The sequence below is a fragment of the Hylobates moloch genome, unplaced genomic scaffold, assembly GCF_009828535.3.
Source record: "Hylobates moloch isolate HMO894 unplaced genomic scaffold, HMol_V3 SCAFFOLD_5, whole genome shotgun sequence".
In the NCBI taxonomy this organism is placed as follows: Eukaryota; Metazoa; Chordata; class Mammalia; order Primates; family Hylobatidae; genus Hylobates; species Hylobates moloch.
This window is the reverse complement of record NW_026652280.1, coordinates 116,385,037-116,529,215: the sequence shown is the minus strand read 5'-3', so window position 1 is coordinate 116,529,215 and position 144,179 is coordinate 116,385,037. Positions and strand designations below refer to the sequence as shown.

Below are 144,179 nucleotides of genomic sequence, written 5' to 3'. Positions count from 1 at the left end.
TATTGTGAACTGTGCATGTAAGGGATCTACGCTGCGAGCTCCTAATGAAAATCTAATGCCTGATGATCAGAGATGGAACAGTTTCATCCTGAAACCATACCCCACCCTAGTCCGTGGAAAAATTGTCTTCCACAAAACCAGTCCCTGGTGCCAAAATGGTTAAGAACTGCTGCTCTATGGTACTATAATGATAGATACATGTCATGCATTTGTCAAACCCCACCGAATAAATACCAAGAGTGAAACCTAATGTAAACTATTGACTTTGGGTAATAAAGACGTGTCAGTGTAGGTTCGTCGATTTTAACATAGGTATCATTCTGGTTAGAGGTGTTGATAAATAGCAGGGCAAGCTCTAAAGGTGTGAGGACAGGGAGTACATGGGAAATATCTGTACTTACTACTTAATTTTGTTGTGAACCTATAACCACTCTAAGACATAAAATCTATTATTTTTTAAAAGCCAGTTAACAAGTGTTGGTGGGCACATGGAGATAACAGAACATTCACACACCACAGAATGTAAAATGGCCTAGCTGACTTGGAAAACAGTCTTACATTTCATCAAATAATTAATATAAATTTACCATATGATCTAGTAGTCTCTCTCTTAGGTAAATACTTCAGAAAAATGAAAATGTATATCCACATAAAAACTTACACACAAATGTTTATAGTACTACTATTCATTATATCTAAAAAGTAGAAATAACCTACATGTCCCTGACATGATGAATACATTTAAAAAGAAGTGGTATAACTTATAACCATGCAATTAATTATTCAGCCATAAAAAGGAAAGAAGTACTGATGCATACTACAGCGTGGATAAACTTTGAAATATTATGATAACGAAAAGAAGCCATTCAGAAAACACCACACACTATATGAATAAACTCATATAAAAGTCCAGAATAAATAAATCTAAAGACACAGAAAGTAAATTAATGGTTACATAAGGCTGAAGTGGAGGTAAAGGAAATGAGATGTAATTGTTAAAAGATACAGAATTACTTCCTCAGGTAATAAGGTGTTCTAAAATTGTAATTCCTCACATACTATCTCCAATATACATTTAATAATTACAAGACAGCCAGGTGTGGTGGCTCACATCTGTAATCCCAGCACTTTGGTAGGCCTAGGCGGGTGGATCACAAGGTCAGGAGATCGAGACCAGACTGGCCAACATAGTGAAACCCCATCTCTATTAAAAATACAAAAAATTAGCCAGGCATGGTGGCAGTTGCCTGTAATCCCAGCTAATCGGGAGGCTGAGGCAGGAGAATAGCTTGAACCTGGGAGGCAGAGGTGCAGTGAGCCAAGATTGCACCATTGCACTCAAGCCCAGGCAAAAGTGTGAGACTCTATCTCAAAAAAAAGAAATTACAAGACATTCTGAGAAAGAAGACAATGTTACTAATAGTTCAGAAAAAAAAGACAATATAAACAGATACACAGTTGATAAAAATGTTGAAAACAGGAATGATAAAATAAATATTATAAACATAGTAAGAGAATGAGATGGATAACATGGATGAAATATGTAAAGACTGAACCAAGGTAAAGCTTACACATATTAATTAATGTATTATGTCTACCTAAAATATTTAAAAGCAAGCTGTATCCTGAACATTTGGGCACATGTCAGGACCTCCTGAGGGTGTGTTACAGGTGAGTCCTTAACCTTGCCAAAATAAACTTTCTAAATTGAATGAGACCTGTGTCAGATATTTTGGGCTCACATAATAAAGGTACACTTGAGACTACGTAATTTATAAAGAAAATAGGTTTATTTGGCTCATGGTTCTGCAGGCTGTACAAGCCCATCTCACGTGCAAAGATGCAGATAGGCTCAAAATAAAGGGATAGAGGAAGACCTACCAAGCAAAGGGAAAGCAAAAACAAGCAGGCATTGCAATCCTAGTCTCTGATAAAACAGACTTTAAACCAACAAAGATCAAAAGAGACAAAGAAGGCCATTACATAATGGTAAAGGGATGAATTCAACAAGAAGAGCTAACTATCCTAAATATATATGCACCCAATACAGGAGCACCCAGATTCATAAAGCAAGTCCTTAGAGACCTACAAAGAGACTTAGACTCCCACACAATAATAATGGGAGACTTTAACACCCCACTATCAATACTAGACAGATCAACGAGACAGAAATTTAACAAGGGTATCCAGGACCTGACCTCAGCTCTGCAACAAGCAGACCTAATAGACATCTACAGAACTCTCCACCCCATATCAACAGAATGTACATTCTTCTCAGCACCACATCACACTTATTCTATAATTGACCATATAATTGGAAGTAAAGCAGTCCTCAGCAAATGTAAAAGAGCAGAAATCACAACAAACTGTCTCTCAGACCACAGTGCAATCAAATTAGAACTCAGGATTAAGAAACTCACTCAAAACTGCAGAACTACATGGAAACTGAACAACTTGCTCCTGAATGACTACTGGGTAAATAACGAAATGAAGGCAGAAATAAACATATTCTTTGAAACCAGTAAGAACAAAGACACGGGGGGGAGCCAAGGTGGCCAAATAGGAACAGCTCCGGTCTCCAGCTCCCAGCCCGAGCGACAAATTTACAAGAAAAAAACAAACAACCCCATCAAAAAGTGGGCAAAGGACATGAACAGACACTTCTCAAAAGAAGACATTTATGCAGCCAGAAAACACATGAAGAAATGCTCATCATCACTGGCCATCAGAGAAATGCAAATCAAAACCACAGTGAGATACCATCTCACACCAGTTAGAATGGCCATCATTAAAAAATCAGGAAACAACAGGTGCTGGAGAGGATGTGGAGAAATAGGAACACTTTTACACTGTTGGTGGGACTGTAAACTAGTTCAACCATTGTGGAATTCAGTGTGGCGATTCCTCAGGGATCTAGAACTAGAAATACCATTTGACCCAGCCATCCCATTACTGGGTATATATCCAAAGGAGTATAAATCATGCTGCTATAAAGACACATGCACACGTATGTTTATTGCGGCACTATTCACAATAGCAAAGACTTGGAACCAACCCAAATGTCCAACAACAATAGACTGGATTAAGAAAATGTGGCACATCTACACCATGGAATACTATGCAGCCATAAAAAATGATGAGTTCGTGTCCTTTGTAGGGACATGGATGAAACTGGAAAACATCATTCTCAGTAAACTATCGCAAGGACAAAAAACCAAACACCGCATGTTCTCACTCATAGGTGGGAATTGAACAATGAGAACTCATGGACACAGGAAGGGGAACATCACATTCCAGGTACTGTTGTGGGGTGGGGGGTGGGGGGGCGGGGACAGCATTAGGAGATATACCTAATGCTAAATGACGAGCTAATGGGTGCAGGAAATCAACATGGCACATGGATACATATGTAACAAACCTGCACATTGTGCACATGTACCCTAAAACCTAAAGTATAATAAAAAAAAAAATTATTTTCCTTTAAATATAATATACTGTGTCAACTGTTTAAATAATTTGTTTTGCTTCACATAAAAATTAAAATTTTTAAATTTAAAAAAAAACAAAAAAAACAAAAAAAAACAAAGACACAACATACCAGAATCTCTGGAATACATTTTAACACTGCTTTAAAAGCAGTGTGTAGATGGCAATTTATAGCATTAAATACCCACAAGAGAAAGCAGCAAAGATCTAAAATCAACACCCTAACATCACAATTAAAAGAACTAGAGATGCAAGAGCAAACAAATTCAAAAGCTAGCAGAAGGCAATAAATAACTAAGGTCAGAGCAGAACTGAAAGACACAGAGACACAAAAAAACCCTTCAAAAAAATCAATGAATCCAGGAGCTGGTTTTTTTGAAAAGATCAACAAAATTGATAGACCGCTAGCAAGACTAATAAAGAAGAAAAAAAGAGAAGAATCAAATAGATGCAATAAAAAATGATAAAGGGGATATCACCACTGATCCCACAGAAATACAAACTACCATCAGAGAATACTATAAACACCTCTACACAAATAAACTAGAAAATCTAGAAGAAATGGATAAATTCCTGGACACATAACACTCTCCCAAGACTAAACCAGGAAGAAGTTGAATCTATGAATAGACCAATAACAGGCTCTGAAATTGAGGCAATAATTAATAGCCTAATAACCACAAAAAGTCCAGGACCAGATGGATTCACAGCCGAATTCTACCAGAGGCACAAAGATGAGCTGGTACCATTCCTTCTGAAATTATTCCAATCAATAGAAAAAGAGGGAATAATCTCTAACCCATTTATGAAGCCAACATCATCCTGATACCGCAGCCTGGCAGAGACACAACAAAAAAAGAAAATTTTACACCAATATGCCTGATAAACATTGGTGCGAAAATCCTCAACAAAATACGGGCAAACTGAATCTAGCAGCACATCAAAAAGCTTATCCACCATGATCAAGTTGGCTTCATCCCTGGGATGCAAGGCTGGTTCAACATACGAAAATCAATAAACGTAATCCATCACATAAACAAAACCAATGACAAAAACGACATGATTATCTCAATAGACACAGAAAAGACTTTCGACAAAATTAACAGCCCTTCATGCTAAAAACTCTCAATAAACTAGGTATTGATGGAATGTATCTCAAAATAATAACAGCTACTTATGACAAACCCACAGCCAATATCATACTGAATGGGCAAAAACTGGAAGCATTCCCTCTGAAAACTGGCACAAGACAAGGATGCCTTCTCTCACCACTCCTATTCAACATAGTGCTGGAAGTTGTGGCCAGGGCAATCAGGCAAGAGAAAGAAATAAAGGGTATTCAATTAGGGAATGAGAAAGTCAAATTGTCCCTGTTTGCAGATGACATGATTGTATATTTAGAAAACCCCATCATCTCAGCCCAAAATCTCCTTAAGCTGATAAGCAAATTCAGCAAAGTCTCAGGATACAAAATCAATGTGCAAAAATCACAAGTGTTCCTCTACACCTTTAACAGACAAACAGAGACCCAAATCATGAGTGAACTCGCATTCACAGTTGCTACAAAGAGAATAAAATACCTAGGAATCCAACTTACAAGGAATGTGAAGGACCCCCTCAAGGAGAACTACAAACCACTGCTCAGTGAAATACAAGAGGCTACAAACAAATGAAAGAATATTCCATGCTCCTGGATAGGAAGAATCAATATTGTGAAAATGGCCATACTGCCCAAAGTAATTTATAGATTCAATGCCATCTCCATCAAGCTACAAATGACTTTCTTCACAGAATTGGAAAAAACTACTTTAAAGTTCATACGGATCCAAAAAAGAGCCCGCATCACCAAGACAATCCTAAGCAAAAAGAACAAAGCTGGAGGCATCATGCTACCTGACTTCAAACCATACTAAAAGGCTATAGTAACCAAAACAGCATGGTACTGGTACCACAACAGAGACATAGATCAATGGAACAGAACAGAGGCCTCAAAATAACACCACACACCTACAACCGTCTGATCTTTGACAAACGTGACAAAAACAAGAAATGGAGAAGGGATTCCCTATTTAATAAATGGTACTGGGAAAACTGGCTAGCCATATGTAGAAAGCTGAAATTGGATCCCTTCCTTACACCTTATACAAAAATGAATTCAAGATGGATTAAAGACTTAAATGTTAGACCTAAAACCATGAAAACCCTAGAAGAAAACCTAGGCAATACCATTCAGGACACAGGCATGTACAAGGACTTCATGACTAAAACACCAAAAGCAATGGCAACAAAAGCCAAAATTGACAAATGGGATCTAATTAAACTAAAGAGCTTCTGCATGGCAAAAGAAACTACCATCAGAATGAACAGGCAACCTACAGAATGGGAAAAAATTTTTGCAATCTACCCATCTGACAAAGGGCTAATGCCCAGAATCTACAAAGAACTCAAACAAATTTACAAGAGAAAAACAAACAACCCCCACAAAAAGTGGGCAAAGGATATGAACAGACACTTCTCCAAACAAGACATCTATGCAGCAAACAGACACGTGAAAAAATGCTCATCATCACTGGTCATCAGAGAAATGCAAATCAAAGCCACAGTGAGATACCATCTCACACCAGTTAGAATGGCAATCATTAAAAAGTCAGGAAACAACAGATGCTAGAGAAGATGTGGAGAAATTGAATGTTTTACACTGTTGGTGGGAGCGTAAATTGGTTCAACCATTGTGGAAGACAGTGTGGCGATTCCTCAAGGATCTAGAACTAGAATTACCATTTGACCTAGCAATCCCATTACTGGGTATATACCCGAAGGATTATAAATAATGCTACTATAAAGACACATGCACATGTATGTTTATTGCAGTGCTACTCAAAATAGCAAAGACTTTTAACCAACCCAAATGTGCATCGATGATAGGCTGGATTAAGAAAACATGGCACATATACACCATGGAATACTATGCAGCCATAAAAAAGGATGAGTTCATGTCCTTTGCAGGGACATGGATGAAGCTGGAAACCATCATTCTCAGCAAACCAAACACTGCATGTTGTCACTCATAGGTGGGAATTGAACAATGAGATCACTTGGATACAGGGCGGGGAACATCACACACCGGGGCCTTTCAGGGGCTGGGGGGCTGGGGGTGGGATAGCATTAGAAGAAATACCTAATGTAAATGATGAGTTGATGCTGCAGCAAATCAACATGGCACATGTATACCTATGTATCAAACCTGCATTTTGTGCACATGTACCCTAGAACTTAAAGTATAATTAACAACAAAAAAAGAAAGGTGAAGAGGGAGCAGGCATGTCACATGTCAAGTGAGGGAGTAAGAGAGTTGAGAGGAAGGGCAAGTCTGCTTTTTACTTTTATTTATTTATTTTTTGAGACAGAGTCTCACTCTGTCACCCAGGCTGGAGTGCAGCGGCGCAATCTCGGCTCAGTGCAACCTCTGCCTCCTGAGTTCAAGCAATTCTCCTGCCTCAGCCTCCCGAGTAGCTGGGACTACAGGCAGGTGCCACCATGCCCGGCTAATTTTTTGTATTTTTTTTTTTAGTAGAGATGGGGTTTCACCATGTTAGGCAGGATGGTCTGGATCTCCTGACCTCATGATCCGCTTGCCTTGGCCTCCCAAAGTGCTGGGATTACAGGTGTGAGCAACCATGCCCTAACGGGCAATACTCTTTTTAACAATCAGATCTTGTGGTAACTAATAGAGTGAGAACTCACAGATTACCACAAGGATGGAACCAAGGCATTCATGAGGGATCCACCCCCATGACCAAAACATCTCCCACTAGCTCCCACCTCCAACAATGGTGATTAAATTTCAACATGAGATTTGGAAGGGTCAAACATCCAAACTGTATCATTCCACCCCTGGCCTCCCCAAATCTCATGCCTTTTTCACACTGCAAATTCACACTGGGGGCTATTCTCAATAGTCCCCTGGTTTTAACTCATCCCAGCATCAACTCCAAAGTCCAAAGTCCAGTCTTATCTGAGACTCAAGGCAAGTTACTTCCACCTATGAGTCTGTAAAGTCAAAAACCAGTTATTTCAGTTATTTACTTCCAAGATACAATGGTAGTACAGGCATTGGGTAAACATTCCCATTCCAAAAGAGAGAAATTGGCCAAATAAAACTAGCAATAGGTCCCACAGAAGTCCCAAACCCAGCAGGGCAGACACTAAACCTTAAAGCTCCAATAAAATCCTTGACTCTATGTCCCAAATCAAGAGCACTCTGGTGCAAGGTGTGAGTTCCCAAAGCCTTGGGCAGCTCTGCCCCTGTGGCTTTACAGGGTGCAGCCCTTGTAGCTGCTGTCACCACAGGGTTGGAGTTGAGTGCCTTTAGCTTTTCCAGGCTCAGGATGCAAGCTGCCGGTGCTGGATCATTCTCAGGTCTAAAGGGCAGTGATCCTCTTCCCACAGCTTCACTAGGCAGTGCCCTGGTGGGTACTCTGTGTGCTGACTCCTTGGGGAAATGGAAATGTGGAATTGGAGCCCCCACACAGAGAAGCTGTGTAGAAACACAGTAGAGGCGCTCTTGCAGCAGGCTTCTGCCTGGGCATCCAGACTTTCCAATACATCCTCTGAAATCTAGGTGGAAGCTGCCAAGACTCCACCACTCTTGCGCATGCTTGCATTCTGCACCCCTGCAGATACCACCACATGGAAGCTGCCAAAGCATAAAATATGTGCCCTCTGATGCAGCAGCCCAAGCTGTATCTGGGGCTGTATAGCTATCACTGGAGCTGGAGTGGCCTGGATTCAAGGAGCAGTGCCCTGAGGCTGCGCAGGGCAGCAGGGCGCTAGGCCTGGCCCCTGAAACTGTTCTTTTTTCATAGGCCTCTGGGCCTGTGATGGGAGGAGCTGCCTGAAAGTCTTCTGAAATGCCTTCAAGGCCCTTTTCCCACTGTCTTGAATGTTAGAATGTGGGTCCCTTTTAGTCATGCAAATCTCTCTAGTGAGTTCTTGCTCTGCATCCACTTAGATTCTGAAAATACTCTTTCCTTCTCTAACACACAGCCAGACTGCAAACTTTCCAAATTTTTATGCTCCGCTTCCCTTTCAATTATAAGTTCCAACTTTAAATCATTCCTTCAGTCCCAGATCTGATCATAGGCTGTTAGAAGCAGCCACACTACTTCTTGCATGCTTCACTGCTTAGACATTTTTTCTGCCAGGTACCCTTGGTCATCACTCTTAAGTTCAATCTTCCACAAATTACTTCAGCATGGACATAATGCAGCCAAGTTCTTGGCTAATGGGTAACCACAGTGACCTTCATTTCAGTTCCCAGTAAGTTCTTAATTTCCATCTGAGACCTCATCAGCATGGCCTTCACTTTCCATATTTCTATTAGCATTGTAGTTACATTTAACCAGTCTCTAAGAAATTCTAGAATTTCTCTCATTTTCCTGTCTTCTTCTGAGCCCTCCAAACTCTTCCAACCTCTGTCCATTACCCAGATCCAAAGCAGTTTCCACATTTTCAGCTATCTTTATAATAATGTCCCATGCTTTGGGACCAATTTTCCACATAAGTCCATTTTGGACTGCCAGGAAGAAACACTTGAGACTGGGTAATTTATAAAGAGGTATATTTGGCTCACAGTTCAGTAGGCTATACAAGTGCAGCACCAGCAACTGCTTCCTGTCAGGACCTCAAAAGCTTCCACTAATGGTAGATGGTGATGGAAAAACACACATTTTACAGGGCAAGAGAGGGAGTGACAGGGTGAAGAAATGGTGCCAGGCTCTTTTTAACAATCAGATCCTCCACTACCACAACAATGGCACAAATCCATGCACAAGGGATCTTCCCCCATGGCCCAACACTTCCCACAAGGCCCCACCTCCACCACTGGGGAAGGTTATGATTCTACTTATATTACATTCTTGAAATGGCAAAGGACATGGAGGAAAAAAATAGTGTTTTCAAGTATGAATTTTATTGCATTTATGAAACAAGTTGTTCAAATATTCCATACTTTTTTGTCCACTTGACATATCATTAACTAATATTGAATCTATGTAAAGCAGCTCACTTTTCCAATCTGTTGTTCCATCTCAGGCAAGCGATGTTAAAAGTTTTGCTTATGTCCCATCTACTCAATAGAGTCCCTTTGTGTGAGACAAACCTTATGATCAGTTCATGACCAGAATCAGGGAATAACCCCCAGGGTACAAAATGGCAATTACAAGGTCACCCTCTTTCTGGAATTCCAATTGTTTCAAAATCCATTGTCTTGACAACTTTCCAATTTATTTAAAAACATAATTTTTGAAATTTTCATTTTTTAAGTTGTTGATGTGGGAGCATTGGGCTCCCATGGTCTAAAAGATTATACTCAGAAATGTAAGTTTATGATCTATGACACTGATATTTTTAAGAAATGGTGCCTGTTGTTTTGCAAAATATACCAAATTAAGAATTTTTCTGTTATCTCATGGTCATTTAACTTTTTTCTCTAACTTCAATATTTTTGGTAAAGTGAAATTTGCTATAGAGTGGTGGGAGAAACTATAGAAAAAGGAGCAGGCCTTCTGAAAGGTCAGAAGGCTCTGCATAGCTTTGGGGGAGAATAGCTGAAGGCAGCTGTTTTCTGACCCTGAGGCAGAGGGCAAGGAGTAGGTACAAGGGAGTGTAGGGGAATTTATCCTGATCAAGCTTGTTTACTTATAGTGACCAGGAAATGACCTGTGTGTGACATTTCCTGAAAGGGGAACAATAAATGTTAATTACCTGCAGGTTGTGTTGGCTCCAGGTTTTTGGCATTGTGCCTGCATTGAATAAAAGCAAACAGTGCCAGCTTCTCAGGGCTGCATTTTGACCACTTGAGCCAGGCAGTCTCTAGCTGCTTTTACACTGCATACCTGTGTCTGAGTACTCCTTTTAGTCTTTTTGATATCACTGTTTAGGGCTATGAACTTTCCTCTTAGCACCACCTTTGCTGCATCCCAGAGGTTTTGATAGATTGTGTCATTACTGTTGTTCAGTTTGAAGAATTTTTTAATTTTCATCTTGATTTTTTCACCCAATTCTCATTCAGGAGCAGGTTATTTAATTTCCATGTATTTGCACGGTTTTGAAGCTTCCTTTTGGATTTGATTTCCAGTTTTATTTCACTGTGGTCTGAGAGAGTGCTTGATATAATTTAAATTGTCTTAAATTTATTGAGACTCGTTTTATGATCTACCATATGGTCTATCTTGAAGAAAGTTCCATGTGCTGTTGAATAGCATGTGTATTCTGTGGTTGTTGGATGAAATGTTCTGTATATATCTGTTTAGTCCATTTGTTCCAAGGTATAGTTTAAATCCATTGTTTCTTTATTGACTTTCTGTCTTAATGACCTGTCTAGTGCTGTCAGTGTTCCTATTATTGTTTTATAAATTGGGGAGATCCACTGTCAGGTGCATATGTTTAGGATTGTGGTGTTTTCCTGTTGGACAAGGTCTTTTACCATTATATAATGTCCCTTTTTGTCTCTTTTAACTGCTGTTGCTTTAAAGTTTGTTTTGTCTATAGAAGAATAGCTAGCCCTGCTCACTTTTGGTGTCATTTTGCATGAAATGCTTTTTTCCATCCCTTTACTTTATGTGAGTCCTATGTGTTAAGTGAGTCTCCTGAAGGCAGCAGATAGTTGGTTGGTGAGTTCTTATCCATTCTGCAGTTCCGTACCTTTTTTTTTTTTTTTTTTTTTTTTGAGACGGAGTCTTGCTCTGTCGCCCAGGCTGGAGTGCAGTGGCGCGATCTTGGCTCACTGCAACCTCCGCCTCCCAGGTTCACGCCATTCTCCTGCCTCAGCCTCTCCGAGTAGCTGGGACTACAGGCGCCCGCCACCACGCCCGGCTAATTTTTTGTATTTTTGGTAGAGACGGGGTTTCACCGTGGTCTCGATCTCCTGACCTCGTGATCCACCCGCCTCGGCCTCCCAAAGTGCTGGGATTACAAGCGTGAGCCACCGCGCCCGGCCCTGTACCTTTTAAGTGGAGCATTTAGGCCATTTACATTCAATGTTAGTATTGAGATGTAAGGTACCATTGCATTCATTGTGCTATTTGTTGCCTGTGTACTTTGGTTTTTTTGTTTCTTGTTTTTGCTTTTTAACTTGTATTTTTGTTTTATAGGTCCCATGTGATTTATGCTTTAAAGAGGTGGTTCTGCTTTGATGAGTTTCCAGGATTTATTTCAAGATTTAGTGCTCCTTTTAGCAGTTCTTGTAGTGGTGGCTTTGTAGTGGTGAGTTCACTCAGCATTTGATTGTATGAAAAAGACTGTATCTTTCCTTCTTATATGATGCTTACTTTCGCTGGATACAAAATTCTTGGCTGATAATTGTTTTGTTTGAGGAGGCTGAAGGTAGAGCTCCAATCCCTTCTTGCTTGTAGGGTTTCTGCTTAGAAAACTGCTGTTAATCTGATAGGTTTTCCTTTATAAGTTACCTGGTGCGTCTGTCTCACAGCTCTTAAGATTCTTTCCTTCATCTTAACTTTGGACAATCTGATGACAATGTGCTAGGTGGTGATTTTCCCAGGTGTTCTTTGTGCTTCTTATATTTAAATGTCTAGGTCTCTAGCAAGGTCAAGGATGGTTTCCTTGATTATTCCCCCAAATATGTTTTCCAAGCTTTTAGAATTCTCTCCTTCCTAAGGAACACTGATTATTCTTAGGTTTGCTTATTTAACATAATCCCAGACTTTTTGGAGGCTTTGTTCATTCACAATTTCTTTTTCTTCTTTGTCTTTGTTGAATTGGGTTAATTTGAAGACCTTGTCTTCGAGCTCTGAATTTATTTCTTCTACTTGTTCAATTGTATTGCTGAGACTTTCCAGAGCATTTTGCATTGCTATAAGTGTGTCCAATGTTTCCTGAATTTTTTATTATTCTTTAAGCTATTTCCTGGAATATTTCTCCATTCATTTCTTGTATCATTTTTTTAGACTCCCTTGCATTGGGCTCCGCCTTTCTCTGGTGCCTGATCAGCTTAATAACTTCCTGAATTCTTTTTCAGGTAAATCATGGATTTATTCTTGGTTTGGATCAATTGCTGGCGAACTAGTGTGATTTTGGGGGGGTGTTAAAGAGGCTTGTTTTGTCATATTACCAGAGTTGGTTTTCTGGTTCCTTCTCATTTGGGTAGGCTGTCAGAGAGAAGGCCCAGGACTGAAGGCTGTTGTTCAGATTCTTTTGTCCCACAGGATGTTCCTGTGATGTAGCACTCTTCCCCTTTTCCTATGGATGTGGCTTCCTGTGAGCAGTACAGTGATTGTTGTCTCTTTTCTGGCTTTAGCCACCCAGCAAGTCTACCCAGCTCTGGGCTGGTACTGGGGGTTGTCCGCACAGAGTCCTGTGATGTGAACCATCTATGGATTGCTCAGCCATGGATACCAATGCCTATTCCGGTGGAGGTGGCAGGGAGTGCAATGGACTCCATGAAGGTTCTTAGCTTGGTGGTTTAATGCTCTCTTTTTGTGCTGGTTGGCCTCCTGCCAGGAGGTGGTGCTTTCCAGAGAGCATCAGCTGTGGTAGTATGGAGAGGAACCCATGGTGGGTGGGGCCCTAGAACTCCCAAGGTTATATGAGCTTTGTCTCCAGCTACCAGGGTAAGCAGGGGAGGACCATCAAGTGGGGGTAGGGTTAGGCGTGTCTGAGCTCAGACTCTCCTTAGGTGGGTCTTGTTGCAGCTGCTGTGGGGGATGGGAGTGAGGTTCCCAGGTCAATGGAGTTGTTTCCTAGGAGAATTATGGCTGCCTCTGCTGAGTCATCCAGGTTGTCAGGGAAGTGGGGGAAGGCCAGCAGTCACAGGCCTCACCCAGCTTCCATGCAAACCAAAGGGCCAATTTCACTCCCACCATGCACCCCCTAACAGCCCCGAGTCTGTTACCAGGTGGTAGGCAAGCCAAGCTTGAGAACTTGCTCCAGGCTACCTGCCTCCCAGTTGCAAAAGGGCTTGGTTCTTCCCCTGCCTGTGGAGTCTGCACACTGGATTCACACCCTCCCACTGAGTTCTGGCCAGGAAACTTCTCAACCCATTCAAATTATTACAAAGTTCAGCTGGAAATTGCCTTCTCCCTGTGGTGCTTATCTCCACCACCTTGCCCCACTCCTCTGACCACCCTCCTGATGGATTCCTGTGGTGCCAGGTAGGACTGGCCTTCTTGGGAACCTGGCAAGCTCCCAGGGCCTTTCTGCTGCTTCCTCTACCCCTGTATTTCGCTCAGCTAAGTTGACTTACCCCCAGGTTAAGGTAGGAAACTTCTGCAAACAGACATTCAGTTTCTCCAGTGGGGGTGTGTGTTCAGAAGAGGAGACTCTCCCTTTCCCACTTCCACAGTTTGGGCACTCACAAGATCTGGAGTGTCTTATGGGTCTTGCAGGAGCAGTCTGCTTCTTTCAGAGGGTCTGTGGGTCCTCTGAGGATTGCTGGTTCATTCTTGCAGTCAATCTGGCGCTAAAATTCACAATGTGAGCCTCTGCACACTGTTCTGTCCATCCGAGTCAGAGCTGCAATCCAGTTCTACCTCCTGTCTGCCACGATGACCTGCCTCTCCCTTGCGATTTTTAGATCCAAAAATGACTTCCTATATATTTCACATACAGATTTAAGTTGGCAATGTCTTCTTTTAGGTCTCTGACTGAATCGCTACCTTCATTACCTTCTACTTTCTACTATTTCCGTTAGGAAATCACTTTTGAGTCTTATTTTCCTCTCTTAATGATAATGTATCTCTTCTTCCATTATTTTAAAGAATTTCTCCTTGACATTGATTTTAGTAATTTTAGTATGCTGTAACTCAGTATGGTTGACTTTCATTGACATTACTTTATAACATTTTTTTGAATTTTGAGATTTCTTTCTTTGGTCTTGTATCATTCTTTAGCCAGTATTTCTTTAAGTACTGTTTTACCCTATTCTGTCTCCATCATCCTTCTTCACTCCACTGACAATAATATTTCTCATTATATCCAATGCATCTCTTATAATGCTTCATCTAAAATCATTTTTTTGTCTCTCTGCAACTCCACCTAAATATTTTCCCCGACAAATCTTTCAGTTTACTACTACTCTTTCCTCTATGTCTAATGTGTTTTCAAATGGATACACTAGTTTCTTAATTTTAATTGCCAAATTTTACTTCTAGAATATCTATTTGATCCTTTGTACGACCTCAAGTTCTCTGCAAAACGATTTGTCAATCTTGTTATTTCATTTTAACATCCATGTTTATTAATTCCATTATTTGGGTTTCCTTGGGGTATAAAATGGTTTCTTGGGTAAGTCCTGTTTTCCCATATACTCAAGTGGTTGCCAGATATTTTATTATCAGATGTAATGCAAAAACTTATAGATCAACTCTAGATGACTTTATCTTCCACCAGAGATAATTTACTCATACTTCTGTTAGGCAGATGGGCTACAGAAACTAGAAATCCAGGAGTACATTGATTTATTCAAGAAATAATATCTGAAGTTGGAATTCATACTCTATGAAGAAATAATATACATCCACTTCAGCCTTACACTTGTTAGGAGTCCCAGCTGAAAGTTGGGCTTGTTTGCCAAAGTCTCATCTCCTTCCCAATCATTTCAACATTTGTAATTGTACCATGAGTCTCTTGAAAGTGGTGCATGGTTTTGCATCCTCTTAGCATCTGCTTTCAAAACTGGCATTGCCACAAGTTGAGAAAAAAGCCACATCAATGATAGGCTCACTTCTTTGGGCTTCATTTATTTGTAAAAGTTGGCCTCACGATTCACCAGTACCTGTGTAGCTCTTTGATGCCTTCTAAAAGACTTTTATATTTCAACACAAAGCTAATTAAAATAAAACTCACAAAAAAAGCATCTATCATAAGTAGAGTTACTTTTTTTTTTACAATACAAAAATGTAAGCACTATCACAATCAAGAAGTAAAAGCAAGCCATAACTCCAAAAATTTCCTTTGCAGTCACTTTCCCCATTCCCAGGCACAAACAGTTTTACCTTGTATAATTAGATATTTTTGCCTTTTCTAAAATATCATAGGAATGAAATTATATATATAATTTCTAGCTACATTCATTACGTTTTAAAATTTCATCTATGTTTTTAAAATTTCATTTTACTTTTTAATGTTTAATTCTTATGAATACTTTTGATATAAGCATACAATATGTTATAATCAAATTTGCGTGATTAGGATATCCACCACCCAAAACATTTATTTCTTTGTGCTGGGAACATTCCAAATCTTCTCTTACAGTTATTTAAAAATATACAATAAATTATTGTTAACTATTTCATCTTGTTGTGCTATCAAACACTAGAAATTATTCCTTTTAATTGTTCTTTTATACCCATTAACTGATCTTTCTTCATTCAACCCTCCCCACTACTTCTCCTAGCCTCTGGTAACCACCATTGTATTCACTGCCTCCATGAAATCAGTTGTTTTAGCACCCACGAGTGAGAACATGCAATATTTGTCTTTCTGTGCCTGGCTTATTTCACTTAACTTAGCGTCATCGAGGCTCATCCCTATTGCTGCAAATAAGTTTTTTTTGTTTTGTGTTTTGTGTTTTTCTTTTTCCAAGACCAGATCTCACTGTTGTCACACAGGCTAGGGTGAAGTGAGTTAATCATGGCTCACTGCAGCTTCGACCTCCTAGGCTCAAACAATTCTCCCACTTAAGCCTCCCAAATAGCTAGGACTACAAGAACATGCCACCATGCCCGACTAATAATTAACTTTTGGTAGACACAGGATCTCACTGTGTTGCCCAAGTTGGTCCTGAGCTCCTGGGGTCAAGTGATGCTCCCATCTCAGCCTCCCAAAATATTGAGATTACAGGAAAGAGCCACCAAGCCAGACCAATTTCATTCTTTTTAAGGCTGAATAATATCCCATTGTGTATATATACTGCCTTTTCTTTCTTCATTCATCCACTGATGGAACACACAGGTTGATTCTATATCTTAGCTATTATGAATAGTGCTACAATTAACACAGTGGTGCAGATATCTCTTTGGTATGCTAATTTCCTTTCTTTCAAATATACACCCACCAGTAATATTGTTGGATAGTATAGTAGTTCTATTTTCAGTATTTTGAGGACGCTTCATAGTATTTTCCATAGTGACTGTACTAATTTACATTTTCAACAGTGCATAAGCATTCCTCTTTCTCCACATTCTTGGCAGCATTTATTTTGTTTCTGATAAAAGCCATTTAACTAGGGTGAGGTGATATCTTATGGTGGTTTTGATTTGCATGTCAAATCAAATTGATTTTATTTGATTTGATTATAAGTGATGTTGAGCATTCTTCATATATCTGTTGACAATTTGTGTCTTCTTTTTACAAATGTCTATTGAAATCTTTTGCCTATTTTATATAGAAATATTTGTTTTTTATTGCTATTGAGTTATTTAAAATCCTTATATATTCTGGTTATTAATCCCTTTTTGGATGACTAGTTTTCAAATATTTCCTTCCATTCTGTAGGTTGTCTATTCATGTTGTTTCTTTCTGTGCAGTTTTTTAGCTTGATGTTATCCCATTTTTAAATTTTGGCTTTGGTTGCCTGTCAGGTCTTACTCAAGAAATCTTTGCCCAGACAAATGTTCTGAAACATTTGCCCAGTTTTCTTCTAGTAGTTTCATATCTTATGTTTAAGTACCATCCTTTCCCTAATGTATGGTCTTGGCTTGTTTGTCAAGAGCTGACTGTAAATGTATGAATTTATTTCTGGACTCTCTATTCTATTCTACAGGTTTATGTGTCTGTTTTTGTTTCAGTACTATGCTATTTTGTTTACTATAGCCTTGTAGTATATTTTGAGGTAACATAATGTGATACATCTGACTTTGTTACTTTGTTACATCTGACTTTTGTGACTTTTGTTCACGATTGCTTTGGCTATTCAGGTCTTCTGTGAGTCCGTACAAATTTAAGGATTGTTTTCCCACTATGAAGAATGACACTGGTTTCATTAAATCTGTTGATCACTTTGGTTAGTATAAACATTTTAACAATATTAATTCTTCTAATGCATGAACATGTGATATCGTTCAATTTTTTTGGTATCTGCTTCAATCTCTTTCATTAGTATTTTATAGTTTTCATTGTAAATACTGTTAACCTCCTTGGTTAAATTTATTCTGAAGTATTTAATTTTTGGAGCTATTATAAATGGGACTGCTTCCTTAGTTTTTCAGATAGTTCTTTATTGAAATAAGAAATGCCATTACATTATTCACTGACATGCATGTTGATTTTGTATCCTGCAACTTTATTGAATTTATCAGTTCTAACAGATTTTTGTCAGAATCTTTATATTTTTCTGAAAATAACATCATCTGTGAATAATGAAAATTTAAGTCCTTTCTTGTTAATTCTGATGTCCTTTCTTTCTTCTCCCTCAATAATTACCCTGGCTAGAATTTCTGGTGTGATATTGAATACAATTGTTAAAAAGTGGGTATCTTGTCTTGTTCCAGATCTTGGAACAAAAGGCTTCCAATTTTTCCATTTGTCAATATCATGCTGTGAGTTTCTCATACATGGCCTTTACTGTGTTTAAGTATGTTCCTTCTCTACCCAATTTGCTGTTTTAATCATGAAGGAATGTAGAATTACATCAAATGCTTTTTTTTTTTTTTTTTTGGCATCTATTGACATGATCCATGGTTTTTGTCCTTGATAACGTTAATATGATATTGAATTTTACTGACTGGGCCAGGCATGGTGGCTCACACCTGTAATCCTAGCACTTTGGGAGGCCGAGGTGGGTGGATCAATTGGAGTCAAGAGTTTGAGACCAGCCTGGCCAACATGGTGAAACCCTGTGTCCACTAAAAATACAAAAATTGGCCAGGCATGGTGGCACATGCCTGTAATCCCAGCTACTCAGGAGGCTGAGGCAGAATTGCTTGAACCCAGGAGGTGGAGGTTGCAGTGAGCCGAGATCATACCACTCCACTCCAGCCTGTTCTTGCTTGTCTAGTTCTTCAAGGTATACCATTAGGTTATTTATTTGGAGTCTTTATTGATTTGGCACTTATTATTATAAATTTCCTTCTTAGTACTGTTCTGCTGTATCCTCATACTTTTGGTATGTTGTGTTTCCATCATCATTGGTCTCAATAGATTTTTAAACTTCATTTAAAATTTCTTCACTGACCTATTGGTTGTTAGGAACATGTTTAATTTTGATGTATTTGTATAGTTTCCAACGTTTCTCTTGTTATTGTGTTCTAGTTTTATTCCAGTGTGGTCAGATACTTGACATTATTTTGATTTTTTAAAGTTTATTAAGCTTTGTGTCATAACATATAGTTTATTCTGCAGAATTCTGCTTGTGCTGACAAGAATGTGTATTCTGCAGCTATTAGAAAAAATGTTCTATAAATGTCTGATAGTTCCATTAGGTCTAGAGTGTAGTTTAATTTTATTGTTTCTTTCTGTCCTAATGACATGTACATTGCTGAAAATGGGACACTGCAGTCACCTTTTATTATATTGCAGTCTACCTCTCCCTTTAAACCAATTAATATGTTTTATATGTTTAATTACTCCAATAATGGTTGCATATATATTTACAGTTGCTCATTCCTCTTGCTAAGTTGGTCACTTTATCATTACATTGATGTCTCTAATTTTTGGTTTTTGACTTCAGTATTTTGACAAAATACTGAAAATAGAACTACTATACTATCCAACAATATTACTGATGGGTGTATATTTGAAAGAAAGGAAATCAGCACACCGAAGAGATATCCGCACCACTGTGTTAATTGTAGCACTATTCATAATAGCTAAGATATAGAATCAACCTGTGTGTTCCATCAGTGGATGAATGAAGAAAGAAAAGAATTCAAAATTCTGACTTGACTGAGAATTTTGAATTCTCAGTCCAGAAGGTCAAAACCTATTTTATCTAAGTATAGTAGCTACTTCTGAGATTTTTGATTTCCTATTGCATGAAATATCTTTTTCAATCCATTCACTTTCAGTCTATGTGTGTCCTTATAGATGCAGTTTCTAGCGGGCAGCATATACCTGGGTCTTTAAAAAAAAATTCAGCCACTCCATTTCTTTCAAATGGAGAATTTAGTCCCTTTAGATTCAATTCTAATATTATTAGGAAAAGTTTACACCTGCCATTTTGTTGCTTTCTGGTTGTTTTGTAAATCATTTCTTCCTTTCTTACTATCTTTTCTGTGTAAAAGTGATGTTGTCAAGTAGTATATTTTAATTCTTTGGCTTTGATATTAATGTATTATGAGTTTTTGCTTTGTGGTTGTAAGGCTTACAAAAAATATTTTATAATAAGTTACTTTAAACTGATTACACCTTAACTTTGGTCAGTACAAGGAAGTACTAAAAAACTCTAAGCTCTAAGTTTATTACCCCTACTTTTAGACTTTTTGTTGTCTCTGTATCTTTTTATATTGCCTATTTCTTAAGCAATATTACTTTTGGTAGGTTTATGTTTTAGTTTTCATGCTAAACTTTCTAGCATCTTATACACAATTACAGCATTAGAGTGCTCTGAATGTTGTGTGCTTAGATTTACCAGTGAGTTTTCCATCTTCAGATGATTTCTTGTTGCACATTAGAGCCCTTTTCTTTCAGAGTAAAAAAATCTTTAGGTTGTCTTGTAAGATAGGTCTAGCGGTGACAAATTTCTTTCAGCTTCTGTTTGCCTGGGAAAGTCGAGTTCTTTGTGTTTGAAGGATACCTTTGCTGGATACAGTATTCTCAGTGGAAGTTTTTTTGTTGTCCTTCAGCACTTTAAATATGTCTTCCCACTTCCTCCTGATTGATAAGGTTTCTGTTGAGAACTCTACTTCCAGATGTATAGGAGCTCCCTTATACATTATTTACTTCTTTTCTCTTCCTGCTTTTAGGATCCCCTTTTTTGTCCCTGAAACAGCGTTTAACTATATGCCTTGTGGTATTCTTATTCAGGCTTAATTCTCTTGGTGTTCTCTGATCTTCTTGTATCTGAAGATTCGTATCTTTATCTAGGTTTGGAAAGTTCTCTATTGTGTCTGAATAAACTTTCTACCCCAATTGCTTTCTCTATATCCCCTTTAAGACCAGTAACTTGAATTTGCTTTTTGATGCTGTTTTCTACATCTTATAAACATCTTTTTTCTTTTCCATTTTCCTCTCCTCTGTGTATTTTTAAATAGCCTGAGCTCATTAATTTTCTCTTCTGTTTGATCAATTCTGCTGTTGAGATATACAGGCATTTTTCTCATGGTCAATTGAATTTTTAGCTCCAAGATTTGTTTAGTTTTTGATAATTATTTCAAACTTTTTTACAGTTCTCTGAAAGAATCCTTATTTCCTTCTGTTTTATTGTAGTTTACTGAGTTTCCAAAAAAAAAAAAAAAAAACGTGTATATTGAATTCTCAGTCCGGAAGGTCACATATCTCTGTCGCTCTAGGATTGATCACTGGTGCCTCATTTAGTACATTTGGCGAGGCCATATTTTCCTGGATGTCTGTGATGCTTTTGGACATTCCTAAATGTCTGCACATGCACTGCAGATTTATGTATTTATTCTAGTCTTCACAGTCTGACCTTGCTTATAACTCCTTTTTCAGAGGGCTCTCCATGAGTTCAAAGTGGCTGTTAACTGCAGCCACTTCAGCAGTAGAGGGCACCCTAAACCTAAGTGTGCTGTGACACTTGCAGACTCCTAGCCCTAATGAATTTAGAAATGAGGGAGAATTCCTTGGGTTCCCAGAGAAATCCTTACTCTCTTCTGTCTTTCCTCCAAGCCAAATGAGTCCTTCTCTACGCCTGGCTTCTTGGTGTTGGGGGAGGGTTAATGCAAGCACTGTCAGGGCCACCAAAGCTGATACTGCATAACAACAAAGGTCCAGTCTGCCAGACCAGTACAGTACCTGGGTTTGTGCAAGGCCAACAGCTGCTACTGCCTGATTGCCACTGAATTTTATTTAAAACCCAAGGGTAATTTAGTCAAAGGAAGGTGAAGCATGGAGGGACTTGCATCCCATCAGGGCAGTAGATTCTCTTCTGGCCTCAGATGAGTGTAGAAGCACCATCCGGCAGTAATGGTATGGAATTAGAAGCTTCAGGATTTCTGCCATTGCTTTATTTTATTGAGGCTGGGCTGTCACTCTCCTTCCCCAAAGCAGGAGTCTCTCTCCTGTGCTGCACTTCCTGGAGTTGGAGGATGGGTGATCCATGTACTCCCATGGTCACTGAAGCTGGTCCCTTGCTGAATCAAGCCAAAGTGAACAGCCTCTGAAAGCAGTACAGCACCAGGGCTTGCTCAAGAACTGCAGTTAACATGGCCTAGCTGTCACAGAAATTTATCCAGAGCCTCAGGGAACTTTAGTCAGTTGGTGGCAAAGCAGACCAAGTCTTGAGTTCCTGCTACTGGGGTAGTGAATTCTCCTCTAGCCCAGGGCTATTTTAAGTGCTCCCTCCATGGGCATTGGTAGAATTTTGCCTGGTGCCGTTTCATTATTACAAGGCAGCACTGAGTTATTATGCAAAGTTCCACTCATGTCACTCTCCCCCAAGCACAGAGATTCTCTCTTCCTGCTATGCTGCCTGAGTCTCGGGAAGCAGTGTTACAGGCAATGTAAGAACATCCTTCCTACCTTCTTCAATGCATTTTTCCTCATTATTATGCTAAAACTGTGATCCATCACCTCAATTATTGCTGGTGGGGTACTGGTGACCCCTCACTTCAATTTCTCAGTCTTATGAAGGTGCTTTCTTGCTTGGATAGTTGTTCAGTTTGACATTCCTGCAGGGTGAACAATTGCTAGAGGGTTCTATTCGGCCATCTTTCTCCACCTCACATCCATGTTTTTGCATGTTATTTCTTTCCTTTTATTGATTAGCATTTGATTCCATGAGTATAGCACAATGTATACATCCACTGTTCTTTTCTGGAACACTTATGTCCAGGTTGGGGTTATTATGAATAAGGCTATGAAATTTCAGGTACATGTCTTTGTGTGAATTTCTGTTTTCATTTCTCTTAGGTAAAAATGTATCCTATGGAATTGCAGTTAATTTGGTAATTCTAGATTTATAGTTTTTAAAAAAAAAAAAAAAAACCCTGTCAATTTTTCAGAGTGACTCTATGACTTTACTAACCAGAAATGTATACAAATTCCAATTTCAAGTCATGTTTTTAAAAAAGACGATCAATTGACCATATGCATTTGTCTATTTCAGGACTCTATTGTGCTATTGGTCTATTTGTCTATCTATGTTAATACTATATTATCTCTTTTACTGCAACATTATAATACATCTTGAAACCAGGTACAGTAAGTCCTCCACCTGTTTGAAGATTCCTTTGGCTATTCTAAATGCTCTTTGAATTTCCAGATTTTAGAAACAACTTGTCAATTTATTTAAAATATACTGTTGGAATTTTGCTTGGGGTTACACTGAATTCATAAGCCACCAAGAAGAAACTGAAAATCCTAACAATATTGAGTCCTCCAATATATTTAGTGACATATCTTTCCATTTATTTAGGTATTGTAAGTTTCTTCTCATCAGTGTTTTGTAACCTGTAGTGTAAAGGTCTTACAGGTCTTACATGTGTGTCACTGAATGGTTCCTAAGTATATGGCTGTTTTATGCTATTGTAAATATGTTATGTTTCATTTTCCAATTATTCATTAATATAGAAATGCATATTATCAATTGTCAAATTACTTTTGTATATCTGTTGATAATAATCACATGGTTTTTCTAATTTTGCTATGTGGTGAATTATATTGCTGGGTTAAGCCTAACATATATACAACCTTTTACATTGCTAAATTCTATTTCTTTTTATCTTAAGTATTTTTTGCATCCATATTCACATGAAATACTGATTTTTAAATTTCTTTTATTGTACTATTTTGTCAAGTTTTGTAGTGGAATTGATATGGTTTGGATTTGTGTCCATCCAAATCTCATGTTCAATTGTAATCCCCAGTGTTGGAGGCTGGTCCTGGTGGGAGGTGACTGGTTCACGGTGGTGGATCCTTCATGAATGGTTTAACACCATTCCTTTGGTGCCGTTCTTGAGACAGAGTTCTCACGAGATCTGTTCGTTTAAGAGTGTGCAGCACATCCCTTCTCTCTCTTCCTCCTGCTCCAGCCATGTAACATGTAACTGTTTCCCCTCCACCTTCCACTAGGATTGTAAGTTTCCTGAAGCTTCTCCAGAAGCAGAAGCTGCTATGCTTCCTGTACAGCCTGCAGCATTGGGAGCCAATTAAACACCTTTTCTTTATAAATTACCCAGTCTCAGTTATTTCTTTATAGCAATGTGCGAATGGATTAATACAGGGGTTATACTGGGCCTCATAAAACAAATTCAAAATTGTTTTGTTTTCTAATGTTTGAAAGAATCTCTGTAGAGTTTAATATTATCTCTAACCTACACATTTGATGTAATTCTCCATTGGAGCAATCAGGAGTTGGTGTTTTCTTTTTGGTAACATTTATGATTACCAATTCACTTTAATAAATATGGAGCTTTTTTCATATTTTGTATTCTGCATCATTTTTGACAAGTGTGTTTCAAAAGGCATTTGTCCATCTAAGTTATTCAATTATTGGCATAAAGTTGTTCATGCACTTATTATCTTTAATGTTAATAGGCTATAATGTCCTTTCTATTCTAAACATTATTAATTTGTGTTTCCTTTTTAATTTGATCAGTTTGTTTCCTAGGCTGCTATAACATCATAAACTAGATGGCTTGAAACGAGAGAAATTTATTCTCTCACAGTTGTGTAGACTAGAAGTCTGAAATCAAGCCTCCCTCTCAAGGCTCTAGAGAAGGGGTCTTCTTTGCCTCTTCCTTACTTCTGGTTGCAGGCAATCTTTGGCTTAAAGTTGGCATCACTCCAATGTCTGCCTTTATTTTCACATGGACTTTGTATCTCTGCCAAGGCCTTCTTAAAAGGAAACTAGTCATTGAATTTCGGGATACCCTAACCTAGTATGATTTCGTCATAACTAATTACATCTGCAAAGACCCTATTTTGAAATAAGGTCGCATCTGAAGTTTCAAGTGAACATGAATTTTGGAGGGATATTATTCAGCCCAGTATATGTCTTACCAGGTGTTTATCAATCTTATTTCAAAAAACTCACTTTTGACTTGATTTTGTGTTAATATCCATCAACTTTGAAAAAGTTCTTAGTAAATATCTCTTCAAATATTTGTTCTGTATCATTCTTTCAATCTTCCCTTTCTGAGACTCAATTACAAGGATGGTAAGCCATTTCACTTTCCTTCAAATTTCGCACACTCTATAATTTTACTCCCTTTTCCTTTGCTTTTCCATTTGTATATTTTCAATTCCTTTGTCTTTATTTTTTCCTCTGTGTACTCTTAGATCATATTGATTTCTAGATTTCTGTGTTTTGTTGTTGTTTCCGTATTTCTGCTGAAATTCTCTATCTCTTCATGTATGTTTTCCACTTTGTTTTACTAGATCTTTAGGCGCTTTTATTGTCATGATCACCCTCTGATAATGCAAACATATGGACAATTTCAATTTGCCTCTATTGACTGATTCCTTTCTGGATCAAACTTTTTTCTTCCTTTGCATGTCTTTTAATTTTTAACTGTGTGCTGTATATTTTTTATAAAAGAACAGTAAGTATGAAAAGAAGTAATAGTTAACACCAGGAAAACAGCATGCTCCTTTTGTTAGGTTCAGAGGATGACACTGAATTAATCTGATGTACAGTTGACAGCAGTTGGGCTTTGTTGCAGCTGTAGTTTGATTCACTTCCTCCCTCCTTTCAATTATATATATAAAATTGTATTTTACATATATGTGTTTTATACATATATATATATACACACACACACACACACACACATATATGAGACAAGGTCTCACTCTGTTGTCCAGACTGGAGTGCAGTGGTGTGATCACAGCCCTGGGTGAAGTGATCCTCCTGCCTCAGCCTCCCAGGCAGCTGGGTCAACATGCATACACCACCATGTCCTGCTAATTTTTAGTATTTTTTTGTAAAGATGCAGGTCTTGCTATTTTGCCCAGGCTGGTCTCTAACTCCTGGCCTCAAGCGATCCTCCTGCCTTGGCTTTCCAAAGCACTGGAATTACAGGTATGAGCCACTGTGACTGGCCATTTCAAATATTTTGAGTGAACAGTTTCCTTTTAACAGAAATCTGGATATGAGCCCTGGCGAGATTCTAGCATTTCTGTTTTTTTGTTTTGTTTTGTTTGCTTTTCAGCTAAGCTGCCAGTTATTGAAAGAACAGATTTTTCTTTGCACTAATCACAATAGTATATTTTAGAATTTCTGGGGCATTTTACTTGTCATCTATTGATGTCCGTGGCTTTCTGTGCCTCAGGTGAACTCTCAGTCATATTATCATTCCCTTTGGAGGACACAGTTCTTAGACCATAATGCCTCAGAATGACTTTTCCTTTGTTTCAGGTCTGTTATTTTTCGTAGCTTCCCAATAAATGAGCACACCCTTTCTAAAATCAGCACACTGGTTGTTTAAAACCCAGAAATATTTTCAACACTAGACTTACAAGGGTACTAATAAGCCACTATTTACTGAACTTTCATTTTGCAGCAAGTCTCTACTGGACAATGAAAGATAAAAATTATCTTCCTCTTTCACAAATTCATTGAGCACTTAAAATATATGACATCTTACTATAAAATACAATATAATCTTAGTAACTTGGATGAACGAACATCAAGTTCCTAAATTATATTAGATTTCAGGTTTGATTTTCTAAAATCTTATTAAAAGTAGACTAGTTCAGGGTCCTTCTACCTTGTGATTCCACCTTTTTTTTTTTTTTTTTTTGAGACGGAGTCTTGTTCTGTCGCCCAGGCTGGAATGCAATGGCACGATAGTTCACTGTAACCTCCACCTCCCGGGTTCAAGTGATTCTTCCACCTCAGCCTCCTGAGTAGCTGGGATTACAGGCACACGCCACCACGCCTGGCTAATTTTTGTATTTGTAGTACAGACAGGATTTCACCATGTTGGCCAGACTGGTCTTGAATTCCTTACCTCAGGTGATCTGCCCACCTCACCCTACCAAAGTGCTGGGACTACAGGTGTGAGCCACCATACCCGGCTGATTCCATCATCTCTTACAAGCTTGTAATCAATATCCAGTTGGTACAAAGAGAAAAAACTGGGAGAAAGCATTATGAATTCTCAAAACCTTAATATAAAAATAGAAAATACATCCACTCCACTTTCTAAAATTCAGTTTTGCATCTACATCTAACTGCACATGAGGCTAGGAAATATAGTCTTGTGGTATACCCAGGACAAAAAGGAAACAGATTTTTCACTACCAGTTAACTGTATCTGCCAATTTTGTTAGCTTAAGACCTCTTACTTTAAAAGTTACATAATCAACTCAAAAATGTTGATGGAATTGAAGAGAAATGCCTTATCTGTTCAATCAAGCCACTGTATCTGACAATGGAGGCAAGGTATATTTTGATGGTGAGTATGATTGTCTTCTGTCACTTCAGCATTACAGTTAGGGATGAACACACATTCCAAATTCTCTTATAATCCCTTCACAAGCCTATAGCAGTGTCCCCTTATCAGTAGGGATATATTCCAAGACCTCCAGTGGATTATTTGAAACTACAGATAGTACTAAACCCTCTATATACTGTTTTTCCCTATACATACATATATACCTATGATAAAGTTTAATATATATATATCTATGATAAAGTTTAACATATATATTAGCCATAGTAAGACATGAACAACAATAATAAAATAGAACAATTATAATAATATGCCAGCATACTACTCTTGCGCTTTGGGGCATTAAATAAAATATGGGCTACTGGAACACAAGCACTGAGATACTGTAACAGTCTATCTGATAACTGAGATGGCTACAAAGTGACTAATGAATGGGTAGTGTCTACAGCACAGATATGCAGAAAAAAGAGATGATTTACATCCTGGGCAGGAGGGCAAAAGATTTCATCACACTACTCTGAAGAGCCTATAATTTGAAAATCATGAATTATTTATTTCTGAAATTATTATTTTCAGACCATGGTTGACTGCAAATAACTGAAAATGCAGAAAGCTAAGCCATGGATAATGCAAGCCAACTGTATTAACATTTTTAGCCTATGTTATTTCTAAGGGTAAAAGTTAACTAATGGGATTCAAATATTATGAAAGTATTTTTTTGTCTTGAAATAATTTATTTAATATGTTGGTATGTATTGCTAAGCCTCGTGTTCTAGGAATGGACAAAGTCTATGTTTTTCCCTGAGCCACTTTCCCCATACAAATTTTATAATTTTATAAACTTTGACTCTGTCAATTTCCTTCTCCCCATACTATGATGCTTCATAACTTAAATAATAGTTTCCTTGATACGGGAATCAGGACTAAATGACATTTTGCAGGTGTGTTACACTGTGCTTTTCAAAGGCATGATACTTTTTTATGGCTTGTATACAAATTATTTCTAGCAATGTCAGCATTTAGTCAATCAATGCTTATGGAAATGTCTCCCAGGTTTATTGCTGTTTAATATAGGCATAGTATTTTATTCCCTTTCTGCCTTATTAGTCCAGAAGACTTCAGAAATATTATTTAGTGATTCTTGCATCTAGCAACTAATTTATAATTGAGGTCTCCATCACATAAGCATTATTCCTTGAATTGCTCCAACTGACAGTTTAAATGTTTTCTCCCCACCTTTTCTTCTGGCCAGGGAACCATCTCTTCTAAAAAGATAAAAACCTGATTAATCTTCTTCAAAGATTATTCTGCAAACCAGTTCATCACTGGGCACTTTCCAAATGAGCATTTTTTCTCTTTTTAGTTTCAGCAGGGATCTGTAAACTATTCTTTACCTGTACATATAGAGATCCAAGGAGAAACAATCCAGTCATTTGCATAACCAGAAAAAATGAGAACACTGTTTTTGTAGATGCATGTATCACACTTATTTTGCACGTAGTTTAATTGGATTGCCAATTTTGTTCTTTAGAATTTGAGCTCTACAAAGGTTACATCCTATTAAAAAGGCTCAATATTTACCTGTTCAAGACTACTTTTATATATAATTATAACTGGCCATAAACGAAAATCTAAGAAGCTCTTGACTACGGTTATGACTTTTCTTTGTTATTAATCATATCTGCTGTTATTCCCAAACTTCTCAATTTACATGAATACTAACCCTTGTTTTATGTAAAATATGACTAAAGTAAATTTACCTACAGGTGCCTCTCTCATTCATTGGTGATTAAAATCTCACACCAGAGACTAAACTTCATGAAACTACTGCAAGCATGTGTATGATAGACCAATTAGCTTAGTATCTGGCATTGTGGCCAGAAAAAAAAAAATCGTTACCTACAAAATCTCTTGGGCAACACTTAAGCCATGAAAGAGCCCACATGAATCCAGGTCTACTTTCCTTTACAGGTAGACTCCAGAACAACAACAAAAAATGTAAGACTACAAGAAATGATTTAATATGATAAAACTCCCATTTCAAAACCCAGTTCTAAAGGATTTACTGACTAATGCTGATTATTTAGTCATGGAAAATGTCTCTCATAAAAGTGCTCCTAACAAAACATGATCTACAATAATTTATAAAATGTGAAGGGCTGGGATGTGCAGACTGATTGGTGCACGTCAGGTTGTTTCTCTTAAATAAGGTATAAAAAACTATGATATCATAGTCTTTCAACTTTATTTTCTGCAATAAAAAAGTATAGGCATAGGTGTTTTTAATAGTCTTCTTGATGATACCCTTTAGAATAATCTATCAAATGGCTTCTTTCATGTTTCCTGATTATCAGCATTCATCAATGTTACTGTCAGCCTTCACTAAGTGGTTGAAAATTTCAGAGCAGAATAAGCAACTTCTGTGAACCTTTCCCCAATCCCTGAGAATCATAATTATTACAGAAATATTTTATCCTTTCATCAAATATCTCTGGAAAGTAGCCGTGTTCGCTCATTGTTAATAGGGCAAGGTGCAGTGTCATAGAGGGTTAATCCATGTAAATTGGCTTCCACCCGTAAAGAAATTTTCTGGAACAGAAAAGAAAATTATATATAGAAGTTTGCTCCTTAAAGAGAGATCACTCCTTCAATATGTTCTATACGCTACCTTGTGATTATGAATGTAAATCAATTCTAATGGTAGTGAGACAGCTGTTTTACTGTCAAAGGTATCCTCTTTGTACCAATTAAAATCTGGAAAAACCAAGCTTCTCTATTCATAAAGTTCCTTGTTTTTCTTTGGTTTCTACTAAGAATCAGTAAAACTAAATGTTGAGAATGACCTATGTAAAAGTACACAGAATCGATAACAAATTCTATGTAAGAATTTCTAAAATTTATTTTATAGCCCCATTTTCAAGGCTAAATCTTGCTAGCAATACACTACTTCTTTAAACACAGAAACAATTTACCTGAAAAGTTACATCACTTGTTTATGATACCAAATCATAAACAGTTAATTTTCAAAAAGGCTGGAGAGTTGCCCATGGAAAGTTCTCTTAGTCCACCTTCCTGGACTAAGAGAAGGAAGTCTGACTGAATAAATCTAATACTGTGCCTTCTTACCTGAAAATCACGAATGTAAGTCAGGAAAAAACCAAAGAAGGAAAATGACATAGACCATTCTGCTGCGGTAGTGATCATGTGAAGCACATAACCCTGAGTGACGGGAAAAAAAGAATAGTTTTGTGAAATTTCATTTAAACGATCTATATATTATGTTTCAAATAAAAAACACACAATTCTTATAAAATAATGGAGCTTCTGAAAATCAACCCTTGACTTACCAGGCATATAATATCTCTAGAATTAAAGAGCCAGCATTAGGAAGTCCTCCTAAATGACACTCTATTTGTTTCACTGGGAGCGAATAAAATTTCCACTTAAATAGCTAAGATAGAACAGGATCATTTTTACTCTACAATCGAGAAATTACTATTGCCTTACCCAAAGCCATAAGATTCATAATATGCGACTAAGAAAAGTTTAACAAGCTCAGAATAAACTTAGTAAGTGCTGTGTTTACAATATTAAATAATATATGGGTTACAACTGGGAAAATCTAGTAAATTATTTCATTCATTCATTTTCACAAACATGCCCAATTTGGGGCTAATTCTTAAATAAAGCACCACCAAGTGGTTTGTGAAAACAGATGAACTCATTTTATTCTTTAGTATATGTTCCTCTTCCTCTATTCTCAGAGTCCAAGATGCTATATCTACATTCAGATATCCACTATATTGAAACCTAAATGCAGAGTCCATAATCAATTTCCAGATAACAAAAAGTGGGAGAAGATGTCTTTTCAATTCAGAAAACAAGTATTCAAAACGTAAATGATCTCAGTTGGCTATATTATATACTATACCCACATTTAGGGGAGTCAATTTCTCAGAAAACTCTTTTGCCATCACAATGCTCTTCATATTTTGACAGTATCTACAGATCACAGGTGACAGGAGAATATGGAAGGTTCTATATAAACCCTACCATATCATGAAAATAATTTTAATACAGAACTGATTATTCTACCAGAAGACTTTCATTGTTACTGATGAAATGAAAAACACATCAAGTTCAACCAAAATAACCATCTTTAATATAAAACTAAGTTTTATAGACTGTAAGTTCTTACTTTGTCCTCGGGGTTCCAATGGAGTTTCTGTTCTAAATCAGTCCCAAAATTGCCACTGTGCAAAATTGATGAGCAAGTCAGCACTATAAAAACATAAGTCAAGGAAGAATCTCAGAGAAAATCTCAGAGAACAAAAATCACTTTACAGTCTAAAAGGATTACTCACACATTTATTGCTAAGGTCTAAACCCATTTTCTTAAAGACTTAATGTTACACAGCAGTGGTACTGTAAAACTAAAAATGTGCTGCGCAGAGGGTCACAACAAAATGGTTCTCACAGTCAAACCCCACCTCTTTGTTCAGAAAATTAGCAGTTCTATCATAATCTTTAACTAGATAATGGTTCTCAGAGAGGGCATTTACTCATCCCTCATTTCTCTGAAGTGAGTATGATCAGGCTCAATATTTTTGTTCCTAGCTCAATTACTGAGGCACTACGTACAATCTGAATTTCATATTTCAAATTCTTTAGTTTAGGATTGTGAACCTAAGAATCTCTCCTACAAAAAAAAAAAAAAAAAAAAAAAAAAAAAGGCTTCTTACACTGCACCAATAGTGTTTACTTAAATCTTGTCATTCAATTCCTTTCCAAGTGTAGCCACATTGTACAGTGAAGGATACTGCTAAATGCACTTACTCCACACCAGACAACCAACAACAGTCTGATCCAGAAGACTCGTTTGCCATGGATTTTGGGCTGCATTTGGTAGGAAAGTATGGTCTGAACAAACATATATAATGAGCCCATACCAAAGGTAAGCACAGCTCCACTTACATGTGCAGCAAAAAGGGTTGTTTTCTGAGAGATAGAGAGAAGAAATACGTCAATAAAAGAAACTCAAAACACATTGGCAACACAACATTTAAAAGCACAACCCCAAGATTTCAATATGACATTCACTGAGTAGAGAAGTTTGGCCAATTCTACAAACAAATTACTTTCTGAAGTAATTTTCTCTCATAATACTCAGCAGAAAACTGAGGATTTTAGTAATACCAAACTATTTCATACACCTCCACTGAATATATAATAGGAATTATTCATTTATTTTTTTCTTCATTTAATATATTTACTTGGTGCCTATTAGGTGCTAGGCACTGTTCTAAATCTTCAGATCCATTAGAGAACAAAACAGGCAAAAATCCAGCTCTGAGTTTAGTAAAGGTACATAAACAATAAATATAAACTTCAGAAATAAGGAAATTCCAGTGTGTCTGATGGTGAAAAGGGTCATAGGAAAAGCATAGTGCAATAAGAAAAGATTAGGATGGACTGCAGTGCTGGGAATAGGGAATTTCCATTTAAATTCAATTTAACTGTAAATAAAATTTAAAGACTCAAGGAATTAAAACGTTCTCCCTTGGCTCTAGCTTGATTGGTTATGTATAGTTACGCTGCCATAAGCCAAGGAACACTAAGGATTACTGGTGATCACCAGAAGCCAGGAACAGATTCTCCCTCTGAGCCTCTAATAAGAGAATCAACCCTACCAACACCCTGATTTCAGACTTCTGGCCTCCTGAACTTTGACAGAATAAATTTCTATTCAGTCACCCAGTTGGATATTGTATTATGGCAGCACTAGAAAATTAATACAGATTTCTGCTTACTAAACTTTTACTACTCTCCTTTGATAAATTTCATATGAAGAAAAAAATTCCTCTAAGTAGGTAGTGAAGACACTTACCATGTAGTTATTTTACTGAACAACATATACAAATTTGTTTTAAAAGAAATTCAATTTTTATTTTTTAAGTTAGATTTTTCAAATACCATCTTATAGCAATTATTAGGCATTTCTTTAAATGCAGGCAACCATAGCAATAAGAGAATTTTTTCCAATCCTCCATAGTCCCTTTAACCTCTCTCAATAAGTTACTAAATAATTAATGAAAGCATGTTTGTCCTAAGTACTAAGCTAGGTGCTGGAGATACAATGGTGAACGTTTCTAAACCATTATGCTTATAATTAATAAAGAAATACATCAACTAAAAAATAAAAATAATAAATTTACAACCATGGATATAAAGGGCGTTATGGCCTACCAAACAGAGGAAACAGTATGTGAGAGGAAATTAAATAAGTCTGTCCTATTTAAGGAGCACAAAAAGGCTAGTGATATATACAATGGAGACATTAAGAAGGGGGACAATGCAAAATTAGGCTTGAAAGGTAGACATCAGCCAGATTATACAAGATCTTTGAGTTAGGCAGTTTGGTGGTTTAGCAAATTATTTTTTTCTCTCTTGATTGTATCTCTTTTCACATAATTTTTAAACCTGTAGAACTTTAAGCAAGGACACAGGAAAGCAAAATGAGATGTATATACGTTTCCAAAAGATCACTTTTACTGCAATATGAAGAAATGATTCAAGGAATGTAAGAGTGAATGCACAGGAACCATTGAGGAGGTTATGGCAGTAGTTCAGATGAGAGATGATGAAATCTAAACTAGTTGAGAAGAAGACAGTAAGGAGGGAAGTAAAGACAGAAATGGAAAGAAGTGAATGTCTTCAAAAAATATTCAAGAAGTAAAACCAGTAAGTCCCGACTCCATTTAAAACACAGTGCTGGCCGGGCACGGTGGCTCAAGCCTGTAATCCCAGCACTTTGGGAGGCCGAGGTGGGTGGATCATGAGGTCAGGAGATCAAGACCATCCTGGCTAACATGGTGAAACCCCGTCTCTACTAAAAATACAAAAAATTAGCCGGGCGTGGTGGCAGGCGCCTGTAATCCCAGCTACTCGGGAGGCTGAGGAAGGAGAATGGCGTGAACCCAGGAGGCGGAGCTTGCAGTGAGCCGAGATTGCGCCACTGCACTCCAGCCTGGGGGACAGAGAAAGACTCCGTCTCAAAGAAAAAAAAAACCACAGTGCTAGCCTCTCTTCCAAGCCAATACCTGCAAGGGTCTACCATTTATAGACCTGGTTTTGTAAAATTTTTCCCATATAAATCACCTAGAGTTTGTCTCCATAAAAGAAAAGGGGGAAGTGGAGGAGGAAGCAGTGCACTAACCACTTTAATTAAGTAGTAAACGTTTACTTTGGAAAGGAAGGAGATCCTCATTAGTATAGCGGTGAGTAAAAAAAAAAAAGAAAGGAAAGAGAGTTGTTTGATATTTGGGTAATGCTACAAGGCCTGGTTATAAACAGGGCCCAGCAATAAAGCCGTCAGTGAAAGATAAAGAGGGCGTCTAAAGTTGCATAAAGAGATGTTAACAAAAGAGAAAAAGTAATTTAATTCAAAATAAATTACACAGCCATAGGTACTCTTGCGGTGAAGGTAAATTAGAATAAAAGCTAAAAGCAAAACAATGAAGAAAGTATATAGGCTACCTTAAGTAATTGAGATAAAGGTGGAAAGGCAGCTTGTGTGGGTGCTATCAAGAACTGCTATTGGAATTTGCTGGGCTGTGTAAACAAATATTGGAGATTCATCTTTACCATAAAAGTGATGAGAAACATTGTTAAATTGACCAAGAGACAGAGAATCACCATCCTCACATTGAAATTCTCCAAAACATTTTTTAATAATGAGCTACAGAAACTGATTAGGGAAGGCAGAACTCTATTTGTGGCACAGACAGCTAGCTAGTTGTCCACCCAAATTGTTGTTATCCTTTCATAGTATAAAGTGGCTTCTGGGAACTAATGTCCTGCAAAACTACATTTTCTCCAGGGTCCATTTTTTCTGACCTATGCACACCCGCTGCACCCCCATATCTAGCAAACATGAATGTCAGTGGAATTACATGAGTTACTGTCAGGTGACAAAAATTATCTCCTTCACCAAACCCAGCTCAGGTTCCTCTGAACTCTCTTGTCAACTAGGTCCTGACTTCTGGATTGCCATGTTCATCTCTGCATTATCCAATTTTAGCAAGAATCTTGTTCAGTTTAGCCGTAATCATCCATTCTCAGTATCTGATCACCATAAATATATCACCTCTACCATCCCTCAAGTGATGTCTAATCACCCTGGCCTGCCTTCACCAAGAATCCTATTAGGTCAGTGCTATGGTTTTGACATTTGACCCCTCCAAATCTCAAGTTGCAATTTGATCCCCAGTGTTGGAAATGGGGCCTAATGGCAGGTGTCTGGGTCACAGGGGTGGATCCCTCATGAATAGATTGATGTGGGGGGTTGGCGGTGGTGAATGAGTTCTCACTCTATTCATTCCTGTGAGAGCTGGTTGTTAAAAAGAGACTGGCACCACCACCCCCTTGCTTCCTCCCTTGCCATGTGAGCTCTGCACACACCAGCTCCTGCTTTGCTTTCCATCATGTGTAAGCTTCTTGAAGTCCTCATCATAACCCAATGCTGGCATCATGCTTCTTGTACAACTTGCAGAACCATGAGCCAAATAAACTCCTTTTCTTATAAATTACCCTGCCTGAAGTATTATTTTATAGCAACACAAAACAAACCAAGGCAGTTTAACCAGAATCCCTTCTTAACCCTTACGTTTCCAGCTTAGTAATTTTCCATCCACTGACCACTGCACCCTGCTCCACAGCTATGAATTCCCACTTTTACTTGTATTCAGAGTTGAGCCCAATGTTCTTTCCTACTGCTCTCTCTGTGGAGAATTGAAAAATATTTGATAAAAGTTGACCACTACTTTAACATTAAGTATTTGACATTATTTTTTCCTGAGAAAAAGCTAGAAGACCTACAGTTCTTCCTTTCATTTCCTCATATACAAGGCAGGACACCTAGGAATGCAGGCAATCAATGAAAACATCCAAACAAGTAGATAAAATAGGTAAATGATTATAAATTGTTAGGCATATTAGAAACAAAACTTTTAAAATCTGTAATTGTGTCACTTCTAATTTATATCAATTTTGTTTCGGTAGTGAGTTGAAGTAATCTCCAACTAAGTAGTAATGAAGACTCTAATAATTGTCCTGTGGATCCTAAAAAAAGTTAAAATAATTTGTATTAGTTCAGACTTTTAAATATGAATTTTTCTAGTTGTGCAAGTAGCTATTTCTAATAGGGTCAGATAATTTAAAGGAAGTGATTTCTATTTTGTTAAGGTAAGGAAATAACAACAGCATGTAACTGAATGCTTCAGGTTTCCCTTTTAATATGTACATTTATGTACTTAAGGAAAATACCTATGCTGGGCTAAAACACAAACCTGGAAGTTTGCCACAATAGAAAGTCCTAAACAACTCAGTACTCCAAGTACAAGGCCAGCCTTGTTTAATTTGATGATAACGTTCTCTTCAGGGCTCAGAGCATGAACTTGCTTATAACGAACATAAATGGTAGCAATGCCTGGGAAAAGATAATCCAAAAAACAACAAAGTAATAAATAACCAAGAAATAAAGTTGCCAATGAAGAGTTCACAAAGGTCACTGCTATCCAGAATCACAGATTTTCCTTTTAAAATTAATCAGAGAATAAATAGAAATAAAAAGAAAAAAAACCAAAAAAACAAAATAGCTGTAGTTTTGTTTTTGCTTTTAAAAGACGGGGTCTCTCTATGTTGCACAGGCTGAACTCCAACTCCTGACCTCAAGTGATCCATTGGCCTCAGCCTCCCAGAGAACTGGGACTGTAGGCACATACCTGTGTGCCTGGCTCATGCTGTGGATGTTGGAGAACCTTAAGGTTGTATTATGGAACTACTGATGCCTCCGGTGACTAAGCAAATCATTTGCCTTCCATAGGTCTCATATTTACAAACAGTTATATAAAACACAAAATATTTTTATGATTAGCATCAGAATCAGAACTAACTAGTTATAGAATATAGATAAAATGGGCGTAGGCAAAAAACCCAAAAGCTTATTTGTGTCACTCTCATATCATTTTATTTCAAATTACAACTAGGCTCAATAAGACACAGTAGACAATTACACAGGGGGAAAAGCCCACCTTACCATATTTATCGGTCAAGAACTAACTAAATCAAATTTTCCACAGCAGAAATATTGCCAGACAATTCAACAGTGTAGAAAGCATTAGAGATATGCTTGTAAAGACATGTTTCTGAAGAGTTTGGTCATGAAATGAACTTCTTTAAGCTGAATTATCTTCCTGATTTCTATTTTTGACCCAAGCAAATAATAAATATACAGAAGAATGCAAATATTTAAACCAATCACACTTGATGGAAAAATATTATGTGAGTAAACCATTAATAAAAATTTGGTTCAAAATAAACAGGGATATGAAATACTTCAGTAGCAACTCTATCCCTTTAGCATTAGAATGTTGCTCAAAAATCAAAACATGCTTCCATCTTTATTCTCAAACATCTAAACTGTTTATCCCAAAGGAATTTAGTTAGGATTAGTTGTGGTCAGCTGCATCCACAACTCTTTGTTCCTTACTGGTTGCTTAAGAAGTCCACTACAGTCCTCAAGGAATATTTGGTTATACTAAACAACTTCCATTTGAATGAATAGCAGAATAATCCTACACATATTTTTTAAAGGTTTATTCCCGTAAGTCAGCATTTCTAGAAAAGTGTTTTTCTTTCAAAAGGGGCATAATTATGATCAATTATTTAGTGATAACATACTCTCAAGTATAACTAGAAAGTAAAACAAGTAACACTCCAGTGTTGAAAGAATAAAATACTGTAGCAATTTGGCTATTAAGTATCATTGTTAAAATCACTTTCATTACTTACATAAAACTGCCGCAATATTTAGCATTGCCCCAAATAAGCATTTTTCTGGAGCTACTGTACCAGTGTCACTGAAAGAAAAAAAGGAAGGTATGTGCATTTCTCACACTAGATAAACACATATATTTCTTCTAAGGGATAAGAATACCAGGAATTACTTCAAACCTCTTATCTTTTATAAGTCCATGAGTTCAACTCATATCATTTTATACAGAGAACATGACAATTTGAGTTCACAAATATCTGCCTACTTCACCTTTTACTCACATCATTTTAAGATTATTTCTCTTCCACATAGTAGAAATCAATATATACTGATTTTTAAAAAGCTGTCCTTGGTATGTTAAGACTATGTTATTGACCTACCAGCATTCAGGCAGATGGATTTATCTGTCCCACCAGAATATTCCCTAAACACCACAGGCTTTTCACAACTCTGCCTTTTTGCACCTTTTGTTGACTATGCCTGTATTCAATTAACACCTATTCACCTACTGATCAATTTTTAAAAGTACTATCAAGCACTTACCATGTGCCAGACACCATTTCAGAAACGGAAACACAGTGATTAAGTAAAACAGACAAAGCCCCTGCCCTTGCAGAGCTTACATTCAAGATAGTTTTGAGTCTCCTCCTCTCTATAACCTTGGATAACTCCTCTAGCAGATAGTGACTCACACAGCATGCTTTCTGAACTTCCATAAACTCACTTACCACACAGCATTGCAATGTATCCACTTGCATGCCTGTCTTTCAGGGCAGTATGCAACGCATCGGGGCAGATTAAAACCCCACCACTTACTTACTGCAGGACCTTAGGTTCATCCTTTTATCTCCCTAAAACTGTTCCCTTCATTTGCAAAATGGAGCTATTCATTCCCTCCCAGCTCATCATATCACTATAAGGATGAAATGTAATGGTAATGCATGTTAAGTATCTAGCATAGTAGCAGGCTAATGGGAGATATCCATTAAATATTAGTTCTTTCCCCTTCTTAAAACTACTACAAAGATTAAAAAGACAATGTCTTTGGCCTTGAATTGACACACTACAGGAAAGAGATAATCAGGGTCTCAACTAAGACAATGCAATGGGGATAAAAAAGAAATAGAAAGTTATAGCTGGTAAGAATCCATAACATTTAGTAAACATTTAGATTAGGGGTGTTAGGAAATGGAAAGTATTAAACATGAATTGTAAGGATTGCTCCTTCTAACTTTCCAATTCCATGAGTCTTTCTCTTAAAAAAAAAAAAAATTTGCAGTGTAAATAGAGAAACAAAAAATGATGTATTTGTAAAGAGAAACAATTATAAAATAATAAAATTTATCTTTTACATATAAAAGATTTTGGTACTCTTTGACCATCTTCAGGAGGGGGGAATAAAGGGTTTTTTGTTCGTTCTACTTTTCAAATTTTCCACAATGTATATGTATTATTCTTAGAAAAATCCATAATTTTCATAGCTATACTTCAAATGATACATGTAAGTTAACAAAGGCATGCATTTCCAAGATGGTTGGCTAAGAGTGTTCCTTCCTTTGGCTCAGGACAGAATGACATACGCTGGCCTACAAATGAAAACAGCCATGCCCATCACCTCTTTATCATAGCACTTCATCTCAGTGGTCACAGCATCACCAAAAAATATCTGACCATCTAACATCAAAATATATGTTATCATTATTCTGTATGTTAAATACTGGCAAAGTTTAAATGTTTTTAGATTACAAATATACATAGATGTTGTCATATTTCTTCTCTTACCCCAGTGGCTAGTCACTCCCTTGGGCATCCACTACTTGAACCAACTAAGAGAACACCTGAAGCACACATAGCAAAATTGCCTTTGAAGTGAAATTTACATTTGGTTATGTCCACTGAGGCTGTTAACAGCTAAAGCTTTTTTTTCTTTCCTTTTTTTTTTTGAGACAGAGTCTCGCTCTGTTGCCCGGGCTAACAGCTAAACCTTTTGGATAGGATCTAGGAAATGAAAAGAATTTTGCAGACTTGCTAGTTTAACTTAATCATGTTGCAGATGAAGGAAATGAGCCTACAAGAAATAAAAATAAGTACTAGAGTTTAAATCTGTATGTCAGAATGTTGGAGAAAGACCTCAGGGTAATACTAAGTTCATTAGCAGAAAAATTAAAAAGCAGAAGGGGCACAACAGAAAAGGAAGTGTCTAGGGTGCTTTTTAAAGAAAATCACATGCAGTACCATCAAGGAAGTGAAACTCAGAAAAAGAACTAAGTTGCCTCTTATATTACAGTAGTCCCTTGGTATCTGTGGGGGACTGGTTCCAGGACCTCCATCAGATAATAAAACCTGGGGATGCTCAAGTCTCTTACATAAAATGGTGTAGTATTTGCATATAACCTATGCACATCTTCCAATATGCTTTAAATCATCTCTAGATTACTTATAATATCTAATACACATCACTTCATTCCTGTGGATTCAACGAAGTACTTGGCACTTGGCAAACTCCAGTTTTGGAACTTGATGGAATTTCTTTCCCCAGAATATTTTCAATCTGTGGTTGATTGGATGTATAGAAGTGGAACCCATGAATATGGGGGGCTGGCTGTATTAAAAGTTCTTCAAAACGAAAGCAGACAAGTTCTCAGATGGAGAAAAAAAATACCGTGAGAGACTCTCATGAATCTTAAATATGTACCTTCTGGAGTTACTAAAGAATGGTGTGGCTCCTTAGGCTACATATTCCACTAGCAGAGTGGTAATTATTTATCAAATTATTTCTCTAATTGGAACCTTAAATTATAAAATTGGAACCTTAAATTATAAAACATTTTTGGGCTTTGTAAATCTTCCCAAACTGCATCCAATTTGTTGATATCTTTTGTGCCACGCCATACCACTGCGGAAACAACATGTGGACAGTAATGCCCAGATCTTTTCTTGACATTTTTAAAAGATAAATTTAACCTTCCAATTTATCATTCTTTAAAAGATTACTATTTTCTGTGTTGGAAAGGTTATTTTCCTGAAGGTAAACAAATGAATAAATGAAACAACCACAACAGCAACAAAACAAAAAATATTACTCAACAATAGCAACAAAATTTGGCATCTCTGTGAAGAGACAGATGTTTCAAAAGCATCATATAGAGGCTGAATACTTTCAGGGGTGGACCTAACTATATTCCAGGTGAAATCATCTAGATTAAAACACTAGTAGTTGCTTAATTATATTTAATAACAACAATGTTTTAATAATTATGTTTTCTTCATCTCCCTGCCCTATGTAATTTATTTAACTTTTATAGAGAAGTTTAAGCCTCAATAGCTCAGAAACTATTCATATAATTATGATTTCCTCATATCCTTTTTGTGAATGCATAAATTGATGCAACACTTCTAAAGGTATGTTTGGAAATGTCAAATGAAAAATGTAGATGCCCTATTACCTATCTAGCAATCTCACTTCTAGAAATCTACCTCATATCAACATCAGTATGTAAAGTTATATGTAATGAAACCTTCATTATAGCACTGTTTGTAACAGCCAAAAAAAGGCAAGGAAGAATAAGTAAGCAATTTCTGTATCAACATCTCATCACTTTTTATAAACGAAACAAAATTAAAAACCCAAAAAAGTGAGAAAGAACGAGAAAAAAAAGAGAGTTTTGTACATACATGATAACAAGATAAAACAAACCAAACTCTGGAAGGAAATCTACCAAACTATGAATTGTCTCTAGTGTATAGAAACTGGAAGGTGTCAGGAAGGGATTTTTGCTTTTCATTTTTATAATCACTCTAGTATTGTTTAAAATTTGTTGTAATAATTACTTATTGCTATTGCAATTTTTAAAAACGAGGGTTATTATAGCTTCTTGGCTTTTTGGCTAAGATTAAGTGTAAAAAAAGAGGATTATGAACATAGTATATGCAACAGACTACCCATTCTTCATTCGTTGTGAGATTTCAAAAATGTTACCGATGAATTTTGATACTTAATACGTCAAAAATATCTAGGCAGCATAAAGAGTAAGAGCCTAGCCTCCAGAGTTAAACTGTCCAGGTTTAATTCTTGGTTCCAACACTAACTGAGTTATTTGCCCATGAGCAAATAACTTGACCTCCCTGGACCTCATTTCCTTCTCTCTCAAATGAGGATCATAGTTTCTATCTTATCCAGTTGTTGTAAGGATTCAACTATTTAGGACATGAAGAATGCTTAGAAAATTACTTTCTACGAGGCCGGGCACAGTGGCTCATGCCTGTAATTCCAGCACTTTGGGAGGCCAAGGTGGGCAGATCACAAGGTCAGAAGTTCAAGACTAGCCTGACCAACATGGTGAAACCCCATCTCTACTAAAAATACAAAATCATGACTCAGGAGGCTGAGGCAGGAGAACTTGAACTGGGAGGGGAATTACTGAGCGACTGTCCACTGCACTCACCTGGCGTGGGCGCAGTGGCTCACACCTGTTAATTCCAGCACTTTGGGAGGCTGAGGTGGGCAGATCACGAAGTCAGGAGTTCAAGACCAGACTGACCAACATGGTGAAACCTCATCTCTACTAAAAATGCAAAAGAAAAAAAAAAAAATCAGCTGGGCGTAGTGGTGCATGCCTGTAATCCCAGCTACTCGGCAGACTGAGGCAGAAGAATCGCTTGAACTCGGGAGGTGGAGGTTGCAGTGAGCTGAGATCGTGCCACTGCACTCCAGCCTGGGTGACAGAGCTAGACTCCATCTCCAAAAAAAAAAAGAAAATTACTTCATACGCAGTAAGTATATCAAGACATGTTTGTCATTTCCATTATCTTTTCATATTACTATTATTGTTTGTAGCATTTTTTTTTAATTTTAAGGGGCGAATAATTCCAATTCTATATTCTGAAACAACTTAAAATACTTACTTAGAAAACAAGGCACTAAAGAGTCACAGTTCAAGAACCAGTGCACAAACTGAATCTTATTGGGCTGTCTCTACATTTCTCTATCACAAAGAAAAAGCCAAATTCAAGTTCCTTTTTATATTCCCTTTATTGTTGTAATGCCAATGTAAAATCTGATTTTTAAAAGGTTGACATTAAATGTTGGCTTCAATGTTAAAATAAGAATGAGACATAAAGAGTCTCCTATACAAAGAATACATTTCACTTACCTGATATAAGGTAAAGCCGGGTCTATATGGTGGAGTGTTACTGCAGTAATGTATGAAAATATGAAAGCAGCAGATGTCCAAATTACAAGGGCTGAAGGAAGGAAACTGAGGCCTTGCTGAAACCACCACATTTCAAACAGGTTTTCTGAAATAGAAAAAACATATTAGAAAAGATAATTCACAAGTTTCCTCATCCTACTTTAGCCATCCATGCCCACAGCCTTGTACTTACCTCCCCACTGTTTCACCTCTGAAATCATCCCTCATGCCATACCCCAATACTCGCTCTCCTTCCCTTTCTTAGCGCAACCAAGATTCATCCACTTGACAGAGCTAGAAACTTGCTTTCTTGTCCCAGCTTCCCATGGAAAGTACCAAGTACTGTTTATACTACCTCCTAAATTTATTTCAAATCTACCCTTTTTCTCCATCTTCACTGTCACTACTTTACCCAAACCACCATCATCTCTTAGTGGATTATTATAACTTCCTAAGGGGTACCTGTGGTATTGTGAAATACATATGTATTTGGTCTTCATCCCATTTCCTGGCAAAAAGCTCTTAAAACGCTTGGAATCTCCAGGGTAATAGGGGTGTCTTCTATATGCTAATAAGGCTTGCAGTCCATATAGTTTTAGGATGGGAGCTGGTCACAGGAAAGACCAAGGCATAATTAGAGGGTTGGACATTCAGTCCTCCATCCCCAATTCCAGGAAGGCAGAGAGAGAGGATGAAAGTTAAGTTGATCATGCCTGTGTAATGAGGCATCGATAAAAACCCAAATGGACTGAGTTCAGAGAGCTTCTAGATAGCCAAACATGCGGAGGTTCCTGAAGGATGACATACCCAGAGAGGGCGCAGAAGCTCCGTGCCCCTTTCCATATCCCTTGCCTTATGCATCAGGTAAATATAAGCATTTCCCTGAGTTCTGTGAGCCACTCTAGCAAATTAATCAAACACAAGGAGGGGGTAGTGAGAACCTTAGTTTATAGCCAGTCAGTTAGAAACATGGTAACCTGGGCTTGTGATTGGTGTCAGAAGTTGGGAGGTAGTCTAGTGGGACTGAGCCCTCAACCAGTGCGATCTGATGCTATCTCTAGGTAGATACCATCAGAAATGAATTAGGGGACATCCAATTGGTGTTGGCTGGTGGAGAGAAATCGCCATACTTCTTGATGATCAGAGAAGTATTGTGTTGATTATTGAGTGAGAGAACAGGAAAAACACTTTGGTTGGTTTTTCTTCCTCTTTTTTTTTTTTTTTTTTTTTTTGAGACAAGGCCTCACTCTGTTGCCCAGGCTGGAGTGCAGTGGTGCAATCACAGCTAACAGCAGCTTTGACCTTCCTGGCTCAAGTGATCCTCCCAACTCAGCCTCCCAAGTAGCTGGGACCACAAGTAACGCACCACCATGCCCAGCTAACTTTATTATTTGTAGAGATGAGGTCTCATTATGTTGCCCAGGCTGGTATCAAACTCCTGGGCTCAAGAAATCCTCCCACTTCAGCCTCCCAAACTGCTGGAATTACAGGTATGAGCCACCCAGCCCAGCCTAGTTTTTCTATTATTACTCAATCCTCCTCCAGTCTTGACCAAACCAATCTAGACTCCACTCTAAAACCAAAGTAATCCTTCTAATTTCAAAATACCAATCTGATCCCCTTATTCTCCTACAATGGTTTCCCCTATACCCTTAGTCTTTGCTCCTTAACATGGTCCATTAGGTCTTTGCATCGTCTTGTCTTTACTTACCTTTTTTTTTTTTTTTTGAGACAGTATGTCACTGTGACACCCAGGCTGGACTGCAGTGGCACAATCGGACGGCTCGCTGCAACCTCAGCCTGCCAGGTTCAAGTACCAAGCCTCAGCCTCCTGAGTAGCTGGGATTACAGGCATCTGCCACCACGTCCGGCTAATCTTTGTATTTTTAGTAGAGACGGGATTTCACCATGTTGGCCAGGCTGGTCTCGAATTCCTGACCTCAAGTGATCCACCTGCCTTGGCCTCCCAAAGTGCTGGGATTATAGGTGTGAGCCACTATGCCCGGTCTGTCTTTACTTATCTTTCTATATTCACCTCTGGCCATGCTTGGTTCTCAATTCTTTGCTCTAGCTATCATTATCTCATCATTACAAAAGCAAACACCTAGCATTTACTATGCCTTAGCAGTGTTTACTAAACACCTTAAATACATGAAATAATGTACTTTCCTCAACAGAATTGCAGAGGTTAAGACAATTGCCCAAGGTCATAGAGCTGGATGTGGTGGAGATAGGATTCAAACTCAAGCAATTTGATTCTAGTGCCCAATCAACTATGCCACACTGCCAGAGCATATTTCTTTCAGATCTTCAAATGTGTCATGCTCTCTAGCACACCTCCAGACCTTCATGGTGACTAGAACACTACCTACCCAGTTAACTTTTATATGTTTTTCAAGGCTCAATCTTTCCAGCTTCAGCTGAGTGTCCCTGCTTTGTTTTTAACAGCACCCTTTACTTCCCCAACCAGGGCACTCATTACATTTAACTTGCTTGTTTGGTTTTCTCTTCCTCACTAAACTTTAAGTTCTGTGAGAACAGGAAACAACTGTTCCGTTCACTATTATATTTCCAGCTCCTACATTGGGGCGGCAGGAGCGGGGGCGGAGACAGAGGGCCTAAATACACCCATACCCCACATCACCACTTTCTTCCTTGAATTCCAGATTAAGGATGTTGTTAAGTAATAATGAGTCAATAATGTGAATTAAGAAACATTGGTACAAATTCATACTTTTAATTTTTTAAATTTAATTTTTTAAAATATAGCTATACTTTTAAATTAGAATACTCCTGTGCATGTGAGAATAATTTCATGTTTGAAGGAGTATCTTCTCATATTTTTTTGATGACCTAAAGAAATTTAGTGTTTTCCATGAACTTTGTGAATACTTACAGCTTCCTCATCTGAGACTGACTCTCCAAAGAATGAAATCTCACCCATTTTTGATTGGTATCTGTCATTTACTCTGGCCATCTGATTTGTTGCTAAATATATACATTTGCATTTCATAATCTTCTCTTTTCTCTTATTTTTTCCTTGTCAGTCCTCAACATCCCATCAATATCTTTTTTCTTCATCTATTCAGTTAATCATGACAAGTCCTTGCCAAAATCCTATTGGTGCTTTCCCCAGCATAGGTTTCCAGGACAAGAGCTCTTAATTTACATAATTTTGAATCATTTCTAAGATCTTTCATTTTTTCATTTTTCATCTCTTTAAATGTTAATTTGTTTCTGATCATTCCCATAAGTCCTTAGGAGTCTATGTCAGTTTAGCTGTCCCTTGCACGTATGTTTTACAGTTTTTGACTCTGAGCCTATATTGGACAATCTTAAAATCTGGGAGTATTCTAAAAGGCTTAACTAAGGGTGAGTCATTACAAAGAGGATCCTTATTTGTTTTTTCCAGACAGTATGGCACATTACCAACCCGGGCCAACTTTATGTTAATTTCTTGGCTTCTGGTTTTTTAGACCCTGTTGATATGTAAATTTGAACCTTGAATGAGTGATGGCAGACCCTCCAGTTTCAAGTTTTCAGGTGGTACCTTTATTCCCCCACCTGGAGCTGTGATGAAAATGAACAAATTTCTTTGTGATCTCCCTTTGCCAGGAGGGAGGTATTTTTCTGGCCCACCTATGACTGAGTGTGTAGACTTTTGTGGGTCCTGGCTGAATTTGGGGGAAGATGCTTCTCCAATACCATGAGTTGTACAATTTCAAGTGGAAATACTTAAACTTTATTCTATGAAAACATCACCCCCTGAAACATAGGTACCATTTACACCAACTACCATGGAATGGCACCCATTGGAGCATGTGCCTGGGCAGGGATATGAATTCTATCTCTCTGCTTTGGGTAGAGAGCAGCCTGTCACCTGTCCCTGATTGTGCTCTACTTCTGCTATCAGCCAAATGCCCCCAAAGGAAACATACTGCTAGTATACTACTCTAGTTTCAGCCTTTTTTTTTTTTTTTAACTTTTTAGCCCTAGAGATTTCCCTATCTTTCATAGAAGACCTGTCATGAATGAGCTAATGTAATTTATTCAGCATTTAGGTGTATTGGTAAAAGGGATTTTCAAATATTTTGTCCACCTCATTACTAGTAGCAAAACCTCCTCCCCCTTTGTTTTACATGTCTAAATCCTTCCTTTTCTTCAAAAGCTCAAATGCTATCTTCCACAGATAACTTTACCTAAGCCCTTTGTATGTAGAAATAAGCACCCCTTTCTCTGAGAACACTTGATTTTCACATCTTTTAGAGCTCATTATCTTCTACAGTATGAAAATTGAGGACGGTGTCTTTAGGGAATAAGATCCTTCCACTTCTCTACCTAAGCATAGCAGAGGACCTTACCCATAGTAATCACTCAATTATTTGTTGAATGAACAGCCAAAGCAAAAATCCTTTTATTTCCCAAAACTATTCATGATTTTTCCATTTCAGTAAACAACATTACCATTTTTTTCAGGTTATGAGGATTCTAAGACTTCAGAGGAATCTTAGGTTCTCTCTTATAAAGTCCTCACATGCTGTCACAAAGTGATGGCAATTCTATTTCTACAAGTCATTTAAACCATTCTTCTTCCCAGTTCACACTGTAACCATGTGATTCTGACTTTCAATTCTCTTGGCCTATCTGCTTTTTCCTTCCCCTTCACCCATTCCACCTGCATTACCTAATTAACATTCCTAAAGTATTCCTCTGCTCAAAACTTTTTTTTAAATAAAATTGTGTGAACTTCAGCAAGCTTCATAACTTCTCTGAACCAGTTTCTCCTTTGAAAAATGGAATAATGTGAGGCTGGGTGCGGTGGCTCAGGCCTATAATCCAGCACTTTGGGAGGCCGAGGCAGGTGGATCACGAGGTCAGGAGTTCTGAGACCAGCCTGGCCAGCATGGTGAAACCCCATCTCTACTAAAAATACAAAAATTAGCCAGGCATGGTGGCATGCGCCTGTAATCCCAGCTACTCAGGAGGCTGAAGTAGGAGAATGGAGGCTGAGGTAGGAGAATCGCTTGACCCTGGAAAGCAGAGGTTGCAATGAGCTGAGATTCTGCCACTGCACTCCAGCCTGGGCAACAGAGCGAGACTCCATCTCAAAACAAAAAACAGGGGGGTGGAGCCAAGATGGCCGAATAGGAACAGCTCCGGTCTCCAGCTCCCAGCCCCAGCGACACAGAAGACGGGTGATTTCTGCATTTCTGCTTGAGGTACACGTTTCATCTCACTAGGGAGTGCCTAACAGTGGGTGCAGGACAGTCGGTGAAGCGCACTGTGCGCGAGCCGAAGCAGGGCGAGGCATTGCCTCACTCGGGAAGCGCAAGGGGTCAGGGAGTTCCCTTTCCTAGTCAAAGAAAGGGGAAACAGACAGCACCTGGAATATCGGGTCAGTCCCATCCTAATACTGCGCTTTTCCAACGGGCCTGGAAAACGGCACACTAGGAGATTGTGTCCCGCACCTGGCTCGGAGGGTCCTGTGCCCATGGAGTCTCGCTGATTGCTAGCACAGCAGTCTGAGATCAAGCTGCAAGGCAGCAGCGAGGCTGGGGGAGGGGCGCCCGCCATTGCCCAGGCTTGCTTAGGTAAACAAAGCAGCCAGGAAGCTCGAACTGGGTGGAGCCCACCACAGCTCAAGGAGGCCTGCCTGCCTCTGTAGGCTCCACCTCTGGGGGCAGGGCACGGACAAACAAAAACTCAGCAAGAACCTCCACAGACTTAAAGGTCCCTGTCTGACTGACAGCTTTGAAGAGAGTAGTGGTTCTCCCAGCACGCAGCTGGAGATCTGAGAACGGACAGACTGCCTCCTAAAGTGGGTCCCTCACCCCTGAGCAGCCTAACTGGGAGGCACCCCCCCAGTAGGGACAGACTGACACCTCATTCAACCGGGTACTCCTCTGAGACAAAACTTTCAGACGACCTATCAGACAGCTGAATTTGTGGTCTCACGAAAATCCGCTGTTCTGCAGCCACCGCTGCTGACACCCAGCCAAACAGGGTCTGGAGTGGACCTCTAGTAAACTCCAACAGACCTGCAGCTGAGGGTCCTGTCTGGTAGAAGGAAAACTAACAGACAGAAAGGACATCCACACCAAAAACCCATCTGTACATCACCATCATCAAAGAGAAAAAGTAGATAAAACCACAAAGATGGGGAAAAAACAGAGCAGAAAAACTGGAAACTCTAAAAAACAGAGCACCTCTCCTCCTCCAAAGGAACGCAGTTCCTCACCAGCAACGGAACAAAGCTGGATGGAGGATGACTTTGATGAGTTGAGAGAAGAAGGCTTCAGACGATCAAACTACTCTGAGCTACGAGAGGAAATTCAAAACAATAGCAAAGAAGTTAAAAACTTTGAAAAAATATTAGAAGAATGGATAACTAGAATAACCAATGGAGAGAAGGGCTTAAAGGAGCTGATGGAGCTGAAAGCCAAGTTTCGAGAACTACGCGAAGATTGCAGAAGCCTCAGTAGCAGATGCAATCAACTGGAAGAAAGGGTATCGCTGATGGAAGATGAAATGAATGAAATGAAGAGAGAAGGGAAGTTTAGAGAAAAAAGAATAAAAAGAAATGAACAAAGCCTCCAAGAAATTTGGGACTATGTGAAAAGACCAAACCTACGTCTGATTGGTGTACCTGAAAATGATGGGGAAAATGGAACCAAGTTGGAAAACACTCTGCAAGATATTATCCAGGAGAACTTCCCCAATCTAGCAAGGCAGGCCAACATTCAGATTCAGGAAATACAGAGAACGCCACAAAGATACTCCTCGAGAAGAGCAACTCCAAGACACATAATTGTCAGATTCACCAAAGTTGAAATGAAGGAAAAAATGTTAAGGGCAGCCAGAGAGAAAGGTCGGGTTACCCACAAAGGGAAGCCCATCAGACTAACAGCTGATCTCTCAGCAGAAACTCTACAAGCCAGAAGAGAGTGGGGGCCGATATTCAACATTCTTAAAGAAAAGAATTTTCAACCCAGAATTTGCTATCCCGCCAAACTAAGCTTCATAAGTGAAGGAGAAATAAAATACTTTACAGACAAGCAAACGCTGAGTGATTTTGTCACCACCAGGCCTGCCCTAAAAGAGCTCCTGAAGGAAGCACTAAACATGGAAAGGAACAACCGGTACCAGCCACTGCAAAAACATGCCAAATTGTAAAGACCATCGAGGCTAGGAAGAAACAATAGCAACTAACGAGCAAAATAACCAACTAACATCATAATGACAGGATCAGATTCACACATAACAATATTAACGTTAAATGTAAATGGGCTAAATGCTCCAATCAAAAGACACAGACTGGCAAACTGGATAAGGAGTCAAGACCCATCAGTGTGCTGTATTCAGGAAACCCATCTCACGTGCAGAGACACACATAGACTCAAAATAAAGGGATGGAGGAAGATCTATCAAGCAACTGGAAAACAAAAAAAGGCAGGGGTTGCAATCCTAGTCTCTGATAAAATAGACTTTAAACCAACAGAGATCAAAAGAGACAAAGAAGGCCATCACATAATGGTAAAGGGATCAATTCAACAAGAAGAGCTAACTAACCTAAATATATATGCACCCAACACAGGAGCACCCAGATTCATAAAGCAAGTCCTCAGTGACCTACAAAGGGACTTAAACTCCCACACAATAATAATGGGAGATTTTAACACCCCACTGTCAGCATTAGACAGATCAACGAGACAGAAAGTTAGCAAGGATATCCAGGAATTGAACTCAGCTCTACATAAAGTGGACCTAATAGACATCTACAGAACTCTCCACCCCAAGTCAACAGAATATACATTTTTTTCAGCACCACACCACACCTATTCCAAAATTGACCACATAGTTGGAAGTAAAGCTCTCCTCAGCAAATGTAAAAGAACAGAAATTATAACAAACTGTCTCTCAGACCACAGTGCAATCAAACTAGAACTCAGGATTAAGAAACTCACTCAAAACCGCTCAACTACATGGAAACTGAACAACCTGCTCCTGAATGACTATTGGGTACATAATGAAATGAAGGCTGAAATAAAGATGTTCTTTGAAACCAACGAGAACAAAGACACAACATACCAGAATCTCTGGGACACATTCAAAGCAGTGTGTAGAGGGAAATTTATAGCACTAAATGCCCACAAGAGAAAGCAGGAAAGATCCAAAATTGACACCCTAACATCACAATTAAAAGAACTAGAAAAGCAAGAGCAAACACATTCAAAAGCTAGCAGAAGGCTAGAAATAACTAAAATCAGAGCAGAACTGAAGGAAATAGAGACACAAAAAACCCTTCAAAAAATTAATGAATCCAGGAGCTGGTTTTTTGAAAAGATCAACAAAATTGATGGACCGCTAGCAAGACTAATAAAGAAGAAAAGAGAGAAGAATCAAATAGATGCAATAAAAAACGAAAAAGGGGATATCACCACCGATCCCACAGAAATACAATCTACCATCAGAGAATACTACAAACACCTCTATGCAAATAAACTAGAAAATCTAGAAGAAATGGATAAATTCCTCGACAAATACACCCTCCCAAGACTAAACCAGGAAGAAGTTGAATCTCTGAATAGACCAATAACAGGTTCTGAAATTGTGGCAATAATCAATAGCTTACCAACCAAAAAGAGTCCAGGACCTGACGGATTCACAGCTGAATTCTACCAGAGGTACAAGGAGGAACTGGTACCATTCCTTCTGAAACTATTCCAATCGATAGAAAAAGAGGGAATCCTCCCTAACACATTTTATGAAGCCAGCATCGTCCTGATACCAAAACCTGGCAGAGACATAACCAAAAAAGAGAATTTCAGACCAATATCCTTGATGAACATTGATGCAAAAATCCTCAATAAAATACTGGCAAACCGAATCCAGCAGCACATCAAAAAGCTTATCCACCATGATCAAGTGGGCTTCATCCCTGGGATGCAAGGCTGGTTCAACACACGCAAATCAATAAATGTAATCCAGCATATAAACAGAACCAAAGACAAAAACCACATGATTATCTCAATAGATGCAGAAAAGGCCTTTGACAAAATTCAACAACCCTTCATGCTAAAAACTCTCAATAAATTAGGTATTGATGGGACGTATCTCAAAATAATAAGAGCTATCTATGACAAACCCACAGCCAATATCATACTGAATGGGCAAAAACTGGAAGCATTCCCTCTGAAAACTGGCACAAGACAGGGATGCCCTCTCTCACCACTCCTCTTCAACATAGTGCTGGAAGTTCTGGCCAGAGCAATCAGGCAGGAGAAGGAAATAAACGGTATTCAACTAGGAAAAGAGGAAGTCAAATTGTCCCTGTTTGCAGATGACATGATTGTATATCTAGAAAACCCCATTGTCTCAGCCCAAAATCTCCTTAAGCTGATTAGCAACTTCAGCAAAGTCTCAGGATACAAAATTAATGTACAAAAATCACAAGCATTCTTGTACACCAATAACAGACAAACAGAGAGCCAAATCATGAGTGAACTCCCATTCACAATTGCTTCAAAGAGAATAAAATACCTAGGAATCCAACTTACAAGGGATGTGAAGGACCTCTTCAAGGAGAACTACAAACCACTGCTCAATGAAATAAAAGAGGATACAAACAAATGGAAGAACATTCCATGCTCATGGGTTGGAAGAATCAATATCGTGAAAATGGCCATACTGCCCAAGGTCATTTATAGATTCAATGCCATCCCCATCAAGCTACCAATGACTTTCTTCACAGAATTGGAAAAAACTACTTTGAAGTTCATATGGAACCAAAAAAGAGCCCGCATCGCCAAGTCAATCCTAAGCCAAAAGAACAAAGCTGGAGGCATCACGCTACCTGACTTTAAACTATACTACAAGGCTACAGTAACCAAAACAGCATGGTACTGGTACCACAACAGAGACATAGATCAATGGAACAGAACAGAGCCCTCAGAAATGACGCCGCATAGCTACAACTATCTGATCTTTGACAAACCTGACAAAAACAAGAAATGGGGAAAGGATTCCCTATTTAATAAATGGTGCTGGGAAAACTGGCTAGCCATATGTAGAAAGCTGAAACTGGATCCCTTCCTTACACCTTATACAAAAATTAATTCAAGATGGATTAAAGACTTATATGTTAGACCTAAAACCATTAAAATCCTACAAGAAAACCTAGGCAATACCATTCAGGACATAGGCGTGGGCAAGGACTTCATGTCTAAAACACCAAAAGCAATGGCAACAAAAGCCAAAATCGACAAATGGGATCTCATTAAACTAAAGAGCTTCTGCACAGCAAAAGAAACTATCATCAGAGTGAACAGGCAACCTACAGAATGGGAGAAAATTTTTGCAACCTACTCATCTGACAAAGGGCTAATATCCAGAATCTACAATGAACTCAAACAAATTTACAAGAAAAAAACAAACAACCCCATCAAAAAGTGGGCAGAGGACATGAACAGACACTTCTCAAAAGAAGACATTTATGCAGCCAAAAAACACATGAAGAAATGCTCATCATCACTGGCCATCAGAGAAATGCAAATCAAAACCACAGTGAGATACCATCTCACACCAGTTAGAATGGCCATCATTAAAAAATCAGGAAACAACAGGTGCTGGAGAGGATGTGGAGAAATAGGAACACTTTTACACTGTTGGTGGGACTGTAAACTAGTTCAACCATTGTGGAAGTCAGTGTGGCGATTCCTCAGGGATCTCGAACTAGAAATACCATTTGACCCAGCCATCCCATTACTGGGTATATACCCAAAGGACTATAAATCATGCTGCTATAAAGACACATGCACACGTATGTTTATTGCAGCACTATTCACAATAGCAAAGAGCTGGAACCAACCCAAATGTCCAACAACGATAGATTGGATTAAGAAAATGTGGCACATATACACCATGGAATACTATGCAGCCATAAAAAATGATGAGTTCGTGTCCTTTGTAGGGACATGGATGAAACTGGAAAACATCATTCTCAGTAAACTATCGCAAGGACAAAAAACCAAACACCGCATGTTCTCACTCATAGGTGGGAATTGAACAATGAGAACTCATGGACACAGGAAGGGGAACATCACACTCCGGGGACTGTTGTGGGGTGGGGGGAGGGGGGAGGGACAGCATTAGGAGATATACCTAATGCTAAATGACGAGTTAATGGGTGCAGCAAACCAACATGGCACATGGATACATATGTAACAAACCTGCACATTGTGCACATGTACCCTAAAACCCTAAAGTATAATAAAAACAAAACAAAAGAAAACAAAAAACAAAAAACAAAAAAAAAACGAAAAAAACAAAAACAAAGAAAAATGGAATAATGTTATCAGCACATATTGTACCATCTGATATAGCAACCACTGCTACATGTAACTATTTAAATTAAAATCTCAATAGATTAAAATGAAATAAAATTTTTAATTCCTCAGTCACACTAGCCACATTTCAAATGCTCAAAAGCCACATGTCACCATCCTGGCCAACACAGTGAAACCCCATTTCTACTAAAAATACAAAAAATTAGCCGGGGGTGGTGGCAGGCGCCTGTAGTCTCAGCTACTTGGGAGGCTGAGGCAGAAGAATCACTTGAACCTGGGAGGTGGAGGTTGCAGTGAGCTAAGATCGTGCCACTGCACTCCAGTAAAAATTTAGAACATTTCCATGATTGGCCGGGCGTGGTGGCTCACACCTGTAATCCCAGCACTTTGGGAGGCCAAGGCAGGTGGATCACAAAGTCAGGAGATCGAAACCATCCTGGCTAACGTTATATTATAGACAACAAGAACCTAACATTGGTGGTGATAATAATGGTAATTTTTAGTTTACTTTAATAGTATAAAATAATACCAAGGATTAAATATGTATTTTCAGAGATGATCAGTATGTACTTGTTCCTCTTATAATGTGAAAAATGAATTACCTGTTTTACAAGTTCACAAAATGTTAGTCTTCAGATCTGCTCATACCTGCACCTTTTGTAAATCCTAAAATCCACACAAAGAAAATAAGAAGTTTTTCTCTCAATCCACACAATTTTAAACATGTACAGTTTTAAGTCAACACGCCAATATTGTTCATGGGCAGAATACTAGGCTACAGCATTGTTAACAGGTTATTTTTCTTTGACGAGTTGACACTTTAGTTTTTTACAATGATGTTGTACTATCTGGAATTAAATAATGTTTTAATTCCAGGATAAAAATTTCCATATACATTCTCACATCCAACACCTTCACTATCTTAAAGAGGAAAAAAGAAATATCATTGAGTCTTCTCCTATAGAGACAATATGAGGGAAAAAATAATAGATTATTAAGCAAAATAAAGCAATTGCAAGTCCATGTGATCTAAAGAACACAGCTATGAGATGAGATATCTCTAAACACAAGTCCTACCTTTACTACTACCCAACTCTATGATTTCAGGCAATTTACTTAGCTTCTGAGTTACAGTACTCAAAGAGTTGTTCCTTGGAGTGGAGTAGAATAAGCATACAATATAATAATGATAGCTGATTTATTAATTTTGTAGTCATAAGGCCACAGGTATGGAGTACAACTTCTATGTATGAATTTTTTCTATGTATGAATTATCTTAGATTCGTATCTCCTTAGGCTTTGAGAGTCCTAGTTGTTTAAACTGACAATTTATAGAAGCAGGGCTTGAAATGGTTTACCAGTTTGAGAATGACAAAACTGAGGAATTTAAATGCATGGACTAGGTGAGGAAGACTAATTGTCAATGTGTTTTTGCGTTTGAAACCTGAAAGCATTGCTGAGTAATTGCCAAACAAAATTAGAATTTTAATGATTCATAATTCAAAAAACCTTTCATAATAATTGAGAGTATGCAGGAATAAATTTCACAGGGCAGTAAGCATGTTTATAAAAATGTTCTTGCAGGCCGGGCGCGGTGGCTCACGCCTGTAATCCCAGCACTTTGGGAGGCCCAGGCGGGCGGATCACGAGGTCAGGAGATTGAGACTATCCTGGCCAACATGGTGACACCCTGTCTCTGCTAAAAATACAAAAATTAGCTGGGCGTGGTGGCGGGCGCCTGTAATCCCAGCTACTCAGGAGACTGAGGCATGAGAATCGCTTGAACCCGGGAGGCGGAGGTTGCAGAGAGCCAAGGTCGTGCCACTGCACCCCAGCCTGGCAACAGAGCGAGACTCCATTAAAAAAAAAGAAAAGAAAAGAAAAGAAAAAGTCTTGCATCTCTAACCTAACCTATCTTCTCTGCTTTCTTTGAAGTTCTATGAATCGAAACTGTGATTACAATTTTTTAACAAATATTTAAATACCTGTGGTAATAAAATGAATTCCTCACGCTGTCTTCGCCAAGTGGTGAATGCTAAGAAATAAGAAAGTAAATTCTGGAAGTTCCAAGTGAACGATCAGAAAGCCCTAAGCTGCTTTTAGAGATGCACAGAATCATCAGGCTCAAATCAAAATATAATTTAAAAATACTTACTTTTCTAAACTCTAACTTGGCCTCCTGACAAACATAATATTCTCCTAATGGTTAAATCCTAGAGTCTAGAAAATTAAGTTTTTTTATAAGCTGCATCAAATGTTACATTAAGAGAAATGAGGACAATCCGATAATGCAATGCAAAATACAGAGTTGCATTTGGTTATGATTTATAAATTAAAATTTGGGAGAACTGGAAAGATTATTTCTACAGTGTTTCTGTGTTTTGCAGATGTATCCTACTATAAAGCACAGTCGTGAAGATACCCAGGACCAGCAACTTCCTTTCCGTGTGGGACCCACCCGCTGCGATAGAATTGAGTGCAGAAGACTGAGCTTCGTGTAAACACAAGGTCACCAGGGATCATAATTTCAAACTCTCCCCTCCCCCTCGCTCCCTCCAGCCACCAAGGTATCTGAACCCAGAACTCACAACAGGAACGTGTACTCAACCGTAGCTTTTGTGGGAAAGGGTGAAGATTCTTGGTAACTGCTTCAACAAACTAGAGGAATTAATTAGACCGCTGATTTTCTCCAGAGGCGCGAAGCACTAGGCCGTTTGAGGATCTCCGCTCCGCTTTGCCTGGGACCAGGAAAAGACGCGAGAGACGGAACTCGGCATCAGGCACTGCTTGGGGCAGGAGGAGAGTAGGGGAAACCAAGGAAGAGGACAGAAAGGTAGGGCACGGGGAGCTGAGCCCAGCTGCACTCATCCCCGCCCCCGGAAACCCCCGCAGTTCCCGCCCCAACCAGCCCCTGGGGCGCCTGGCATAAGGTAGCCTCCGGAGGCAATGAGGACCAGCAGGAGTCTCGCGCGCCTGCGACGCGGGTAAGGGGGCTCCAGGCTGCGCCCACTTCCCCGAGCTGCCAGATCCCACCCTCTGACGCACCCTTCTAGAGGGAGCGGGCTGCAAGCGCTGGAGCCTGTCCCTTCTCCCCTACTTCGGCTTACCTTACCAGACCGACTAGCGCTGGCCGATAGCGCCGAAGCCCGCCTGCTATAAGGAGACAGGGCTGGGCCATGGGGCGCGCTCCCGAGCAGACCGGACGGCCCCCGGGGCGCGCTCACGGCCCCGAGGAGCGCGCCTGCGGCGCTGCTCGTTCAAATCTTGTTTCCCTTTACGGCAATCGCGAAAGTGTCGTGAACGTGCTGCCGCCGATCAGTCACCCAGTCGGCTGGAGTCGGAGGCGCTATTTCTAGGGGTGTACTTGTTGGGGTCAGGGTAAGGCTGCGGGGCGCGGTCACCGGGCGTAAAGGATTTGAAGGGCGTTGTAGGGGCCCGTGGAGAGAGGACTGGATGCTCTGGGGCGGGTCATTAGGATATAGCTGTGTATGGACTCGCTCGAGGCGAACGCCGTCCTTCTTCCTGGCGCAGGGTGGCCTCACGCGCGGGGTTGTGGGGAGGCGAAGGGCGACTGCCCCCTTGCCCCTCTGTGGAGACATTGGGGTGGCGGAGCGCCGGCGCGGGAGCCGGGCGGGGGGGGTTGTGTGGGAGCCGAAGGTACGGGTGGGAAGAACCGTGGAGGGCCCGCGCTGAGCGGGCCGAGGGCTGGGAGCGCTACCCGTGCGGAACGGACCTTGCCTGTCAGGTCCACACCCTCCTGCCCGAGTGCTGGCAAGTCCACACATAGTGTGGCATCCTCTGCCGGGTTTGTCTCCCCTTAGGAATGCGGTGCTGATGTTTGTGGCTGGGACGCGCTGGGCAGCAACTTTTCTAGAAATTTCAGCCTATATTGATAAGCTGTGAGATTGCTAGCTGACGTTTATTTCAGCAGCATTCTTGCAAGGAGAAATAACCATAAGAGTTGCTGGTGTTTGCCAGTATTCCCAGAAACACTGCATGAATGGGATCTTTAGCCATGTTTAACTTGTTTTCTCCAATTCAGTGCTTGGCATTTTGGTGTCATTTTTGCCATTTTGCATCATTAGTATTGAATATATAATTTTGCTTGAAGTCTTTTAATCAGTAAATCCATAGTATAACAGTAGGCAAATCCATAGTTGTCTTTCAACAAATGTTAGTGTCTTGTCTTGTATGTGGACAAAGAATAAAGATTTATTTCCCACTCGAACTATTAGGAATATGTCCAGTCCGTAGATGTTGAGTTGAACGACTTATAACACAAGTTAGGCTTTGGTAAGGGCATTTAGAGCATTACTAATTTAGAGCCATTGCCATTCACGTAAAATTCGAGATTGAGGTTCTAAAAGCATTTAGTTGCCTCTTCATTTTATGCTGAGAAAAACTAGTTAAAGCCCCCTGCACAACTTATCTTTCCAACACATTTAAGAAATAAGTTAGGTCAATCTACCTTATATTAACACCAATTACGTTTTATTGCACAATTTCTTTGTTTTCTAGGCTTTAGATTTGTTTTTTAAGCTGGTTAAACGTGCTGATGTTCTTTTTGAGGGTCATGCTGTGCTTATTTTTAAGGGGCTAGAAAAATAACCTATAAAATACCAAGCTTTTGCTGATTTTTATGTTGTGTGTGTGTGTTTTTTTAAGGGGAAAGAAAGTTATTTCCTCTTTTAAGGAGTGCAAGATTTCACTTCAGCAAAACACTAGATCTAAGTTGTGTTACACAGCCCTGTTTTTGCTTCCAAGTCTGCTGAAAAGGCTTTTGTTTTTGTAAACTTGCTCTATGTATCACTTGTTAAATAATGCTGAACTTAATCCTCTGATCCTATTAGTTTTCTTTTTCTTTTTTTTTCCTTCCTTTCTTTCCTTGTTCTTTATAATTTGCCCTTCCTTTCTGCTAGTGTAGCCATGAGTATTTTTCTTTAGGTAGCCAATTACCTGTGAAAAGACTGTAAACATACTGCTGAATCAGTGCAGATCAAAACTTGGCACCCTTAGACATGGCGGGGATGGAAATTCTGGAATTTCACACAACAGGTTGTATATTGTGTAAGCTTACCTTATGCACTGCTCAGGAGTTAGAGATTTTTTTTTAATGTGATACTTGTCAGACATTCCCCATGCTAAAGTCCACACAGGAATAATGTAGCCCATATGCCATTATCCTCAGCTGATATAGATGCAGCCGTTTTGCATGACAGACTTTTTTAGTAAAGGTATTAATTAAATATCTCTGATTATACTTTTTCTACCTTTGTTGACACATAAATATTTATGCTTGCACAAAGAAAATTCTTTGTCAGACCGTATGTGTTTTCCTAGTTCTCCTCTGGACTTACAAAACAGTTTGTTGATAGCATTCATAACTTAGATGTTTATGAGACCCCACCCTCCCCTTTTTGAGTTTCTTAAAGGTATGGAATGTTATATTTCAGCCTTTCTGTTTCATCAGAGTCTGGAACCACTAAATGTTTTTTAAATACTAGACGAATAATATTTGTTAATTGTTCAGTAAGTACTGATTACTTACTAGCAGGGTGTGGTGGCACATGCCCGTAATCCTAGCTATTCTGTGGCTGAGACACAAGAATCGCTTGAACCCAGGAGGAGGAGGTTGCAGTGAGCCAAGATCTGGTATTGCCTCCAGCCTGTGCTACAGAGCGAGATCCTGTCTCACAAAATTAAATTAAATTAAAATAAGTATTGATTATCTACTTAGTGCTAAGTATGGTATGAGCTTGTGGGAAAAGAATGTTAACAAGACAGGCTTGGCCCATGCACTTGTGGAGTTTACAGAACAGTGTGGGGGAAAGACAAAAAAAAAAAAAAAAAATCAAACAAAAAAAGTTCAAAGTGTGATGAGTGCTTTAAAGGGAGCAGCGCACTAGAGCCAGATTTTAACAGAGGAAGAGAGTTACTGATTACAAGTGAAAAGACTACAATAGCTGTAGGACTGTGACAGTATTATAGGACTTTGACAGTATTATTATGAACTGACTTACAGCGTTACAGCTGATGGGAATTTTATACAGTTTAAAATATTCACTTTTACTATTATGATACATGAAAACGTATCCTCAGTTAACAAATAATTTTGGCCGTGTTCTAAAATTACAGGTTTCTTTATAAGCACATCAGTTGCTTTCCATTACATCCAAGTAAAATGACAACTCTGCGTTAATTCTCCAAACTTCATTTTATCCCATTCTTCCATCTGGTTTACTCCTATCCATCCATGGTGATCTCTCTTATACCTGAGCAAGACAATCTCTTTACTATCTCAGGGCGTGTTCCATTTTCTTGGATTATTCTTCCTCCTCCCCTAAAACGTCTGGCTCCTTCTTTTCCTCTGAGCTTGGTATAGAAGCTACTTGAAGACTTCACCCTGTTTGAAATGTGTACCCCCCAGCTATTTTCTAGCTTAGCACTTTGTTTTCCTCATTGTGCCTATCACAGTGTGTAATTTTTTTATTTGCTTGTTTACTAGTTTTTATTTCTTTTCCCACTGGACATAGGAGCTGGGATCATGTCAGCCTCATTCACTGCGTTTATATGTTGGCTGAATGCACTGGGAACTTGTAATCTATTTTCTTATAACTGTTAAGACTGGTGGCTAGGTTTCTAAGCTAGCCAGCAATAATTTTAATTTCTTACTTTTTTTTTTTCTTTTTGTTACTTGTACTGTGGTAAGAAAATGACATTTTCTGCTCATCCTTTTGGTCATAGGCCTGACTCCATATAAAAATTTCAGGTAACTTTTGGGTTTTTTTGTTTGTTTGTTTTTGAGACATGGTTTTGCTCTGTTGCCCAGGCTGGAGTACAGTGGCGTGATCATGGCTCACTGCAGCCTCAACCTCCAGGGCTCAAGCAATCCTCCCAACTCAGCCTCCCAAGTAGCTGGGACTGCACGACAGGCCAGCATGCTAAGCTAATTTTTTTGTATAGATGTGGTTTTGCCATGTTTCCTAGGCTGGTCTTAAACTCCTGAGCTCAGGTGATCCACCTGCCTCAGCCTTCCAAAGTGCTGGGATTACAGGCAATGAGCCACCGTTCCCAACATAGAATAATTTTTTAATATTTACCTCCTTTCTGTATTCCCATCCCACATCCGTTTTTCCATTCTCGCCACATTGTCCTGATCTTCCTATTGTAGCCACCTACCCTGTGTGGCTCCAGTGAGATATGCTTGCTTTTCATTTGCTAAAATTCAGAAGTTCCTGTTTTTTCTGTAATGGTTTTCATGGTCATAGCCCCTGGATCTCAGATATGATGGAAGGAAGAGTAGAGATGAACCTCTGGTAGTGACTGCAAACTCTGTATCTATATGTATGTGTTGAAAGTAAAGTAGCCATCTGTAGGTCAGAGACTACATGTATCTGAATTTATATTTGCAGTGTTGTTGCTAATAGCTTCACAGAGACATTGTTGCTGCAATGTTGGCAAAGAAAGCCTTCAAAAACTCATTGCCTCTTTTCATGTATAAATTTATACAGTGGTTAGATCTGAAAAGGTTTGTCAAAATGTAGATTTTTATAAAAGAGAAATAGAAGGTTTAAAAACAATCTAGGTCGCAGAGGGGAAAAGCTGAGAGGGAAAGTATCAGTTTATCAACTAGTCCTGCCAAATGCTCAAACTTAAAACCATTAGGATCAGTTGCTTATAGCTATTTAGTGCCAAAAGCAGGCTAGTACTCATCTTTTTTTTCTTTTTTTTTTTTTACAGTAAGAGAATAGAATACTGCAACAGTAAAATACAAATGGAATTGACTAAATTTTTAATTCTCATTTCAAGTGGAATTCCGTAAGAGCTATCATTTACCAAATACGAAAATATATCATTGCTTGACTATAGAAAATTTGGCTACTGTGAAGCTATGTGTATTGGTGGTTATTGGTCTCTCATTTGATCTAAAGTGGTCTTGTCACCAGTTAATTTAATATTATATAAACATTACTTTAAAACAGTTTTAATCAGTACCTTTGTGATACAGTTGTGTGAAAGAATTCCTCAAAATGTAAGAAATTAGCTTTGATTTTTCTCCTTGATTTGAAATAATTTTTTTTTTTTTTTTTTTTTTTAAGACAGAGTCTCGCTTTGTCACTCAGGCTGGAATGCAGTGGTGCGATCTCGGCTCACTGCAACCTTCGCCTCCTGGGGTCAAGCAATTCTCCTGCCTCAGCCTCCTGAGTAGCTGGTATTACAGGTGCCTGCCACCACGCCAGTCTAATTTTTGTATTTTTAGTAGAGACGGGGTTTCACCGTGTTGGCCAGGCTGGTCTCGAACTCCTGACCTCAGGTGATCCACCCGCCTCAGCCTCCCAAAGTGGTGTGAGCCACCGCACCCCCAAAATATTAAATATTTTTATTTGGGGGCATCTCAGTTGGTTAAATTGTGACACTGATGAGTCTCTTGAGATTTTTGAAAATTTATATAAGGGCATTAACTTGACTATAATGATTATTTTCTAAACCAAATATTGAGGTACGTGATTGACAGAGGTTTTGGATGCCACCTTAGGTCATTAGTAACATTGAAATTTTGGAATTTGATATTTATAGGGATATAGGAAAAAAGTCCTGTTCCATTGTGTTCATATGTCCATACCAGGCTGTGGGGTGAGTGTCCCCCTGGCTGGTACCTACTTGTCCATGTGGTTACTCATGAGCTGAGTGCCTACATTTCATGTTTTGTGGCATGTGACCCTGTGCCCCACTTCCCAGAATGCACATGTGGCCTGAGTTCATAGTCCTCTATCCATGGCCCGGTCTCAGTTCAGTGCCTTCCATCCTGGGCAGCAGGAGCACCATGCTGCAGTCTACCACAGCTGCCTCTGGGCCTTGGCCTGGCTTCACTGCATTCCAGTGCTGCCTCCCCTCCACCCCAGACGGGGGAACCTGCCACTCTCAGGACCACCCTGCAAAGGCAGAATAAACCAGATCCTCTCACAGCAAAAAAAGTTAAAAGGGACAACTGAGCATGTTTTGATAGTAGATCCATTGTCGAGATGTCCTGGACCCATACCATTTCTGGGACTTTGATACTGCTTTGTGGATAGTTTCCAACCAGAAGATCAAAGCATACCTATGCCACTAATCTTTTTGTTCTATTAAGATTCTTTCTTTCTTTTTTTTTTTTTTTAATCTTATGGTCTCTGTTCCTCCTCCTCCTCACTATGGTAAGTTTCTCACAGGTTCTTTATTCATTTTTTTCTTTCAATGCTTAATCCCTTTGAGAACTTTTCTACTTTCTAGTGTTTAACCAGACTTTAGCTTTTAAGTTGATGACCTGAACTTTTCACTCTTACCAAAACTCCAGTTTTTTGATTTTGTCTAAAACATCTCTATGTATATATTACATCTCACATGTATATATTCCCTTCCTACCCTCATCCCTAGTTCCCTTTCATCCCCTACACCCCAAAAGCCAAAAAATAACAAACTGATTTTCTTTTCCAACTTGCCCTTTTGACAACAGTACCAGTAATCTCTAGCTGTTGACTCTTTTTGTTCTGTTTCCTCACCTCTCATATCTAATTCTTAAGTACTTTCTGCTGAATCTTCCATCTAAATAGAAATTGCTTATAGATTTGACTGTCTTTCATATTTTCATTTTTACCATCCTACTATAGGCCCTCACCACTTCAAACCATTGAGATCACTGTACTTACTAATTTTTAATTGTTCTATTTTCTCTATTCTGATTCATCTTAAAAATACTCTTGTATTTCCTCATGCTACTTGATTACTTATAATTGTTATCTCTAATCTTTTCTAAATGAAATACAAATACTTCAGGGATTAAACTCAAGGTCCTTTATCAGCAGTCATCACTTAACCCACTTTTACTTTTTTTCCTTCTTCCTCAGTTCATCAGGACACTCTGCTAATACATATATACTGTCTTAAAGTTAATTTTTTTCATTGTTGTTTATCTCCACCGAGAATACCATCTATATTCGTTTTTACCAATAAGAAGTTTTGTCTTTTGGTTTAATTTAAACAGAAACCCTGTGTTTGTTTGAATCCTACTTGGTTTGGTTTAAACGGAAACCCTGTGTTTGTTTGAATGCTACTTACCAGCTGTGTGATTTGGACAAGTTAATTAGCCTCACTGAGCCTTAGTTTATTTTTCTGTAAAAATGGGGATAATTAATAGTCCTTGCCTTCTAGGGTGGTTACAAGGATTAAAGGAGTTAGTATATAAAATGTGCTTAGGTTTTGTAGTATGAAGGGCATGCCCAATAAATGTTAGCTATTACTATTAAATAAAAATCTAGTTTAAGACTCATTGAAGTCATTCCTCTGATACTAATGCTAATTTGCTAGCCTTGGGACCTCAGTTTCCATATATGTGTAATGATGAGATGATTTCTAACATTTGTTGCATTATAGAACTGAAAGCAGTGTGAGATCGAAAAAGAATATGAGCTTCAAAGTCAGACAGACTATCAGATAATAGGAAGCATACTACTATTAAAGTCTCTTACTATTTTTTGCTTAAAGTTGAGGTTATACACTTTCAATAAGAACTAGAACCAAAATCAGGTCCCTCCTTTTCTGGTCCTATTTGATACTTACTACTTCATTGACAATTTGATTTTTTGTTTCCTGATTTGTTAATATTGGCATAAGATGTAAATAGTGGCCAACAAGTGTATTTTTTTATTTTCATTTTATTTTATTTTTTTTAGGTAAGCACCAGCCACAAAAACCTACAAAAGAAGGTAAATTACTGTCTTTAAATATTTAAAAAAAACAAGATCCATGAGTGGGCATCGATCAACAAGGAAAAGATGTGGAGATTCTCACCCGGAGTCCCCAGTGGGCTTCGGGTATATGAGTACTACAGGATGTGTATTAAATAAATTGTTTCAGTTACCAACACCACCATTGTCAAGACACCAACTAAAGCGGCTAGAAGAACACAGATATCAAAGTGCTGGACGGTCCCTGCTTGAGCCCTTAATGCAAGGGTATTGGGAATGGCTCGTTAGAAGAGTTCCCTCCTGGATTGCCCCAAATCTCATCACCATCATTGGACTGTCAATAAACATCTGTACAACTATTTTATTAGTCTTCTACTGCCCTACAGCTACAGAGCAGGTAAGAGTTTCTTAACAGATCTCAACATTTGCTATATACCAAAAACATTGTAATTGGGATCATGGGGTCATTTTAACTAAAGATAAAGTAATCTGACAGCTATATGTCAACTATTTTAAAATATCACACACACTGTGATAAAGCTTATAAGTACAACCTACATACTTGCTTATTGGAAACCAGAAGCAAACGGTAGACTGTGGTCCTAGTAGTTAAATTAATGTTAGCAGGGATTAACATGTAAAATGTTCCTTTTAAAGTCACTAAATCTCAATTTTTTACAAAAAAGTTTTTCATTTTTTTAAATGGTAGAATAAAGTCTTAGCAAAAAAAAAAAAAGTGAGAAAACTCTCTGGTATTTAGTATGGCATGACTATAAACTAGCCTTATCAAAAGGTTTTTTTTCCATTCTAGTGAGAAGTGTTAAATTTCCCTTCTCTCTTCCTTTAAACATGTATGCCTGATAGATTTCAGGTATATGGCTTATTATTCTAACAATTGTGGCAAAGGAAGTGTAAGAAAAAGTCAATATAATGTATTTCCTATTCCGTATCCTGCCCTGGCTACCATTAAGAAAGGATGCATGCTATTGCTTACAAAGACTCACACAGGCCTTCTCAGATCCAAGCCTCTCTTCTACTGTTACCCTCTATTACCCTCTGTACTCATTACTTGAAACCAAAACTAGAACTCTTTATCAGAATAGATAAATTGATATTTATTTCTTTGGTTTTAAAATGTCCTTACCAAAACATGAACTAAGCTAGTTAGGTAGATGAAAGAATTACAAGCATTTGTTCTGCCTGTATTAGTTAGACTGGTCAGTTTCTGGTAATTCAAGACAGTAGAAGGTAATTCTAACTAAACATGTCAGAGTGATTCTGAACTAAATGAGATGAATGGCCACAACATTCCTTACCTTGTTTTAAGCTTGAAGTAATTTTTTTTAAGTAATCTCAGATTATTTGTCCTTTGAGATAAAATTACCACCATTCAACCCTCTATTTTCTGTTTTCATCAATTTGTCTGTTTCCATAGGTTAAATGAAAGCCATTAAAGTGAATGGCTATTGAGGGTCACAGTTACCCCTAGAACATGTGATTTCTGTCGTTTTCCAGGTTTTCATTTCCCATCACCCTTAATTCCTCTTTTACTATTATAAATACAGTCCATACAGATTTTATAGATGTAAAATCAGGTTTCTCCTCTTTTTTTTTTTTTTTTTTTTTTTGAGACAGGGTCTGCCTCTGTCACCCAGGCTGGAGTTGCAGTGGCACTGTCTTGGCTCACTGCAATTTCCACCTCCGCGGGGTTTAAGCGATTCTCCTGCCTCAGCCTCCCAAGTAACTGGGATTACAGGCCCACACCACCACGCCCGGCTAATTTTTGTATTTGTAGTAGAGACAGGGTTTCACCTTGTTGGTCAGGCTGGTCTGGAACTCCTGACCTCAGGTTATCCACCAACCTTGGCCTCCCAAAGTGCTGGGATTACAGTGAGCAACCGCGCCCAGCTCCCCTCCTCTTTTTAACTCTCTTCCTGTTGCTCAGTTAGGATACTTAAAAAACACAAACCAGTACATTATTTAAATGTGTCCTTGGATTCTTTATTACATATCCTTTAAATTGTTTCACTTGGGGCTTATCTGAGAATTTGACTGCCACTCCCAGAAGGGTTTGATCCAAATCACACACATCATTAGAGATATAGTAGAACAACAGGGAGGTGGGTTGATTCCAGTGGAAGACCTCCAGTACTAAACTAGTTCTAGGATGGGGATCAAGGAGTGAGAGCAGGTTCAAGGATAGTTCAGCCACTAATAGTCATTTACTGAACACCACAGAGTATATCAGGTAGTGTGTTCCTCTGTAATACTTTTTCTTGGCCTCTGTTCTTAAGTGATTTGGAATGTATGAATAACCCAAGAATTAGTTAAATCTTTAAGGAGACTTCCAGAATGGAAGCTATTCTTTTCACTAGTTGTGATGGTTCAGAATTGCTGCTAGGAGGAATCAATATGACTGAGCTGCTGCTTGTTGCTCTGCAAGGGAAGGTAATGTCCTACAGTGGAGATGCCTGGATGCATTTTTAGCTACAAGGTAGCTATCCTTATTAGGCTCAAAGCAGAATGCATTTAAATAGGTCTTGGTTGTTTTCTATGACAAGCTGTTAATCTCTGTGATCTTCAGTAAGATAAGTAAATTCTCTAAGTCACCCTCTTTAAATCTTATTTTGTGGTATGATGATCATACATTCAGGGTACCTAGCATATAATGTTCAAAATAGTAGATGGTTATTGTTTCATTGATCAAAAAGATTGGGTATATAATCTGTTCTTCCACAGCCCCCTTCCCATTCGTGATTTCCTCTAATAATACATAATATTTCCAGTTATAAATTTATCTAAGTCCTTATTTCTTTTATATTTTTCTTTATCATCATGTTGGAGTCAGAGAATTTCATAAATTTTATCACCCAGGGAAATTCTCTTTCATTATATCTCTGATTCTTTTGGGCCTTATGCCAGTGGATGATCATTAAGTTTCATGTCTACATGTATAGTATTACGAACTTCCCATATATTTTTTATGTTACTAATTTTTTAAAATGTATTAGAGTTTCAGACACCAATCTTTCTGGTAGAAAGGAAGGTCATTATTATAATAGTTTAAGCTCAGTTTGTTTCTTAGAAAAAGCAATCCTCCTAGTAGATAAGAAAATAAGTTAGCTTTTATTTTTCACATTCTTAGGGTAGAAATACAGACTTCTCTCTTTATATACGGAGAGCCAAAATTTCCCTTCGATCTGTTCATTACTCAGTATTTAAACTTCATTAGCTAGTAGCTTTGATTTTAGTATCATAAGTTAATTTGGAATTTGTCTTGCAACTTGGTATATGTTAATATACTTGTGTTCACATTGCCTCCGTCCACAAAAAGAGTTGGACTCTGTAAAATATTTGAAGAGATTTATTCTGAGCCAAATATGAGTGACTGTGGCCTGTGACACAGCCCTCAGGAGGTCCTGAGAACATGTGCCCAAGGTAGTCAGAGCACTGCTTGTTTGTTTTTTTTGTTTTTTTGAGATGGAGTCTCGCTCTGTTGCCAGGCTGGAGTGCAGTGGCGCAATCTCGGTTCACTGCAACCTCCACCTCCCTGGTTCAAGCGATTCTCCTACCTCAGCCTCCCAAGTACAGGACTACAGGTGCACGCCGCCACGCCCAGCTAATTTTTGTATTTTTAGCAGAGACCAGATTTCAACATGTTGGCCAGAATGATCTCAATCTCTTATTCTTGTAATCCACCCGCCTTGGCCTCCCAGAGTGCTGGGATTACAGGCGTGTGCCACCACACCCGGCCAGCTTGGTATTATACATTTTAGAGAGGCATGAGACATCAATCAAATACATTTAAGAAATACATTGGTTTGGTCCAGAAAGGCGGGACAACTCAGAGTGGAAGGGCTTCCAGGCTATAGTTGAATTTGAACATTTTCTGGCTAAGTTTGTCTAAAGATCTGGGATTGATAGAAAGGCAATGTTCAGGTTAAGATAAAGATTGTGGAGACCAAAGTTCTTTTGAAGTCTTACAGTGGCTGTCCTTAGAGACAATAGATGACAAAGTTTCCCTTTCAGATCTTAGTTAATCTCTTTAGGATTGGGACAGTCTGGAAGAAAAAGATCTAGCTATGTTAATAGAGGTTCTTTACAGATGCAAATTTTCCCCCACAAAGAACAGCTTTGCAGGGCCAATTCAAAATATGACCAAGAAACATGTTTTGGGGTAAAATATTTTGATTTTCTTCCTTGTCTTGTAATGTTATGCCAGAGTCAGGTTGGAAAGTAAATCAAGATATGTAGGGTTAAATAAAACCCATCTGATGAGAATTTATGATTTGTAGGGCATGACTGCCCAGACTCCTTAGATACGAATTTGGGCAAGGTAAAAATCAACAGTTTAGTCCTCATCACATAAGACAGATAAAGGAAGTTGGTGTTAACCTGTATTATACCCATGAAAACTAGAAATGCCATTATCAAAAAGAGTTGTGTCAAATTTCAGTATAACTTTTTGAAATACCATGAGTTGTTTAAACACTCATTTGTTTTTGTTTTTATATTGCTAGTTTTCATGCTTTTGATTCACCTAACTAAAAAATAACTTGTTAGATTTTTTTTTTGGCATAGAAAAGTGAAAAGAAAATTAAAATGGCACATTGACCATAATTTCACTGCCCAGTTAACTTATGTTGACATTGAAAAGTGAAGGGGAAAAAAATTACATAGTTAGAAAAATTCAAAGAGTGGCATAAAACAAAAAGTAAAATCTTCCCCTTTTTATCTGCCTTTCCTTCCTACCTCTTACCCTAACCCCTCTCCTCAAATGTAATAAAGTTTAACAGTATTTTTGTCTGACAAATCACACCCTAAATTTTATTGAGTAGAAAAAGCAACATGTGGAACACACAGTACACCATTTAGAAATTGTTTAAAGTTTGCAAAATAAGTCATTACTGTTTAGGATTGCATATATATGTAATCAAATCTAAAGGCAAACATGGGAATAATAAAGACTCAATTCAGGTTAGTGGGTACTTTTGGGGGAGATTGCATGATGAATTGGAGAGAGCTGTTCATGGAGCTCCAATTATACTTTTTAAGCTGAGAGGTTTGTCAAGGGTGTTCATCAGATTTTTAAAACTTTTTGTATGTTTGAAATAGTAATAAAACTCATATTGTACCCGCCCATATATATGCCCGCCAAAATCTTAGGAGTATTTTTTCCTTCTGGTTGACACATAATAATTATATATGAGATACAGTGTTATATTTTAAAACATATATACAGTGTATAGTGATCAAATCAGGGTAATTATGTCTATCACGTCAAACATTTATTTCTTTGTGTTAATATTCTAGATCTTCTCGCTTTTTGAAAATATGCAATGCATTATTGTTAGCTGTATTCAGCCTACATTGCTGTAGAGCACTAGAACTTACTCCTCCTACATAGCTGTAACTTTGCTTCTGTTAAACAACCTGTCCCTATCCTCCCCTCCTCCTTACCCATCCCAGCCTCTTGTAACCACAATTCTTCCCTTTACTTCTATGAGCATTTTTTTTTTTTTTAGCTCCTGCATATGAGTAAGAACTTTCAGTATTTATCTTTCTGTGCTTGATTTATTTCACTTAACATGATGTCTTCCAGGCTCATCCATGTTGCTGGGAATAACAGGATTTCATTTTTCTTTATGGCTAAATAGTATTCTATTATGTATATTTACCAGATTCTTTATTCATTCCTTTGTTAATAGATGTTTAAGTTGATTCTATATATTGGTTATTGTAAATAGTGCTGTAATAAACATGGGGGTACAGTTATCTCTTTGATATCCTGATTACCCTTCCTTTGGATCAATACCCAGTAGTAGGATTGCTGGATCATATGGTAATTCTTAGTTTCTTGAGAAATCTCCGTACTGTTTTCCATAGTGGCTGCATTAATTTACATTCTTGCCATCAGTGTATTAGAAAGAGCTCCCTTTTCTCTGCATCCTTACCAGCATCTGTTAATTTTGTCTTTTTATAATAATCTTTGTAACTGGGGTAAGATAATATCTCATCGAAGTTTTGATTTGGAGTTCCCTGATGATTAATGATGTTGAGCATTTTCTCATATATTTGTTGGCATTTATATGTCTTTTTTGAGAAATATCTGTTCAGATCATTTGCTCATTTTTTGATTGGATGAGTCGGTTTTTCGCTGTTGAGTTGTTTGTATGTTCTAGATAATATCCCTTGCCAAATGTATAATTTGCAAATACTTATTCCCATTCCAGAGGTTCACTCTTCACTCTATTGATTGATATGGAGAAGCTTTTTAGTTTGTTATAGTCTCTTTTGTCTACTTTAGGTTTTGGTTTTGTTTTTGTTTTTGAGACAGAGTTTCACATTTGTTGCCCAGGCTGGAGTGCAATGATCTCAGCTCACTGCAACCTCCGCCTCCCAGGTTCAAGTGATTCTCCTGCCTCAACCTCCCAAGTAGCTAGGATTACAGGCATACACCGCCATACCTGGATAATTTTGTATTTTTAGTAGAGATGGGGTTGGTCAGCCTGACCTCAGATAATCCACCTGCCTCAGCCTCCCAGAGTGCTTGGATTACAGTTGTGAGCCACCGTGCCCTGCTGTCTCTAGTTTTTCTTGCCTGTGCTTTTGAGATCTTAGCCATAAAATCTTTGCCTAGACCAATGTACTGAAGCATTTCCCCTGTGTTTTTTCTAGTAGTTTTATACTACTAGGTCTTACATTTATAAGTCTTTAATCCATTTGAGTTGATTTTTGAATATAGTGAGAGATAGGGGTCTAGTTTCATTTTTCTGCATGTGGATATTCAATTTTCCCAGTACCATTTATTTATCCTTTCCCCACTCTGTGTTCCTGGCATCTTTGTCAAAAATCAGTTGGCTGTAAATACATAGATTTATTTCTGGGTTCCCCTTTCTTTGGGTCTGTATGTTCTTTTATACACCAATACCATGCTGTTTTGGTTACTATAGCTTTTTAGTGTATTTTGAAGTCAGGTAGTGTGATGCCTCCAGCTTTGTTCTTTTTGCTCTAGATTGCTTTGGTTATTCTCAGGTTTTTGTGATTCCATACACATTTTAGGATTTTTTTTCTATTTCTGTGAAGAATGTCATTGGTATTTTGATAGGGATTGCATTGAATCTGTAGATTGCTTTGGGTAGTATTGCCATTTTGACAATATTCATGGACATGGGATGACTTTTCATTTTGTGTGTATGTCCTCCTCAGTTTCTTTTATTAGTGCTTCGTAGTTTTCATTGTAGAGATCTTTCAACTCCTTGGTTAAATTTATTCCCAAGTATTTTATTTTATTTTATTTTATTTTATTTTATTTTATTTAGCTGTTGTTAATGGGGTTGCCTTCTTGATTTTTTTCCAGCTAGTTTGTTATTGGTGTATGGAAATGCTACTGATTTTTGTATGTTGATTTTGTATCTTGCATCTTTACTGAATTTAATAGTTCTATGAGTTTTTTGATGCAGTCTTTAAGTTTTCCCGTATATAAGTTCATATCCTCTGCAAAGAGGGACGGTTTTGACTTCCTCTTTTCTAATGTGAATGCCTTTTGTTTCTTTCTTTTGTTTAATTACTCTGGCTGGGACTTCCAGTACTATGTTGAGTGCAGAAAGTGGGCATCCTTGTCTTGTTCTAGTTCTGAGAGGAAAAGCTTTGACCATTTCCCCATTCGGTATGATGTTAGCTGTTGGTATGTCATATATGGTCCTTGCTGTGTTGAGGTATGTTTCTTGTATGCATAATTTGTGGTGACTTTTTATCTTGAAGAGATGTTGAATTTTATCAAATGCTTTTTCTGAGCCTATTGAGATGATCATAGGATCTTAGTTCTTTGTTCTGTTGATGTGATGTGTCACATTTATTGATTTGCATGTGTTGGACCATCCTTGCATCCCTGAGTTAAATCCTCCTTCATCATGTTGAGTAATCTTTTTAATGCGCCATTGGATTTGGTTTGCTAGTAGTTTCTTGAGGATTTTTGTATCTGTGTTCATCAGTAATACTGGCTCGTAGTTTTCTTCTTTTATTGCATCTTTGTCTGGTTTTGATGTCAGGGTAATGCTGGTTTCGTAGAATGAATTAGGAAGAATTTTCTCTCCAGTATTTTGGAATGGTTTCAGAAGAATTGGTGTAGTTCTTTTAAAGTTTGGTAGAATTCAGCAGTAAAGGCATTTGGTGTCCTGGGTTTTTCTTTGTTGGAAAACTTTTTAATATTTATTCAATCTTGTTATTTGTTATTAGTCTGTTAAGGTTTTCTATTTCTTTTGGTTCAATCTTTATAGGTTATACGTGTCTAAAAGTGTATCTACTTCGTCTAGGTTTTCCAGTTTGTTGGCATATAGTTGTTCATGACAACCTCTAGTGATCTTTTATATTTCTATGGTATCAGTTGTAATGCCTCTTTTTTTGTGTCTGATTTTATTTATTTGAGTCTTCTCTCTTTGTTTCTTCGTTAATCATAGCTAATAGTTGGTCAATCTTATTTCTTTTCAAAAAACCAACTTTTCATTTTATCATTTGTGTGTGTGTGTGTGTGTGTACACACAACATATATATGACACATGCCATGTGTCATATATGTATATATACATATATATGATATATATATTCACGTTTTTGGGGGTTTTTTTTGAGACTGAGCTTTGCTTTTATTACCCGGGCTGGAGTGCAACGGCGTGATCTTGGCTCACTGCAACCTCCGCCTCACCTGGGAGGTGATTCTCCTGCCTCAGCCTCCCAAGTAGCTGGAATTACAGGCATGCGCCACCACACCCGGCTAATTTTGTGTTTTTAGTAGAGATGGGGTTTCATCATGTTGACCATGCTGGTCTCAAACTCCTGACCTCAGGTGATCTGCCCGCCTTGGCCTCCCAAAGTGCTGGGATTACAGGTGTGAGCCACCACGCCTGGCCAGATATTCATGTACATATATACACACATATGTGTGCATATATATATATATATTCTACTTCATTTAGCCCTGATCTTTATTTCTTCTAATTTCGGATTTGATTTGTTCTTGCTTTTCTGGTTCTTTGAGGTGCATTATTATGTTGTTTATTTGAAATCTTTCTACTTTTCGGATGTGGGCATTTATTTTGCTTTATTCTTTCCTCTTAGTACTTCTTTTGCTGTAGCTTGTAGTTTTGGTATTTTGTGCTTCTGTTTTTATTTTTTTTTTTTCAAAAAATGGTTTACTTGTTAATTTCTTCATAGATTCATTGGTCATTCAGGAGCATGTTGGTTAATTTTCATGTATTTGTACAGTTTGCAAAGTTCCTCTTGTTATTGATTTCTAGTTTTATTCCATTGTAGTCTCAGAAGATACCTGAAATGACCCCAACACAAATATTTAAAAATTTGTTGAGACTTGTTTTGTAGCCTCACACATGGTTTGTCCTGGAGAATGTTTCATGTGCTGAAGAGAAGAATGTGTATTCTGCAGCTATGGAATGAAATGTTCTGTAAATGTCTGTTGGGTCCATTTGGTCTGTAGTGCAGTGTAAGTTCAATGTTACTTTGTTGGTTTTCTGTTTAAATCAGGGGTGTCTAATCTTTTGGCTTCCCTGAACCACATTGGAATAAGAATTGTCTTGGGCCACACATAAAACACTAACGATAGCTGATGAGCGGGAAAAAAAAAAATCTTATAATGTTTTAAGAAAGTTTACAAATTGATGTTGGGCTGCATTCAAAGCTGTCCTTGGCTGCATGCAGCCCACGTGCCACAGCTTGGACAAACTTAATTTAGATGATCTGTCCAGTGCTGAAAGTGAGGTAACATTTAATAGTTTTTTTGATATATCCTCCCAGAAAAAGAAAAAAATTACTCTTGTACTAGCATGTGTATATGTTTGTATGTATGTAAAATCTTCAGTTCTCTTTCAAAAGTTTAGTAAAACCATATGTTTCTTGGAATTTTTTACCTGAGTTGACTCACATAACATCTCTGCAAGATTTTACAAGTTGGTTAATTGCTACATTGTGATAAGATTATTTGTTTATGTCAATTCTTTCCCATACACTTATCAGGACATAATGAGTTCTAAATGATGCATGAGTTGCTTCATTCATTCAGTATCTCCCCCAGGGTCTTACGGCAACAGGGATCATATTTATTCCTGAATTAGGCTTTCTTCTTAAAATACCTCTGAGAAGTATAAAATAATGTGAACAAGGAAGAAGTATATGAATATTAGTGTATCATTGTGCAGATTCACAGGAAGAAAGGAAAATCCAAAGTCAAGAAAACTTTTTATGTCTGTGATTGTTATTTTACTATTTCCTAGGATTGTGTATATACTAGTTATCTTTGTTCCAGAGCAACATTTTACCCCATTAAAATCTTAAGCTTGGACCCCAAGAAACTCCTAGATTTCTTGTCCCCTAAAGCAGAGGTATTCAGCAGAATTTTCTATGATGATGGGCATGTTCTATGTCTGTGAGGTCCAATATAGTAGCCATAGCTACCTATGGCTATTGAGCATTCAAAATATACCTAGTGTAACTGAGGAACTGAATTTTTAATTTTATTTAATTTCAAATAGTCACAGATGACTGATGGCTGCTGTACAAGATAGCACAGCTCTAGAGAGTTACTGGATTCCTTTAGGAGCAAGAAGGAGTAGACCCAAAGTCCAGAAGACAGAGTTCTTAGTCATACAGGATTAATTACTCAGTTCAGTGTGCTTGCATGTATAGTATGGTTCCATAATCATATTTATTGCTTTTAGGGTTTATAACTCTGGCTTAGTGGAGGTATGTGCTAGCTCCTTTGGATAATCTCAGTGTCTTAAAAAACGGAACTCAAAAAAGGTTTTTGAAAAGATCCTTACCTTTTAATAACTGGTACTAAATAGATCTCTATCAGAGAGAAACTCCTTTGCAGTACAGAATAGACTGAATGTTATTTGCATCTCTGAGTGTTTAATATTCACAGTGTAACTTGATAACCAATATACAATAAACTACCTTGTGATTATAAAAAATATTTTATAGCCTGGGAAGGGGAAAATAATGAAAAGTGATACAATATACTCTTCCACATTCTTTTTTTTTTTTTTTTTTTTTTTTTGAGACGGAGTCTTGCTCTGTCGCCCAGGCTGGAGTGCAGTGGCGCGCTCTCGGCTCACTGCAAGCTCCGCCTCCCAGGTTCACGCCATTCCCCTGCCTCAGCCTCTCCGAGTAGCTGGGACTACAGGCGCCCGCCACTACGCCCGGCTAATTTTTTTGTATTTTTAGTAGAGACGGGGTTTCACCGTGGTCTCGATCTCCTGACATCGTGATCCACCCGCCTCGGCCTCCCAAAGTGCTGGGATTACAAGCGTGAGCCACCGCGCCCGGCCTTACTCTTCCACATTCTTAAGGATAAATCAAATAAGACCTCTTCTTTTTGAATATATATTTAAATTTAATACCAGGCCGGGTGCGTTGGCTCACGCCTGTAATCCCAACACTTTGGGAGGCCGAGGTGGGCGGATCACTTGAGGTCAAGAGTTCGAGACCAGCCTGACCAACATGGCAAAACCTTGTCTCTACTAAATAAAATAAAATAAAATAAAATAAAAAATTAGCCAGGCCTTGTGGCACATGCCTATAATCCAGCTACTAGGGAGGGTGAGGCAGGAGAATCTCTTGAAGCCAGGAGGCAGAGGTTGCAGTAAGCCAAGACTGCACCACTGCACTCCCAGCCTGGGTGACAGAGCAAGACTCCATCTTAAATAAATAAATAAATAAATAAATAAATAAATAAATAAATAAATAAATTCAATACCAGCAGTTCAATTTCTGTTTGGGAAAAGAGAAGCTATTCCTTGAAAATGTGACTGTGGATTTGAAAAAATAGTATTCTGAACACTCTGCACTGGATATCATTTCCTAGTGTTATTTTATGGCCCATTGAAGAGATGTTTAAAAATGTTACAAACTCAAATAAATTTGGAAAATGGCAGCACGTTATGCCCCCCTCTTGAATATTCACAGGATGTATTAGCAATATTAAGGACTAGAAGAAGTCCTGTAGTAAAGAAATCTGTTTAACATTGTTTAGTGTTTAACCCAGTGTTTCCCATATGAGGTTAGCATGGAATTTTTCATGTGATACCTGCAAACATTTTGAAGGATACGATTTTGGAAAAAATTCAATAATTGACCCTTCTAATCTAAACATTGAGAAGACTCTTATGGAAGACACCTAGTCCAATCTCTTGGGATTTTTGTAATTTCCCTCATAAGTTGTTACCTAGCATCTGCTTGAACACCTCTAAAAGCACAGGAAATTTAATTCTTTTACAATTCTAATTGTTTCAGTGAGTTCTTCATCATGTAGCACTTGGATCTTCTCTCCCATAGCTTCCAACTAGCTTTCCAACCTGCAGGTAAAAATATGTTAGTCAAACATGGTAACTGTGTTTCTGAATACTCTTGCCTTTCTTATTTTATTTCACAGGCACCTCTGTGGGCATATATTGCTTGTGCCTGTGGCCTTTTCATTTACCAGTCTTTGGATGCTATTGATGGGAAACAGGCAAGAAGAACCAATAGTAGTTCTCCTCTGGGAGAACTTTTTGATCATGGTTGTGATTCACTATCAACAGGTATTGTTGATTTTTTTAATGTTATTGATTATTAACAATGATTAAACCAATGTTCTAAGCGGTGTTAGAATACATGTTTAGTCATGAGAATAAGTAATTTTGTATTAAGTTTTAGTATTTCTCAAAAGACTATGAACCTAGTTAATATTTGTTCATTATTGGTAGTGTTAGGAAATTTAGAAATTACTTTCTGCTTGTTATTTTTAGCCCCAAATATTGTTTTGGCATCTTTTGTTTTTAAAAGCTTGGGGCATAATTGTCATCATCAAAACTCTTATGAACTAAATGAGAGTACAGTGGTGGGAGACTAGTTAGGTAATTTGTGGTCTTCATATATTTAAATGAATGTTATGTAGACATTCAGAATTATGTTAATGGACTTGGATTATAACTACGTCATAAGAAGCTCAGAGAAAGACTATGACAAATTAGGAGTATCGTTAATATTGCATTGTGTACTGGAAATTTGCTAAGAGAGTACATTTTAGGTGCTTTTACCACAGGAGAAAAAAAGGTAACTATGGGACATGATAGATAGGTTAATTTGCTTAACTATAGTAATCATTTATATATATGGCATGTTTTACACCTCATATACAATTTTTAAAAGAAACTAAAGTGCTAGCAATAACTGAGTTACTCTGTTTCGATTATAAGTGATATCTCTTTATTTGCACTGTTTTGCAAGTTTTTAAAATAGTAGTTTATTATGTTTTTAGAGGGGAAAAAGATACTTAAAATCTAAATGACAGTTTTTCGACTAGTGTTTCTGACAGGAAATCATCCCTCCCCTCTTTTATTTTTGTTTTATTTAGTTTCTCAATTATTTTCTTGTTTGGCATGGCACTTAAAATATTTAAAAAGAAACAAACAAAAACCCCTTATAGTTTTACCTCCTGAATCCAGATTTACAGGTATAGGTGCATATCAAAATCATTGCTTTATTGTATCCCAACAGCAGCTTATTTAGTAGAGAAGGAGAAGCAACTAAGCTCATATAATTTTTTAAGAGTCAAATCAAGAAATACTCAAAACTTCTGTTGAATAAGTGGTAGTTGGCTGTCTTGAAAGGCAACAACCAGCTGACTGCAGGATGGCAGGCTCCCTATTATTTATTTTAAATTGCAGTCATTTTTGCATTGTAGTTTGAGGTCTAGACTTGTATAGAAAGTCTTTTTCTATGTATGTCACCCATAGCAATGTCTGTTTAAAAAAAAAAGACAGTTATCAATCTGAAGCAAATAAGTCGGTCCGTCTGGGGATTATATAGCCTCTTTGTTTTTCTTTTTTGGCTGTCTGCCTTGTAATGATTTGCTCATCATTAGTACTAGTGTCTCTAAGTCAGGAAAATACTCGAAGAAATGTTGAAGTATTTTAGTTGCCTTCGAGAACTTTGCTTCCACTAAGTGATTTGGTAAAAAAAAAAAAAAAAAAGAGATTGAAATTATGGGGTAAGAGATTATGTAACAGATTATATCCTACTTTTCTGTTACAATGGATAACTGAGAGAACATTGTGCATTTACAGCATATCTTTTTGTCTCATCTAAAATCATTTCCAGCTCAGTTGTTTGCTATTCCTATTATTTGGTTTTCATTGTGATCTTTCTTCTGCAGTTTTTGTGGTTCTTGGAACTTGTATTGCAGTGCAGCTGGGGACAAACCCTGATTGGATGTTTTTTTGTTGTTTTGCTGGGACATTTATGTTCTATTGTGCACACTGGCAAACGTATGTTTCTGGAACATTGCGATTTGGAATGTAAGTAATACTTAATGGTAATTTTTGTTTTCTCTTTCACATATGGAGAATGTTGCCTTATAAATATTTGAGTATTAGAAATTGATCAAATCACTAAGTTAAATAAATTTAAAAATTTAAGCTTCATTATTATAGCTATTTCCTAGTAGTCTCTGCATATATCCCTCTATTATACTTTTTTAAAAGGAGATATCAGAACCTCCCAGCCAGTATTTTGAAAGCAATACAAAAAGCAGTAGCCCCTCATCTTTGTCTTTCCCCCAGAAAAATTCACTTTTTTTCCCCACCATTATTTACCTTAATTCCATTTTTATTTTGAGATATAAAAGTGCATTTCCAGGAAAAAGAAGATGGTTTCTGAGAGCAGCGCCTTAATCCAATCTTAATTTTTAGTGTTTCTACTATTTTCAAAAATGGCAGAATTTATAATATCTGGATTTCACATAGTTTATGTTTCGTTGGTTATTATCTCACAGTTCACTTTCAATACCTATTTTGAAAGCTTATTTATCTGTCAGCCCTAATGTATTCTCTTTCCCTTTCAAATAATACAGCACCAACCATATGGTGTGGGAACTGAAGGAAGGAAAGAAAATTAACCATGGATGTAGGAGAAGAGTAAATAGTGTTTTTAGAAGTGATTTGATATCACAGCTTTCTGTCTTCCAGTCTTTGAATTTCCCTCATGATGTTATCCTGTGATGAAGTATGTATATAGAGAACTGTAAACAACTCCATATGGTTGGATGATAAGATGCCTGCCTGTAGGGAGTGGCAGGAGATAAGGCTGGAGAAGATCCAGAAAATCAAGGTCCCGTGCTCTGCCAAGAAATATGAGCTTTTATCCTGAATCTGCATGGAACTTTTGCAGAACCTAAAGTGGGGAAATGACAAAAGTGCCTTTTAGAAAGATCAGTCTGGTGGTAAGGCAGAGGGTAAATTGTAGTAGGCTGTGGCAGAAGCAAGGAGACCCGCTATAGGAAGCATCAGCATAATTAATGTGAATGATGAAGCATGCACTAACACAACAGTAGTGCTACTGCAGAGCAAGGAATAAATTGGAGAGAGACTTTAGAGGTAGAAACTATAGGACACAATGTATATTTGGATGTGGGGAATGAATGAGAGGGCAGAGACTGAAATGACTCCTAGTTCCCTTCCTTGGGTGGCTGGATGAAGGTAGAGAAAGGCACTACAGGAAAAGGAACCTATTTAAAGAGAGGAGTCTACCCAGAAATATATGTGAGGGATTTTAGACATCCAAATAAAATGAGAACAGGAGAAAACTTAGAGAGCAAGCTTAGAAAGAAGCCCATGAAATTTATTGAACAGCCAGAGTAGTAGGAGGCATACTGGAATATAAAGCCAGAAGGATGCATTTCACAAAAGAACATTGCTAAATCCTGCCAAGACTCAAAATGAGGACAGAAAAGTGTACATTGAATTTGGCAGTGTGAACTATTCATAGTAATTTCTGTGTAATGGTGGGATAGAAGCCAGACTGTAGGGGATAAGAAGTGAATGGAACAAATAAGTAGACTACTATTTATTTTACATTATATATGGTTACTTATAAAATATGTGACTGTGATGTGAAGGAGAGAAGCATTGGTTAGAGGAGAGAATATGGGCTCAAAGGAAGGAGGGTCTTGTATTTTTATGAGAAAATCTTGAGCATTCAGAAGAAATCTGCTAGAGAAGAGATTGAAGATACTGAATAAAAAGAGGGAATGATTTATAGAACAATAGCTAAAGATATAGGAACAAAGGAGTTCTAGGGTAAAAGGCAGAGGCATTAAATAGGAGGAAACTCTGCCACTGACACTAGAGTGCTTGCAAGGCTTGGGGTGGGGGGCGGGGGGAAACACTAGATATATTAAGATTAGTTTGAATTTAATATATGAACTTAAATTTTAGTATTACAAGGGATTGGTTTTAATTTGGGAAATTGTATCCAATTTTCAGAAATTCTACATTTGCATTAAAGCAGCACCAAATTTGTTTTTTAAATTAAAAGCAGGCTATAATGTTCATAGAAATGTGCTATGGCCAGGCACAGTGGCTTATGCCTTTAATTCCAGCATTCTAGGAGCCCGAGGAAAGAGGATCACTTGAGCCCAGGATTTCAAGACCAGCCTGAGCAATATAGACCTAGTCTCTACAAAAAATTTTTGTAAAAATTAGCCAAGCACGGTGGCGCATGCCTGTAGGAGGATCACTTGCGCCCTGGAAGCAGAGGTTGCAGTGAGCTGAGATCGCACCGCTGCACTCCATCCAGCCTGGCAACAGAGCAAGAACCTGTCTCAAAAAAAAAAAAAAAAGAAATGTAGGCTAAGTGCTCTACGCTAGGGAGCCATTTATCAAAATAACAATGTAATGGAGGCATATGAAATAAATAGAGATATACATATAGATACATAGAATCTATAGAATACATATAGATATCCCTAAAGACTTACTGAAGTTTGTATGCATGGAGGAGAAAGTCAAAATTTATTTTGCTTAATAAGGAGGGAACAAGGTCAGCTCCGAAATGTAGTTTGAGTAAAGAAAGTTTTTAAAATCACTTGCATTTTCTTACTCTTTTCTAGAAAAAAGTGAAAGCAGCTTTAAGTACCTTAGGAATGTTATTTTTAAACATGCTTATTTATTTGAATTGTTTTATTTTGATGTTTATATACATAAGTGAAAATAATGAGAATTTCTTTTTTATTTATAATTTAGGTTGTTATACTTTTAATAACTTCATAAAATAGAATGTTTGCCAGATAAGAATTTTTTGTTCCTTAGCCTCTTTAATATTACTGTTTTTAATTGCTATTAAGTTTGCTTATAGCATCTTGAACAAAAATAGTCACAGGATTTTAATTCATCTGTAACTAAATAATTGTCATTAAAGTCTAGCATTTTGAGAAAGCAGATATGCTTTGGATACATCTTCTCTGAAATTATGAGCTACGTCTTCCAGCAGTTTGCTCTGATCACAGCTAAAAGCTACCTTGCACAGAGAATATTAGTGCCTGTCACGTCTAGACAGACTCCTGTTCTCACAATGCCCCTGGATTGAGCAAGTAGAGATCTGATAGAGATGACTAGCCTGGATATGAAAGACTGGGGAGGAAAATGGGATTAGAGGCTAGAATTTCATGGGAGGATTGGATTGTAGAAGATAAATATGAATTGAAGCTCATTTTTGCAGAATACTCTTTAAGATATTTATGGATTATACTGAATGGGAGAGTTCACATTTTCTCCCTTAAGGCCTAAACTATCTATATTAGGATTTTTTTGGATTGTTTTGTTTTGTTTTGTTTTTGAGATGGACTCTTGCTCTGTTGCCCAGGCTGGAGTGTAGTGGCACAACCTCGGCTCACTGCAACCTCTGCCTCTCGGGGTTCAAGCAATTCTCCTGCCTCAGCCTCCTGAGTAGCTGGGACTATAGGTGCGTGCTGCCACCACGCCCAGCTAGTTTTTTGCATTTTTAGTGGAGACGGGGTTTCACCATGTTAGCCGGGATGGTCTCGATCTCCTGACCTCGTGATCCGCCCACCTTGGCTTCCCAAAGTGCTGCGATTAGGTGTGAGCCACTGCACCCGGCCTATATTAGGTATTTTTAATTATATAACTTGTAGACATACATATAGAATCATTTCTATAAGTTAAATGCTTAGAAATCCTAATCAATCTTTAATAAAACTATACTTACATAAAACACCGGTCTTTTTGTTTTGTTTTGTTTTGTTTTTGAGACGGAGTCTCACTGTGTCGCCCAGGCTGGAGTGCAGTGGTGCGATCTTGGCTCACTGCAACCTCCGCCTCTTGGGTTCACACCATTCTTCTGCCTCAGCCTCCGAGTAGCTGGGACTACAGGTGCCCGCCACCACGCCCGGCTAATTTTTTGTATTTTTAGTAGAGACGGGGTTTCACCGTGTTAGCCAGGATGGTCTCGATCTCCTGACCTCGTGATCCGCCCGCCTTGGCCTCCCAAAGTGCTGGGATTACAGGCGTGAGCCACTGCGCCCAGCCTAAAACATCGGTCTTAAAAAAAAAAATCTATGCTGTAAAGGCAGAACTCATTTAAATTATTTCAGGAGCAAAATACTCTTCAATTATTTTGTCCAAGACAAAAAAATAATAAATTGAACTTGGGCCAATATATGTTGGCTCAAATGTTAATCTCTAAGTTATCTTTTTTATATATCAGCTTGGGCAAGGCTTGTAACTTTCATGGGCCTCATTTCCTAATTTGTAAAATAAGCTTTAGATTAGATGATCTATAAGGTTCTTTCTGTTTATAAAGTCTGTGAGTCTACTAATTCTACACAGATATTATTACAAATGTACTTATTTATAATTACAGTAGGCAGAGTATTGATTTTCGCTTTTATTACATTTTTCAACTCATGCTTCTAAAGTTTCACATTTACATTAGCTAAAAACCCTGTCACCAAATGTTTATTTCTATGTAAGTAAGTAGCTTCCCACTCTTTCTTTTCTATAGTTAAATGAAAAAAGTTAATAGGCTATGTATTCCACTAGGTAGTCTGACAAATTTAGTTCATCTTTTTGTCCAGGTAATTTTTAAAGAATAATTATTTGAAGACCTCTTGATAATAAAAAACTGTTGTTTGTTAATGTATAATCCACTTTCTATGGATTCAGAATTGGGAAACTTTCTAATCCCTGCATAGAATCTATTTATCTTTAAATGTCTAATACTTATCACATGAATTATTAAATACCAGAGGTTTTCCTTCCAGTTTCCAATTTCCCTGTGTAGCTTTTTTTCAGCAATGATTTGTTCATTTGGGCCTCAGCTCCGTTCATTTAATTTTAGCAGTTGCCATAGATGATGTCCTAAAACAACCATTTGTATTAATGTAAAACCTAGATTGCAGTTTGGCCTCTCAGATCACCAGGTAAAATCATGGACATTTATCTATCTCATTAGCATTCCTCAGTTCTTAATTTTTGTTTAAGTAGTTTTTATTTGAAGCCTAGTCTATACTGCTACTTTTTTGTGTGTTATTATCTGTGTTTCCAAACTTTTTAAGTTATTGAACTGGATGTTTTACTTATTTTTATCACTAGTAAACTAATCCAATGTAGTGGAGTATTATAATGCTGGTGTGGAATTAGGGAAGAGAAAGAGGAAAAAAGAAAACTTCTGGACTAGAGATTATCAGGAAATAGGATAAGGAGATGGCCAATTTGATTTTTGCTCTAACCATATCCAAATAGAAGTTACTCTTGATTAGATTCTTTCCCACTTACCCTTTCCACATATATGCTAGTTTTTTTGAGATAGCAGAGGTAGGAGTGTGGTGAGGCTTGGGACAGGGAAGAAGCATAAGATGGATTAGTGGTTTTTCAAAATGTACATTGGGACTTCTAAGAAGAATTCCTATCTACAGGGAAGTCTAGATCAGTTCTGGTGCTAAAGGGATTTATGTCATAGTGTAATTATTTGGCAAGTAATATTCATCACTACTAGGTAATTAGAGTTGAGTCTGTGTTTTTAGTATTAGTGTCTCCAGCTGCCTACTTAAAAGTCATTTTTCCAGTATATTACAGTTTTAATTTTTTAACTTCTATCTTGATAAGAACTATGTATGTATGTATAAGGATAGTATAGTACTGTATAAATTGTATCATTCCATCTTTAGGTGTCTTTGTAAGAAGAATGCTACTTTTTAAATCTATTTTTGTTACCTGTGTTAGTAGGGCTCTTTAGCAAAAGTTCTGAGTAAAGTTATTTTGAAATGTTTGTTTCCTTATGCATAGATTCGATGTTACAGAGTCCCAGATCATAATTATAATATGCCAGCTTCTCACAGGAACCCTGGGGCCTTGGTTCTGGAACTTCACGGTAACTGCTAGAATATTCATGCTATCTGATGTACAATGGTGTGAACTCAGTAAAGACAGCACCTTTGTCATGCACAGAATAATTAAAACATGAAAAATCAAAAGCCTACCTGTTGGTATGTCACAAACAGGTTATTAGAAAACATAATTTTAATGTATAATATTAGGGCAATAAAAATCCACCCTATTAAATAAAATTTTTAAAAAGTGGTATTTCTGGTGATTTGATGCTAAAGTCAATTCCCCCGTTTGCCTATTGTGCCTATTATTTTTATTCTATGTACTATTTTTTAAAACAAGTACCTTTCCACCAGTAAATAGAATTTTTTTTATATTTCTATTTTGAAAACAGAATAAAGCAAGCAGAGTTTTTCTTAGGTAAGGAAGTTGAGATGATTCTATATTAATGTAGGAAAGATTCTGCTTATTCTGTTAACTTCTTTAGCATATACTTTAAGCAGTCTAGTACTAGTTCTGCTTGAGTTTACAGCAGTCTTTGTGTTGTATAATATTTATGCTGGAAGCTATTTTTATTTCTGTTTGTTTTGCTTAATGTTTTTCACTCTTAGTTGTGCTTTTGAAACTAAATATCCGTAGCTTTTCATGTTACTATAGTCATTCCTTGAATACTTTCCTTTTTTGTTGTTTTTCTTTTCAGTAAATACGTATTTCTCTAATGTACTGCTAAAAGTAATGTATCTTTTTCCTCTCTTTTTTTTCTTTTTTAATTGAGATAGAGTCTCATTTTGTCACCCAGGCAGGAGTGCAGTGGCACAGTCATAGCTCCCTGCAGCCTTGAAACTCCTGGGCTGAAGTGCTCCTCTCACCTCACCTTTCTGCACCGTCACACCTGGCTAATTTTTAAATTTTTTTTTGTAGAGACAGGTCTTGCTGTGTTGCCTAGGATGGTCTTGAACTTCTGGCCTCAAGTCATCCTCCTGCCTCAGCCTTCCAAAGCCCTGGAACTACAGGCATGAGCCACTGCATTCACCCTTCTTTCTTTTCTTATAACTGCAGTTTTGACCTTATGACTTTTAAAAACATTGTTAGGAAATGTTTTCCCAGTAAGATAGTCCAGAATCATTCACACTTTAGCATAAGAAAAAATAGGGCTTAGATTCAGTTTATTTGGCAGTTCAGAGAATGTTGGAGAACTGTTCAAATGAAAACCTGACAGATCATTATATCAATGCAAGGGTTTATTAAGTTTCCTACATTAGGTCTCCTGCCCTGAAAGAAAAAGAATTGTAAACGTTTTAATATTGCTTCAATAATACAGAAATAGTGAATTCCTTGTTGGCCAAGTTCTTTTTATTTTTTTTTTATTTTTTTTTATTTTTTGAGGCAGAGTCTCACTCTGTCACCCAGGCTGGAGTGCAGTGGAGCTATCTCAGCTCACTGCAAGCTCCGCTTCCCAGGTTCAGGCCATTCTCCTGCCTCAGCCTCCCGAGTAGCTGTGACTACAGGCACCCACCACCATGCCCGGCTAATTTTTTGTATTTTTAGTAGAGATGGGGTTTCACCATGTTAGCCAGGGTGGTCTTGATCTCCTGACCTCGTGATCCACCCGCCTGGCTGAGTTCTGTCTGAAAGGTATATTTCAGTGTTGTAAATCCAGTTATTCAGTGGCAGTAATGATGGCTTTGAGGACAAATTCATATGGAGGGATATTCTGCATCTTTTTTCAAAATAACCTTGGAATGTGGAAAATACAGTTGTCCCTCCGTATCTGTGGGGAATTGGTTCCAAGATCTGCAAATACCAGAATCCAGGGATACTCAGGTTCCTGATATAAGGTGGTGTAGTACTTGCATAGAACCTATACACATCCTCCTGTATAATTTAAGTCATTCTACGTTACTTATACCTCACACAATGTAAATGCCAAGTAAATAGTTGTTATACTATAATGTTTAGGGAATAATGACAAGGAAAAAAGTCTGTACGTGTTCAGTACAGACACAACTTTTAATATTTTTGATCTGTGGTTGGTGTAATTCCTGGATGCAGAACCCACAGATAGAGAGGGCCGACTGTACTAAGAAGTATATTGTTAGCCTCCCTTTACCCTTACACTGTCTTCTGGTACTTTCTCCAAAGACTTGTAGCTTTATGCTCATTGCAGTTGCCTAGATTTGTAGATTTATAATTTTTGATAGCCCCTTTTTTATTATTGTTGATTATACTTAGCAAAGGTCTTTTCCACCAATGTTCTTAATGAAATTAACAGTCAGAATATTGACTGTATCTACTTTCACCTTGTTTGTCTATGATAACAAAGTACCCTATATTTATAGAGCCTTTTCTATTAAAATTTTTCTAAAAACTAATGCATTTTAACATCATAAAAAAGCTTTAAAAATACTTTGTTTTCTCTGTATATACTGTCTTTTCTTTTACCAATTGCTAACTTGTGGAGATTTTCTTTTGCTTTTTTTTTTTTTTTTTGAGACGGAGTCTCGCTCTGTCACCCAGGCTGGAGTGCGGTGGCGCGATCTCGGCTCACTGCAAGCTCTGCCTCCCGGGTTCACGCCATTCTCCTGCCTCAGCCTCTCCGAGTAGCTGGGACTACAGGCGCCCGCCACCATGCCCGGCTAATTTTTTGTATTTTTAGTAGAGACGGGGTTTCACCGTGGTCTCCATCTCCTGACCTCGTGATCCTCCCGCCTCGGCCTCCCAAAGTGCTGGGATTACAAGCGTGAGCCACCGCGCCCGGCGATTTTCTTTTGCTTTTAATACTTATTGCCTAAACTGATTTGATAATTAAAATGAGATTGTCAAATATACTCTTTTTTAATGAAGTTTGGAAAAAACCTTCAGAAAGAATTGTCCTTAATAATTTGTTTCTAAGTAAATTTGATTTATTAGCATGTAAACTATCTATAAGCTATTTCCTGTTATATTCTAGCATTTTTGGTGAAATTGTATTAGAATACAAAGAGTTTTAGCACCACATAGGAACAATACTCCGGTTTCTCTTCAAGGTTATTTTCTTTATAACCTTGGAAAAGTCACTTGACCTTTCTAAATGTTCTCATCTACAAAATGGTGATATTTCCTACCTCCTAGGGTGGTTGTCGCGATTAGAAGGGTGAAGAATGTAATGTGCTTACTGTAGTGCTAAGGATATAATAAGTCTTCATTATTGCTATATTAAGACCTGTTTTAGGTGACTCCCAATGGTTGGCAAATTTTGTATTGTGCCAGTTAGAGAGGAAGAATAAGTTCATGATCCCTTTATTTAACTCAGAGATTGTGAGAGGATTCTCCTTTCGGGTCTTATTGTTTTCAAAGGTGATAAAGATAGACTGCACCTTAAATTTGAGACCTATACTCTATTTCTTTTTATATTAGAGGACTTGTTCTATTCTAGCCTTTGGCTATATTTTTCTCTTCTTACTCAGAGTTATTCAATGGGCTTTTTCTTTTTAGTCTTCTCAGAAAGTCTGAAGATCCATATAGTCATTCATGTGGTAGGTAATGTGTTTTTAATAATTAAGCTTATTTCAAAAATAGACTTGTCTTGCTGTCTGTTTTCCCAATTTATAACACTTGAATTAAAAATACTCCAAGTTATCTCTCAGTTGTATGGTTAATGTTATTAATACTAAGATTACCATGTCCAGTTTGTCCCTTATCAAGGGTAGAAAGTAAAATATTCAAAGTCAGTATATTGAATTTTTAGGCTAATCTTTATTTCAGTCCACCAACAGTTCACCCCACCCATGGTATTTCTGGTAGAATCTATACTAAATGTCATGCTCTGGTTATCCTTAAGTTACCTAGAGCTTCAGATCCATTTACAGATAATTATAAACCTGGAGTTAATAGCTATCTAATCCTTGAGTAAGAATCTAGATGTCTTCAAATAGATGATTTTTTTAAACAAAGTGCTTCTCTTTAACAATAGCTCACAGGTCAAATTGTACAAATCGGGGATTCTTTGACATTGTGAATTTATCCCTAGTGCATATCCTATGTTAACCAAACTAATATAAACAATTGTGTTGCCAAACTACAACACAATTATATTTACTATTTATGGTTTAACAAAAATACTTACAAAATAACTGCAAGTGTATCTTTGAAATGCATATGTCACATGTAGAAGAACAATAGATTGTCTGTTTCTGCTTTTAGAGGGGAAAGACATTAAAAATTTGTGGGAAAGATGATTAATGTGCTTAGCTTTCATAGAATGCCATTTAAATCCCTTCACATCCCTCAATTAAAACTGAGTTCTGGAATTCAAACCAAATGCATTTGTCAGGCATCTCTCTGAACACTGATAAACAAAAATGGAAACTTTCAAAATAGAAACTTTTCTCATAGTTAGCTAACTTACTTTGGAGTTGTTCTACCCCCTTTTAAAAGCTATTTTGCACTTCTGATGTAATAACTGCCTTGATCAGGGAGTTTTCTAAGCTTTTTGTAGTGATGAAGACCTCCTGAGATAGTCACTCCAACTAAAGAGATGCTCTGTTCCCTTGTTTAAAAGTTTAAATTATTAATATTCATTTAGTACACTTTATTCTCTCTTAATCAGTAGACCATTAGGGTGTTGTAAGGAATGATTGGCATAAAGTTTATTACAGGCGTTGAAGGTTATTTTGACCTCAGACTGTCAAATTTATAGCTTCCCCATCAGATGAATGGTTTGCTTCTTTTTATTTTTTGTGACAGCCATCAAAACAGTGTTTGTTTCTGGCTTGTCATAGTAATTTAAGTGCATCCTGATGAGAATATTCATTATGGGTTATCCCCAGTAATTGGGAGAATTCTTTTTTGTCTTTTGACGACCTATATTAAAATGAAGTAGAAATAGGAAATTATTATGTATTTATTTATTTTTTAGACGGAGTTTTGCTCTTGTTGCCCAGGCTGGAGTGCAATGGCGCAGTCTCAGCTCACCACAACCTCCGCCTACCTGGTTCAAGCGATTCTCCTGCCTCAGCCTCCTGAGTAGTTGGAATTACAGGCATGTGCCACCACACCTGGCTAATTTTGTATTTTTAGTAGAGACGGGGTTTCTCCATGTTGGTCAGGCTGGTCTCAAACTCCCTTCCTCAGGTGATCCGCCTGCCTCGGCCTCCCCAAAGTGCTGGAATTACAGGCGTGAGCCACCACGCCCAGCCAAGAAATTATTTTAAAGCAGCACCAGTCAAGATGTTCATGTACCTTCATAGATATAGAAAATTGTGGTTAGTATCATTTAATTTTCTCCCTCTACAACTTTAGGCTGTAGAAATCTAATGCGACACATAAGAAATTTGTTTTCCCATATGTTTTGTTAAAAAATCACTGGTGTTTGGGTCCTCTTTGACCACATAACCCATGTGTCTTGAAGGGTTTTTTGTTGTTTTTTTCTTGGTGTGGTAGTAGTGGTCAGTTTCTTTGTTTTGGTTTTGAGGAATAGTCCCAACACTTGGGAATATTACCACTGATGATTCTCCATTTTTAAAATAATAATAACAATAAAAAGGAAGTGATTACAGACATGCCAAATCCCTGCCCTTATATAATATTCTGTCCTCTAAATAACTGTGTATTTCCTGTATGGTCAAAAAGATTAAAATGAGCCTCTTTCTAGTATGTGTTACAGTAAATTGAGCCCATACTGAGACTTCTTAGTGGAAAGGTGAAAGAATGGATTGTCACATAACTAGCTGTCTTCTAAACAAAATCGTAAACTCTTGTTTATCATTTCTACCACCTGTCCCCCTTAGCTTGCTTTAGTTCCCATTCCTGGGAATGACTTTGCACTGCATGCACCCTTTTTCATTGACAGTCAAGATTAGAACCACACTTCCAGGAGTGATGATAGGCAGTTCTCATGATTCAGAGCAGAAGATTCTCATCCTGGAGTTCAGAATATTCTTCTAAATCAGATAAGCAAATAAAAAATACTCTTAACTAACTACCAACTGGTAAGTAAGTTTCCTGGCCCTCTCTCCATAACAGTAAGACATTATTCATCTAAATACAATGTCAGTATTAGAATGGTTAAGAAAATTCTGTCAAAAGTTTCAAATGACTATTCTATAAAACTTGCCCTAAGAATCCCAATTTGAGACTTTGTAAAGATCTTTTATGTTTCCTATTCTCTTTTATATTCATCCATGGTGCAAAGATTAATTGCATGAGGTTCCCTCCATTTTTATTTTGTAATTCTATACTTCTGGCCCTTCCCCTTCCAAAAGGCTACTTCATATATCCAGCAAAATGTTCTAAGATGTCTACCCTCCTCCACCCAAGACAGAATCGATCATCTTTGACACCTACCTGCTTAGTCTCCTGAATCTGCTACTGAGTGTAATTCCCCTTATTGGCAACACCACTCACCAGGTCAGCTCTACAGATTCTTTTTAGCCTAATTCAGTCCATTTTTTTTTCAATGTGTATATCAAGATAACTACATCACTGTATGTTTGCAGCTAAATAAGCTTCTGTTTAAAAAAACATTCTTGGGCAAACAAAGACCCATTTTTTTTAGTTGCAAGACATTAGTTTCAACCCAGTTACTTATCACAGCATGACAGCTTATGTATCTTAAACTCACATTACAGATTATCTGCTTTACATATTTTTAGAAATGGAGGCTCTGTTCTGTTCTGGGAATTGAATCCCTTTGCTGTTGTTATCTACTTTTAGACTAATTACTTTTAATAGATAAATTATTCACTTTGTTGAAAAACTAGCATTATAAAAAGGTATACAGTGAGAAGTCTCCTCATTCTTATCTCCCAGCTCCCCAGTTTCTATACTGTACTCCCAATAGGTAGCCACCACTCTTAGTTTGTAATGTATCTTTCCAGAAATTTGTTATGCAATTACTGGCAAAAATAAAAGTAGAATATTATTTGTCTCTTTTTTTACACAAAACATAGCCTGTACACATTCTGCAACTTATTTTCACTTACTATATCTTTGCTACTTTTTATATCAGTATATAGAGAGCTGCCCTACTCTTTTTAAAAGCTGCAAAATATTCTATTTTATGGAAGTACCATAATTTATGTAACTATTCCCTCTGAGGGAATTTTTTTAAATTATGCTATTATAAATTTATAATTCCATGGTGAATAACCTTGTACAAACATCATTTTGTGCAAGCATATCTGTAGCGTAAGTTCTCAAAATAGAAGGCATTTGAATCCAGTAATCTAAGAATGATAATCTCAGAATTGTAGAAAGTGCTAGTTTACAGGAGGAAAGGAAAAACAGCATATGTTTTGCTTCTCAATCTTTTTGCCCATGTTCTTTTTTTCACACTTTCAGGCTTCTAATTTCTGCTGCCCTGTGTTGTGCATGAGGTTTGTCTCTTCTTGACTGTAAAATTATTTTCAGCAACCCCAAAGCTAATTCTTGGCTGCTTTCAGTATCTTCTTTGCAGAAGTCTTAGAGTAGTTAACCTAGTAAAAATAGGAATTTGAGAACTGGAGGAGATTTTTTTTTCACACCTATAAATGGCAGACATTAAATGAATATATCTAAAGAACAGTAAGTTTTACAAAGTCTCAGTGATTTATGTTACTTTAATTAAAGCACACCGTTTATTTCATCTGATACTACAGAGCACTTATTTCAAGATTTCATATTTTATAGCAGTGCAATGTAATCCTCTGCTTGATACTCAAAATTTAATACCTCCTCAATTTTTTTTTTTTTTTTTGGTGGGAAAGGTTAACCTGTGGTTTCAGCCTAACTTCAATGAGTCAGAAATTTCCTTTGGAAAGGAGGGGTTTTTATTGCTCTTTGAAATTCATCAAATTAAATTAAAAGGCTATGGATTTTATATGATTTTGCTCTTAACAAATTTTTGATGCCTCCTTTTCCCCTTTCCTCAATATTTGAGATTTTTTTTTCTATTGTGCATGATAGAGGAATGCTGCTAAGCTTGCAAGTAATTAACTTGAAATTGTTGTGACTAATTCTGCTCTTTTGGCTTTTTGTACCTAATCAGAATTGATGTGACTGAAGTGCAAATCTTCATAATAATCATGCATTTGCTGGCAGTGATTGGAGGACCACCTTTTTGGCAATCTATGGTAACTTTGTTCACATTGTGTATCCCATGTAATGCATGTTGTCTTTTGCTTGTGTTTTCTAATATGGAATAATCCAGTTAAAGGGTAATGTGTGAAATTATTTTTTTCTGAAAATGAAAAGTCATAGCAAACAGTAGAACACAACTTCTCTTTAGAGGATGGTGAATTTTACTACTTGGAGTTACGTAGAACGTTAGGACTATTCCAGGGCTATTATTTTTGAAGGCCATTGAGAATCTGAATTAGTATTGTCATCTCATTTTACAGATGAGGAAACAGCAGACAGTATAACAAGTTAACCAGTGACAAGATTAAATTAGACCTTTTATTCTCTTTCTTAACTACATGAGTCTACTAGTTTTTCTGTCATATACTTAAAGCTGAATAACAAATTTGAGATTGTAAGTTAATCCAAAACAGGATAAATACCTGTTGAATGAAATCAGTGCCATGGAATTGTTTGAACGAGCTTGGACCTTGATTTCCAGGTCTACCTGAAATATAGTCACTCCTACAAACACAGATTCTTTTCCAAAAACCTCTGAGGTAGGGAGTAAAATATGGGGGCCAAGAACACGAGTTCTGGAACCAGACTGTGTGCGTTTGACCCAGGCTCCATGGCCTACTGTGTGAACTTAAATCTGTTGTGTAACTCTCTCTAGCTTAGTTTCCTCCTCTGTAAAATGAGGTCATTAGTATTACCTATCTCATAAAGTTATTTTATGCATTAAAGGAGTTAATATATTGTGTAAAGCACTTAGAATAGTGCTTATCAAATAATAAGCACTCAAAAGTTGTTGCTGCTCTTACAGTTTTAATGTATTCTTTCAGATTGGGGTCGTCATAGTTTGTACTCCCCTGGTCATCAGTTAATTGCCGATTTCTACCATCACCCCTTCAGAATACAGTATTTATCATTCATTTGGTGAAATCTTAACAAAGAAAAGATTTACTAGACCTAAATTAATGTAATTCTTAAAAATCAGATTAATTTTAAAGTATAAGGGAAATTTACTGAGCAACATTTTTCCCTTACCTAACTCACTTTACGATGGAAAATTAGGTACTTGAGGAAGTGTAATTGATATACTACCCAAAGTATTTATTGCCAGAAATGATTTGTTAAGTATCTTTTGTTGGGAAGATGAATCTGTGAAGGGGGAAGAGATGAAGGAATAAAAATAATCCACAGTCAACTGGGAAAATTCTGAAACTATTCAGTTATGTACATAATATCATTCATTTATGTATCTTAGATTTCACTATAGAGACCCTATTGGCTTTTGAGACTAATGTGTAGGAAATACGAATTTTATTACTTTTGCTCTTTAGTAGACTAGTTCTTTTTTTTAATAACAGTTTTGCCTTATAGGAAGGAAATAATAGTTTTTGTTTTCCTGAAAGCAGATCATAAAGCCTAAAGCTTACCCCCACTCCTAAAGTTTTTATATCCCTTGACTATGTTGATTATTATTTTTATAACCCTCGTATACCAAAATTTTCCCCCAAAAATTATTTGTAATATCTTGTACATAAAGTTTCAGCATACCAATATCCAAAAAGTGGGATTTCTGGCTTGATTATTGGAAAACAAGTCAGTGTTTGGTTTATACAAGGGAAGTATCCCTTGTCTGTAATTCTTGGGACCAGTATTTCAGATTTCAAATGTTTTCAAGTTCTACAATATTTGCATATACATGATGAGATATCTTGGTATCTTGAGATACCAAGTCCAAATATGAAATTTATTTTCATATACACTTTATACACATTGCCCGAAGGTAATTTTATACAATATTTTTAATAATTTTGTGGATGAAACAAAGTATGTGTATTGAACCATCAGAAAGCAAAAGTGTTACTATCTTAGCCACCCATGTGGATAATCCGTGGTTTGGCATCAGTGTTACTCCTGACTCTCAATTTACATACTGCTCTTAAGCAGTCATTTTCTAACACTTATTTACACATAGATATATTTAGCAAAAAATAAGACATATCAGTGAAAAGATAATGTGGTCAGGGTAGTGAAGCAGCCCAATAGCATCACCAGAATACCTGTATGTTATCACTGTTAACCAAAAAAGTATCTGCAGGCCTTTTTGACATTTTCAACAATATCTTTATACCACACAGCAGAGAATAAGCAAAACACAGAAACAAAATTAAAAAGCAGTAATTCACTTAGTTCTTGGCCCCATGTCGGGCATTGGGGAGAACCTGTTGTTGGAATGTCCAGCCTGCACAATGCCATTTTATTACCCTTTGTGGGTGTACTTACGTGACAGGATATGGGTCTGTGCACAAAGATATATTGCAGCTATGAAGGGGGCTGGGAGGGTCATTTTTCCCTTGGGGATGCTGAATAAACTTTTGTGCACCTATGTTTTGACCTCGACCTGTCACATAAGCTCAAGTGTGGAATTTTCCACTTGTGGCATCACATTGGCACTCAAGAAGTTTTGGGATTTGTAGCATTTTAGATTTTGGATTTTCAGATTAGGGATGCTCAACCTGTGTGCCTAATTATTTGTTATAAATATGGAAATGCATAAAACATTGTAAATGAAGTTGTCTGTGCACGTTATATACATATCCTTATTTCTTAGGTGATGCCTGGTAGTAAATTCCTTCAGGTATACTTTTTACCTTTTTCTATTATGATTTATACATATAACCTACACATGTACATAGTAGATAAAATTTTTTATTTTATAAAGATCAAATGTTTTGTCCTGTCTTGTAATTAATATAACCATCCTTTTTAAATTATATATTTTATCTGAGGAACTCTCAGATTCACATCTGAAATGGAGTTCCCAGACCCAGTAAACCAGCAATCTAATTTCAGGATTCGTGAGGTGAGGTGGCAACAGGAAAACAGATTCTCCCCCTGCCCCTTCATCCTACTGTTAGCACTTTGGTCCTACTGTTAGCATCATTAAACTAAAAGGGAACAACCTGACTTCTCTGGTGATATATTTGGAGACTTAGTGAAATATTATGTTTTTTCTTTTTTAACAACTCCCAATACAGATTCCCATAATTGACCCCAGATCACTATATTATTTTTTTCTTTTTACTTAGCATTAAGGTTCATTACTGAAAGTGCTGTTTTGAATTGCATTCTGTTAATACAGGAACAAGTACTACATATTGAGCTCTCACTTATTTGTGTGCCAAATGGAGAAAAGATATTTACTTAGGGTTCAGGTATGAAATTTACATCTCTTCTGAGATTGAGGCCATAAAATGGAAATTGCCTTCCAAATCCTCATTAAGTTTGAAGGCTTTTATTGGCATTTAGAAAGTAAGTTTATGGTCAGAACAAATAAAAACAGTGCAGGTGTCTTCATAAGGCTGATTCCAGAAGATCAGCTGTTTTGTAAAGGTAAGTGATTTGCATCTATTACATATGGATTACCCATTCTTTGCCAAATTTTTTCCCCAAAGAGATGAATTTTTACCAAAGGTTATAGTTATTGTTGTTGTTGTTGTTGTTTTCCTTTTTTTTTTCCAAAGGAAAGAAATTGTCTTCATGCATAAAAGTCAGTGCTTGTTTTATACATTGCAAAAAACAAAAAACATATTTTTTGTTTGTTACTTCCCCAAAAGACATTCCTTTTAGAATGCCTTGGAACTATCTTCTATCATATCTCTCTTTAAAAAAAACCTAGAAGAATATATTCTTACTTTGGAAGAGACTTAATATCATCAACTCATGGTTACTTTTACTGATGCTTGAGTCTTTTAAATGTGGTAATTGATCAAATTGTATTAAGCCATAAGGGACTTTCTGGAATTCAGTTAAGGCAACTAGGTGAGTGTTACCACTGCAGGTGAGGTTTCAGGACTCATTTGGTCAGACTGAAGACGTTCTATGTAGTATAAATTGATTATATCTCATTCTTGAACTACAAGACTTTAAAATGCCTTTACACTTAAATAATTCTGATAGGGTGATATTCCTTTGTAGACACTAATTATGTTAACATTTGCTGTATTTTGGTGGAATTCATTTACATTAAAATGATTTACAAACAGGCATTCCCACATTCTTTGAAGGAAAGTGTCTAATCTCAAAATGATACTTTTTATTTCTGCTCTGATGTACAAAGCCTATAAGGACATTTTATCATGCTTATAAGAAAACTAGTCAAAGTTTACTAACTGATATTAGTCTGCATTAATACAAGCTATTGAACCAAAAAACATGACCTTTGTAATCTGGTAAAGATACTGATAATTTAAGATTTTCTTTTTCTATCTCGAACCTTTTTAAAAGTGAATTTCATTACATTGTTATTATTTGGATGCATACCTTCATGGTATGAGTCTGGAGAGTTTTTGCCTGGCTGTAGGACAGACACCATGACCCAAAGGAATTCTTATTCTTCCCAACTCTTAAAGACTTGAAACTTCAAGCAGACCTGACATAAAGATGTCTTTGGTATAGCTCTTTGGCTATTTCTAGAGAGTGGATGCACTTTGGCCACCTTTGATAAGTTCCAAGATGATGACAGAAAGAAAAAGGTTGGGAAAGACAGAATGTGCCTGTCCTTTTTGACTTGAGGGAAAGACAGAATGTGCCACCCTCCTTGATCTTAAGCGTGGGGTGAGAATGGCAACACTTTGTGTTTTTTATAAGTAGTAGGATCACCTGGTGAGACTTGAGATTCCTTTGACTTGAGCTTTTCCTTCACTTTGCCTCATATTTTCTTGGTAGCTCACTTTCTTTTTCATTGCTAACGTGGGGGCTAGATGTTTCTTCATACTCTCCCAAAACAGGAGTTCTACATAGAAAGTAAGAGAAAGGGAGAAGATTTTAATCTTCGTTTAACAAATGTGTATTGAGCCACCTACAATAACCAGGGCTCTAGAGAGTGTACAAAATCAATTCAAACAAAATCCGACATTCAGGAGCTTATGTTTTGGTGTATATAGCTAACATGTGACAGAAGTGATGAAAACCTTAAGAATCTATGAGACTTTGCTCCTAGGTCAATAGCTTGCTTTCTTACTTTGTGGTCCAAGCCATGTACTAATTTTCCTGGCTTTTCTAATGTTTGTGTTTATTCTTCTTTCAAAGGGCAACAATTTTTATGATCCCAAAGCAATTTCACCAAATTTTAAATAGAGTTATGACTCTCATTCAGTTCATTTATGACACAGATGACTATTATACAGAGATGGTACTCATTTAGTACCCTGGCCCTAATACAGGGCTGTCCCTGTAATAGAATAATGCTTTGCTTCTTTTGGAATCTGAGGGAAATATAGTGTTTTCCCTTTTGCCAGAGAGATCCTTTGTCTCTATGGAGTCAAAAGTGGGAGGGGTGGGAAGAGAAGCTGGGAACCAGGAAACTAGCCACAGTATTGAGTTTCAGCCGGGTGCATCAGATTGAGAATGTAATGTCCCTAGTTTATTGAACAAGAGCAGAAAAACCTCTTGGAGTTCAAAGCAACCGTGGTGTTGATTTTCTCCTTTCTTGAAAACAAGTTTTGAACTTAGACTGTAGAGGTTGGAGATTTAGGGGGAGAAGATAACCATTTAGGATACTCCATAAAGTTTAGGACTTGACTTTTAGGTTGCTCTAGTTAATTTTAGAAAATTTAACACTGCTACAGTACAACTTAAACTTGAACATTTGATTTCATTTTTTTTTTTAGAGCTGCATTTTTGCAAGAGGTAACAGAGTTATCTAAACAAAGTGAGTTCTTGAGAGTTTTGAAGAAATAAAGTATCCAACCATTAAGATTTATGTCTTCCAGTCTTAACTGAGGTTTTCTATATAGTAGGAAGTGCCACATTTGCTATTTGATTTTAAAAGTGTAGATAGATGACAGCTGTACAAAGTGTAAACAGCCCTAATTAAAATGCTTTCATTGTGACCAGGCATGGTGGCTCACACCTGTAATCCCAGCACTTTGGGAGGCTGAGGCTGGCAGATCACTTGACGTCAAGAGTTCGAGACCAGCCCGGCCAACATGGTGAAACCCTATCTCTGCTAAAAATACAAAAATTAGCCAGGCATGGTGGCAGGCACCTGTAATCCCAGCTACTCAAAAGGCTGAGTCAGGAGAATCACTTCAACCTGGGAAGCGGGGTTTGCAGTAAACCAAGATCACACCGCTGCACTCCAGCCTGGGTGACAGAGCAGACTGTCTCAATTAAAAAAAAAAAATTTTTTTTTTCATTGTAAGAACTCATGGCTTATTAAACCATTGGGGGCTTTTGGAATCTTGTTTCTATAATCATTTGTTTCTATTACTAGACTACATCATTTATTTTACCGTTGCTTTCTTTTCAATCCATATTGGACAAAATTTGAGACCAAAAAAGCTAAAGAGAGGGATGCGAAAAAGAAGAGACTCTTAAATGATTTTTAAAATTCAGTACAAGTGTATTTCATTTTAAATGATGGATATTGTGTTTGCAAAAATGCATGACATCAATCCACTCTGTCCCCCATACCTCAGGTAAATAAACACATTTTTGGTATACTTTATGAATATATTATTCACTTTTCTGAAAAGTACATTTAAACTTCAAAATTTTGGATGCACAATAGTAGAATCTGTTTGAATGTACTTGACCTGTTTTTTCTCCTGCATGTGAATGCCTTCTTAGTTGCCTTCTGCTTTTACTAGCTGCCTGTATCCTAACAATTTAGAGTTGGGAACTCTTCTGAATAGAAATTTTGTCTTCCATTCTCTATACTCTGCAGATTTTTATATCTAGTTGCAACATTTCTATTATGCTTCATACTTCCTCACAACAATTATGAATGTTCTACAGATTTAGAGGTAGAATTCAAAAACATATACAAAGAAAAAGGCAAGGTGCACTCCTTTTATTAAAAGGCCAGAACACATCCTGGTTCACTGTTGCAAGACCACTGGGATGCATTAGGTGAACCTAACTTAGCTTGTGACACAAGTCAATAAAGTTGAATCCGTTTGTTTTGTTTTTTTTCAAGGTTGATGTCAGAAGTGAGATTAATTTCTAAATAGTCTCAACTCTTGAGACTTGCTATATTGCTTATAATGAAGAGGAAAAGGACACTTTCATTACTTTACATATTTCTGTAATTGGAGGGAATGGAAAGTTTTGGGGAATATGAATCAAATATTAGACTGTTTTCTTAGTTTGTGTATGTTTTAATTGTTTTCTCTCTCTACCCATTAAAGATTCCAGTGCTGAATATTCAAATGAAAATTTTTCCTGCACTTTGTACTGTAGCAGGGACCATATTTTCCTGTACAAATTACTTCCGTGTAATCTTCACAGGTGGTGTTGGCAAAAATGGATCAACAATAGCAGTAAGTATGTCTTAAGATTTTCAACGCTTGTTTACACTAGGACTTGGTTTTGTTGTCATTTTGTTTTTTATTTCAAATGTATAAAATCATTTGTTAATTTATAATTTATACTTAGCCTTTAAAGAAACTAATGTTCAAAACTTCAATTTTATATATACTTACCCGCATTTATGTGCTTTATATATTCATACTTTTATGCATACACACATACAAACACACTTACTCACATGTTTTTTAAAGTATGAGCTGCTTTGTAAAAATAAGCCTGGTCTCTTAAGTGAAATCCTCAGTTTGTGCCTAATCAATTTATGCTGCTACTTTTCATTGGCTCTTCTAGTTTGTGATTTATAGAAATTGCTGCCCTATCAGCCACCATGAGGTTCCTGAAAGTTTGAGTTGAACTGTTCTGCAGCAGATCCATGTAGTATCTGATGAGTACTGAACACTGTTAACTCTTCTCTTCACTCTGTACAGGGAACAAGTGTCCTTTCTCCTTTTCTCCATATTGGATCAGTGATTACATTAGCTGCAATGATCTACAAGAAATCTGCAGTTCAGCTTTTTGAAAAGCATCCCTGTCTTTATATACTGACATTTGGTTTTGTGTCTGCTAAAATCACTAATAAGCTTGTGGTAAGCACCTGAGTTTTTATTTGTTGTGTTTTTCACTTTCATCTTATTTTGGTTTTATGGCTATAGTTTTCAATCTGTAGCTTCGTAAATGGTCCTAGAGTTTGCCCTCCTCTAATCAGAATCTCTTGATATCAACATGGGAACTATTTTTACTCTTTTGTGAAGCTACAATTTGAAGTTACTGGAAGTTCTTGGAAAACATACAGCTTTTCACTTTTTTATCCACTGTTTAATTTGGTTGTTCAGTTTATCTACATTCTTCAGTCTCAATCTGGACACTCAAATTAAGGCTCCTTGTGAAAAGCATCTTTTGTAGGATTAGTTGACATGATATATCCCTTTCTTTCTCAGACACATTTCATATTGTTGGGTTTTTAGTTTTGGGAATTCAACAGCTATTCCTAAATAATAATTGGAAGTTGATATCTGAGCACAATATGATTTACTATGTAGCTCACAATTGTCCTCTTAGGAAAATGCCTACGTTATTCTGTTTTATTCATAGGTTGCACACATGACGAAAAGTGAAATGCATTTGCATGACACAGCATTCATAGGTCCGGCACTTTTGTTTCTGGACCAGTATTTTAACAGCTTTATTGATGAATATATTGTACTTTGGATTGCCCTGGTAGGTATTGTACTAAGTCTTATTTCATGGTTTGAGGGTTTGAAGGTTGCTTGTTTTCTTATTTTGATGAACCAGTCATGAGAGTTGGTTCATATAATTGTAGTGATTTGGAATGTCAGAAATCCACATAAATGGGGCTGTGTAAGAGTTCTATGGCTTTGTATTTGAGCCTTTTATTGTTTGCATTAATCTTACTAGTCCTGCCTACATCAGGCAGGGCTCATAAATCGCAAATTTCTGACTGAGTAAAAAAGCATGAATCGGCATACTACACCCTGTGGGCCCATAGCCTGTTTTGGTAAATACAGTTTTATTGGAACACAGCTATGGCCATTCATTTATATATTGTCTGTGGCTGGTTTCATGCTACAATGGCAGAGTTAAGCAACTGTGACAAAGACAATAAGGCCCATAAAGCTTAAAATATTTGCCATCTGTCTCTCTAACAAAGAGTTTGTGTGTGAAGGAAAGATTGCAAGGAAATTGAATGATTTTATGGAATGGAAGGTGAATCTGTAGAGAGAACAGAGTCCACTCCTCTTTACTTTCAGGAAGCTTGGGGAGAGCCTAAATGGGTGCTGAGAATGTCTCTTTTCTTTCCAGATTTTCTCTTTCTTTGATTTGATCCGCTACTGTGTCAGTGTTTGCAATCAGATTGCGTCTCACCTGCACATACATGTCTTCAGAATCAAGGTCTCTACAGCTCATTCTAATCATCATTAATGATGTAATTGGTATTATATAGAAACACCATGTTTTCTGCAGGAAAGAATCTGAACATATTAAGGAGAATGGGGGTGGATAAGAACAAATATAATTTATAATAATCAGTGTTGTATAACTTTTATTCTTTATTGGTAACACTCCCTAACTATCCTGTGTGAGAATGGGAATTTCAAGTCCCATCTTGTAAATTGTATATGTTGTCATGCAGGGTTTGGGCCAAGAAAGCATGCAGAAAAAAATGCCATGTGATTGTAATTATCCTGGATTCAGAATAATATTGTGATGGGGAGCCAGATCCGCAGTGGTGGAGAGTTCTAATGTTGACTGTTTGCAGGCCAAAAGATGATTGCTTTATAATTTTAACAAATCATTGTCTTTTAGTAACATCCTTGTTTAGTGTCTTCTCAAGCTTTCTTTACTAAGGAATTCAGCTTGTGACACAGATACATCCCACTAGCTTGTGAGGTGGAACTAGTAATAAAGACCTTGAATTTGGATTGAAAGATTTCCTATCTTTACATTGTTGAGGAAGTCCTTTTTTTTTTTTTTTTTTTAAATTGCTCAAGAAATGATTCTCTCACAGGCTTGGGAAATCCTGTTAGCATGCAGAATAATGTGGTAACTTTGTCAATTTCTCATTTTATTTTTTTAAATAAATGTATGATCTGAAAGCCAACGTTTTCTCAGTTTTATTCAGTGGAAAGATAAACTAAGTTTTAATGTTATTTTTTTAAATTTAAGCAAAATTTATTTCTGTTCTTTAATAAATAAGAAAATTTGGTCCACTGCATTGTTGTGATGTGTCTTGTGACGTTTCTATTTTGTAGAAACTTTAAAAAGGAGAACTATGTTCATTTTTCCTGTCAATGGTTTTTTTGTGTTGTAGTTGTCACCTATGTGATTATCAGTCAGTTAGAAATCTCAAACCCTTCCCCTAAATTTTCAGCAAGTGCCTGGGCTTTTCTAAGGGATCACTTTGTAGTCTCCTTTTCTGGCACTCTCCTCTTTGGTATCTGTACTATCGTTTGAAATGGGAACCAGGTATGTTTCCATTTTATACAGATAATTCAGTTGCTTGAAGAAGAGGGACACAGGAGAAAAGATTTAAACTATTGGCTAAAATGAGGTGTCTTATTATTGATTTTCATCTATATCTTGTCCCATAATCAGGGATAAACAGTAGCTACACTGTCTTGTATGGCAGCCAGAGCGCTGCTTGCTTGCACTTTTAATGATTCCATCAATACCATGGAGATTGAATTAGCAAGGAGAAGTAAACCTTTAATTTGTTTGCCAGACTATATTGGGAAATGAAAATCCGTCATTACCTTTCCTTGCTAGCAATTGTTCCAATATCTGGGATAAAGAAATAACATACAGGAAAGTGTTAGGGCAGACCAAGTATTAAAAGCTAGGACAGAGCAGGACAAAGGAGGAAGGATAATTCTACTTGAAAGTTACGTCAGTTGTGTTACTGACACATCGGGTATTATCTATAGTGGAAATCGAGGCCTGGAGAGGCTAAATGGCATGCCAGTGTCACTTGCTATTTTTCAGAACAAAAATTAGAATCCAGATCTGAATCCTGGTGCAGTGTTCTCTCCTATACTTTATTGGGCTTTAGTGGGCTAAAGCTCTGAAGCAAGATGTTGAGGGCTAATTGAAATGTGTTTATTCTCCTAGATTCTTTTTCAGTATAGATGGAATCTGAAAAGCACTCAGATATTTAGTGTGTGCTTCCTTCAGCCCTAAATACAGCATTAGCATCAAATCAAGGGTACATTTGTAATAAACCTCAGCAAACCTTACCTGAAGAACCTTTTAAGAAAGTACAGATTTCCAGGTCCTATCACTAGAGATAATTTGGTATATTTGTGATGAGGCATAAGAGGGTATTTTCACAAGATTCTCAGGATTCCAGTTCCTGTTCTGAAACCTTTGGAGGTACAACTATATTTAGGCACCACTGCCATAAACTACCAAAAAAAATGTAATTCCTAGAAGCTGTGAAGAATAGTAGTGTAGCTAAGCATGGTGTGTAGACAGTGGGACATCTGCCACCTGCAGTAGGTCTCTGCACTCCCAAAAGCAAATTACATTGGCTTTAACTTCAGTATGCCCGGTTCCACCCTCCAGAAACTTTTGTGATCTTTGTATAGAATTTAGGAACTTCTGAGGGCCACAGATACACACATTAAAAAAGGTAGAATTTTTGAAGATAAGATTCTTCTAAAAAAGCTTCCCAATGCTTGAGTAGAAAGTATCAGTAGAGGTATCAAGGGAGGAGAGACTAGGTGACCACTAAACTCCTTCAGACTCTTAAAATTACGATTCTTTTCTCAAAGGGGAAGAACATCAGTGCAGAGATCCCTTCACATTTAGCTAAAGAATTGGACTGTGCTGCTCAAAATAAAGATCAGTTGGAGGTAGGATGTCCAAGACTGAAGGTAAAGGACTAGTGCAAACTGAAAGTGATGGGGAAACAGACCTACTTATGGAAGCCATGTAGTGTTCTTCACAGGCTGCTGTTGACTGAAATTCCTATCCTCAAATTACTCTAGACTGAAGCTGCTTCCCTTCAGTGAGCAGCCTCTCCTCCCAGGATTCTGGAAAGCACACCTGACTCCAAACCAAGTACTTGGATGCCCTGTGTCCAGTGCTGCTGCTGCTTTTACCAGTATCTCTTACCCTTCCTGTTAGAAGTAGAGCTGCTGCCCCCCATGATTCTGTAACTCCAAACATATCCCCATGGCCAGGTCCTCCACTTGTAGTCCACTTGATTGTCATATTCATTGCCTTATTTTCCTCATTCTCCACCCATAGTAAAAGCCAAAGACACATATAAAAATAAGATTTTCCTCTTTACTCTCGTCCTTACATGTCCACAGACTTCATGTAGAGAGGCTGAGCCTTTGGACCACAAAGTGTGTTCTCTGTTGAAGATGTTGTAATGATGGGAGAGGGCAGTTGCAGCAGCTTCTAACCAAGTGTCTACAACACATGTACTACTGTTTCCTACCTGTGTCACCTCTGCAAAAAATGCAGCTCTGAGCCCAGTTCTGTGAGCATGGTGTCAGAGCCCTCCAAAGTCCTGAGAAATCAATACCAGGGATCCAAATCTCAGACACCAGTTTGAAGCAATAACTGGATACCAAAACTCAGAGTGAGGTTATGGGTTTTGGGGGCTGACAGTTTTGCTGATCCTGCCACACTGGCAGGGGCTGAAGTCCAGAAATGGTGTGTAGCTCTAGTCATTCTTATTCACCACAGCTCTTATTTCACAGTTTTTTCCCTTGGTTTCTTCTGTTTCTTCTGTTCCTCATATTCAAGTATTTTCTGCTGGAAATAGCCTGTGGGTTCAGATACAGGTGTTAGAGGCATCTGATCTGGTCAGGCAGATTATAATGAGCTCAGGAATAAGGATCAGAAATATCCTGTCTGCTCCCCATACTCCCATCCCTGCCAGGATGCCTCTGGCCTCACAGGCTTCTGGAGATCCAGACATTCAGTTTTGTCCAAAAAGGAGCCCATAAACAGAGGATACTTAGCAGGAATTAGCTCTAGACTAAAACAGAGGAAAGGGCTCAGTCCTGTTGGCTAATGGGTAAACCAACTTCCACAAAATGGCAGCCCATTAGACATTTTCTTAGGTTTCAGGTTATGTCATTTCAACTCCACTAATAAAAGTCTACTTACAGCTATTTTGTGGGTTTCTAAAGAGAAGTATTCTTTCTTTCCCTTCCTTTTTATTCCAGAGGTAACCCTCTATGGGCTTAGACTGATGGGGACTGTTACTGTACCTGCAGGAGGATTCTTGCTCTTCTCGGCTTCCTGGATGAAAAGTGAGAAGAGCTGTGTCTTCACAAACTTCTTTACAAATCGGCGGTTGGTCTTGGAGGTCAGAGCCTTACAGAAGGATCTTTCTTGGAAGTGGCCTTGCCCATTTGCCTCCCGCTTGATATAGGAAGCATAATGGCCCACAGTCTTGACAAAGAACTGCACGAAAGGGCCTGAAACATGCTCGTTGATTTGTTCTGCAGCTGCAGGAGATATAAAGGCCATCTCAGAGGGTAGCAGAAGGATGAAATTACCCAAACTCACCTTCAAGAATGGCTTTCTTGCAGGCTGAAAGCTCCTGGGGAAAGCCATAGGGTAGGGTTCATAATTACTGACTGAAATGGGAATCTGGGTATGGGTTCTCTGCCATTGCTTAGGAAGAATACAATCCCAAATTCAGACTTGCCCTAGGTTCTAGGCCTCTAGGGCTGCTCTAGGACTACTGAGTGAGTTCATTTTAGTTCTGGAAGGGAATGATTGAAAAGCATGCCCTTGCACTCCCTGGAGAGACCCAAAATAAGAGTAAGGACTTACTCTTTAACTCATTGATCCCCTGACCAAGAGAGTCTAAGATGTCATCCTGAAGCTTCGGTGGCAGGATGTCTTTTTCATCACCAACCTAGAAGAGGACAGAGCTCCGAGGTCAAGCAGTAAGAAAGTGTGGAGTGAAGGGGGTTGGCAGAAAAGCATAAGGAGGGCATGAATTCTACACCCCCACTCCACCCACAAATAGCCACATAGGACAAAAACAACAGAAGCTGTTTCTTGGCCTTTAGTTTGACTCTAGACATTAGCAAGGGATCCTCTCCATCCCGGTGGTACTTGATTTATATCCCTTGCTTAAAAGGCACTATCACTGATTGTCTTATAGTGAAGTCATCTGTGTTTATGTCCATGGGCTCCTTGAGAGAGATGTGGTCTTTTTAGCACAGATTCTCTCTCAACAAAGAACTTAAATGTTTGTTTAAATAAGTGGAACATGGATGAAACTAGAGTGGTAGAGTTGGTGGTAGGCCTGCAGGGGATCTGAACCCAGACACTTACCGACATTAAGAAGGCTCCTTCACAAAGATTGACCAGCAGGACCTGAAATAAACATAGACTGGCTTTCTCTGGTCCTCTTTCTTCATAGACCTCCAGAGGATTTACCATCTTAATTTCTGCCTGTGGCTGTATCTTTCAGCCCAGGTAGCAACAAAATCAATATCTTCAGTTCTCATTTCCTGTCTAGCATTCTCCTTTCTCACCATTCCCCTCTGGAAATCTCAGTTCCCTTCCTGAGAAAAGGGTGTGGGTGTTTGTAGGAAGGGAGTAGGAGAAAGAGCTAAGGTAGAAGGGAAATACAAGATGGAGAAATCACAGCCAGTCACTCCATTAATAAAACATTGACTGCAGAAATTGCTTCTACATGGAGCATTTAGTACATTGCTCACATAGGTGCTTTACACGTTTGATCTCAAGCAACAGTCCCATGAGGCAGATACCATCTCCATTTTGAAGATGAGGAAACAGACCCAAAGAAGCTGCCCGAGGTCATACTATGCTGCTAATAAGAGAACCAATTTTTTTCCAAGCCTAGACTGATATTCTTGAGATTGCATTCCTCTCTTACAATTCCCCTTCAACTCCCTGCTCTCTAGAACAGAGACCAACGTCTTTTTATTTTTTTCATGCTTGCAACAACTTATGTACAATTTTCTATTAGAAAAACTCCTGCCTCTCATGGTGGCTCATGCCTGTAATCCCAGCACTTTGGGAGGCCGAGGCGGGTGGATCACGAGGTCAGGAGATCAAGACTATCCTGGCTAACACGGTGAAACCCTGTCTCTACTAAAAATGCAAAAAATTAGCCGGGTGTGGTGGCGGGCACCTGTACTCCAGAGGCTGAGGCAGGAGAATGGCGTGAACCTGGGAGGCGGAGCTTGCAGTGAGCCGAGATCGCGCCACTGCACTCCAGCCTGGGCAACAGAGCCAGACTCAGTCTCAAAAAAAAAAAAAAAAAAAAACTTTAGGCCTTCCAGCAGGAAACAGCAAAGGAAGGAAATGAGCCCAGGGTCAACAGGAAGAGGAAAGGGAAGGAAGTGAGGAGACCATGTGTCTACAGTCCTCAAGTGAGATAACCACCAGGCTGGAACTTGGGAGACCTGAGTTTTAGCACTGGCTCCATCACTGCCCAGGGAGACTTCAGTCTAGACCAGAGATTACAAATAGGCATCCTGCTGGCTGATTCCAACCAGCAGATCTGTTTCTTTGATCCTCACAGTATTTTTAAATAATTGATTTGGTTTCCAATATTTAAACTGGACTATCTCACATAAAGTTTGGATTTGGGGCTTCTCCTGAAAAGTCAGGAGATCTAACACTGGGTCCACATTTCTAAAGGACAACACTCGGATGGAACTGAGTAGCAGTTGCCTGCTTTAGGCAGGGCATGTTCCCACCAGTTTACCGTAATTTCCTGAATCACGTATTGGTCATTTATATGCCTGCTGGGCCTCTCTTTTCCGTTTGTGACCCTTGGTCTTGACAATAGAGAGAATGATCCCTCCATTGTCCCTTCTTCCAAATACAAGGAAAGAGATAGTGGAAAGTATGCCAAAAAATAGAGCATGCACTGTAATTATCTGTCATCAGGGGAGAAAAGTTGAACTAGTCCAGGCCTGAAACCACTTGTATACATAGGCTCAGATGCCTTCATGAAGGGAAGACTGTTCCTTTGAGGGATTGGGAGGAGAGAGTGTGTATAAATAATTTGTTTTTCAAGATTGTTCCCAGAAATCTTTCCAGTATTTGGGCATATTATTGTCTGTGGAGTAATCCCTTACCAAAAGCCAGAGTCTGACTGGCCATCAGGAGAGGAGCCACGGCTTCCAGGGAGCTGGAGCTGCAGAGTCGAGAAGTTTCATAACTTCTGGGGTTGGGACATTTAAATGTTTATTGCTAAACATGGAGCTAATACTTTGTCCCAGTTAGTCACAAGGCTAAAGCTGGTTCAAAGGGCATGTGTACTCAGCAGTCCTAAGGAAGGATGAGGGGGCCGGTGGCGCAAAGAAGGGAAACACAGCCTTCTTCTTTACTTTGCAGCAATGGTTTCTATAGGAGGAGATTTGGTTTTATCTATGCTAGGTTCCACTGTTGTCTATGTGGCCTTGGATAAGTCTCTGGAGCTCAGTTATCTCTTGGAGTGAGTCAATGGTTATGGCCAATGGTTATGGCCAAGTCCCTCTTCTGGCTTGAGATACAGTAACATACTATCTTTTGAAAGTCCCTACTGACAACTCTAAAGCACATGTTTTGAGTTATTTTTCCAACAGTGAGGATAGATTTATGCTTTTAATGCCTGTTTTCACAACTGAGTTCTCTGGTGTGTCTGGGGCACTGCCAAGATGTAAGAAGCTAACAAAATCAGAGGATTCAGACCTATATCCTCATTAGCCACCTTAGCTCTGAGCTACTCAGAAAGATGACTTGCTGCAAAAATCTGCATTTTTAAGACTCATAGTTTGCCAGAGGGCCATGTTAGCTCAATTCCAAGGAATTCAAATACATTCCAGTGGGGTGTGTGTTGTATAGACCAGCTGTGTCATCCATTTGGATGAGATGGGACATCCCGAAGACTGCTCATTAGGGCCAGCTGGCGTAGAACAGTCTGCTCACCCCTGAATAAGCTATCCACTGCCCCTTATGCCTAAAGGGGAATCCTTCAGAAGGGAGCCTGCATTTATTGAGCATCACCTGTGTGTCGGGTGCCAGGTTAGGAGCTCTAGGCAAGTGGTTTCCCCCAGAATCCTTAGGAAGTGAACACTGTTATCCCCATTTTAGAGATGAGAAAGTTCAGGCTTAAAGAGGTAAGGAACTTGCCCCTAATCACACAGCTATAAGCAGCAGAGCTGGGATCTGAATCCCACTCTACCTGGCTGCAAATCATGCACTCTTCTTGCCACATCATACCTCTTCCATAGGGCTGTCCATGACCTCCTGCTGGAAGCGCATTTGTACTCCAACCATGAATGGGGTGGGGCAGCAGACGGTGGCCAGAAGGCTCTCAGGGACAACAGGGATGTAGGTGTGCGCCCAGCTGAAGGGGTAGAGCAGTGCGGCAGCAGCATGGATGCACTGAGACAGGGTGCTGGGACAGAGCACAGAGGATGAGAGTCAGGGGGCCCCTGCACCACCATGCTACACACCCCTCATCGCCCACCACCAACAGCGGCTAGAGCAGTGCTGCCCATGCCCATGGCAGAAAGGCAAGTCTGGGGGCCATGCTGGTCACAGAGCTTGAACGTACATTGCTGGGAGGGAGGGACAGAAACTAGAGAGTCTGAGGCTTCAGTATCAAGGGGGGGCCTTGATTTGACCCTTCTTTTCCCAGTTAGTCTTCTCAACTTACTACTGGCCAAAAATAAAAGTGACTCTAAAGAGAAGAGGGAAGAAGAGTTGCTTTCATTCAAGGAGATAATTGATTGAGCCCCTAGCCTGTGCTCACAACTGTGAGCATACCTCACAGATGTGGATACCAGGAAGAGTAAGACACTGACCCTGCTTTTAAGGAATTCACACTGTAGTTAAGAGACAAACATGTAAACAAGCACTGGAGGCTCAGCCAAGAGGCAAAGCCTTTTTACCTCGCTATGTCTATCCACCCTCATCCCTAGCCTTTGCCCCCACACAGCCCCCTCTGGGCACACTCGAGGTTATTAAAGATTACCAGGTTGCTGCCTGAGTAGCTTGGGAAATTCCCAGGTTCTAGGAACCTCTGCCCAGCAATTCCTACACGGAAAGTCCCACAAAGGTGCCTCCTCAAGACTTTCCAGTGAAGCATTTCTCGTCACTCCTGCCCAAGTCACAACTTGGACCCTACTCCTCTCGGCACCACATACACACAGTCCCACTCTCTGTCTTCTCTTTTATCCCCTGGCTTTCATGACTCTTCTTTACTCCAGCCAAATTGCCTCAAAGCCAAGGCCAATAAAAGCACAGATGCGGGAATCCTTGTTTCAGTTCTGGGTTTCAAGCTAGCACTTCCTGAGTTAGCAAAATTGAGTCTCTGAGAGGCTAGCTGACTGGAAGTCCCCTCCCTGTCCAAGCTTCAGGGAGCTGAAAAACTCAGTGTGGGAAGGAAGTGGGGAGTGGTGGGATTTCCCTGAAGAAAGTAAACGTCTGAGAGGTAAATCCTGCCAACCTCCACTTCCCAAACACTGATCTGAGGAGGAAAGGCAGAATCCCAGCTCTAGCCACACAGGAACTTCTGGTTTCCATTCAGGGCTGGGAGTGAAAGAGCTATTTCCAAAGCAAAAGATGATGCCACTCCCTTCAAGGATTACCTACAACTAGTTCCTTTTTGGTTATCACCCATTTTTACAGAATCTTCACCTCAGAGACCCCACTGCTTGCCCAAGTTTCCTTTCCTCTGAAACCCATGACATTCACCTGACCCTCTGACTTCTGTTGAGTCCCTAACATCCTTTTCTTCTTCCCTAAAAGATAAAAGCAGGGTTGTCAACCTAAAATTGAAAACCTAAAACTGGTTTTCTCCCTCCCCAGATATGAATAGAAGGTCCACCCCTACCCCTACTGTTTCATGACTTTTTTCTCTTTTTTTCTTTTTTTGAGACTGAGTCTGGCTCTGTCGCCCAGGCTGGAGTGCAGTGGTGCGATCTCGGCTCACTGCAAGCTCCGCCTCCCAGGTTCACGCCATTCTCCTGCCTCAGCCTCCCGAGTAGCTGGGACTACAGGCGCCCACCACCACGCCCGGCTCATTTTTTGTGTTTTTAGTAGAGATGGGGTTTCACCGTGTTAGCCAGGATGGTCTCGATCTCCTGACCTTGTAATCCACCTGCCTCAGCCTCCCAAAGTGCTGGGATTACAGGCGTGAGCCACCGCGCTTGGCCGACTTTTTTCGTTCTCCATTCTATTACATCTCCCCATGTCCTTCTCAGATCTGAAGCCCCTAAGAGGTAGAGACCATGGCACAATAGTACCCTGCTTCCACTACACACAGGGATATACTCAACTGTGAACTTAAGAACAGCAGCTAGCACTCAGCAATATGTGGTCGGCAGGGTGTTAGGTACCTAATGTGCATTATTTCATTTAATCCTCACCACAACCTTATGAGGTAATCACAATCATTATTTCCATTTTCAAGAAGTTAACAAACTAACTTAATGGGAACCTCATAGCTAAAGGTAGAAGAACTGGATTTAAACCTCCTAATTCTGCTGATTTCAATCCCTGTGCTTTCAACCACTATATAATTCTGCATCCCCTTCAGGTGAAGGACCTTGTGCTGTTTGTATCTTCCCAATGCTTGGCATCTGGCAAACAGCTGACACACAATAAATGTTTGTTGAATGAGTATCTACCTCCTGCCCTGTTCTCCACCCTCCCTCAGCCTTGCAAGGGCAGAATCATGTCTGCATCCACCCTAACCGGTCCCACCTGGGCTGTCCCAGGAATCCTTCCTGTCCTTCCCCGAGCTAAGTTAGGAGTATTCCTCAGGCCCAGGCAGCAGTCCTGTGTGGAGGAAGAGGCAGTGGGAGTGGTTCAAAACAGCTGTTTCTCTTGGTTTAAAGAGCAAGGAGCTAGAAACAGGAGGGTGGGCGCATGGGCCCTACAGCCCATTTTCCTTGGATAACCTCCAGTCTGTTCCCTTGAACCCAGGGATGCTGGGCAGTTCAGGTGAGCCGTTCAGGGGCTGGGCCCACCTGAGACCTTCCGCCAGGAAGATGATTTTTCTCTCCAGCACGGCAGAGGCAAAGATCTGAAGTATCTGTTCAAAACTGAGACAGTGCAATAGAGAACTAAAATCCACATGTTCTAGGTGGGAGTCCAGGGGCCGTGTCAGTGAAATGAACTGTGGGGAAACCAGAGAGAGAGAAGGTGTCACTACACTGCAAGATCATGCAGACCCCGGAGTGCTGGGCCTCTACCAGCCTCTATTCCTTCTGCCCCCAGGAGTGAATCTGACCCTGTCTCTCTGTCCCTCTGCTAATTGGCTGGAGGACAGCACTGATGTGATCTTGAGTATGGCCCACAATGTCCTGCACCCTCCCTCACTCGCCTCCCTGAGCACACGCCCCTCTCTCACTGCGCTTCACCACATAGGCTTCTGTTCCTTGAGCAATCCCATCTTTCCTGCCTGCAGCCTTCACAGTGAGGGCCCTCCTCCTGCACTGCTCTGCTCCCTTCATTCTTACCCTCTTTCAGGTCACAGAGGCCCCCCCTTGGCCATGTGATACTTTCCCATCTTCTCGTTATGTAGCACCCTGTTTTGTTTTTTTTTCTTTCATCACAGTTACATAATTTCTAATTCAACATGCACTGGTGTGTTTATTTAACATCTATCCTCCCCACTGGACTTATAGCTCCAAAAGGTCAGGGACCACACTCATTTTGGTCACCACTGTATTCCCAGAAAATAGTATAGCTTGGCACACAGCAAGCATTCAGTACTTATTTTTTGAGAAAGTGAAAATTACTAGCCTCTCCCCTTATTTTCCTGTAGGGAAACCAAGGTTCAAAGGGGCACACAGACTATTCAGAGTTCCAGAGGTCAGGACTGGAATTCTTAGAACAGCGTTCTACCTGCTGCCTCAGTGTGCTTGGTGCCTTAAAACAATAACATCCCCGGTGCATGGGTGGAGACTCGGAGGTGGGGATGGATGATTAGAAATGGACAAATGGACGCTGTAAGGTAGAGACAGGACAAACAAAGGAGAGTGGAGTGGGGGTGGGGGCAAGTGACAGTCTGGGGGCTGAGGGGAAAGTCCTTTATAGCACCAGAAGCCTCAACTTACATGGTTTATTTATTATAAATAAAAGTCTTGGTGGCTTGAGCAGTAACTAGGTGCTTGGGGTATCAAGTTAGAAGGATCAGAAAATCTGGGTTTGATTTCAGCTTTGTCCATTCTAACCAAGTCCCAGTCCCCACCTGGCTCAGTTTCTCTGTACTTTAACCTGGTTAATGGAAGAACAGTGGTGAGAGGTGCCACAGATGCCTACCCTCTCCAGCTAGGGAAGGTCTCACCCATTTTGCTAACTCACCTCAGTGCCTGAGTCGGGGATGAAGCTCTTGAGAGTGACAGTCTTCCCAGGAGCAGGGAAGGCTGCCTCTCGGAGGCCCTGCATGAATGGGTAGATGACAGCCATGGAGATCTGATGTCTCTTCTCCACTTCATCCAGGATCTGCAGGGAAAAGAACCACGGGCGGCACGGCTCAAAGGGACACTACTGGGCAGGTGGAAGAGACTCTATTGCCCCTGAGCATCATAATGTTCTCATACTGGTTCAGCTGATCCTCATGTATTTTCTAGGGCCCTCCATGAACTGGTCCTCTCCTTCCCTGGCAGAGGCTGGGCTCATGCTAAATAATCTGCAGTTTATCTCCCACATAAGACCTGCTTTTTTCCAGCTTCCTTTTTATTACCTCTCTACAAATCCATATTCTTCCCCTCTCCTAACACCAACATAAAAGCACCTCCCTGGAAAGTCATCCTGGAGTTAAACTCATCACCCATGATGGTACCATGTCCACTCATGCTGGTTGGAGCAGGAGGCTAGAAGCCTAAGCCTCTTGGTACCACTCTGTCCTCCAACTCCCACTGTAGATTCCCCAGGTCAGAGACTGCCTCCATCCCTGGGAGCACTGCACAAAGGAATGCTCTGCCCAAGCAAAAGCTGACAAAGTTTCCTCCCCTCCTCCTCCAAAGGTCCTGCTGGGGTCAGAGCATAATGAAGTCCTTTCTGGTCACCAATGGATGGCATGGCCCCCATGGATTCTGCTCAAATCCTGTCTCAGATGCACTGGCACTCAAATTAGCTCCAGCAGAAGTCCTGGGGACCTCAACTGTTCTTCTACCCTTGAAGGAGTCAGAGTGGGTCTTATAACTCCTTCATATTTGTTTAGTTCTCTGCCTTTTATAAAGAGTCTTCTCATATATCACCTCATTTAAGCCTCACACCACCCAGTGAGATAGGAAGGTGAGATTATTATATCCATTTGACGGATGAGGAAATTGAAACTCAGGGCAGAAGTTTCTTCCCCTTGTCCTACTTCAACTACTTTCTTACTTGGCTACAGTGGGAACAGTAGCTGTCTCTGCAAGGGGTCCAGTCCCCTAGATTCAATTTCCACTTTTCCCTTAAGTCAAGTGCATGCCTCTTTGCCTCAGTTTTCCCAAGTGTGCTTTAATGCTGACTCTGGCTATGGGAGAAGAGCTCCACTAAGGGCTTAGTTGCACAGGCAAGGTTGGCAGCCAGAGACAGCCTGGAATATGGGCAGGACAAACAGGCCCTGAGGAATCCTGTTCTATCCCTACCTTGGAGAACAAGCCGAAGCAGCCGATGCAGCTGATGATGCAGTACACTTTGGGAAGGCGAGGGCCAGGGCCGGTAGGCTGGGGAGGGACAGAGAGGCTCCTTCAGTGCTGCAGCCTCCCCAAGGGCTTCTCCCAACTGGGTATGAAGGAGCACAAGGCTGAGGGCTGGGGAGGGGGATTTATGGGGAATGGTGGGTGCAGCAGGGAGGTCAGAATGGCCACCAGTGTCAAAAGAAGAAATCCTTGAGAGTACTGGGTGAGTTGGTGGGCAAGCGCTGCCACCTTCAGTGTCAACACAATCTGGGATTAGCAAAGAGGGGTAGCAAGTGTGCCTTAGAGATGAAGAAATGGCTAAAGAGGAAAGCACTGTAAAGGTGACTTGGGGAATCCTCCTGAGACCTAAGATTTGAAACTAATTGTCCAAGTCCCAGCCTCTGCTCTGGGAGGCTCCAGGGGCCAAGGTAAGCAGGCCTGGAGAGAGCAGGCAGGGAGAGGAGTCAGTTGGAGCATCTCACAAAGAGCAGAGTTATTGAAAGCCAGAGAGAGCACAGACCAGAGCCTGACCAGCAGGGGGAGAAGGGGCATCAGGTCTTCGTGCTTGTGGGACTGCAGAGGGAGCACTGGCATGGCAGCAGGTCTTGGGCTGTGCTTTTTCTACAACCAGTGCTGCCAATAAGCCTGACTTTTGCAGCTCAGGCTTGAGCAAGCCCAGCCATGGAGGTGAGCACACTGCAGAAAGGAAGGGGCAGTTCTGAGCCGCACAGACCAAGAGGCGCCTGCAGTATCCAATCTTTCTGCTCCCATCCACATTGGTCAGAACGAAGGAGAAGGTCTCCCTAAGAAAGAGCAGACAAGGCTTGATTCGCATTGCTCACTGAATTCTAAAACAGCAAAGTGGTCAGCACTAGAGGGTGGAGAGGAAGGCAAAGGGGAGCTGCTGATTAATCATAGGAGTAAGGGCTCACTGGTGTCAAGCCCTAAACACATCATCTCATCTAATTGTCAAAATAACCCTTTGAGGTAGGTTCAGTAATTATCCCCACTTTAAAGATGAAGGAACTGAGGCCAGAGGGTGCTTCTTATTGAAGGTCACTCAACTCATAAACAGTGAAGTCAAAGCTCAAGCAGTCAAATTCCAGGGCTCATGCTAGAAGGGCCTTTGCTACATCGTCTTCTTAGAGGCTAACTGCTTTCTGCTAAGTCCAGCTTGGGCCAGTAGCAGAGTTAAAAGCAGCAACTATTGCTTCTAGGACAGGTGGGAGAATCTGGCTCTTTGGACAGAAGTGACTGATCAAACTGATAGCTAATATCCTTGGCCTTGAGGGACCCCAGGCCAGATGTTTTCAAACAAATCAATTACACTCCCAGGCCGAAAATCAACAAATGACAGCAGTGAGGGAGGCTACAGGAGCCACAGAACTCACACGTTCCTTCTCCCCAAATCCAATACCCTTGCCCAGGGCTGAGCAATTACCTGGGATACTCGGTGAGTGATGCCCACTCATTCCCATCTGGGAAGCAGAACAAGGGGATAGCTTTGAGCAGCCGCTCCTCCTCCTCCTGCTGACCCCGAAGCAGGTTCTCCCTCTATAAGGAAAAGGAAAAGACAAGTGGATGTGAAGCTGGGGGCAGAGATAGCAGGAGCTGGTGGGCTTCCTTTGAGGCTCTAAAGCAGTCTAGGGATAAGCTTCTCCACAAGCACAGGGGCGAAGGGTGCCTTTGCCCATGACTCTGCACAGTTTGCATTCTGGGTCCGGTTGGAACAACTCCAAAGCCGAAACAGCCCCTCCTGGGTCAACTCTACATAAGCTTGAGTTCGACCTCAGTATCGAGGTCTACATAGAAAGGGGACAGGGCCATGTTGAATATAGAAAGGCCCTGAAATGGCCCAGGCCCCTGGGAGGACAACATCAGAGACGCACCACATCAGAGAAGAGAAGCGGCCAGCTCAGTTGGCACACCTGCCAATGAGAAGGATTCCCACCCCTCTGTCTGGTGCAGGATCAGACAAGAAGGAGTCTGATGCTTGGGCTCAGGCAGAGGGCTGTGCCTGCCCACCAGTTACATGGCTGTCCCACTCTTTCCTTCCCACACATCCCAGAGAGGGGATTCATTCTAGGAGTTCTGGCAGAAGGTAAGCTTCTCTACAGAGAAGGGTGACTGAAAATGGGATTTGGAAGACCTATGAGGTCCCCTAAAAGGCAAAATATCTAGCCTAGTTTCCCTGCTAGGAAGTCTAGGTCAGTCCCTCACAAAGAAGTTAGACCTAGATTCTGTGGGTGATAACAGAGAACTGGGGCTGTGCTAAGAAGGAAATGGAGAGCAGCGAGCTCAGAGCTCAGGGCAGCTCCCGGCTCAAGCCCTGGTAGGGTAGGGAGAAGGAGGTGGAACCCCCACCCCTACCACCTTCCAAACACCCCAGTCCTCTGGCTGGCCCTGCCCCTCCTTCAGTCCTTACCTTGGGAAATTGGTAGGTGATTATAGGCTCGTAATCATCCTCTGAACGCTTCTTTTTGAGAGAAACCACAAGAAGGTATTCAAAGAAGTGCTGCGCCCCAGCAAAGTTGGGCAAAGAGTGCTCCTGGGCCCTTTCTGGTTCCTTTAAAGCTTCCCCCGAATTGTCCTGGGGCGGTCCTGAAACCAAGACATCAGAGCCCATTTAGTATAATCTCATTGATCCATTCCTGGAGTGGAGTCTGTGAGAATCCGGGTGACCTCCACACCTCAAGGCCGCCTTGCCAATGCTGAGATACCTGGATACTGGCCAGCACCACCAGTCACTCCGGATCAGGGCCAAATGGGCAGTTTCCACACCTGCCCTGGTAGACTTGAAACCATGGGAAGCCAAGCAGAGGAAAGAAACCACTGACACAGAAGCCACGGAAATGTGCTGGAGAGGCCACATGGGAGGCCAAGGCCCCAGGGTACCACAGAGACTGCCTAACCTGTCGGGTGCTTCTGGCAGTCCTGGAACAATACGGCCTGAGAGTTTAGTTCATACTAAGTGAATAAGAACAGGCCCAAAGGGCATGTGACTGTGACCACACTAGCCCCACAGAGGGCATGACCAGCTCTTAAAAACCAGCAGAGGAAGCCTCCTGACCCAGTCACATGGGGAACCATGTGGAGGTCGAGATATAAAGGAAGAGGAGGAAGGAGCATTTCAAGGAAGAAGCAGTCCCACCTAAGAGGGTCACCCTGAAAACAAGGAAGTGGGCAGTCCAGTCCTGACCTGCTCGGAGTTGAAGCAGTCGGCGTCGGAAGAGCCCGAACACCCGGCCTACCACTTGTCCTTCCATCTCTGGACCTTCAGGACAGAGCGGACTCCCCTCTCCCCTAACACAGACAGACTGGTGACAGAAAGCCTGAGAAAGGGGCTGCTTCAGTCTCCAGCCACAACTCTGTGAAGCCAAGCCACGCGCTGTTTTCCAGAGAGGGAACAGAAGTTTCCATCCTGTGCACCCAGTGGCTGAGCAAGAAGGATGTGACGGGACCCAGGAAGGCAGCAGAAGCCAGCACCAACAGAGTCAGCATCCTGGCACTGCAGCGCAGATCTCAGCTCCTCCCAAGAGCCCCAGGGTGTGGCGATAGAAAAGGTCATGAGCAAACACCTCTGGCTGAAAGTAGCCAGAAAGGCCTGGCTACTTCTGGGCTAAGGGTTTTGAATCTGGGCTGCAGATTGTGCAGAGAGTTAATTTACAACCTTAGAACAGTGGACAATGCTTGATAGCGTCAGACTGTGGGCACTAGAAACTGGCTGGTCTCAGGATAGGGATTCTATACCTCCAACACTTGGATTGCTGACCTTTCACTTCTCAACTTGGTCAACGGAAGTCAAAAACCCCAGCAAGGCCACCTGCTGAATTCTAGAACTTCCAGGACTTCCCGACCTAGAGCACATGGCCAAACACTCCCTGCAGCCAGGATGCCACTGCCCTCCCCTGATTAAGATAAATAGACTTGGCCTAATAATTATCCAAATAGATTAATTCTTCCAACAAAAGAGAGAGTTCTGGAAGTCAATACCCAATAGCCTTCTTTCCTGATGGTGCATTAGAGAGCAAAATCCGTCTTTAAGCCCAGAGTTCGTGATATTTTGGAGATAGCTACAATGGTGAATTTCACCCCCTGGAGAGTTCTGTCACTGGCACTTGTTCCAGGGTTCCAGCAGAGTCCCTCTTCTCAAATAGGAAGCACTGGCTCAGGAGACTGTCCCCAGCTTAAGATAGGGGACTGATTGCACCAGCAGCCTGAGGGTGATTCTGTGGCAGTGGAAAGCATCCGGGTGATCTCCACCCAACCCCCACGCCTGCTCAGCCTTCCTCCAGGTCAGGCCAGGTCAGCTGTTCTGCCCAAGCTACAGGCACAGCTGCTAGCCCACTGTTGTTTCTGGAGACTAGGTAAGAGAGAAGGAATAGCAAAAAATCACCTTGGATTCTCACAGAAACCCCTGAATGAGTAAATACAGGGAAGGCTTTTGCCAGGAAGCTGCCTCAAAGGGAAAGCAGGGGGCAAAAGAGTTTGACGCCAGTGTTTGCCACCCCTGCTAAGATTAAGCACCCCTCTGGAAGAGAGTGGGGTGCTAGGAGAGGGAAAACAGCTGCTTTGCTCCTAAGAGCTCTAGACCTGGCTTCTGTGGGACTAGTAAAAGCCAGGACTCGTGGCCAAACTCATTTACAGTAAAGAAAGATGTTCAAATGCTGTAATGGGTGAGAAGAGCAAACCAGAACACTTGAAGCTGGCACCACACCTTACTTGCAAGCTGCACAGACTTGTTGCACAAGCCTTACCACCTGTCTGAGGAACAAGCATCTTCCTGATACAGATGGGGAAACTGAGGCATAAAGTAATTCAAAGGCTATTAAAATTGACAGGATTTGTTGGGAATGGGGATTAGGAAAACTACATATGCCATGCTCCTGCCTTCTGGATGCATTTGACATCAAATATCCCACAGAGGTTTTCAAAGGACATTGAGAAACAGAATCTTACCACTGATCATTCCAGATTCTAATGAAATTATGCCTTTCCCTAAATCCTTTGGGCTGCGTTTTCAGATCATTTTCTTCTGCTTTATCAAGCAAGCCAAGAGAATAGCAAAATTAATAAATCATTGACAAAAGAAAGTAATTAGACTTTTGGGATGAGGCCCAAGAAATGCAGCAAAAGACTGTTTTCTCCCCTCTTTCAAAAGGTGTTATCCACAGGAGAGAAAAGCGTAAGAGAAAACTAACCTCCATCAAACTCATGTTTCATATAAGGCATCTCATTTAATCTCCAGTGCCCTAGAAAGGAATTATTATCCTGAGTTTTAGTTGAGGAGGGAGCCACCCTTTCTAGGGAAGTCAGGAAGCTGGTTACACTTGTTCCTCCACCAGAAAGCCTCTCCCACACACACCTGACTGAAGTCCCAGATCTGTCTAGAATATAGGTGAGGGGACCTCTGGAACCTTGATCTGGGAAGCTGGCCCATCCCTTGCAGCTCAGCTGCTCTCAACCCAGGACCACCACCACATCACTCCTTGTCACCAGGATACACACACACACACACACACTCCCTCCTAATACACAACCGTCCTGGGGCCAGAAAGACAAAGGAGGAAGGGGGAGAATCCCCAGGCAAGTGGAGGATGGTATGGAAGATGAAGAGGGCATATGCTCCTGGCCCTACAAGTGTTAGGCCTCAGTTCTTACAGTTCCTCAGTATCAGGAAGCTCCTCCAGGCACAATCAGGAAGTGCCTGGTGTTGGGGCAGGGGTGAGTGGGAACAACTGGAATGTCTCCTCTGGGCTGCAGGGGGCAGACCCCTTCCATTCACACAGATGTCCCAGGGTCTGGGAACACCAGGCCAGACCAGGCCAGTGCTCTCCAGAGAAGAGAGGATGTCAGCCTCATCCTGCCTTCTGCTCCCACCACTGCACCGTCCCAGGCCTCTGCCCCAAACTGTGGTCTCTGACCTCTCCCTGATGGTGCAGACGGAATGGCCAGATATTGGAGATCTGTGTCTAGAGAGGACACTGCAAAGGGGGAAGGAGCAGGGTGTGGCAGGAGGAATGGCAACAGGAGGAAGAGCAGATCACTCAGAGGTCACTGCAGTTCAAAGAAGGGCGCACTGACCTCACTCCCTGAGGTCCCCCCAACTCTGGGGCTTGGGCTAAGAGAGGGGCTCACTTGGCCTCCTGGCGTGCCAATGTTGGAAAAGGCAGGTTGTCTGGGAAGGGCCCCTGCTCTTTGCTCCTCAGACGGTAAGACCTCTGGGCAAAGTATCTAAGGGTCATGGCTGCTCAGCCATAGGACTGGCTAGTGGTAAGCCACACAAATATTTGCCGAATGAATGAATAAATGAATGAATTTCTAACTGCCCTCCTTCCAACTCCAGGGCTCTGCTAAGAAAGAAAAGAAGGTGCTTCTTTAAATTAGAAGTTGACGTCTAATTTAATCCCCATAATCCTGGACGGGGGAATTATGTCCATTTCACTGTTGCGGGGCTGAGGGAAAGGGAAGGGGTGCCCTGTCTGGGCGACACGCTGGAAAGCAGCAGCTGTGCAGGTTCTACCGCCGCTCCGCTGGAGGCCACACTCTGAAGGGCACCTGGCCGCGGGTGGGTCGGGGTGGTAACGTCATCGAGGAGACCTGTGTTCGTGGCCAGTGGCTATCCGAGGGGCAGGGGCAGGGGCTCTGGCTCCGAGGAACTGGGCAAAGGCCACGGAGGACTCCTAGGGCGGCGAGGTGGGACGGGGCGGCGGGCACGCCGGGAGCTGAGGCAGTGCCTCTGGGAGGACACCACAACCGGGGCGCTTTCAGGCACACTGCGGTTGCACCACAAGCTTCCTGGATGGAAGGACACGTGGCCCCGGGGCCCCACAACGGCTTCCTCTGTCCTGCCACCTCCCCCTCGCCCCCGCAGGCCTGGCCTCGCCGTCCCCGCCCCCCCTGACCCTCTTCCCCTCTCCGCGCGCTCCCTCCCGCTCACCTGCCCCGCGCAGCCTCCTGAGTCCCCCTCCAACTGCTCCCGGATCTCGACGCCCCGTGCCGCCCTCCCCTGGGCCGCAGCCGCCAGCCCTAGCCCCGGCTCCCCGGTGCCCACGCCGTCCCCCCGCGCTCTCCCCGGCAGGCACTAACCCCCATGGCCGCGCTTCAGTCTCAGGCTGGCTCGAAGGCGGCGGCCGAGCCCATCCATGGCCCCTCGAGTGCCCGGCTCCCGCTCCCAGCTCCGCGCTGGCCCCGCCCCCCTATCCTTGACCTCCGCGGGTCCGACACTTTCACTTTCACGCGGGGGGAGGCCTAGGGGACAGGTTCGGGGAGGCGCGGCGCACCTTCCGGACTCTGGCCCAACCCCCGGGCGCACCTGGGCGGGCCCGCTCTGCCCTCGCCCTGGGCAGGGCGGCGTGGGGTGGCAGAGGGCGCTCGACGCGCGTCCGGGACTGGGCGGCGCCACCTCGTTCCCACCCTCCGTGGGGCGCCCGGGGAGGCTTGACTTAGCGAACCCCCTGCAGTCCGCAAAAGCGCATGTCCTGGCTGAAATCACCGTCTTCCAGGTGGCTCCAAACGAATCCCAAAAGGGGCAGAGTTTTCAGTCCTCACACCTCTCCAATCCCTCCACCTCTCCCTTTGCAACTGCTTTAGCCCCTCGACCATCTCCAGGTCTCTTGCCCTACTCGTCCTCTCACTCTCGGGGTTCCTGAGGAGGAACTGGAGATGCGGATTAGGGACCTTACATTCAAACTTGGCCTTGAGCAGACCAGCAAAATGGGGGTAACCCCTGCCATTCCACAGAAATGTGAAAGTTCAGGAATAGAAAACTTTTTGTAGGTTGTTACATAATACAAATTTAAGGGACTGTTACTGTCATAATTGTTGCAGCTGTCCCCTCTCCCCTTCTAATCCTGAATTTCAATACAGCCTTTCCGCTCCTCCCTTTTCACATCTTCATTAACTTCCAAATACGTTCAGGCTTTAAACTTCAGGAATCAACCATGACATTGTGGGTCTGCTAAGCCCACTTCCTCCTGGGAGATCTGCCCTAGTTCCCCGCTCCCTCTCAGGACATTATCTGTAGGGCTGGGAAGTGCAGAGTCCATCTGGGGTTGCCTGGTTTACCAGGTTTTAGGGTCCGTTTCAGGAGGGGTAGGCAGAGGGAAGAAGGGACTCTGGCAGAAACACGTCTGGAATCTGTGGGCCTGACTCCCAGACCTACAGCCCTCTTTCCTCTCCTCAGGCATGGCCTCCAGGTGACTCTCCAGTCACCATGGGAGAGCCAGAATTGGGAATCCAGCCCTAGACTGTCTAGTCTTAGCCCAGAGGTTCTAAAAGTTGACTTTACTCCGGCCGTATGCAATTTTGCACTTAATTACAGTCTGTTTCTGTTCCCTATTCTTTGTGTATTCCCGCACGCAAGTACACTTCCTTTCCCCAAGTACCTTTTCTGGGCTGAACCCATGTCTTATGCATCTCTGTGTAAGAACAGTCGTTGCTCATGATAAACTTGTCCAATTGATTGAATATTATTGTGCCTTAACTTCCCCAATCTATTTTGTGGTATTACCAACCAAACTGACTTCCTTTCTTTAAAAACAGATGAGGAAAACTGTGTACATGTGCACCGAAAAGATAAGTACAAGAATGTTCAAGGGAGTCTTATTTGAAACAGACTCACACTGGAAATAACCTCAAATGTCTATTAATAGTAAAGTGAGTGAATCGCAGTATATTCACATAATGAAGTACTACATAGCAGTAAAAATAAATAAACCACGGCTGCATGCAATAACATGGCTACATTGCACAAACATCATGATGAGAAAAGGAAGCCAGACACAAAAGAGTACATTATGTAAGAGTCCATTTGTATAAAGTTTAAAACAGGTGAAATTAATCTATGGTATGAGAGGTCAGGATGGTGTTACCTTTAGGGAGGAAGGAGGAAATAATGATTGGGAGAATACCATAGCGTTTCTTTCTAGGATGCTGGTAATGTCCTATTTCTTAACCAGGTGGTAGATACATAGATGTATTCACTATGTGATCGTTCTTCACAGTGAACACTTAAGCACTTCTCTATATGTATATGAGACTTTAAAAAGATTTTTAAAGTATTTGTTAGGATGTTAGGGTGACATTAATGAAGGTAATGAAACAGGAAGAAGCTAGTTCAGAATAAAATTAGAAATTATTGGGATAGGAGGAAGTGGAGCTAACTAAGTATAATCTGCATTTTTGAGAAGTGTGGATAATAATAGGAACAAGTTAATTGATCCATAGCGGAAAATTTGGGTTTAAAGTGATGGGTTAAGATGGCAAAGATGAGAGCATATTATGGGTATAGCAATGAGAATTAGCAAAGGTAGACATTTAAAGTATAAGAAAGAGGGTGTGCAGATGGAACAGTGTCTGAGAGAAGAGGGAGGACGGGGCAATTAGAAGCTTAGGTAGAAGTCTGGCTTTAAATGGGAAAAGGAAACTTTTTTTTTTTGAGACAGAGTTTCGCTCTTGTTGCCCAGGCTGGAGTGCAATGGCGCGATCTCGGCTCGCTGCAAACTCCACCTCCCGGGTTCAAGCGATTCTCCTGCCTCAGCCTCCTGAGCAGCTGGGATTACAGGCGAGCGCCACCACACCCGGCTACTTTTGTATTTTTAGAAGAGACGGGGTTTCACCGTGTTGGTCAGGCTGGTCTCAAACTCCTGACCTCAGGTGATCTGCCTGCCTCAGCCTCCCAAAGTGCTGGGATTACAGGCGTGAGTCACTGCGTGTGGCCGGGAGAAGGAAACTTTATCTGAGGGGAAAAAAAGATGAAAATGGCTATAGATGTTGATAAATGTGTAGATAAGGTAGCAAGAAGTTAAAGGATACCACAGGAGGCCTCAGTTTCTGCTAAGACAAAAGGTTCTTTTTCTTCTTGTAGCTGTCGTCTTCCACTGTCCCCTGGGTCATTCTCCTAGTCTAGCTGTAGAGTGGGAGTGAACCACCCTACCCTTCCTTTTTTGAAGGTCTTGAAAGGAAGCACACTAATAAGCTGTGTTCAAGGAGGCAGTCAGTATGACATAACAGAATGAGCCTGGGCATCTGACACAGACGAACTTGAACCTGAACCCACTCTGCCTCTTGTTTGCCCTGTAGCCTTGGGTTAGGCATTGCACTGAGCCTCACTTTTCTGATATAATAAAATCACCTTGCAGGGCAGTTGTGAGGATTAGAAAGAATATATTTGTAATAAAAATTCCAAACTTCATACATATCTTTAATCCTCAAATCAATGTAGTCTCAGCTCCATTTCTTTTAATTGCAGAAAGTACTGTCTATTACCAGGCTTGTATCTCCAGGAATTTCTGAGAAACCTCAAGAAACACACACTCCAAAGACCAATTCTGATATTTACTGGTCATTAGAGTCCATCATGGGAATTCAAACTATTACTTTCCCTTCTACAATTATACCCATTTGTCTGAAGACATACTGCTATTGTTCTCCCCTGTGCCATTTTGTCCAACTTGGACAATGATTCTATCTTCAATTCCATGTAGAGATAGCTGAAGTTAGAAGAGGTTTTGTTAAGACTTAGTTGAAGGTTTGTTAAGACTTTGTTTTATGATAAGAGAAACACGTTATAAAAGGAAAACTTAAACACAAAGTGTCACCACTCTTGGGGTCTGTATGAGGGTCCTCTTTGGAGTACTTCTCTCCCTACTCCTAGAGCTGCCCCCATCTTTCAGGGATCAGCTAACCTGACTCCAGTGGGAATGCCCTTGAACCCAGCCCTGTCTCAGTATTTGCATATTCAAGAATGACTGACAAGAGCAATGTTTATTACATTCACAGGGAAACCCTGTCCCATACTTAGAACCTAATCTCATCTTTTGGCACAGAGACACCAGAACAACAACAACATCAAAGGCAACCCATATTTCCCCAAGAATAGGCCAATCAATACAGAATGCCATCATCAATTGGCCTGCACAATTCGTCTTCCTTTGAGATGAACAAAACTCAAGTTGTCTCAAACTATGTATACTGCAAGCCATCTGAAGTCTTGGCTTCTCATCTCCTGTGAGAAATGAGTTGAATAACCTACACATCTTCCAGAAACAAGCAATGATATCCAGGATTAGGAAAGAACATCTGTATATTAGAAACAAAGATAGCCTTTTCTGTTACCACAAAGAGTTCCTGGAGTTAAAAAGTTCTCAGATCTCTCTCTCCTAGAAAGGGTCTCTGCTCTCTATTTGATAGCCAAAAATCTCCATGTATCCTCTTTCTTCCCATTCTTCTAAAGTGCTAAGATTTCAATCCCAACATTTTGTGTATGTTGATCCCTCTGCTTGGAATGTTCTTCCTCCCACTCCTCACTCTACTAACTTCTACTTATTCTTTATATCTTGCTTAAATGAGCTTTTCTGAAAAGACTTCTTTGAGCACCTCCCCTTTCCATCTAAATCAGATCCTCCTGTTACAACCTCAATCATGCCGTTTCCTTAGGAGCATTTATAGCCATTTGAAGTTGCATATATGTATTTCTGAGATTATTTGTTCAACTACTCTCTCCCTTTCTAGAGTCATCCCCAGGAGGCATGGGTCTTATCTCTTTTGCTTACTTCTGTGTCCCCATTGCCTAGCACAGTGCCAGGCATATATTAGATAAACAGTAAATGTGTGTTGAGTAAATAAATGTATGAATTAATAGATGGGTAGTATGCAGAAAGCTTCTATCTCTAAGGAGAGAGAAAATTAATTTAAACATTTTTTTATTTTCTAGGTTCTACTCAGGGCAAACACTTTGGGTGCCTAAGACTCATTTCCCCTTTTACCTTGCTGGATATATGGATATATGTTCTCAGAGGTGTTTCAGATGGTGGAATCTGATCATGGTAGTCCTGGTCTCCTTCCCCCAGGGTGATTCATGGTGGCCACGTGATCCAGGTGTGGCCAGTGAGAGGTAAGGAGGTATCTCATCTAGTAAGGGAGGCAAGAGGCAATCTCCTAGGGACTTCTGGGATAGGATTCTCCAGAAGTGATGCTGTTTCCCTGCCTCTGGGCATCACTGGATTTGGATATGATGACAGGAACTGGTGAGATGAAGCCAGCTTATGTAGCAGAACAGGGACAACAGGCTCTCAGGGTAATGGGGCAGGAGTCAGGGATGGCATGTCAGGCCTGAAGCTGCCTTCACTCTGCACTGCTTGTTACCTGAGGTAATAACTCTCCTTATGGTTTAACGCAGTGAGCCTTCTAAGTACATTTTACATGGCCTCTCAGTGCCACGTAATATACATACATGTAATATACAAATAAGATAAAAGTTTCACAAAACAATACCACTCCTACCATGTGCAAGGTATGCTGACATTTCTCCTTTTTCTTCCATTCTATTATTGTACTTTTAAAAACATCCTTGTTTGAGGCACCTTAAAATTATTTCACCCCCAAAATGTGTTGTGACCCACAGTTTAAAACATCTTTGGGTTTTCTGGTACTTTTTCTGCAGACTCTGAAGCCAGACTTTCTGAGTTGGTGTCTCAGCTCTGCCAGTTACTAGTTTGGTTACGTCAGGCAAGTTTCTTAACCTCTTTGTGATTCAGTTTTTTCATAACTGATAGACTAATAATGGCATCTACCTTACAGGGTTGTTTTAAGGATTTAATGAGCTAATATGTCTAAAGCGCTTGGAATGGGAAGCCATTGGCAAGTCTGAACACAAGACTTACATGATCCTACAAAGATGAGTAAGGCATGGCCCTTGTTCTCACAGAGTTTGCATTCTTGCAGGAATAATATAATGCAGAGATACTGGGATTAAGATAAGCACAGGGTAGTTCAAGATCATGACGGAGAAACACACATTTTAGCCTAAGAAATCAAGTCTGATCTCCAGTAGGTAAGCCTGGGAGATAAAATCTCACTTACTTTTTTTGTTAACTAATAGACTAGTTTTAGATTTACAGAAAAATTGAGCAGAAAGTACAGAGAGTTTGCACATATCCCCTCACCCCACCCCCATATATAGTTTTCCCTATTATTAACATCTTGCATTAGTGTGAGACATTTGTTACAGTTGATAGACCAACATTCATCCACTATTAACTGAAGTCTATCATTTACATTAGGGTTCACTCTTTGCTTGTACATTCTATGGGTTTTGACAAGTGTACAATGACATGTATTCACTGTTACAGTATTATGTGGAATAGTTTCATTGCCCTAAACATCCTCTGTGCTCCTCCTATTCACCCCTCCTTCCCCCTGTCCCACTCCCAAACACTGATCTTTCTACCATCTCCATAGTTTTGCCTTTTCCAGAATGTCATATAGTTGGAATCATACAGCATGTAGCCTTTTCATCATACAATATGAAGCCTTGCTTCTTTTAATTAGAAATATGTATTTGCCTTTCAAAACCCTGTCTGAATGCAGAATACATTCATAAGCAAAAGAACAAAGAGTAATAATTTTTAGGTGTGTTTTCAGCACTGTTCAGGGGATTGGGCAGCCAATAGGTGTAACCAATTTCCTTAACAAGCATCTGCTTAATAAATATTTGTTGAACAAATGAATGAATGAATTCCCAGCATGATGACTACATTAGCAGATGGTCAATGCGTGCTTGTTGAATTGAACTCTAGATCTAACATTTTGATTGCATTTAGGGGGTTCCCAGTTCTCCTTGACCATAAACTTAAGAGGAACAGATAGTTCTCATGGCTTCGTCACTTTATATGTTTCAGGCACTATGCTAAGTATTTTACAAACATTAATTCAAATCAGCATTATCAATAATCTTTTGAGCTAGCTATTACTATTCCCACTTTATAGATGAAGAAACAAGCTCACGGATGTTAAGGAACTTGCCCAAAATCACACAGCAGGTAAAGTGAACTTTTAATTCACACTCAGATGGAAACTTTATCCCCAGGAGCATCCTGATGAGCCCACCAGGACATGTCGTGGAGTCTTCCATGGAGCTGAGAAGCGGCCCAGCACTCCAAGCCTTCCATGAAGGTCTCAAATAGATATCCTATGAGACTACACTCAGGTCTGTCTGTGTACTGCTCCCAAAATGCCCTACCTTGCTTTCTACACTGAACAATGCCCCAAAGTGGTGGATTTTTTTTTTTTTTTTAATGGAAGCCAGAGGTTCATCATAATAGGTGTCATGGAAGTCCCCAGAGATGTAAATAACCCCCTAGAGATAAGGCTGACATATAAAAGTCTACGTCAGTGCTGGGGAAATGAGCACACCATTCACCACTATAGGAGAAAAGAAGTGGACCGAAGATCATGTAGGGCTTTGTAATTCATCAAAGATTCTTAGACATTTCTTTTTTTTTTTTTTTTGAGACGGAGTCTTGCTCAGTCACCCAGGTTGTAGTGCCATGGCGCATCTCGGCTCACTGCAAGCTCCGCCTCCCGGGTTCACACCATTCTCCTGCCTCAGCCTCCTGAGTTGCTGGGACTACAGGCCGCCACCACGCCCGGCTAATTTTTTGTATTTTTAGTAGAGACGGGGTTTCACCGTGGTCTCGATCTCCTGACCTCATGATCCGCCCACCTAGGCCTCCCAAAGTGCTGGGATTACAGGCGTGAGCCACCGCGCCCACCACCACGCCCAGCTAATTTTTTGTATTTTTGTAGTAGAGACGGGGTTTCACCATGTTAGCCAGGATGGTCTGGATTTCCTGACCTCATGATCCGCCCACCTCGGCCTCCCAAAGTGCTGGGATTACAGGCGTAAGCCACCGCACCTCGCCGATTCTTAGATATTTCTACCTACAACTAGAAATTTAAATTATCTCCAACACTTCAAACTTCTGACAGAGAAGATTTATAAATCTAATAAGCAGAATCTTTGTAAGCATATAACTAAGTCTTGTAAGTCGAACATACCCACCCACTAAATGTGCTAAGCAGAGAGAGCATCATCAAAGCAGCATCATGAGGACAAATCAGTTTCCTTGAATGAACACAATTTACCAAAAGTATTGATCCCATTTTTATCTCTTTATTTTCTCTCTGCTTGCTCGTACAATTTCCCAGAACTACAGATTTTTCTCATCCAGATAAGTGAGACTTAAAAACTAGGTCAGTCACATGAGTACAGTAACTGACATTTCAGAATCAGGGTTTGGTCTGAGACTCTGGATGGGAAAGCAAGGCCTGAGCATTAGTTCCAAGTTCATTCTAGATAAGCCATGAGTTAATAAACTGAACACTTCTTGTAGGAATACAACTTCCTAATCATATACCTTTTCTTGCAATATAGTGCATCCTTTATTACCTTTTTGGCTTTTTTGAACAGTAACCTTTTATAACATTTTACCAAGATGTCTTTTTATAAATTTTTATTGAATAATTTGAATTAAAATTCTCTTCTTCTTACCTGAATTGCAATGAAATCTTTCTATTGCCCGCCTGGGTCCTACACCCTATTTGTTCCTCTGAACCTTTTGTGTTTATTAACCACTGCTCTGGCCATTTATTGACAGAAAGAATCTGGAATTTTAGAGTGTCAAGTTAGAAAGGACAGTATCAGAGGCATTCATTGCCCACCTGTCCACCCCCCGCCCCTGCCCCCGCCGCTGTTCCTGCTAAGTGCTGGGAACTCTGCCTAGCAGTTTGAACAATGGGAAAATCCTGCCTTGAGAAAATATAAAGTCTGCCATTCCCTGGCGTCCCTGGCTGGCGTGTGAAGGCTTGTGATTATACAGCCAGTTAGTGGCTGTCGGGATCAGAATCCAGGAAATGTCTCTCCAAGCCCCTATCTTCAACCCAAGAAAGAGATCTGATGGATAACTGTTTTCTATTTTCTCCCCCACCCCCCTTTTTTTTTGCTTGATGAGCAGAGATAGACAACAGAGAACAGTGAGCCCTTAGCTCAGTCCTGAAACTCAGAAATCAGAACACACTTGTTAACAGACTGATTAACACCACCAACTCCCACTGTCCTGGTTGCCCTAATCACAAACCCAAAGAAGGAATGATGCCCACACCCCCACAGTTCTTTTCCTCTTCCCTCACCCCTGCACAACCCAGGAAGGTGCTCTGCTGAGCAACCACATCAGGCAGAAGGGCTGCCTGCTAAGTGACCATGGCATTTAAGGGAAGCCAAGAAAGTGATGTAAAGGCTTCGAAAGACAACTGCAGCAAGAAAGAAAGAAGGTCATGGTGGACAGGATCCTGGAGGGAAGAGAGACATGGTCAGGTGGAGAGGTTGGGGGAGGATTGCCATCACCCCACCATGTTGCCTACTTGATTCTCAGAAACAACTCTCTTTTCCTTCCCTTTGTGCTCCTGCAGAGAATACCATTCCATCTTACATCTTATTGTTAGTAGTGGCGAATCTGTATAGGTCTGCAGCAACCTCAATTCTTGCCTCCTCGGAAGAAAGATTTTGACTGAGGGGAATAAGGCAGAGAAAGAGACTGAAGCAAGTTTTAGAGCAGGAGTGAAAGTTTATTAAAAAGTATTAGAGCAGAAATGAAAGGAAGTAAACTACACTTGGAAGAGGGCCAAGCAGACGACTTAAGAGATTAAAGTGAATGGTTTGACTTTCGTCTTGGGGTTTTATATGTTGTCATGCTTCCGAGGTCTTGTGTTACCTCTCCCCTGATTCTTCCTTCGGGGTGGGCTGTCCGCATAAGCAGTGGCCTGCCAGTACTTGGGAGGGGGCCGCGTGCACGGTGTGTTTACTGGAGTTGTGCACATGCTCACTTGAGGCATTCTTCCCTTACCAGTTGAGTATTCCTAGAGGAAGGTCATATACCAGTTAAACTCTGCCATTTTGCCTTTTAGTGTGCGTGCTTGGGCCCACTTGCCCAACTCCTGAGATCTTATTAGGAAGCTGCCGATCACCAAATTTTGGTGTTTTCTATCTACTGGGAGATTGCCGTTCCCTGGTGCCAGCTGTGACCAATTATTATTTTAGAAAGATAGTTAACAACTGCCTGATCATCACCTCATGGTCACCTGGCATTCCTGGTTTTGGGGCCCATTCCTGCCCTGCTCATGTCTGCATAACTACCTACTGTAACATCATGTTTTATTTTCAGAGATGGATGCACAAAGTGTGTATATGTATAGGTGCCCACATGTCTATTTAACTGTATGTACTAAAGTAACACCTGTCCCCAAACTGATCTCTGCTGAATAGAGCCAATCAAACATGATTCCCTTGGTGAGCTTGCACTCTTGGAATTACATACCGACTAGGGGACAGGGCCAGCCTCAGCCCTGATGTTACAGTCTCACCAATGCACCATGAAGTAGCAGTCTCTCATTGTGAGTTATCACCTGGAGTTCTTTGTCTCACAACTAAGGGAATTAGGGTGAGCACAAAGGGTGAAGTTGGAGCAAAAGTTTAATAAGCGAAAGAAGAAAGCTCTTGGCTGAGGAGAGGGGACCCAGAAAAGGGTTACCATTTTTACAGTTGACTGCAAAGGCTTTTATAGGAGACCAATAAGGGCTGGGGATCTCATCTGCATAGGTACGAATTTCTGGTAGCTCTACCTTGTTCTTCTAATGCACATGTGGGCCCTTAGCTTGAGTTACTCTGTACTGCTTTGTTCCCCTTACTGTGCATGTGTCAGGGGATGGAATTGTCCTTTGTGGGCATGTCTGGGCAAGCCACCTGTGTAGCCTTTCTTATCTGTGTGGCTGTGGGTATGTCTTAGGCAAGCCCCCCTGGGCAAGTTCCTTTATCTGTGCCTGCAGCTTCATTTTTCAGGCTGTTCTTTTGTTTGAAAGAGAACCCACCCTAACTACCTGCCTGACCAGTTTCTTCCTTTCTCCTCCCTCACTAGGAGATGCTCTTATCAGAGTTTCCTAAGTGTCAAAAAAAAAAAAAAAAAAAAAAAAAGCCACAGTCTACTCCATCTTTTCTCCACTTCTTTGTTCACTTTTCATCTTACTCTAAGAAGTCTTTACGTAGCTATCATTTCCTGAGCGTCACACTGCTTGGTGCTGGGAATCAAACCACACAAACCTGAACTCAGTTCATAGGACATACCATCTGTAAGCCAAAAATAAAATTCTAACCCCCACGACCATCTGAATGGACCCCTTCTCTCAGCAAGGGCGTTCCAAGACTTACCTGAGGGACTGGTTCAGGCCATCATGGGGGGTGGAGTGTGGACATGCCTCATCGTACACGCCTCCCTCTCAGAACAGACTCTGAAAGTTTGATGAGAAACAGTTACAATCAAGTCTTTCTGAAGCCTGCTACCTGAAGGCTTCATCTGAATGATAAAACTTTGGTCTCCACAACCTCTTATTGTCACCCAGATGTTCCTTTCTATTAATTCCAGGTCTTTAGATAATAACTCTTTCAACCAATTGTGAATCAGAAAAATTTTAAACCTGCCTATAACCTGGAAGCCCCCATTGCAATGCCCCCACTTCAAGTTGTTCCCCCTTTTCAGACCAAACCAAGTACATCTTACATGTATTTGATTGATGTCTCATGTCTCCTTAAAATGTGTAAAACTAGGCTTTGCCCTGATCACCTTGGGCACATGTTCTCAGGATCTCCTGAGGGCTGTGTCACAGGCCATTGGTCACTCATATTTGGTTCAGAATAAATCTTTTCAAATATTTTACAGAGTTTGACTCTTTTCCATTGACACATTTCAGCCCTTCAAGGAGTTTTCACAACCAACATAATTTGCAGGGCACTTGCAAAGACCGACAGATATTTTAGATATAAAAATCCTTTAAATAATTGCATTATTTGAGCTAATATTATTGCCATATACTCAAAAGGTAAAACATAGCTCGCTAGTGTCCTTGCAACTGACAGGAAGCAGAATATAGTGGTAATCAGCACCCAGTGGGAAGCCTGAGAGATGTGAGTTCTGAGCAGACATCATGTTGTGGAGTTGTAGAGAACGTGAGAAACCATGGGTACCAAGTTCCCAGGGTGAATGGGGCTGTCCAATTACTGCTTCATTTTGCTTTTGCTTTCTCCCCCAGCGCTTCTCTTTCTGTCTCGCTTGCTCTGTCTCTCTCTCAAGACACAAAGGAAACCAAATGCAAATTGATACTTATTCTATAGGGCCCAGATACTAGTCTCCTTCTTCACAGGAAATCGAAAGTCTCAGTAAGTCTCTCCACAGAGGCCTGTTTGCAGGAGGCCAGGGCCTAGGAGGTGGAGCTAAGTTTGTTTATCAGCTTATTCTGGTGATGGAGGTGGAACCATCCCACAACCAGAGGAAACTGTCTGGTTCCCCAAGGTCATTATGGGACTTCCTGCCAGAGCACCTGATGGAACAATTCATGACTGAGGTGGGCCCTCACCTTAAAATCTTTCCGTAGACAGAAGTGGGGGATGGGAGAATTTGTAAATGACCAACCAACCACCTCTCAGGTCAAATCTGAACTCCCTGGTGACTTGAGGGAGGTTTTGTGCAGAAAAAGCACCAGGTCTGCCAGGCCTGCAATGCAGTCAGAAATTGCTGCATGTAAATCCTGGCCCTGCCATTTGAAAGTTGCTCAACTTGTTCCCTGTAAAATGGGGAGAGGCTATAATGTACACTATACCCTGGTGATAAGGGTTATGTAACTTCCTCTCCTATCCATTTTCATTTCTCCCCTTTCCTTTCCAGTTCCCAAGATCCCATTATCCTTCCTCTTACACTGACAGCCAAAATTTTAAATTCTGCTTGCTTTATTTTGCAGAGCAATTTAGTTTTCTTTGTTTCATTTTTTCCTTTCAAGACAAGATTCTGGGAGCCAATTTTTTGGAATTAAACAACCATACAAATGTTTTGCTAACACACACACACGTGCACACACACACACACACACACACACACGAGTCCCCGAAGAGGACTTCTGCCTCCAGCTTTAAAACATGTGCATTTTCTTTTCTCACTGCATTAGTTTTTCAGTCGATACTTCCCTTGTTTCTCCAGAGAACCTAAAATGAGCAAGATCACCAAACCAGTCCACCATCCTCTACGTGGACTTTGAGAGTCCCCAGAACACTATGCTTTTTATGGCCATTTGTATAATCTGAAATGGTGCCCCCTCCATGCCCTTCCCGTGTCTTTCGATCAGCTTATTTGTAAAGTCTTCCATAATCATAGTGCCATTGTGCTGATATCTTATAAAAACATGTTTATTATATACACCTGCCAAACATGGGCAGCAGGTATTTTGCAATAAAAGTGAAAAAAGCAATCAACAGTTGAAATCGTTCATCACTAGCCCAACATCCTTCCTACCACATGCCCCTTCTTCTCTGCTAATAGAACCCCTATTTGCTAGGTACTGGTAGAAATCCTTTGACTTTAAAGAGAGGAGGCCTCCTACCCTGGCCATAATGCATGAATTGTAATTCACCTAAACCACACATAGTAATTTCATTCTCTTATAATTGGTCATGTGATCCAATGAGCTATGAGGGGAAGTTTGCTGAATGTAGCGCCCAGGAAAGCTTTTGCTTTCTGGGCATAAAAGGACAAACTCAACTGGTAGGGTCCCTTTTGCCCCTCTGCCATTTCTTCTTTCCTGTAATACTGACATTATGCATGGAAGTACTGCAGCAATCTTGGAACCATGAAGCATGAGGAAAAGAACAAAGAAGCAATCTGTTAGACTATGGCTTAGCAGAAAGATAGCAAGAACCTGGGACAGATGACAACTTTGAGTAGCTGACCAGCCTTGGTCTAACCAGTTATGTGAAACAGCTAAGCCCTCATTTTTTTATGTCACTGTAGCTGGGTTTCCTGTTATATATACTTAAATGCAGTCCTAATAGGTACATAGTGCATGCTCTCAAAAATGGTTAAAGACTCATTATATACACCTTTGCATCAGTCTTGATTCCAAATCTAGTGCATGAGCAAATCCTGTCTGCTCTACCATCAAAAGTGTATCCCAGATTTCAACTGTTTAGTACTTCCCACCACCCCCACTGCCATTAACCTGGCTGAAGCCACCATCATCTCTCACTCATAATGCAGCGTTCTCTTAATGGGCCACTTGAGTGTACTCTTTTCTTCCTTCAGTCTTTTCTCAACATGGCAGCCAGAATGATTCCATTAAAATGTAAATCATATAGTATCATTTCTCTTATAAAAGCTCTCCAATGGTGCCCCTGTTACTCAGATTAGAAGCCAAGGTCCTTAAAATGGACTATGGGGCACCTACCTGATTGGGCTCCTCTCTGTTTTTTTCATTTGTTTTGTTTTTGTGTTTGTTTGTTTGTTTTGGTTAGATACTTTCTATTACTGTCTTCAAGTCAGCTTGTTCTTTTGCAGGATCTAATCTATTAAGCTCACTCAGTGAATTTTAAAAATTTTGAATCTCATATTTTTTCAGCTTTTCTTCACTTTTTGTTTAATTTTTCATAATTTCTACTTCTCTCTTCATTATACTCATGTTTTCCTTTAAATCCTCGAACATACTTTTTTTTTTTTTTTTTTGAGATGAAGTCTCACTCTGTTGCCCAGGCTGGAGTGCAGTGGCACAATCTTGACTTACTGCAACCTCTGCCTCCCAACTTCAGGCAATTCTCCTGCCTCAGCCTCCTGAGTAGCTGGGACTACAGGCACCTGCCACCATGCCCAGCTAATTTTTGTATTTTTAGTAGAGACGGGGTTTTACCGTGTTGGCCAGGCTGGTCTCAAACTCTTAACCTCAAATGATTCGCCTGCCTCGACCTCCCAAAGTGCTGAGATTACAGGTGTGAGCCACCGTGCCTGGTTTTGAACATACTTATAATAGCTGCTTTAAAGCTCTTGTATATTAATATCTGTCATTTCTAGATCTGTTTCTATTGACATGTTTTTCTCCTGATTATAAGTCACATTTCCTGTTTTTTGGTATATCTAGTGATTTTTTTAATTGGATACTTGACATTATAAATGTTATGTTGTTGTTGAATGTTTAGATTTTTTGGCCAGGAAGTTAATTTATTTGGAGATTGACAAGACTTTTTTTTTTTTTTTTTTTAGACAAGGTCTTATTCTGTTGCCCAGGCTGGAGTGCAGTGGTGTGATCATAGCTCACAGTAGCCTTGACCTCCTGAGCACAAACAATCCTCCTGCCTTAGCCTCTGAAGTAGCTGGGACTACAGAGGTATGCCACTATGCCCAAATAATTATTTAAATTTTTTTTGGTAAAGAAAGGGTCTCTATGCTGCTGAGGCTGGTCACAGACTTCTGGCCTCAAGCAGTCCTCCCACCTTGGCCTCCCAAGGTGCTGGGATTACAAGTGTGAGCCACTGTGTCCCGCTCAACTTGAACATCTTGAAGCTTGTGTTTAAATTTTGTTAGAACAGGTCTAGAGCCACCCTTACCATGGGGCTAGTGAGGCCCTTAACTAAAGTTTGACGCTTCTGAGGTTTCTATTAAATTCCCAGCTGCTCAAGAAGGAATTTCCACTCAGCCGGTCTTATCAAATGTCTCCCAGCCCAGTGCCAGCTCTAGTGGTTGTTCAGCTTCCAGATCTCTGGTGGTGCTTATTTCCTTGGTACTTTTTGTTGTTGTTGTTTTTGCCCATTCTGCCATAGTCTCACCCCCTGTATGAGAGCTTTGTATTCAGCCACAGATCTGAAAGAACCCCATGCAGTTTTCTGAAGCTCTTTTTCTATACTACTCCCTTATCTCTGGCATTCTATTGTGAAGTTTCCAAGCCTATCAGCCTCTTCAAACTCCATTCTTTGTCTCAGTGAGACTTGCATGCTCTCTGTAGGCCCCCCTTCTTGTGTTGCAGTCTGCACAAGGCACAAAGCTGGAGTTGTGGGAGGGCTCACCTCATTTGTTTTCACAGCCCTGCATTGCATATTGCCCAATGTCTGAAAACAATCATTTTGTGTATTTTATATCATATTCTAGTTTATTGTGTGAGAGTCACTCAGTCATTGCTGGAGGAGGCCACAAATACTTATTAGATGTGTGAAGTGGCTGTGAAGATGAGTTAGTGTGCATAGAGGAGGTAGAGGAACTGAAACTCAGGGTGGGTGGGTGAGGAGGAATTTGCCCAAGACAAAGCTTTTGTTAGACCTAGGAGGAGAGGCCTGGTGCTTTGCATCCTCGGGCTGTGCTTTCACTCTCAAGCCAGGTCATCTCTTCACTGGCTTAGCTGCTCTGAGCACTGCCTCCTCGTCAGTTGTCTCCTCCTCTTCAGTTATGTCTTCCAGCACTTGGGATGCTGATTTCTTCAGCCAAGCCCCCTCCAAGCCCTCCCCATACCCACATTCAGATAAAGTGGAAAGAGATTTTCCATCCCAAGTGTATCAGATCATTTGGAAAGATCAAGACCCCCTAGCTCCATCATGAGCCAGTGGATGAGCTTTCTGATTCTCCCTGCTTTGACTCCCGCTTCCAATTTGCCCAAAGGCCCTCTCACCACCATGCAGCCTGCAATATGAGACCATGTCTGTGAAACCATGCCATGAACAGCAACACTTAAGCAAATTGGATTATTTAATCAATAATTGGAGCAATAAGCATCTGCCTCGTTGTGCCAGGCCACAAGGGGCACAGGTAAAAGGCCTGTCTTCTCAGGAAGCGCTTATTCTAGAGACTGACTGCCCACTGTGGGGTTCAGTTAGCAGAAAACACCCTGCTGCCAGTGGTTTCAGGGTCTGCCTCAGATGCAGATAAGGCAAAGGATCCCTTTGCCCAAGGTCATGACTTACCAGGGAAGCCCATCACTTGTGGCTGAATGAGGAGGGCGTATAAAGACCTAGGCATTTTAGTCTGAAGTGAGACAACTCTGATGTACGTCACTTGCTCTGGATCTCCCGGCTAGGTTGGCTGAAGCTTTGTCGGAGCTGCCCTCCAAACTCAGCCTCTTCCTCTACCCAATCTTGCTCCCTCTTTCCTTTCACAACAGATAATTTCTAATTAACAGCTTGTGCCCACACTTCAATTCCACACCTGCTTCTAGGGGGCCCAACTCATGACACAGGGAATGACCATGACCATGGGCTTCGGCAGCTACAGTCCAGTCCCGTTTCCCTGCAGACAGGGAAAGGTCAGGTCAGGCAGGGGATGATGACTCCACAGAAGAGTCATCCTGATACCACAGGCTTCAGCTTCTCAACACTTTTTACCTCCATTTTTCTTGTTTGTTTGTTTTTAGATGGAGTCTTGCTCTGTTGCCCAGGCTGGAGTGCAATTTCACAGTCTTGGCTCACTGGAGTCTCTGCCTCCTGAGTTCAAGTAATTCTCATGCTTCAGCCTCCTGAATAGCTGAGCTTACAGGTGCCCTCTATGCCCAGCTAATTTTTGTATTTTTAGTAGAGATGGGATTTCACCATGTTGGCTAGGCTGGTCTTGAATTCCTGACCTCAAGTGATCCACCCACCTCAGCCTCCCAAAGTGCTGGGATTACAGGCATGAGCCACTGCACGTGGCCAACCTCCCTTCTTTATCAATGTGACAGAAAGTTGAAATGAAGATGAATTACTGGGACATGAGATCAGATTATGTTTATTGAGTATACACTCTAAGCCAGGTAATATGCTAAGTGCTTCACTTGCATTATCAAGTTTAATTCCCTCAAACAACCTCCCAGGGAGGTAATCTCATTATCCCCATTTTATAAAGTCCTTTGCCTCTGTCTTATGAGAGTTGGGGCAGGCCTGAGGGCAATGAGTGATGATCTCAGATGCCCTCCAGGGTCCTGGCCTGTCTTCTACAGCATGAATCTCTGTGAGCAGCTTCATTCTCATTGCTGGCTCCTGCTTATCTCCTCTTTTTCCTCCTTCCTCCTCCAGCTCTCAGTTCTGCAGATCTGGCAGCACGGCTCAGACCCCACCAGCAAATCAGAGGCAATTTCAATGCCCATCCCCCACCCTCAAAAATAGGAAGAGGAGAAACTTTCAGACCACATCCTGCATTTGAGCAAAGTTCCCACCAGTGGTTCAATGCAGGCAAACATTTATGCGACATCTTCCAGCTCATAGCCAACCTAGCAACCACCAAAGTTGGGCTCCCAAGAGGTCACTCATTCACTTAGCAGCAATGGACTACCAGTGACGGACCTGCTGTGTGTGTTGGGGGGGGAACTGGAAGTGTACAGATGAGTGATTCATTCATTTATTCTTATACTTTTTCACTTAACAGTGACTTACTGCAGTCTTATTTTGTTTGAAGCACAGGTCATAAAGATGTGGTGGGTAGCAAGAAATAGTCTTGATCTCATGTTCCACTTAGTGGAAGAAATAAGATTTATAGTCCATTATCAAACAACTTCGTAACAGTCCAGTCGCACGCACACAAAGTCCAGGAGAATGTACAAGAGATTTGTAGTTTGGGATGGCTCATAACATCTCACACAAAAAGGGTCTCGGATAATGTGAGTATTGAGGTGGCTGCTGCAGTTTGTTTTCTTCCTCCCTGGTTCTGCACTGGGCCCAGGTCTTTCTATTTAGGCTCTCTGGGTGCCTCACAGACCCACTGCTCTCCCCAGCGAGCACATGCCTCTCTCTGAACCTGCTACCTCTTCTCCCCCACGCCCCGTCCCAGTGAGCACTTGGCGTCTTTAAACCTCCCTCCAGAGTCCTCCCTTATTGATGGCCACACTGAGCAAGTGTGGCCCATGTGTCCCATGCTGAGATATGCTGAAAGAGCCTGCTCTTCCTCAGCCTTGAAGCACATTAACAGAAGTCCCTTTCTGTTACACCAGTTTTAGGCCTGAATCCGGCCCCAGAAAGCAAGATGGGACAGTGCCAAGCTTCAGGAATGCAAGCGTGTTGGGGCAAACAAGAAAAATCCACTTTGCTATATTTAGAACAGAGCATTTCTCCTTCCTTTATTTTTATTTTCATTTTTCCCTTTGATCTTCCCTGGTGTTCTCCCTCTGCATTCTCTTTTTTGGGTCATACTTATTTCTGCAGTGAACAAGGTTATGACATCATCCCTCTGTCCCCACTCATCCTTCCAACCTTTCTGAGACAATTCCGGGGCCAAGAACAGACTGAGAAGCTGGGGGAGGTAGGACATTCCCAGGACACCTGCCCAGCGCCAACTAGGTGTTGAGCTGCCTGCCAACAACCACCAGAGGGCGCCCCTTCCCCATGCCTCTGCTGCGGAGGCTCCCTCGAGAGTCCAGGCTTGGGGTGGGTCAGAAGTGCTGCAGGCCCTGGACACAGGCTCGTATCTGGACGGTGACAGTGCCTCTGCCTCATCACTGACTAATAGAAGGCCACCCTTCATTGTTATTTCCTCCCTGTGGCAGAACTGGGTTCTGAATTTCTCCTCAAGCAAATCCCCAAGGCATATTTTTAACCTAACCTTGGGTCAATAAGTACAGCCTTTCCCATCTTTAGGGATTCAAGTTCTCCCTGGGGTTTGGAACAGAGCTATATCCTGCCTTCACAGACCCCTGTAAATCAAGGTGAATCGAAAGTGGCATTTAAATCTGGCCTTATATGCCAAGAAATGGACATCCTCATGCTTCCACCCCGCTGGTGATCTCAGTTCCCATGACACCCCTACACTCTCATTAAGTCACCCTTGTTCCCACGTCTGCCACAGAGTTACGGAGTCCAACTCTGAGACTTCACTAAGACTGGTCTCCTTGTGTGTTTCCTATTCTTCTCCTCCTGGCAATGCCCAGATCCTCCTTCTAATCCCTTCTCAAAACTTGCTTTCAGGAGGAAGCCAGCCAGGTCCCTACCAGGGCAGTGTGGGCTTTCTATTCTCGGCAGTCCTCCGTTCTTTCCGTACCACTGTGGTGTTTGTATTTAATTCTCTGCTCCTTTATTCTGCCTCTTACATATCTCTTTCCTGAGCTAGATGCAAAAGCTGTAAATGAAGATTGGCAGGCATAAAAATATTTTTAAAATTATATAATGAAAACAATGTAAACACAATAGGAGGTAAAAAATGAAAAAATACAATAAATATGATAATGGATTAATTTATATAATACAGAGAGAATTCCTAAAAAGCCATACCAAAGAGATGGAGAATCCAATAGATATGGCCAGGCAACTCAGAGAAGGAGAAAAAGTATTGGCCAATAAATATATACATTAAAAAGTTGTCCAACCTTTAGTTTTAATGTAAATTAAAATAAGAAGGCATAATTTTAATATAAAAGATAGACTGATAATACCCATTATTTATTGTTTACTAGAATGGGGGTAATAAGCATGCTTCATATGTAGTTGGAAGGAGTACACGCTGAAGCACAATTTGAAAAGTAGTATAAAAATAGTAAATGGATGTCTTTTATACAAAATCATCTCATTGCAGAATTATCTGTGACTGTGAAATTTGAAAACAACTGAAATATCCATCAATGGGGGATGTACTAATTTAAAATTGCATATAAATTGATAGTCTCTATTTTGATTATGTGAAAGGATGCTTTGCCATAAATTGCTGAGGGTAGGGGAGAAAGAGAGAGAGAGAGAGAGAGAGTGTGTGTGTGTGTGTGTGTGTGTGTGTATGTGTGTGTCAAGAAAGAGGAGAGAGAGAGAGATGAGAGAGAGAGAGAAGGGAGTTAGGGATGATACATACAAAAATTGTTAACAGAAGTTTCTTTAGAGAATGAATAGGTACTTTAATTTTCTGCTTTATATATTTTAATATGCTTAGGGTTTTGCTGCAATGTAAATTTGCTACAACTAAATTTTTTAAATTTCTTTTTGAGACAGAGTTTCGCTCTTATTGCCCAGGCTGGAGTGCAGTGACGCGATCTCGGCTCACTGCAACCGCCGCCTCCCAGGTTCAAGCGATTCTCCTGCCTCAGCCTCCCGAGTAGCTGGGATTACAGGCATATGCCACCATGCCTGGCTAATTTTTTGTATTTTTGGTAGAGATGGGGTTTCTCCATGTTGGTCAGGCTGATCTCAAACTCCCGACCTTAGGTGATCTGCCCACTTCAGCCTCCCAAAGTGCTGGGATTACAGGCGTGAACCCCCGTGGCCAGCCTAATTTTTTAAATTTCAAATTTGAGGAAAAAAGGAATAATTTGTTTACATGTTTGTCTCCCCCACTAAAAACATAAGTCAATAGAAAGCTGGAATCAAATTATATTTGGTTCATATTTGGTTTACTGTATGAATTATATTTATGCAGTGACTGACAAAAAGTAAACACTCCATTAATTTTTTAAATTAATTTTATTTTATACATTTTAAGAGTGGATGCTTTATTTAGCACATACTTCATTCCCCATAATGTTATATTTACCTGTATTTATACATTTGCCTCCCCAAGTAGAGTACAAGTTTCTTGAGGCAGATCAAATAGGGGCTCTATAAGCTCTTATCAGTTCTTTACAAGGTGTAGATTTTCCATAGGTGTTTGCTGTACTTGTTGGATGCTGAAGGATTGAAAGCCATTTTTCCTTCTTGGGCTCCAACCCCCTCACCCATATTATC

At 39.9% G+C, this 144,179-nt stretch overlaps 3 protein-coding genes and 1 pseudogene across 12 annotated transcripts; 1 reads left to right on the top strand and 3 right to left on the bottom strand.

The window, feature by feature from the left end:
• LOC116467949 (cyclin-T2-like) overlaps window positions 1-9,047 on the bottom strand; it is a 94,453-nt pseudogene extending 85,406 nt beyond the window's left edge.
• A 20,198-nt stretch (window positions 9,048-29,245) lies between these two features.
• Window positions 29,246-57,115, bottom strand: DRAM2 (DNA damage regulated autophagy modulator 2). 7 transcript variants are annotated; one of them, XM_032155039.2, is made up of 10 exons: window positions 56,997-57,084; window positions 56,374-56,423; window positions 54,991-55,054; window positions 43,005-43,149; window positions 37,869-37,936; window positions 36,365-36,504; window positions 31,838-32,015; window positions 31,216-31,298; window positions 30,144-30,236; window positions 29,246-29,606 (listed from the first exon to the last, which is right to left on the bottom strand). In XM_032155039.2, the coding sequence occupies exons 4-10, from the start codon at window positions 43,133-43,135 to the stop codon at window positions 29,499-29,501; spliced, it is 801 nt and encodes a 266-aa protein (XP_032010930.1). In that variant the 5' UTR covers window positions 43,136-43,149; window positions 54,991-55,054; window positions 56,374-56,423; window positions 56,997-57,084; the 3' UTR covers window positions 29,246-29,498. The 7 variants fall into 7 exon arrangements, with proteins under 7 accessions (XP_032010930.1, XP_032010928.1, XP_032010927.1 ...); XM_032155037.2 differs by having other exon boundaries at window positions 56,977-57,065; XM_032155036.2 differs by lacking the exon at window positions 56,374-56,423 and having other exon boundaries at window positions 56,977-57,115.
• Window positions 56,971-103,363, top strand: CEPT1 (choline/ethanolamine phosphotransferase 1). Of its 4 annotated transcripts, none has more exons than XM_058439472.1 (9): window positions 56,971-57,221; window positions 65,098-65,509; window positions 77,558-77,705; window positions 79,322-79,463; window positions 93,295-93,379; window positions 100,571-100,702; window positions 101,177-101,335; window positions 101,841-101,966; window positions 102,570-103,363. In XM_058439472.1, exons 2-9 carry the CDS (start codon window positions 65,171-65,173, stop codon window positions 102,687-102,689), a joined length of 1,251 nt encoding a protein of 416 aa, XP_058295455.1. In that variant the 5' UTR covers window positions 56,971-57,221; window positions 65,098-65,170; the 3' UTR covers window positions 102,690-103,363. The 4 variants fall into 4 exon arrangements, with proteins under 4 accessions (XP_058295455.1, XP_058295456.1, XP_032010926.1 ...); XM_058439473.1 differs by lacking the exon at window positions 93,295-93,379 and adding an exon at window positions 85,248-85,332 and having other exon boundaries at window positions 57,122-57,221; XM_032155035.2 differs by lacking the exon at window positions 56,971-57,221 and adding an exon at window positions 57,306-57,372.
• A 2,173-nt stretch (window positions 103,364-105,536) lies between these two features.
• Window positions 105,537-123,254, bottom strand: DENND2D (DENN domain containing 2D). Its single transcript, XM_032155032.2, has 12 exons — window positions 122,972-123,254; window positions 118,308-118,483; window positions 117,324-117,436; window positions 116,616-116,685; window positions 115,850-115,927; window positions 114,576-114,716; window positions 113,237-113,385; window positions 110,481-110,658; window positions 107,574-107,615; window positions 107,064-107,148; window positions 106,493-106,732; window positions 105,537-106,042 (listed from the first exon to the last, which is right to left on the bottom strand). Exons 1-12 carry the CDS (start codon window positions 123,027-123,029, stop codon window positions 105,966-105,968), a joined length of 1,407 nt encoding a protein of 468 aa, XP_032010923.1. The 5' UTR covers window positions 123,030-123,254; the 3' UTR covers window positions 105,537-105,965.
• Window positions 123,255-144,179: the final 20,925 nt, after the last annotated feature.

Coding starts and splice junctions, on each gene's coding strand:
- DRAM2 (XM_032155036.2), bottom strand. CDS start 43,135: ATGTGGTGGTTTCAGCAAGGCCTCAGTTTCCTTCCTTCAGCCCTTGTA. Junction 37,937..43,004: donor CCGGCTTTACCTTATATCAG/GTAAGTGAAATG, acceptor TTTTTCTTTCAG/TGACACTGGTACAGTAGCTC. Junction 32,016..36,364: donor CTATTGTGGCAAACTTCCAG/GTTTGTGTTTTA, acceptor TCTATCTCTCAG/AAAACAACCCTTTTTGCTGC.
- CEPT1 (XM_058439472.1), top strand. CDS start 65,171: ATGAGTGGGCATCGATCAACAAGGAAAAGATGTGGAGATTCTCACCCG. Junction 100,703..101,176: donor AAAATGGATCAACAATAGCA/GTAAGTATGTCT, acceptor CACTCTGTACAG/GGAACAAGTGTCCTTTCTCC. Junction 101,336..101,840: donor AAATCACTAATAAGCTTGTG/GTAAGCACCTGA, acceptor TTTTATTCATAG/GTTGCACACATGACGAAAAG.
- DENND2D (XM_032155032.2), bottom strand. CDS start 123,029: ATGGATGGGCTCGGCCGCCGCCTTCGAGCCAGCCTGAGACTGAAGCGC. Junction 118,484..122,971: donor ACTGAAGCGCGGCCATGGGG/GTTAGTGCCTGC, acceptor TCTTGGTTTCAG/GACCGCCCCAGGACAATTCG. Junction 107,149..107,573: donor AAGGAGCCTTCTTAATGTCG/GTAAGTGTCTGG, acceptor GTCCTCTTCTAG/GTTGGTGATGAAAAAGACAT.